At 50.9% G+C, this 139,064-nt stretch overlaps 6 protein-coding genes, 1 long non-coding RNA gene and 2 other non-coding genes across 20 annotated transcripts; 4 read left to right on the top strand and 5 right to left on the bottom strand.

Moving 5' to 3' along the window:
* Nucleotides 1–434: 434 nt before the first annotated feature.
* LOC131384281 (uncharacterized) lies at nt 435–5,662 on the bottom strand. The gene is made up of 3 exons (XR_009214962.1): nt 5,419–5,662; nt 1,491–1,554; nt 435–832 (listed from the first exon to the last, which is right to left on the bottom strand). It is a non-coding gene; the product is annotated as an uncharacterized LOC131384281 (long non-coding RNA).
* LOC116814069 (U5 spliceosomal RNA) lies at nt 4,048–4,167 on the top strand. Its single transcript, XR_004371154.1, has one exon. It is a non-coding gene; the product is annotated as a U5 spliceosomal RNA (small nuclear RNA).
* On the bottom strand, nt 5,564–5,682 carry LOC116814068 (U5 spliceosomal RNA). Its single transcript, XR_004371153.1, has one exon. It is a non-coding gene; the product is annotated as a U5 spliceosomal RNA (small nuclear RNA).
* A 26,198-nt stretch (nt 5,683–31,880) lies between these two features.
* On the top strand, nt 31,881–33,351 carry NPPB (natriuretic peptide B). Its single transcript, XM_032758950.2, has 3 exons — nt 31,881–32,115; nt 32,348–32,603; nt 33,145–33,351. Exons 1-3 carry the CDS (start codon nt 31,984–31,986, stop codon nt 33,159–33,161), a joined length of 405 nt encoding a protein of 134 aa, XP_032614841.1. The 5' UTR covers nt 31,881–31,983; the 3' UTR covers nt 33,162–33,351.
* Nucleotides 33,352–42,883: 9,532 nt separating this feature from the next.
* Nucleotides 42,884–45,116, top strand: NPPA (natriuretic peptide A). Its single transcript, XM_032758948.2, has 3 exons — nt 42,884–43,236; nt 43,359–43,685; nt 44,811–45,116. Exons 1-3 carry the CDS (start codon nt 43,114–43,116, stop codon nt 44,820–44,822), a joined length of 462 nt encoding a protein of 153 aa, XP_032614839.1. The 5' UTR covers nt 42,884–43,113; the 3' UTR covers nt 44,823–45,116.
* A 2,604-nt stretch (nt 45,117–47,720) lies between these two features.
* Nucleotides 47,721–86,075, bottom strand: CLCN6 (chloride voltage-gated channel 6). Of its 4 annotated transcripts, XM_032758939.2 has the most exons (23): nt 85,917–86,075; nt 85,073–85,132; nt 75,188–75,253; nt 74,410–74,475; nt 71,221–71,287; nt 67,986–68,092; nt 66,829–66,955; nt 66,108–66,175; nt 64,457–64,515; nt 63,442–63,574; nt 62,316–62,429; nt 61,911–62,077; nt 61,231–61,357; nt 57,146–57,269; nt 56,750–56,903; nt 56,405–56,564; nt 56,210–56,316; nt 54,661–54,847; nt 53,655–53,812; nt 53,312–53,468; nt 52,367–52,474; nt 52,149–52,274; nt 47,721–50,721 (listed from the first exon to the last, which is right to left on the bottom strand). In XM_032758939.2, exons 1-23 carry the CDS (start codon nt 86,001–86,003, stop codon nt 50,641–50,643), a joined length of 2,610 nt encoding a protein of 869 aa, XP_032614830.1. In that variant the 5' UTR covers nt 86,004–86,075; the 3' UTR covers nt 47,721–50,640. The 4 variants fall into 4 exon arrangements, 3 of the variants coding, with proteins under 3 accessions (XP_032614830.1, XP_058300443.1, XP_058300444.1); XM_058444460.1 differs by lacking the exons at nt 75,188–75,253; nt 85,073–85,132; nt 85,917–86,075 and adding an exon at nt 71,406–71,475 and having other exon boundaries at nt 48,720–50,721; nt 74,410–74,441; XM_058444461.1 differs by lacking the exons at nt 74,410–74,475; nt 75,188–75,253; nt 85,073–85,132; nt 85,917–86,075 and adding exons at nt 71,406–71,475; nt 73,895–73,905 and having other exon boundaries at nt 48,720–50,721.
* A 173-nt stretch (nt 86,076–86,248) lies between these two features.
* On the top strand, nt 86,249–101,769 carry MTHFR (methylenetetrahydrofolate reductase). Of its 8 annotated transcripts, XM_032758943.2 has the most exons (13): nt 86,257–86,378; nt 88,723–88,910; nt 89,185–89,433; nt 90,908–91,146; nt 91,985–92,095; nt 95,892–96,085; nt 96,913–97,163; nt 97,398–97,532; nt 97,723–97,903; nt 98,180–98,362; nt 99,850–99,951; nt 100,900–101,019; nt 101,337–101,769. In XM_032758943.2, the coding sequence occupies exons 2-13, from the start codon at nt 88,801–88,803 to the stop codon at nt 101,553–101,555; spliced, it is 2,094 nt and encodes a 697-aa protein (XP_032614834.1). In that variant the 5' UTR covers nt 86,257–86,378; nt 88,723–88,800; the 3' UTR covers nt 101,556–101,769. The 8 variants fall into 8 exon arrangements, with proteins under 8 accessions (XP_032614838.1, XP_032614837.1, XP_032614834.1 ...); XM_032758947.2 differs by lacking the exon at nt 88,723–88,910 and having other exon boundaries at nt 86,249–86,378; nt 89,188–89,433; XM_032758946.2 differs by lacking the exon at nt 88,723–88,910 and having other exon boundaries at nt 86,250–86,378.
* A 984-nt stretch (nt 101,770–102,753) lies between these two features.
* CUNH1orf167 (chromosome unknown C1orf167 homolog) lies at nt 102,754–120,695 on the bottom strand. Its single transcript, XM_058444413.1, is given in 15 exon segments — nt 102,754–102,998; nt 103,510–103,603; nt 103,880–104,026; nt 104,029–104,114; nt 104,216–104,305; nt 104,307–104,388; nt 104,763–104,871; nt 106,955–107,108; nt 107,647–108,066; nt 109,898–109,958; nt 109,961–110,041; nt 111,750–111,826; nt 112,069–112,243; nt 113,108–113,283; nt 120,658–120,695. Coding segments are annotated over 15 exon segments (1,980 nt in total). The 3' UTR covers nt 102,754–102,808.
* Nucleotides 120,696–123,568: 2,873 nt separating this feature from the next.
* On the bottom strand, nt 123,569–138,166 carry AGTRAP (angiotensin II receptor associated protein). 2 transcript variants are annotated; one of them, XM_032758937.2, is made up of 5 exons: nt 138,063–138,166; nt 128,493–128,527; nt 126,791–126,896; nt 125,727–125,922; nt 123,569–124,262 (listed from the first exon to the last, which is right to left on the bottom strand). In XM_032758937.2, the coding sequence occupies exons 1-5, from the start codon at nt 138,087–138,089 to the stop codon at nt 124,147–124,149; spliced, it is 480 nt and encodes a 159-aa protein (XP_032614828.1). In that variant the 5' UTR covers nt 138,090–138,166; the 3' UTR covers nt 123,569–124,146. The 2 variants fall into 2 exon arrangements, with proteins under 2 accessions (XP_032614828.1, XP_032614829.1); XM_032758938.2 differs by having other exon boundaries at nt 125,748–125,922.
* Nucleotides 138,167–139,064: the final 898 nt, after the last annotated feature.

The following is a 139,064-nucleotide window of genomic DNA, read 5'->3' as shown; positions in this document are numbered from 1 at the left end:
GTTCCCAAGTCTGTCCAGTTCCAAAACTAGATGCTCCCACTACTAGCCCAAGTGATGGCAGACACATTTTGGAAACAGCCACCTGCCCCACGTTTCCAGAAGCAGCATCAATTTCTGCCAGGCAGGGACGTTTTTCCTTTTCATCCCGGAATCTTTCTGGGCAGGGAAGGCTTGAGGAGCCTCTGAAGAGCAGGCAGGACGTTGGTGGACGGCACTTACTTCCAGACAACACAGACACACCTCAGCGAACGCAGCCTGCAGGAGAGACAGACGAGTGTGGACGGAGGATTACCCAGGTGCCGAGGCAAGAGACTGAAGGCACAAACTGTTTCAGTATAATAAACAAAATAGTTAGAATGAGAATAGTTATAATACAAATTAGATATAGAGATGATCATGGACATTATAAATCATTAGTATAAACATTATTAATCATTAACTTTTAATATTACTTTGTTGTATAACCAAGGAATAACTGGCGGGTAGAGGGTCAGGTGCTCAAGGGACATTGTGAGAAGTGACCAAGAAGGCAAGAGGTGAGCCCTCTGTCACACTTGCATAAGGGCCGCTTGAGGGCTCCTTGGTCAAGTGGTAACGCCAGTGCCTGGGAAGGCACCTGTTACTTAGCAGACTGTGAAAGGGAGTCTCCCTTTCCCTGGAGGAGTCAGGGAACACTCTGCTCCACCAGCTTCTTGTGGGAGGTTGGATATTATCCATTCCTGCCCGCAGTCATCCGGAGGCCTAAACCCCTCTCTGTGGTGCTGTGCTTCCACGGTCACGCTCCTTGCCCACTTTCATGTTCCTCCCATACTCCTGGTTCCTCTTTGAAGTTCTTAGAAGATAGTGGTAGAAGAAATAGTGAAAGTCTTAAAGTCTTTGATCTTTCTGATAAGTGCATAGAAGAAAACGCTGACGTATGCTGCCTCCCCTCTCTGCTTCAGCTACCTAAAAGGGAAGGGACCCCTGTCCTATGATCACGTGACTTGCTTGACCTTATCAATCACTTGGACGACCCACCTTCCTTACCCTGCCTGCCCCCCTTGTCTTTTTTTTTTTTTTTTTTTTTTTTAGACGGTTTTTGAGACGGAGTCTCGCTCTGTCGCCCAGGCTGGAGTGCAGTGGTGCAGTCTCGGCTCACTGCAAGCTCCACCTCCCAGGTTCACGCCATTCTCCTGCCTCAGCCTCTCCGAGTAGCTGGGACTACAGGCGCCCGCCACCACGCCCGGCTAATTTTTTGTATTTTTAGTAGAGACGGGGTTTCACTGTGGTCTCGATCTCCTGACCTCGTGATCCGCCCGCCTCGGCCTCCCAAAGTGCTGGGATTACAAGCGTGAGCCACCGCGCCCGGCTACCCCCTTGTCTTGTATACAATAAATATCAGCGCGCCCAGCCATTTGGGGCCACTACTGATCTCCGTGTCTTGGTAGTAGTGGTCCCCCAGGCCCAGGTGTTTTCTATTTATCTCTTTGTCTTGTGTCTTTATTTCTTACCTGTCTTTATTTCTCTGTCTCCGCACATGGGGAGAACACTCGCCAAGCCCCGTAGGGCTGGACCCTACAGACAAGAAAGTGGATGATCATACTGCAGTCAGGGCTGCGGGACTATGGGGCAGGCACATCTAACCTCCCCTTGAAAGTCAGGGAGGTCTTCCTGGAGGAAGGTGAAACCTCCAATCTGGAAACTGAAAGAAGACGGGAGTCAGCCAAGCTAAGCAGTGGAGAGCCTGAGTGAATGAATGCACAGAGGTGGGTGGGTGTAGGGAAGCCAGGGAGCCTTTATTTTGAAACAGGGTCTCCCTCTGTCTCCCAGGCTGGAGTGCAGTGGTACAATCATGGCTCACTGCAGCCTCGAGCTCTTGGGCTCAAGTGATCCTCCCACCTCAGCCTCCTGAGTAGCTGGGACCACAGGTGCATGCCACCACATCCGGCTAATTTTTTAAAAATGTTCTGTAGAGATGGGGTCTCGCCATGTTGCCCGGGCTGGCCTCAAACTCCTGGGCTCAAGCGATCCTCCCGCCTCGGCCTCCCAAAGTGTTGGATTACAGGTGTGAGCCACTGCACCCACCCAAGAATTGGATTTCTTTGCCCACATCACTGACCTCTAGGGACAAAGGGTGGGCTCCGGCCGGCCCTAATTCATGGCAACAGTGACATTAGAGATCATCATTCCTCCCATGGACATATCCCTTCTTCTCTCATTACTGTCATAATTTTAGCCAATCTACAGCTTCCCTGAAAACCAAAGAATAGTTTTATCACCATGTTTTACAAAGTGCAAATTGAGACCCGGTGAAAAACAGTGACTTGCTAAAGGTCAAAGAGAGGTCACTCATGGAGTTGGGTGGTGGCACCCTTGCAGGATGTACCCCCAGCCAGTGGTGGGTTAATCATTACCTCTGCTAACAGCTTGTGATGGTTAATAGTAAGCTGTTACTGGGATTACAGGCCCACTCCTGTAATCCCAGCACTTTGGGAGGCTGAGACGGGTGGATCACTTGAGGTCAGGAGTTCGAGACCAGCCTGGCCAACATGGTGAAACCCCGCCTCTACTAAAAATACAAAAAATTAGCCGGGTGTGGTGGCAGGTGCCTGTAATCCCAGCTACTTGGGAAGCTGAGGCAAGAGAATCACTTGAACCTAGGAGACGGAGGTTGCTATGAGCCGAGATCGTGCCATTGCACTCTAGCCTGGGTGACAGAGAGAAACTTCATCTCAAAAAAAAAAAGTGTCAACTTGATTGCATCAAAGGATGCAAAGTATTGTTTCTGGGTGTTTCTGGGTGTGGCCAGAATGGACTGGACAGGAAGACCCACTCACAGTGTAGGGGACACCATCCAGTCGGCTGCCAGCACAGCTAGAAAAAGCAGGCAGAAGAAGGTGGAAAAAGCCGACTTGCTGGGTCCTCCAGGCTTCATCTTTCTCCCGTGCTGGAGGCTTCCCGCCCTTGAACATCAGACTCCAAGTTCTTTGGCTTTTGGACTCCTGGACTTACACCAGTGGTTTGTTGGGGGCTCTCAGGCCTTCGGCCACAGATTGAAGGCTGCACTGTCAGCTTCCCTACTTTTGAGGTTTTGGGACCTGGACTGAGCCACTGCTGGCTTCCTTGCTCCTCAACTTGCAGGCAGCCTATCATGGGACTTGACCTTGTGATCGTGTGAGTCAAATTCTCCTTAATAAAGTCCCTCTAGAGAACCCTGACTAACACACACGTGGAGGAGAGCTCTGAAAACCCGGGCCAGGGACCAGGGTGACTGCTCTGTGGCTGTCCCGGGAGATAGCAACACTGGGCAAGTGAGCTCGTGAGAAAGGCTGGGGCTCCTCTCAAAATAAAACCTAAGGAAGAGACAACTACACAGCATTCGCAGGGGCCGGGAGCGGTGGCTCACGCCTGTAATTCCAGCACTTTGGGAGGCCGAGGCGGGCAGATCACCTGAAGTCAGGAGTTCGAGACCAGCCTGGCCAACATGGTGAAACCCCGTCTCTACTAAAAATACAAAAATTAGCCGGGCATGGTGGCCCATACCTGTAATCCCAGCTACTTGGGAGGCTGAGGCAGGAGAATCGCTTGAACCCGGCAGGCGGAGGTTGCAGTGAGCCGAGATCGCACCACAGCACTCCAGCCTGGGCGACAAGAGCAAGACTCTATCTCAAACAAACAAACAAAACCTTCCTCTTGTCATGTAACCCATACATACACATACTATGTACCCACAAACATTAAAAATAAAAAATTTAAGACAAAACAAAAACAACAGAGAACCTTTTTTTGAGGAGTCCCTAAGGCTTCACCAGTTTGTCAAAACTGGAGCTTGATTGCTGAGACTTTATTTGCATACCCACAATGCATTGTGCACCAAATAATTTTCGTCTTTAAAATTACTAGATCCCTTTTTCCTTCAATCTATCTTTCCCAAAACTGAGATTGCTGTTACAGAATAGTCTGAAGAAAAAGACAGAAGTCAATAGCTCTTTTGGGCAGAAAGAAAGTTACCATTAGCCTACTGGGAGTAGCCATTACCTGAGAACTGCAGTGCCACCTACCATCGTTATACTCTGGTTTCTCTTCATATCGTATAAATCTTTCGCCTTTTACTAAAGATTTCCGTGGAGAGAAACGATTACGAGCTTTAAGCCAATTTTTAGGAGTCTTGCTATTTCTTAGCAAGGCTTATTTGAATGTTCTAAAAGTAGGTATGTTTATAATAAACCACGTTTAAGTAAGTGTTGTTTTGTGATTACTTAACTCTCGAAAAACCAGATGTGGCTTTTGGAGAGACAACGGATAATTCCAACTTCCTAGTAGGTTGAATGAGGTTCAGAGTCAGTGGGGGTCAGCGCTGCGTTGTGGGCGGGTGCTTCGGGGCCTGGCTGGGGTCGGAATTTTTTTTTTTTTTTTGAATCTCAGGCTCGAGTGCAGTGTCGCGATCTCGGTTCACTGTAACCTCCGCCTTCCAGGTTCAAGCGATTCTCCTGGGAGCCTCAGCCTTAAGGTAGCTGTGACTACAGGCATGCCCCCTCCTGCCCGGCTAATTCTTGTGTTTTTAGTAGAGACGGGGTTTCTCCATGTTGGCCAGGCCAGTCTCGAACTCCTGACCTCATCGCCCGCCTCGGCCTCCCGAAGTGCTGGGATTACAGGCCTGAGCCACCGCGCCCGGCCTCTGGGTCAGGATTTTTTGCGATGGATTTCCTCCCTCCTTTACCGGGACAGACCCTGCTAGTTTTTCCTCCCCAACCTCTCCCTAGAATCTCCCATCACTAGCAGGGCTCACGGCTACCTGAAGGCATGACTGCATTTCCCAGCCTCCCTTGCGGCTGAGACGAATTCTAGCCAATGGCAGTGGCTGGAAAATTCACTTTCTCTTGGGTTTCATCAAACCTGTTGGGTCTGGGGAGGACTAGCTGCGCGCCAGGCACGCTCCTCAGGCGGGGATACTGGGCAGAAGAGCCCTCGGAACTGCCTTCTTCGATTCTATACGGAGAAGCCGGCGGGAGCAGCGGGGGAGCTCGCCGCGAGTCCCTGCTTCATTTGATCGGATAGTCCAGCGGTTCCCAACCTTTCTGGCACAAGGGACCCGGTTCATGGAAGTCAGTTTTCCAAAGGGCGGGGGAAGGTGGCTTGGGGGTGTGGGCAGTTGCAGGTTGAAGCTGTCCCCCTCAAATCATCATTCTTAAAAGGAGCACGCACCTAGATCCCTCGTATACGCAGTTCACAATAGGGTTCCCGCTCCTAGGAGAATCTGATGCTTTGCTGCCGTGACGGCAGGCGGAAATGCCCGCCTGTCATCCAGTAACCCTCTGTCGGTCAGCGGCTGGGGCGTAAAGACTAATGGTGTAACTAACCAACAAACCCTAAAAGGCAGCAAGCCAACCACAGTGCCTTACAACTACCCAGAACTACAATAAAACGAACAACACATACCTTAACAATGTGAAGATCCGGAAAAACTTCGAATCAACGGTTCGAACGAAGCTAAACTCCGGGAAAAAAAAAAAACAGACCTTGAAATCCGCGTTTCAAACGCACCTACTAACATTACGTTTGTTTTTTAAAAACCGCTAAAGCAAGCCCTGCTGAAAGAGCAAGGCCTCAAAAAATTATCTTAAAACTCAGAGTTGTTCCTCTCCACGGAAATCTTTAGTAAAAGGCGAAAGATTTATACGATCTGAAGAGAAACCAGAGTATGCGTTACGTATTCAGCACTCAGCTTTCAGGTAACAGCTACTCCTAATACGTTAATGGTAACTTTCTTTCCGTCCAAAAGAGCCATTGACTTCAGCCTTTTCCTTCAGACAATTCCGGGACAGCAACCTCGGTTTCGAGAAAGATAGGTTGAAGGAAAAAGGGGAAATAATTTTAAAGACGAACATTATTTGGTGCGCAATGCATTGTGGGTATGCAAATAGTCTCACCAATCACTCTCCAGTTTCAGGAAATACCTTAAATGGTTCATGAGTTTTAGCGCTGTGCCTGAGGCCACCACCGGGGGGCAGAGCAGAGTCTGGTCCCAGAAGAAAAAGGCTGACTTTATCTGCTTCACTTACAGTGGGCGAGCCGTTAGGTCGATGCAAAAGTAATTGCGGTTTTTGCAATTTTAATTGCACAATTAACCTAATAAGTAAAGAATTTTTTTGAACGTGTAAAAAAAAAATTATCTTGGCTGGACTCCGTGGCTCACCCTTGTAATCCCAGCACTTTGGGTAGCTGAGGTGGGCTGATCGACTGAACTAGAGGTTCGAGACTAGCCTGGGCAACATAACGAGAGCCTGTCTCCAAAAAAAAAAAAAAAAAAAATTCTTACACTTCTAGCCACTCCAGACCTACTGCAGGCCTGGGGATTGGGCCCAGCCCCCTGGGTCTGAACTCATCCTCCATGTGATTCTGATGGGGGCTACATTGAGAACCTTTGTTGGGCAACTGTTCTGTCTGAAATATGGAAAGTGAGGAATTTGGGAGACACATTACTGGCTGAGCAGGGGAAGGCCTGAGAAAGGCTGTGAAATGAGGAGAGAAAAGGCCAGGGAAGGTCCCTGGGGGATGGTGGCATAAAAGGAGGGGACAGTGCAGGAGCCTATGAAAGAGATTAGAGAAATTCAGGGAGGCAGGAGGAAAACCTGCACTGGGAGCCGCACAGAAACCGGCAGAGAAGTTTCCTGGAGGGCACGGTGGCTCACGCCTGTAATCCCAGCACTTTGGGAGGCGGAGGCAGGCGGATCACCTGAGGTCAAGAGTTCAAGACCAGCCTGGCCAACATGGGGAAACCCCGTCCCTACTAAAAATACAAAAATTAGCTTGGTGTGTTGACGCGTGCCTGTAATCCCAGCTACTCGGGAGGCTGAGGCACAAGAATCACTTGAACCCAGGAGGCGGAGGTTGCAGTGAGCCGAGACTGCACCATTGCACTCAAGCCTAGGTGACAAGAACAAAACTCCGTCTCAAAAAACAAACAAACGTACAAACACCCCTTTTAATCCTTCTCTCCCCTCAGCTTCCCACTCTGCAACTCACCATGTCAGCCCACGACTTCCCAGGGGCTTCCTTGAGAGGCCAGACGCCCTCACCTTCCCAGCCCACCTGCAGCTGCATCTGCCTCATCTTCTGCCTCCTCCCATGAACGGCCCTCCTCCTGGGCTTTGAACCCCAACTCCACAAAGATGGCTCCCCTCCCATGCAGTCCCCCAGCAGCACCCTCCGTGTCCCTCCCACTGTGGTCTGAATGTCGTGGCCCCTCACACATCCACAGGCTGAAATGTAATCTCCAAGGTGATGATATTGATAGGTGGGGCCTCTGGAAGGTGATTGGGTCATGGATGGGATCAGTGTCCTTATAAAAGGTTTGAGGGAGCGAGTTTGTCCCTTTCACCCTCCCATCAAGTGGGGACACAGGGAAGGTGCCGTCTATGAGGAACAGGCCTTCACTAGACAGCAAATTTGCTGATGCCTTGATGTTGGACTTCCCAGCCTCCAGAATTGTGAGCAATAAATAACTTCCTGCTGTTTATAAATTATCCAGTTTAAGGTATTTTGTCATAGCACCTGAACTAGGACACCGCCCCTACTGGCTCATCTTCTAGACGAATAAGTAGGCTTCCTTATCTCCTAACCTGAGAGAGAGAGAGAGGAGTGAAGGAGGAAGTGGGGAAGGAAGAAAGACTTCCTAAACCTCATCACCATCAGCCACAACAAAGCAAAGCACTTTTACTTTGTATTTCTATTTTAGAAAAAAAATCTGATGGAAATCTAGTAAAAAGAAACTTGGGGCCGGGCGCAGTGGCTCAGGCCTGTAATCCCAGCACTTTGGGAGGCCAAGGTGGGCGGATCCCCTGAGGTCAGGAGTTCGAGACCAGCCTGGCCATCATGGTGAAACCCCGTATCTACTAAAAATACAAAAATTATCTGGGCATGGTGGGCGCCTATAGTCCCAGTTACTTGGAAGGCTGAGGCAGGAGAATCGCTTGAACCCAGGAGGCAGAGGTTGCAATGAGCCGAGATCGTGCCACTGCACTCCAGCCTGGGGGACAGAGCAAGACTCCGTCTCGAAAAAAAAAAATTGTCTCTAGAAAAACTGCATTATAAGATATGCTAAAGGAAGTACTTCAGGCTGGGCTCAGTGGCTCACGCCTGTAATCCTAGCACTTCGGGAGGCCGAGGCAGGTGGATCACATGAGGTCATGAGTTCAAGACTAGCCTAGCCAACATGGTGAAACCTCGTCTCTACTAAAAATACAAAAATAAGCTGGGCATGGTGGTGAATGTCTGTGATCCCAGCTACTCAGGAGGCTGAGGCAGGAGAATCACTTGAACCAGGGAGGCGGAGGTTGCAGTGAGCCAAGATCGCAACACTGCACTCCAGCCTGGGTGACAAGAGCAAAACTCCATCCCCCCAACTCTGCCAAAAAAGGAAGTACTTCTGGCTCCTGTCTGAAAGGAAATGGTGTAAGATGGAAACATGTTCGTGAAAGAATTGAGAGCCCGGAAAGGGTAAATACATGGCTAAATGGAAAAGACTATTTTTTTTCTTTCAAATATCTTGACCACCTGGTAAATTTGTAATCTTTTCTTAATTTCTTTAAAAGACAATTGTTTAAAACAAAAATATTAGGCCGGGCGCGGTGGCTCACGCTTGTAATCCCAGCACTTTGGGAGGCCGAGGCGGGTGGATCACGAGGTCAGGAGATCGAGACCACGGTGAAACCCCGTCTCTACTAAAAATACAAAAAAATTAGCCGGGCGTGGTGGCGGGCGCCTGTAGTAACAGCAACATTGGGAGGCTGAGGCAGGAGGATCTCTTGAGTCCAGGAGTTTGAGGCTGCAGTGAGCCGTGATTGAACCACTGCACTCCAGTTTGGATGAAAGAATGAGACCCCGACTCAAAAGCAAAACAAAACAAAACAAAAAACAGACTGGGTATGGTGGCTCACACCTGTAATCCCAATACTTTGGGAAGCTGAGGCAGGAAGATTGCTTGAGCCCAGAAGTTCAAGATCAGCCTGGGCAACATAGGGAGACCCTGTCTCTACAAAAAAATAAAAAATTATCCAGGCATGGTGGTGCACGCTTGTGGTCCCAGCTACTCGGGAGGCTGAGGTGGGAGGATAGCTTGAGGCTGCAATGAGGCATAATCACACCACTGCACTCCAGCCTGGATGACAGAGTGAGACTCTGTCAAAAAAAAAAAAAAAAAAAAGACAGGCAGACAAGCATACCTACTGAATATGTTAATTTATATAAATTCCCTGAATAGGCAAAACTATCCAATGATGATCGAAGTCAGGACTGGTGGTTCCCTTTGACTGGGATGAGGCAGGAGGAAGACTTCTGGTAGAGGTGCTAGAAATGTTCTATTCCATGATCTGATTCCCTGTAAACATTTGTCAAGCTGTTCACCTTATATATAAATATTTCATAAAAACATTTTTATGTGTGTAATGCCTTAGTACAACAATACAAGGTTTGGTGAAGCAAATATGGCAAAATGATGAATTTTTACAGGGGTTCTTGCACCATTTTCTTGTCTTTCATGATTTTTTTTTTTTTTTTTTGAGACAGGCTATTGCTCGTCACCCAGGCTGGAGTGCAGTGGTGAGATCATGTCTCACTGTAACCTTGAACTCCTGGGCTCCAGCAACCCTCCCGCCTCAGCCTCCCAAGTAGCTGGGACTATAGGAATGCACCACTATGGCTGGCTTTAAAACATTTTTTTTTTTTTGAGACACAGTCTCACTGTGCCGCCCAGGCTGGAGTGCAGTGGCTCACTGCAACCTCCGCTTCCCAGGTTCAAGCGGTTCTCCTGCCTCAGCCTCCTGAGTAGCTGGGATTACAGGCACGCACCACTACGCCTGGCTCATTTTTGTATTTTTAGTAGAGATGGGGTTTCACCATGTTGGTCAGGCTGGTCTTGAACTCCTGACCTCATGATCTGCCTGCCTCGGCCTCCCAAAGTTCTGAAATTACAGGCATGAGCTACCATGCCTGGCTTAAAATTTTTTTTTTAGAGATTACGTCTTGGGTTTTGCTCTGTTGCCAGGCTGCTCTCCATCTCCTGGCCTCAAGCAAGCCTCTGGCCTCAGCCTCCCAAAGTGCTAGGATTACAGGCATGAGCCAATGCACAGGGCCTGAAATTTTTGGATATATATATATATATATTTTTTTTTTTTTAACTGCAATAAGCATATGTCCCAGCCACCAGTCAGAATTCACATATGCTGTTATTCTGCCTGTGCCCAGGGGAAACTGAGGCTCAGAGGACTTGCTCGAGATCGCACTGCTGATCAGTGATCACCAGATCAGGCAGTCTGGCTCTGGAAGTGGCTTGCTTCATCAGCCCCTGGTGCTTCTCCCTTCGTGGCCTACACAGGAGAAGGTGTCAGTGGGACTGGGTCCTGGGGACTTCTATGTAGACAGAGGACTGGGGGACACTGATGCCTCACTCTGGGTGTAAACTTCCCTCCCTTCTTCCCTCATAGGTCACGGCCAGGGTCAATGAGACCATGTCTGCAGTGTGCTGGGCAGAGGATTTGACACATAGCACACACTCGGTCTATGTGAGCTGTGGGGACAGCCCTGGATTGCCTCTTTTCCTCCCCAGAGCTGAACTGCCTGTCCCTGCCAGGTTCCTGGGGTCAGGGTGAGCCCTGTCCCCATCTCCCCATCACTGGAGGCTGTGCCAGCAGCAAGGCTGGGAGAAGGAAGATGGGGAGGTTTATAGTTGCAACGCTCGCTAATGGTAATGATAGGTATGAAAATTTCAGGCTGATGGAAAATAGGAATGACATGATGCCCCAGATGGCTCCTCTGTTCTTCCTCTCTAAATTCAAACAGCCAGGACATTGTGCAGAAAACTGCCTTGTTTCCATGCACAGCAACTAGATAGGCTTTCTCCTGGTCTGGCCCTTGGTAGAAGACATGCCTTTATCCATGCTCTCATCCATCCATCCGTTCATCCACTCACCCACCCATTCATCCATCCACCTACCCACCCATCCACCCACCCATCCACCTATCCATCCACCTACCCATCCATCCATCCATTCATCCATCCATCCATCCACCCACTCACCCATTCATCCATCCACCCACCCACCCATCCACCCACCCCTCCACCCACCCATGCACCCATCCACCCACCCATCCTCCCATCCATCCTTGCAAGATCAGTTCCCTGCTTTGAGCTTTCCAGCTGCAACTTTCTGAGGTTCTAGGAGGAATACTCACCCCTGTTCATGGGGTCAAGTATAGGAGTGAATCGCCTGCGAAATGCACTGACCCCCTCCCTGTCCGCCGTTATATCTCACCCCAGTCTCCCCAGACATACTCTGGGGATGCAGGGTGCACTGGAGGGCGCTGCTACAGTATCTCCAGCAGGTGGCGCTGGAGGCTATCTCCTTACCTGGGCGACACTGCACGCTTGTTGATTTGGGAAGGAGCAGGCTGACCAGGTGTGGGAAGACAGGGCAGTGGCCCAGCCCAAGGCCAGGCTGGGTTCTTCCCCAACCCACACCCCAGGCCCGTAGGTGAGACACAGAACTCTCGGAAGAGATCTTGGTCCTTGGGTGGGTGCTCCTGTCTGTGCAGGAGGCCTGTACCCCATTTGGTCTGGGACCAGTACGTGGTGGTTTGCGTCAACTCACTCTGTCTCTCCTGAGAGTTTTGCCCAGGGCATAGACTGCAATTACACAGACCTCAGTTCAAATCTCAGCTCTGCCTCTTAAAGGCTGTGTGATCTTGGCCAAGTTGCTCTGTCTCTCTGGGCTTCAGGTTGCTTACCAGTAAAATGGGGTAATAATGCCTATTGTCAGGTCAACATAAGGGTTAAACGGGTCAGCACCAAATCATGATAGGTGGTCAGTGAGTGCAGGTTCCTTCCACCATCCATGGGCCTCATGTTGGTGGTCCTGTCAGCTGTCAGAGCCCAGCATGGGGCTGTATTCATGCTACACTGTTCCCGAACAAGGACAGAATTGGGCTTCTAATAAGACAGGACTGAAGGATGGGGTGAGGAAAGTTCCAGAAACTGCTACTCACGCCCACAGACAGCTGCACTAATAGCTGCCCCCTCCTTCTGGGGACTTGGGCAATCACTCCAACTTTCCAGTAACTTCTGCTTCTTTCACAATAGGCTGGAGGGATAATTCTACCTAAAAAATAATTGCTTTGCTAGGAAAAGCCTGGCAAGTAAAACCTCATCGTGTTACCATGCGTCAGGGATTAAAAAAACAAAACAACAAAGCCGGGCACAGTGACACACATCTGTAACCCTAGCTACTTGGGAGGCTGAGGCTGGAGGATTGCTGGAGCCCAGGAGTTCGAGGGAAGCCTGGGCAACATAGTGAGACCCCTGTTTCTTAAAAAAAGCTAAAGAAAAGAAAAGAACAAAACTTAGTCCTGGCCGGGTGAGGTGGCTCACACCTGTAATCCCAGCACTTTGGGAGACTGAGGAGAGTGGATCACCCGAGGTCAGGAGTTCGAGACCAGCCTGGCCAACATGGTGAAACCCTGTCTCTAATAAAAATACAAAAATTAGCTGGTACAGTGGCAGGTGCCTGTAATGCCAGATACTTGGGAGGCTGAGGCAGGAGAATTGCTTGAACTGGAAGGTGGAGGTTGCAGTGAGCGGAGAAAGTGCCATTGCACTCCAGCCTGGGTGACAGAGTGAGACTCCATCTTAAAAAAACAACAAGAACTCAGTCCTACAGGTGGGCGATTTCTGTTTACTTCCCTTGGAAAGGCTGAGTCTGTCCCCACAAACTGGTGCTTGGGGCACCTGTATCTAGGCAGTGAGTGATTAAGCCCCGGGAGTGGGTTGGCAGTAAAGCCGGGAGTCCTGTGCCAGGGGAGACACTAAACAGGTGTTTCCAATGTGTGTTTGTGTCCTGGGTGTTCAGAAGCTGGAGATGAGCTGGGGAGGTTTGTCTTTGGTCCCAAGTAGCTTCTCCTAGGCCTCTTTCAGGGGACCAGGAATGCCAGGTGGTCTCGAAGGCAGGGTCCGCAGCAAACTGGTTTGCTCCTGTCCTGCGGCTGGGATGGGTAGGATGGGAGGCATCTGGGCTGTGCTTCCCCCACCGGAGGTCTGAGATCTCAGAGCTGTGGGACCACAAGAAGTGGGCAAGCTCCAGTGACATGAGGACCCTATGCAGGGTGAGGAACCAGATTGAGTGAGACACAGGAAGCCCATGGATGGGGAAGGGGGCCTCTGAGGTGGGGCAGGTCCCAGTCTGGAGCTCCTGGGAGTGACACTGGAATCCGTTCATCACCGATGCCCGGCGGACTCTTCTTTTCTGCATTCCACTGGCCAACCCAAGAGAGGTAGGGGCCATCTTTGGACCTGCAGAAATCTTCGTGTCACATGCCCCATCAGCACCTCAGCAACCTTATCTCCACCGTTCGCTTTTCTCTAGGTGCTGAGAGTTCAGGTGACAGGGGGTGGGTCAGCTCTCCTGGTGAAAAGTGCAGAGAGCGGCTCCCAGTCCCACGAGCTGCCCACCCCTTCCCTCGCTCACTACACAGCCTTGACATAGCAAAGCAGAAAGGGCAACCTTTGGAATCAGAGACACCCGAGTTTATTTATTTTTCTTTCTTTTTTTTTTTGAGACAGGGTCTTGTTCTGTTGCCCAGGCTGGAGTGCAGTGGCTCAATTATAGCTTGCTGCAGCCTCCATCTCCTGGGCTCAAGCGATCCTCCCACCTCAGCCTCTCGAGCAGCTGGGACTACAGTTACACACCACCATAGCTTGGCAAATTTTTTCTTATTTTTGTACAGATGGGATCTTGCTATGTTGCCCAAGCTGGTTTTGAATTCCTGGCCTCAAGCAATCCTCCCACCTTGGCCTCGCTGGGATTATAGGCATGAGCCACCCCATCTGTCAGCACTGAGTTTAAATCCATGCTCTGCCACTGCTGTGTGACACCTGCAAAGTGCTTCGCTCATCTGGGCCTCAGTTTTCCTAATCTATCAGATGGGCACGGCCGACCTGCCCAGTCTGCCTCACAGAGTTAGAGTGACAATTATACAAGACACTGGGCTTTGCAAACAAGAAAAGCATCATTTCACAGCACATGCTACCTCTCCATCTCTCTCCACAGCTGAATACAGGTTGCAGACACATTTTATTTGAAACTCTCAACAGTAAAAAAAATTCTAAAATTTTTGCCAACATTAAAAAAACAGATACTTACCCAAGATTTAAAAGATATCCCTCTGTCTCTGACAATACAGGTGCATTCCCACAAGACAGTACTCAAGCGCACTGAGCCGCTCCCTTCTCTAGTTCCCATAGCCTCCCAAATGCCCGGTATGTCCTCAACACCTAGGCCAAGGGTCAGGTGTTAATTGTTGAAGGGGGCCTGCCCCTCCACACCTGCGGGTATTTCTCGCAAGGTGGAGACGAGAGACTGAGAAAAGAAATAAGACACAGAGACAAAGTATAGAGGAAGAAAAGTGGGCCCAGGGGACCGGTGCTCAGTAAGTGACGACCTGCACCGACCCCGGTCTCTCAGTTCCCTCAGTATTTATTGATCACTATCTTTACCATCTTGGCAGGGGGAATGTGGTGTGACTATAGGGTGATGGTGGGGAGAGAGTCAGTAGGAAAACGTGTGAGCAAAGGAATCTGTGTCATAAATAAGTTTAAGGAAAGGTGCTGTGCCTGGATGTGCACTTAGGCTAGATTTATGTTTAACTTTACGTAAACATCTCAGTGCAGTAGAGAGTAACAGAGTAGTATTGCTGCCATCAGGTCTCACCTCCAGCCATATAGCCGTTTTCTTCTACCTCAGAATAGAATGTATGGTCGGTTTTATACCAGGCCATTCCATTCCCAGGGACGTGCAGGAGACAGATGCCTTCCTTTTATCTCCACCGTACGTAGGCCTTCCTCTTTCACTAATTCTCCTCAGGCAGACCCTAGTGTCCGGCTGAGGCCTATAAGGTCTTTCCCTTCCCACGAGGCCACATCTCAGGCTGTCTCGGTTGGGGGGATGCCTGGACAATACCCAGGCTTTCTTGGGCAGAGGTCCCTGCGGCTTTCCACAGTGCATTGTGTCTCTGGTTAATAGAGAATGGAGAATGGCGATGACTTTCACCAAGCATACTGCCTGCAAAATCTCGGCCCACTGCAAGCTTCGCCTCCTGGGTTCACACCATTCTCCTCCCTCAGCCTCCCGAGTAGCTGGGACTACAGGCACCCGCCACCACGCCCGGCTAATTTTTTGTATATTTAGTAGAGACGGGGTTTCACCGTGTTAGCCAGGATGGTCTCGATCTCCTGACCTCGTGATCAGCCTGCCTCGGCCTCCCAAAGTGCTGGGATTACAGGTGTGAGCCACTGCGCCCAGCCTGAAAACATTTTAAACAAAACACATCCTGCACAGCCCTAAATCCCTTAAACCTTGAATCAATACAGCACATGTTTTTGTGAGCATAGGGTTGGGACAAGAGTTACAGAGTAACAGCATCTCAAAGCAGAACAATTTTTCTTAGTACAGATCAAAATAGAGTTTCTTATGTCTTCCTTTTTCTGCATAGACACAGTAACAATTTGATCTCTCTTTTCCCCACAATTTGTCACCTGGCTGGCTTCATTCATTATACCACCCACCTGGCCCTTGTAGGTGTTTGGGTTGACAACCCCAACTTGCTTTATTTATTTATTTATTTATTTATTTATTTATTTATTTATTTATTTATTTTTCTTTGAGACAGAGTCTAGCTCTGTCTCCCAGGCTGGAGTGCAATGGCACAATCTCGGCTCACTGCCACCTCCGCCCCCCAGGTTCAAGCGATTCTCATGCCTCAGCCTTACGTGTAGCTGGGATTACAGACGCACGCCACCATACCCAGCTATTTTTTTTTTTTTTTTAAGTACAGATAGGGTTTCATCATGCTGGCCAGGCTGGTCTTGGATTCCTGACCTCGAGTGATCCACCCACTTTGGCCTCCCAAAGTGCTGGGATTACAAGCGTGAGCCACCGTGCCCAGCCCTTGGCATAATTTAAATGGGAAGCCTGGTGTTATTATGACTGTCTCCGGTCATTCCAAGGCTGGGCACCCGCTTCTGGCTGAATCATGACCCCTCTCTTCTTGGTGCACCCTCTGGCCCTGCATGTGTACCTACCCACCTGGCACTTTCAGAAGAGTGGCTGTGACTCACTTAGACAAAGACTGCATTTTCCTGTCCTGATAGTTGAAAACTGCTTGGATGAGCCTAGACAATTTAGGGATTTGAAGGAGTTTCCCAAGCCCCTAATGTGTTCTTCCCTGGCTGAGTGGTGTGAGCCAGCCCCATGGGGTTCAGTGCCCCGGTCTCCCCACCATCACCTGCACCAGCCCATCTCTGTCTTCCCCCTCCCCACCCCATCGTGATCAATGGGACAGGCCCCCAGGTTGCAGGGCATGAACCCATGGGAGGAGCCAGACCTCCGGCCCTGAAGGGAGCTCTGGCCACTCACAGTCCCTCCAGGGAGCCCCTGGGTGTGGGATTTGGGCTCTGACTGCAGCAGGACGAGGCCCAGGAAGACCCCACCCTGGCTTTTCTCCTTTGCGATGTGTCTCTTTCCCAGCAAAATATGGGTCCTAGTGGCCAGTGTCCCTGGGAGCTGTCGAATCAAGCTTCCTGGATATCTGCCACTCGGCCAGCTGGTGGCACCTTTAGAAAGCTTTTTCTGCTGCTGAGAACATGAGTCTGTTGAGGAAAAGGCTGCTAGATGAGCCCTCCCAGGTCCCAACACACTGGCTGGCTGTTGCCTGGGATCACCGTCTTTGCTCACCTCTTGGCTAAGCTTCAGCCTCCTTCCAAGAATGCTTCCTGGATCTCAGCCCTCTAGAGTTATGTGTCTTCATCTGCCCCTAGTTTTCTGTGTGACTTCAGGCAAGTGGCACAACCTCTCTGCTCTATTCGCTTAGGACGCCTAGAAGAATCTGAGCAGAGCACTCTGTGGAAGGGACTGTGACAGAGGCAGTGGAGAGAGGGCTGGTGCAAGGAGAATGTTTATGTGGCAGCACCATGAGTACCATGAGGCCGAGGGCTGGGAGCCAGATTTCCTGTGTTCGAATTCCAGTTCTAGGCCGGGCTCGGTGGCTCACACCTGTAATCCCAGCACTTTGTTAGGCCGAGGCGGATGGATCACCTGAGGTCAGGAGTTCGAGACCAGCCTGGGCAATGTGGTGAAACCCCATCTCTACTGAAAATATAAAAATTAGCCAGGCGTGTTAGTGCATGCCTGTAATCCCAGCTACTCGGGAGGCTGAGGCAGGAGAATCAATCTTTGAACCCGGGAGGTGGAGGTTGCAGTGAGCAGAGATCATGCCACTGCACTGCATCCTGGGTGACAGAGCAAGAACCTGTCTCAAAAAAACAAACAAACGAAAACAAAAAACCCACCAAATTCTGGTTCCATCGCTTGGCAGCTCCATGACCTTGGGGACAATTATAGCACCCACTGCATAGGATGGCTGAGAGGATTAAACAAAATCACGCAAGAGACACACTTGGCACCATTGAAATGTTCAGGAAAGGCCACTGTTAGGATTGGTACCTGAACAGCACAGAATCTGCCAAAGGAAGAGAGGAGCTCCCGGGACGCAGGTGTCAGCTCACCCACGATTCCTACAGGTGGAGCTGTGGCTATGAAGCCTTGATTTCCAGGGGTTGGGGACCTGGATTTGAATCACTTTCATTTGTGCCATGCCTGAGCACGGCAGACCCCCAGGGAGGAGACGGGAGTGGGCTCTCGCAGGACCCCTGCCAAGGTGAGTGCTGTGAGCTGCCCTCCCAGAGGTGAGTTCTCTGGGTCCTGCCACACAAAACACATGGCAGGGGCTCGGATCCCTCCACCCAAACCCATACAAGGCCTTGGGCCTGTGCTCACCAACTCAGATCACGGGGATGCAGGGGGTTCACCTTCTCCAAGGAAGGGCCAGGGACACAAGAGAAAACAGGGAGCTATTTCGAGAAGGTGTCAAGGCTGGGACACTAAAATTAGAGGCCTCGTTCCTAAAAAGACATTGGCGCCAACCAAGGCCTTGAAGAGGGGCTCTTCAGCACGGAATGTGACCCCAGGAAGCACGTTCACAATTCTGGACAATGAGGTCAGCCTGCAGGGCACATGGGACCGCCCAATGGCCGGTGGTCATGGGCACCTCTCCCCCCACCAGCCCCACCTGCAGAATGCTGGAGCTGGCTCCAACCGCTTCCCGTCTGCACTGAGCCAGCGCAAGGGCAAGCGGACAGAGCCTCACGTTCTCGGTGCTGCTGCCCTTCCAGGCTGCCTTCCTTTTTTGACTGTCCTTCTGGCTTCTTATGCTTTCAGCTCCATTCTGGATGTGCGTCAGGGGGTGGGATGCAGAAGCAGCAGCCAGCTTGGAGGCTGGTGTTCCTGGAGGCTGAGGGCGGGATGGGGGGAAATATGAACCAGGGAGGGGCCTGGTATCCCCAGCCCAGATGGGCCTAGGCCGCTGTCCCCCAGGGACAGGGAAGCTCAAGACTTTCTTTTTTTTTTTTTTTTCTTTTTTTTTCTTTTTTTTGAGGCAGAGTCTTGCTGTGTCTCCCAGGCTGGGATGCAATGGCACGATCTCGGCTCACTGTAACCTCCATCTCCCAGGTTCAAGCGATTCTCCGCCTCAGCCTCCTGAGTAGTTGGTATTATAGGCATGCGCCACCACACCCCACTAATTTTTTGTATTTTTTAGTAGAGACGGGGTTTCGCCATGTTGGCCAGACTGGTCTCGAACTCCTGACCCCAAGTGATCTGCGTGCCTTGGCCTCCCAAAGTACTGGGATTACAGGTGTAAGCCACTGTGCCCAGCCAAAGACTTTCTTTGTCTCCTCCTCTGGCCTCAGAGGAAGCTGGGGAAGTCCTTACAGAGCTGACTTCCTGGGGTGAGGCGCCAAAGGGGTCTTAGTCCCACTGCTCGGAGATGGAGGCAACTCCTCTCTCTCCTCTCAGGGCACCGGCCTAGAGTCCAAGCCTTCATCATTTGCCTTTCCTCTTAGCCCAAGGTGTTTTCCCAGGGGAGGGAGGGTGGCAAATTTGATCCTGTCCCCATACTCCTGTTTAAATTCCCTTAGCGACTGCTTATGGCCCTGGGATGGGGTCTGAATTTACCACCATCTAGAAGGCCCCACAAATTCCAGCCCTGCCCAGCTCTCACTCTAAGCCCTAGACCCGTGACCATCTCTCCTGTTTTCCAACACACCAAGTTCACACCCTCCTCCTCGCTCAGCTGAGTCCCACTTACTCAATGTAATGTGAGACAGTGTAAATGTCCCTTCCCTAGAGAGGCCTGCCCAGGCTGGGACATTAGGCTCAGGCTTATTGCCATCTGTTCTGGTATGACCCTTTTTGCTGTGTGCTGGTGCTCCCCATCAGAACATCAGCTCCATGGAACCTGCCCGCTGTTGTAGCACCAGTGCTTGGCACAAAGCCGGGTCTCAGAGACACACGTTGCCCTCGTTGAGGTGGAAACCAAGAGGGAAGTGCCCTGGTCACTCTTGGACAATGGGGGCTTAGAAATGCAGGGAGGTGGCTGTGCCCTGTCACAGACAGGCTGCCTGGGCAAAGGAGACTTTGTCTACAAAAGAAGGCCAGAAGGATGACACCATGGGAGGGTGCACTGCTGGAATGGGGCTTGGGGACAATGTTCACCGGTCTCACCCACAGGGCTGCCCGTGGCTCAGTGGTCAGCCCCAGCGGGTCCCTGTCCTGCCCTGCTCTTTAGCCTGACTCCATGACACCTCTCTAAGACCAAAGCTGAGAAGCAGATGGGCCTTGAATCAGGCTCGGAGGGTGAGCTGGGGTTTCCATAGCAAAGGTAGAGGGAAGTGCTTAGGAAAATGACGAACATGTCTCCCCAAAGCTGGCATAGTTGTTCCCCTCTGAACCCCCATACTGTCTCCTGGATATGAGGAGAGATGGCTCAGTGCCTGTGAGGGCTCAGAGCCTGACCCTGTCTACCCCAGGTCCCTCTGTCACATGCTTAGGTTTGTTAAACACTCAGATGGGCACGGTGGCTCATGCCTGTAATCCCAGCACTTTGGGAGGCTGAGGCGGGAGGATCGCTTGAGTCGAGGAGTTTGAGATCAGCCTGGGTAGCATGGCAAGACTCTGTTTCTATTTTTTTTAATTAAAAAATTAAAATAAAAAAAACACATTCAGAAAAGCTGTGTTGAGTTGAATGGAGCTGTACCAGCTTTGCTTGGCTGGCTCTCTCCCAGCTTCTGCTAAGATACATTTGTCTGGGGCAGTTCTGGTTTACGCACATCCATTGCAGGGCTTTTAATACAACCCATGTCATACCAACGCATCCTGGTTTGGAATTTATGTTACATGGTTATGCTATTAGGTCTAAATATGTTCATATGGAATTATCTCTAAGACACTTTAGTAATTAAATAACTTAATAATTTAAGTAGTACAAATATGCAAAAAAAATTGCATGTGCTTGTGCTATAGAGGAAAATTCATGAAGGAGGCATAAGAAATTGATCAGTGATGCCTGGGACGGGAGTAGGTGGGAGCTGAGGGACTGGGAGTTCGATGAGAGGGAGTTACCTTTAATTGTGCGTCCTTTTCTATATATACAGGATATATAGAACCATGTATATATACATATGTGGGTTTTTTTTTGTTTTTTGTTTTTGTTTTTTTAAGACAGAGTCTCACTCTGTCGCCCAGACTGGAATGCAGTGGCATGATCTCAGCTCACTACAACATCTGCCTCCCGGTTTAAGTGATTCTCATGCCTCAGTCTCCTAATAGCTGGGACCACAAGTGCATACCACCATGTCTGGCTAATTTTTTGTCTTTTTGTTAGAGATGGGGTTTCACTATGTTGCCCAGGCTGGTCTCAAACTCCTGGCCTCACGTGATCCTCTGGCCTCAGTTTCCCAAAGTGCTGGGATTACAGGTGTGAGCCGCCATGCCTGGCATGATTTCTACTACTTTTTGAGAAAAGTAATAAAAAAAGGGCCCAGCACAGTGGCTCACGCCTGTAATCCAGTGCTTTGGGAGGCTGAGGCAGGCGGATCACAAGGTCAGGAGATCGAGACCATCCTGGCTAACACGGTGAAACCCTGTCTCTACTAAAAATACGAAAAATTAGCCAGGCGTGGTGGCGGGCGCCAGTTGTCCCAGCTACTCGGGAGGCTGAGGCAGGAGAGTGGTGTGAACCCAGGAGACAGCTTGCTGTGAGCCGAGATGGCGCCACTGCACTCCAGCCTGGGTGACAGAGCAAGACTCCATCTCAAACAACAAAAAAACAAAAACAAACAAAAAAACCCCCACTGCCCACCCCTCACCCCTCTAGCCTGAACTCCCAGGTTTGTATTATACGGCTTGGGGCTTCTTACTTTGTTATTTTTCTGCCACTGATTTCTGAGGTTTGGTGGGAAACTTGGTGAGATCTGGGCTTTGTAATTAATAAAATACAAAGCAAAAAAACCGACAAAACATGTTTGGTCTTTCTCTGTTTCGACTACACATTCCTTGAGGGCAGGGACATTTGGGGGTCACCTTTGTCCAACAGTGGTGAGTTCATGGTAGGTGTGAACAGGTGTTTGCTCAACTAAGCCCAGGATGGTGAGAAGGGCGAGCGGGTCCCTCACCAGCAAGAGCCCTGGAGGATCTCTTAGGGGTGCCTGTCCCTGGCTGCCTGCCCACCTTTTCCAAGAGGGCTTTCTAACTCTCCTACCAGGGCCGGCAGACTGGGTCCATCCTGGAGCCCGCCTGGTGGGCTGTGGTGAGTGGAGGTTTTTCACGCCACGGGAAGTAGCCCAGGCTTGATGAATGACGGCTTCCCGAGCGAGGGATGGAGAACAATGTACCCACTTATGTGTGGGCACAGGTGATCCTGGCTGGAGCAAAGACTCTTGTAGTTTGCTTCCTGCCTGGCCGTGACAATGACTCAGGCTCTTAGCCCCATGCACTTGCACACTCCCCTCAGGGCCACATGGGATGGGCTGGAGAATCCCAGGAATGTGTTGGAGCTGCTGACAGCACTTCATGCTCTGAGTGTGATCGGCCCATGTGACTTCCTCAGGGAACTGTGTGCCTGGTGGGCTCCAGCACCCCTATCCTGAATTTCCCAGGTCTTCTGAGCCCCAGTGCTGGTGCTGAAGAGCAGGATGGGGTTGGGGGGATGCAGAGATGAAATTTAATGGGCAAATCTGCTTGCCCATGGCCACTCCACTTTGTTCTTCATCCAGGGAGGGGTGGCCTAGGTATGGTGGCCAGGGCTTGGCTGTGCACAGGGAACAGGAAGCCCTGAGTGGGAGTGGCCAGGGGAGGGGGGTGGCGCTCACTGCCTACAGCAGGTGTGGCCGTGGTGCTGACAGGTCCAGCTTATCAGGGCTGGAGGCCCAGGCTCCAGACGTGCAGGCTGTGGGGCTTTATCAGCCTTTAGAGCGCCAGAGTTTGTGGCAATCCTGCCAGCCATGGGTGCTGACAGCCAGGAGCTAGGTGGAGTACAGCTTCCTCCCTAGGCCTCCCTGCTCCCAGCCTCAAGGCCGGGGTGCACATTGCAGGGACATTTGAGGAAAGGAGAGATGGCAGGGAGGAGAGGGAGGAGGAGATGGGCCAAGAAGCTTGTTTCTCCTTCAGAGATTTTATTTATTTTATTTTAAAGGAAATGTCTCTGAGTTATATATATATATATATATTTGTTTTTTTGTTTGTTTTGTTTTGTTTTTAAAGACAGGGTCTTGCTCTGTTGCCTAGGCTGGAGTGCAGTAGTGCGATCACAGCTCACTGCAGCCTCGACCTTCCGCAAGACTTTAAAACATGTTTATACCTTCACAAAAGCTGACACCTGCTTACTGCAACAAGTTAAATTATTTTAAAAGGGCTGAGGAGCTTTGAGGGGAGAAAGGAGGAGGTGAATGAGAGGGGGATGGAGAAGCACTAAGAACAAAAATCCAGCCCCTTCCCCCTTTCCCCAGCTGCCTCCTAAGCTGTCTCGGAGCTCACCCTAGAGTCAGAGACAAAAAAAACAGACTGATGGCTGATGGGCTCCCGAGAACAGGAGTTATCTGTCACTTACGATGAACAATTTTATATATATATATATATACACACACACACACACACATATTTACATGAACACACACGTATATATTTACATGAACACACACGCACATACATATATGCATATATATGTATCTGTGTGTGTCTGTATATTTGAGACAGAGTTTTGCTCTTTTGCCCAGGCTGGAGTGCAGTGGTGCGATCTCGGCTCACTGCAACCTCTGCCTCCTGGATTCAAGCCATTCTCCTGCCTTAAGCCTCCTGAGTAGCTGGGACTACAGGCGTGCGCCACCACACCTGGCTAATTTTTGTATTTTTAGTAGAGATGGGGTTTCATCATGTTGGCCCGGCTGCTCTCGTACTCCTGACCTCAAGTGATCTACCTGCCTCGGCCTCCCAATGTGCTGACATCATGAGCGTGAGCCACCGCGCCCAGCCCAAATGGTATGTTCAAATGAGCTCTCTAAGGTTTGGAGTTGTGTCCGAAGCTACTTCACATCATGCTAGAAAAGTGATCCCATTAAGATAAGCACAGTAGGTGCTGGGGAACGAGGCAAAAGCTCTTGGTCAGCTTTATTCCCCAAGTGCTCACACCCTGAGACATTCCTGCCACTCTCCTCCCTCCTCAAAGCTTCCTCTGGGAGCCCAAGTGCCTGACGATAACCCCCAACAATGAGGGCAACGTGGGGCGTTGTCTGCCTTCTTCGCCCTGGGGATGGAGCTGAACTTCCAACGGGAAGGGTTCGGTTCCCTCTCTCACCTCCACTGGAGGAAGAAGCTGGGGTGAGAGACAAGAATTCAGCCTCAGAGGACTTTCTTTGTAGGGTGAGAAAGCCCTGGGTGTTAGGATCACAGAATTGGAGATTAGATTAGATTAGATTAGATTAGATTAGATTAAAGTTCAGCCATTACTAAGCCTGTTTGTATCTTGTGCTCCATAAATGAGGGGTCCTGTATTCCTTGTTTCTGCTGGGATCCCAGTGCTCAGACAGTGCTTGGCATACAGCAAGCACTCAATAAATAGTTGAATGGATGAACGGATGCCTCACTTTCCTCATTTATACAACAGAAATCATGGTACCCCCCTGTATTCACTATCTGTTGCTATGTAATAAATTAGCCCCAAATTACTTGGTGGCTTAAAACAGCAATCATTTTATTCCCGCTCATGATTTCCATGGGTCAGGAATTTGGGATTTTTTTTTTTTTTTAAGACAGAGTTTTGTCCTGTCACCCAGGCTGGAGTGCAGTGGCATGATCTCCGGTCACTGCAACCTCTGCCTCCCCAGGCTCAAACAATTCTCCTGCCTCAGCCTCCCCAGTAGCTGGGACTACAGGTGCGTGCCACTACGCCTGGCTAATTTTTTGTATTTTTAGTAGAGATGGGGTTTTGCCATGTTGACCAGGCTGGTCTCAAACTCCTGACCTCAAGTGATCTGCCCGCTTGGCCTCCCAAAGTGCTGGGATTACAAGCATGAGCTGCCGCGCCTGGCCAGAATTTGGGATTTTGTGTGGCTCTTTCTCAGGGTTTTTATGCCACTGCAGTCAGACAGTGGCTGGAGTTGGAATAGGAGGGGACTGGCCAGGCATTTCTCTCTCTTCATGGAGTCTCAGGGCTTCTCCAGCAGTGGCTTTGGGCTTCCTCACACCATGGTTGCCCCAGGGCTCCCAGGCAAGTGCTCTGGTGAGGAAAGTGGAAGCTACTTCAATGCTATAACCTAGTCTGGGAAGTCACAGAGCGTCACTTCTGCCACAGGCCCAGGCCCATCCAGATTCAAGAGGAGGGAACGTGGACTCTGCTTCTGATGGGAGGAGTGTTGGTGTCCCATGGTGGGAGCACAGGGGGTGGGGGAGCTCATGGCCATCTTTGGAGATTCAATCTGCCGCCGCTAGGAGGAGGCTGGACTGACATTCGAACCTAGGCAGGCCGAATGCAGGTCCTGACTTCTGCACCACTGCTGCATGGGGCTGCCCCAGAACAGGCCAAGTCTCCCAAAGACCTAAAGCAAAACTAAGGATGCAGTGAGGCCCACAGCAAATACCCTTTGCAAATACAAGATGCCTGGATTCGTTTACTGTGGCTGTCCTAAGAAAGCACCGCAAAGTGGGTGGCTTCGAACAACAGAAATGGTCTCCTTATGGTTCCAGAGGCCAAAAGGCTGAGACCGTGGACCGGGCCATGCCTTCTCTGAGGACTCTAGGGAGGGGCCGTCCTTGCCTCTCCCAGCCTCCAGGGTTGCTGGGAATCAGGGGTGTTCCTTGGCTTGTACATGCATCGCTGCAGCCTCTGCCTCGGATTTTACTCGGCCTCCCCCCTGCCTGTCTGTGTCTGCATCTCTCCTCTTCTTACAAGGACATCAGCCGTATTGGACCAGGACCTACCCTCATCCAGTATGATCTCATCCTAACAAATGACATCTGCACAGATCCTTTTTCCAAACAAGGTCACACACTGAGGCTCTGGGTGGACACAAATTTTGGGGACATGATTCAACTCATAATGGCTCTGTCTGATTTCCCAGTCATGCCCTGCCTATGTTCCCAGCCCCTCATGAGGCTCCTCACCGCCTTTTCAATGGGGGGACATGGCTCCTGGGTCACCGAGCACGTCCAGGAGGATGCAGCCAGCCTCGGAGGGCCTAGAACGCAGAGCCCGAGTGGCAGTGGCCACCTTCACTGGGGAGTAAGGTCAGGGAAGAGAGGCAGCCAGAGGGCCTTTGGTGGCCTGCCAGCGCCTCCCTCACTTCCCGCATGTCACAGGACTTCTTTCGGTCCAGCCGGCTCTGCTCCTCAGTTGTCCCTCCCAAGCACAGTGCATCCTCTCCCGGGGACGGCTCTATTAATAACCCTCATGTGGATGTTCTGGGACGGCCATTCATGCTTCCTGTTCTCACGTGTGGCCCCCACTCTATGCCATTCATGAGAGTGACCCCCAGGCGTGGCTGGCTCCCTCCCTTTCTCCACTGCCAGCGCGTCTGCAGGATCCAAGTTGCCATGTGTTTGCTGTTCACAGTGACCCATGAGTGAGAGGCGGTGGCGTTCACACCATAGTTTAAGTTAACAATGCCCGGCTGGGATGTGTGCTTTGTGGCCCTCCTCGGGGACTGCAGTGTGGCAGAAAAAAACACCCTGAGATTCCTCTCTTCTCTTTCTCCTGCTGATATTTTGCTGCCCCCTAACAATCATTGAATCCAATGTAAGCTATAAAAAGCAGCCTCAAGAGTGCTAAGCAGGGGAGGGAAGGATGGAGACGGGTCTGCAGGGGCGACTAAAGATTCCCAGCACGAAAGGCAACCCCCATCTGTCAAGGATATTCATCCACCTAATGGGGATAATAATTTATCCTAGGGCTGTTGCTAAGGCTGAGTTAATACAGCTGAAGTGTACTAGCAAGGCTAATGGCGCCCACCTGAGCTCAAATCTTTGCACACGTCCTCACCTAAATGTAAAAACTCAACAAAGAATGCAAATGAAGCCATGACTCACTCCTTCAACATTACTAGGAGACAGAACCCAACAAACTTCAAATAATCTGCAGGTAGAAAAAAACCACCAAATACCAGCAGACCCCTCCGCTGCCACTACAGGTCATGAGCAGGATCAACAGGGCAAGGGAAGCTTAAAGGACTCAGTATAGGCCGGGCACCGGGGCTCACGCCGGTAATCCCAACCCTTTGGGAGGCAAAAGTGCGAGGATTACTTGAGCTCAGGAGCTTGAGACCAGCCTGGGCAACATGGTGAAATCCCATCTCCACAAAAAAAAAAAAAAAAAAGAAACAAAAAAAAATCCCCCCAAAATTAGCCAGGCGTGGTGGTGCACGCCTGTAGTCCCAGCTACTTGGGAGCCTGAGCAGGGAGGGTCACTTGAGCCCAGGAGGTCAAGGCTGCAGTGAGCTGTGATCACGCCACTGCACTCCAGCCTGGGTGACAGAGCAAGACCCTGTCTCAAAAAACACAAAACAAAAAAACCTGTACATGGATTTTAAAAATATGGATTAAAACATGCAGATGCAAACTATGTAAACATAATAAACATTGCTCAGGCAACACACTTTTGATGAGGCTCCTTCCATGTGTCCAGTCCTGCACCAGCCATTCCAAGTACATGTCCTGTGCAGCTTCCATCCCAGAGGGGGAAACAGACAAGCCACTGAAGAATGTACTGAACAATGGCCTCCAAAAAGATATATTCATTTCCCAGCTCCTGGAACTTGTGAGTGTGATCTTATTTGGAACAAAGGTCATTGCAGATGTCATGAAATTAAAGATCTTGAGAAGATATAGGGTGGGTCCTAAACCCAGTGACAGGGGTCCTTATAAAAGAAAGGGAGAGAGACATTTGAGACACAGAGATGCAGAGAAGCTCATGTGAGGACAGAGTCAGAGATGGGAGTGGTGCATGTATGAGCTGAGGAATGCCTGGAGCTGTCAGGAGCTAGAGGGGCCAGGAAAGATCTCCCCTATAGCCCCAGAAACAGCTCGGCCTGGACAGCATCTTGATTTTGGATTTCTGGCTTCCTGAATGATGAAAGATGCTTTTCTGTTGTTTGAAGCTGCTGAGTTGGTGGCCATTTGTTATAGCAGCCCTGGGAAACAAATGCAGGGAAGGCATTTTCCTTGCAACCAACTTCAAGATCATTGCTTGAGGCTGGCACAATGGCTCACACCTGTAATCCCAGCACTTTGGGAGGCTGAGGTGGGAGGATCATTTGAGGCCAGGAGTTTGAGACCAGCCTAAGCAATATAGTGAGACCCCATCTCTACCTGCCCCCACCCCCCAAAAAAAGAACAAAACAGAAATTAGCTAGAAGTGGTGGCACCTACCTGTAGTCCCAGCTGCTAGGGAGGCTGAGGTGGGAGAATGGCATAAGCCCAGGGGTTTGAGGCTGCAGTAAGCCATGATCGCGCCACTGCACTCCAGCCTGGGTGATGGAGGGAGACCAAGAGACAAAATCTTATTCACAGTTGGATGTCTACCATTGAGAGTGCAGTCAGGATCCACTTGGAGACAGGAACCATGCCAGTTTATTCTAACAGAGAGAACTTAGTATATAAAAGTGTTAACTAGATATTGAAAACCTGAAAAGGCAAAGAGAAAACACTAAGTGTCACGGACAGAGAAACTGCAGGAAGTAGCTACCGTCCTCGGACAAGGGCAATGAAGGGAAGAGGCTGAAGCTGTTAAAACTTAGAAGCTTGGAGGAGGAGTCCCTTGGGGCTGGGACGCAGACCTCTGAAGAGGATGGAAAGAATGAGAAGAAGCCAGATATTGGGGCCAGCTCTCCAGACAGGCATGGCCACACTTAATCAAAGTCAGATCATATTTCTCCTTGGCTCAATACACTCCATGGCTGACCTGCAACGGTGACTCATGCTTGTAATCCCAGGACTTTGGGAGGCTGAGGCGGGCGGATCACGGGGTCAGGAGTTCAAGACCTGCCTGGCCGACACAGTAAAACCCTGCCTCTACTAAAAATATAAAAATTAGCTGGGCGTGGCGGCAGGCACCTGTAATCCTAGCTACTTGGGAGGCTGAGGCAGGAGAATCGCTTGAACCCAGGAGGCGGAGGTTGCAGTGAGCCGAGATCACACCACAGCACTCCAGCCTGGGCAACAGAGCGAGACTCTGTCTTAAAAACAAAAAAACAAACAATAACAACAACAACAAAACACTCTATGGCTCCCATCTGATTTGGAGTAAAGTGAGTCCGAGTCGTACCTGGAAGGCTGTGCTTTGTTGCACCCTGATGGCTTCTCTGAGTCCACTTCCTACCTGTCTCTCCTCACTCACTTCACTCCCCAGCACTGCCTTCTGGTTCTTGGATGTTTCAGACACACGTAGGGCCTTTGCACTGGCTGTTCCTCCTCCCTGGAACACTGTTCCATTAAATATCTTCTAAATCCTTTTATAAGGACCCTTGTGATGACATTGAGCCCTCCTGAATAATCCAGGAGAATCTCTCCACCTTGAGGTCCTTAACTTAACCACACCTGCAAAGTCCTTTTTACCATGTAAAGTAGTATATTCACAGGTTCTGGGGATTAGGATATGGACATCTTTTGGGGACTATTATTCAGCCTACCACAGACATCATCAAATTTAATCCTTGTACATTAATGCTGCAACAGAGGTGTTATGATTAGCTTCACTGAATAGACTTGGAAAGCACATAGCATATGACAGGCCTTCGATAAATGTTGATGGGGCTGATCTGGTGTGAGAGTTGGTTGACAACATGTTCTCCTTCCTGGACAGCAGGCCTTGGAGGATGTGTCTAGTTCTGTGTCTTCCTCAAGTGTTCTCCCACAGTCCCCTCCACTGGGAACAGATAGAAACTCTGTCAGAGTGTATGACACTTAGACACTTAATTGTCTCACTTGGGGTCACTTTGTCTCCCCAGTGAGATCACAATCTCCTTCAGTGTAAAGACCAACTCTCATGTACTACTAATTATTTGGCCCTTTATACAGAGCCACGGGCTTTTGCAGACATCATTTTTTTTCCTTTTAGTCCTTGCAAGGACTGTCCATTTTGCCGAAGAGCAAAGTGAGGCTCTGGCAAGATGCAGAGTCAGTTTTTGATGGTGCTGGTTGATGAATCCTGCCTTGCTGTGAACGCTTTATCTCATGGTACCCACCATGACGGGCTCTCTGCACCCTTAGCAGCCTCTCACCCACTGACTCCCCTCTGCACTTGGCTGGATTTTCTTACCTCTTTAGCTTCCTCTTAGCCTTTTGATACTCTTACTGTGGCATGCTCATGTGCGCACACACACACACACACACACACACACACACACACACACACAAAACTACCCCAGCCCCCCAGAACATTTCCAGCACTGGTGTCTTTACACAGCCCTTACCCATCCACCCCCATTTATATTTCATCTGCAAAATGCTCATCTGAGCCGCTTCCCATTCTTTCTACTGCACACACAGTCACCACTAGACTTGCACATCCCCCACAGCACAGCTCCCAGAGCCTTCATAGATGACAGGGGATTCATCTAAGCTTGCTTTTTGTAGAAACACCTTGTGATCACCCTGGCAGTGATTATGAGCTTCAGGTCTGGAATCAGACTGCCTGGTTAGACTAATCAGACTGGTTAGAATCCAGGCTTTATCATGTGTCAATTGTGTGACTTTTGGAAAGTAGATTAATTCATGAGCACCATTTCCTCCTCTGAAGTGAGGAATAATAACCATGCCTTTCTCACCTCAGGGGCAGATGCTATTTTTTAGGCAAGATTTGCTTAGAGGTCCCGGTTTCTTATTGCTGCCCTTCTCTGCTGTAACTCTTCTCCCCTCGTAGACAGCTCCACTCCTCCAGCCTGCTGCTCGTTGACACCAATTCTCTGGAAGAGGAGTAACATCAGTCATATATGCTTTAGGGGGGTATTTAAGCTGCTATGACTCTTCCCAGGGCCATTTTTCTGCAAAGCCTCATTTCTAATCACAGACAAGAGGCCCAGGCCACCTGCTAATGAGAATTAGATCATGGGTGGTCAGATGAAGGAGGCATTGGGAGAGAAGAACTCCCCATATCTCTGGTGTCTCAGCAAATAGATAACCATCAGTCCAGCCATCCTTTTGTTTTCTTTCTTTCTTTCTTTCTTTCTTTCTTTCTTTCTTTCTTTCGTTCTTTCTTTGCTTCCTTCCTTCCTTCCTTCTTTCTTTTTTCTCTCTCTGTCGCCCAGGCTGGAGTGCAGTGGCGTGATCTCAGCTCACTGCAACCTCCACCTCGTGGGTTCAAGTGATTCTCCTTCCTCAGCCTCCCGAGTAGCTGAGACTACAGGTGCCTGTCACCACGCCCAGCTAATTTTTGGTATTTTTAGTAGAGACGGGGTTTCACCATGGTCTGGATCTCCTGACCTCGTGATCCGCCCGCCTCGGCCTCCCAAAGTGCTGGGATTACAGGCGTGAACCATCACGCCCAGCCTATCCTTGTTTTCCATCCTGTGTTGGCTTGGTGGGGGAGAGGAGGTGTTGACACCTGGAGGACACACATATAAGGCATTCCTGGGCGACTTCGTCATCACTGGACCCTGTCTCTCAAAATTCCAGCGAAATCTGCTCTTCCCTTTAAGGGGTGAAAGAAGGGTCAGCATTCCAGAAGTTCCTGGTCATACCCAGGCTTTTAATGAATTGCCACTGCGGAATCAGCATCCTGTTGCTGTAAGGGCTATAGGATGGGCGGTTGTGAGAGCATAGGGAAAGGTCTCGGAGGTCTCTTGTCCCTGCTTCACGCAGGTCTTTCTGGCCTGAAAATCCCGTTGAAGAGAGCAGCTCTTGAGAGTTTGCTCCAAGTTCCCTCGGGGAGATCAGCACCACGGACAGCGGCCAGGGCGCCCCCGAGGACCCGCAGGCCGGCAGGGTGCACAGCGGCGAGCAGGTGCTGCGCTACGTGTGGGCCAGGGAACTCGCGCGGGGAGGGGAGACGCGCTGCGGGTGGCGGGGTCTTGGCTGGGGCTGTTTTCGCTGTGGGTCACCCTGTGCGCCCCGCGCTCACGTCGGGCCTCGGAAAGCCGGGGTTCTCCCTGCCTTTTCCAGCAACGGTAGGGTGGGGAGGCAGGACGAAAACGCCAACCTAGGACACCCAGACATTTGCAGGAAAGGAAGAAGCGGGAGACGGGGACTTGTCTGTGTCTCCAGCGCGTTCCTGCCCCCGGCCCGACCCGACCCATTTCCATACAAGGTCGGCTCTGCCCGGTCTCCACCTTTCACGTCGCAGGCGCGGAGGGGCTCATTCCCGGGCCCTGATCTCAGCGGTCCGGAATGTGGCTGATAAATCAGAGATGACCCTGCATAGCGGGGCAGGCCCGACACTCAGCTCCAGGATAAAAGGCCATGGTGTCCCGAGGAGCCAGGAGGAGCACCCCGCAGGCTGAGGGCAGGTGGGAAGCAAACCCGGACGCATCGCAGCAGTAGCAGAGGCAGCAGCAGCAGCCTCCGCAGTCCCTCCAGAGACATGGATCCCCAGATAGCACCTTCCCGGGCGCTCCTGCTCCTGCTCTTCTTGCACCTGGCTCTCCTGGGAGGTCGTTCCCACCCGCTGGGCAGCCCCGGTTCAGTCTCAGACTTGGAAACGTCCGGGTTACAGGTGAGAGCGGAGGGCAACTCAGGCGGATTGGACAGCAGCAATGAAAGGGTCCTCACCTGCTGTCCCAAGAGGCTCTCATCTTTCCTTTGGAATTAGTGATAAAGGAATCAGAAAATGGAGAGACTGGGTGCCCTGATCCTGTACCCAAGGCAGTCGGTTCACTTGGGTGCCATGAAGGGCTTGTGAGCCCAGGGGTGGGTCCCTAAGGCTTGGACTCCCCCATCCATTGCAGGAGCAGCGCAACCATTTGCAGGGCAAACTGTCGGAGCTGCAGGCGGAGCAGACATCCCTGGAGCCCCTCCAGGAGAGCCCCCTTCCCACAGGTGTCTGGAAGGCCCGGGAGGTAGCCACCGAGGGCATCCGTGGGCACCGCAAAATGGTCCTCTACACCCTGCGGGCACCACGAAGCCCCAAGATGGTGCAAGGATCTGGCTGCTTTGGGAGGAAGATGGACCGGATCAGCTCCTCCAGTGGCCTGGGCTGCAAAGGTGAGCACCCCCTGCCACCCCGGCCGCCTGCCCCCATTCCAGTGTGTGACACTGTTAGAGTCACTTTGGGGTTTGTTGTCTCTGGGAACCACACTCTTTGAGAAAATGTCACCTGGACATCACTTCCTCTTGTTAACAGCCTTCAGGGCCAAGGGGTGCCTTTGTGCAATTAGTAAATGTGGGCCTCTTTCATTACCATGCCCACAATTCCTTCTCCCCACCTCCTACCTCTTATCAAAGGGGCAGAATCTCCTTTGGGGTCTGTTTATCATTTGGCAGCCCCCCAGTGGTGCAGAAAGAGAATCAAACATTTCCTCCTGGATTCCTCTAAACTGTCTATAGTCTCAAAGGCAGAGAGCAGGATCACCAGAGCGATGATAATCCCCGATTTACAGACGAGGAAACGGAGGCTCAGAGAGTTGCATTAAGCCTCAAACGTCTGATGACTAACAGGGTGGCGGGTGGCACACTATGAGGGAAGCACAGACCCTGCCTCCATCTCCCACCCTAACCATCATCACCCTCTCTCTTTCCCTGACAGTGCTGAGGCGGCATTAAGAGGAAGTCCTGGTTGCAGACACCTGCTTCTGATTCCACAAGGGGCTTTTTCCTCAACCCTCTGGTCGCCTTTGAAGTGACTCTTTTTTTTATGTATTTATGTATTTATTTGATTGTTTTATATAAGATGGTTTCTTACCTTTGAGCACAAAATTTCCACGGTGAAATAAAGTCAACATTATAAGCTTTATCTTTTGAAACTGATTTGTCTTGGCACATTAAAAGTAATCCCTCATTTCAAAGAAACCAACCCAACTAAAACCACAAAGCCCTGTGATCTCAAGGCATCTTCATGGTGGGATGGGGATGTGGCCTTAGAGGTAGCAGGCTTTCTTTTCTTTCAGAGTTTTTAATGCTCTGAAATGTTACTAAGTATCTCAAGCACATGAGGCACTTGGGAGAAACTGCTTTTCAAAGCAGGGCAGTTTCTTCTTGGGTGTGGAATGGCCCTGACGTATGTGTGCAACCTGAGGGCGCGTATCCAGCCATTTTCTCCACTCGTCCTTGCTCTGCCTGGAATTCCACCATTAAAGTACTCTCCCTGGGGATTATTGCTTTCAGGTCTCAGCTAAAATGTCAGCGACTGGGGGTGGTGTGTGTGGGTGTGGCTCATCTACATTCCCATATGGGGGTGAGCCCTCCATCCTGCTCCAAATATCAGCTTTGAAACTCCAATTCCTGGGGTCATCCTGCAAAGGAGCCTTCAAAACTCCAACCCACAAAGTGAGAGGGGTCTGGCGATCAGCCCAGCTTTCCAGGGTGCCCCTCCCCTGGGGCTGCGTCATCTCTTCTCTTTGCCTTAACCAGTGGGGGAAGCCATCTCCTCTATGGGTCCCCTTCCCACACACCCTGCAATCCAGGCCCCCGCAGTGCTGAGTTCCTCTCCTTTCAGATTCCTGGGAAGGGCCTCATGTCATTCGCTTTCTCACAATGCCATTTATAATTCCAGCTCAGCTGAGGGGTAAGGCACCATGAGGTCCACTATTATTATGCCCATTTTCCAAATGGGAAAATTGAGACCCTGGAAAACCGAGACCCTGGAAAACCAAGCATCCTATCCAAGAGCACACAGCAACTAAGCGCTGGTGCTGGGAACTGAGCAGAGATCCAGGTGACTCTTGAGCCTGTGCTCTCCGACTTTTGAGCCCCACACTCCTGCCCTTGAACTTCACTCTCAAGTCCTTTCTGATGTTCTCATCAGATGTTTCTTTGAATGAGAGGGACCTAGAGGGTGGACCTTTGTGTTATTTATCATTTTCACCCAGTGTGCATCTGAGGATTTATGGATATCTAATGACATCAATTAAGATTGTTTAGACCGGGTGCGGTGGCTCACGCCTGTAATCCCAGCACTTTGGGAGGCCGAGGCCAGAGGATCACCTGAGGTCAGGAGTTTGAGACCAGCCTGCCAACATGGTGAAACCCCGTCTCTACTAAAAACACAAACATTAGCAGGGCATGGTGGTGTGTGCCTGTAATTCCAGCTATTCAGGAGGCTGAGGCAGGAGAATCGCTTGAATCTGAGAGGTGGAGGTTGCAGTGAGCTAAGATTGCACCACTGCACTCCAGCCTGGGTAACAAGAGCGAAACTCCATAATCTCAAAAAAACAAATTATTCAAAAATGAGGTTTTAGGCCAGGGACGGTGGCTCACACTGTAATCCCAACACTTTGAAAGGCCGAGGCAGAAGGATGGCTTGAGCCCAGGAGTTCAGGACCAGCCTGGGCAACATAATGGGACCCCCATATCTTCAAGAAATGAAAATGAAAAAAATTATCTGGGTGTGGTGGTGCATGCCTGTGGTCCCAGCTACTCAGGAGGCTGAGGTGGGAAGATCGATTAAGCCTGGAAGAGGGGAGGCTGCAGTGAGCTGCTATTGCGCCACTGTACTCCAGCTTGGGTGACAGAGGGAGACACTGTCTCAAAAAACAAACAAACAAACAAAAAAAGAGAATAAAATAAAAAAAAGAGGTTTTAGGGGCAGCTTATTTTTCCACCAACTGTGAGTCATGTCTAATGTTTCCGACCCGGGGAGAGCAATGAGTAGTTAGAATAGTTAATATTCACAAAGGCCTCATTCATGTACCAGGCACAGTCATAGAGACCTCACAACAACGAAGGAGTTAAAATTCTTTTTTTTTTTTTTTGAGGCACGTCTCACTCTGTCATCCAGGCTGAAGTGCAGAGTGGTGCAACCTTGGCTCAGTGCAACCTCCGACTCCTGGGTTCAAGCGATTCTCTCACCTTAACCTCCTGAGTAGCTGGGAGTACAGGCATGCACCACCACCCTCAGCTAACTTTTGTATTTTTTGTAGAGATGGGGTTTCACCATGTTGGCCAGGCTGGTCTCGAACTCCTGGCCTCAAGTGATCCACCCACCTCGGCCTCCCAAAGTGCTGCGATTACAGGCATGAGCCACCGCGCCTGGCCTGGAGTTAAAACTCTTACATCCCTCATTTTACAGATGGGGAAACCAAGGCACAGAGAGATTATATAACTTTCTCAATGTCATGTAGTTAGCAAGTGGCAGAGCCAAGATTCGAGGACCCAGACCCCTAACCACTGTCCCACCCAGCTTTTTCCAAGCCAGTGAATTAGGCTTGTGGGTGGGATGGAGGTCCCTCTCCTAGTGGCATCACTCAGTTCAACATTTGGGGCCACTGCCTGCTGGTGGCCTTTCCCCTCTGCTCAGGTGATGAGGACACACCCCTCCCAAAATACTCCCCAAACCCAGCCAGCACTTTCAAATTCCTGCAGATAAGCCTGGCTCATCCATAAATGGGGCTCAGATGGTGGAGGCTGTACACACCGTACATCCTGTTACTTGGGTCCTTTTCCCAAGCAAGGAAAGAGGACCCCAAAGTGACCTGTGAAGGGGCCAAAGGGGCCAAATGTGACAGTTGGAGCCTGGTAGTGGTAGTGGGCCACCTGCTGTACCCAGTGAGTGACATCTCATCAAGCTCTCCACGTGGTTGGTGTTTGCAGGCAGCTTTGTGGTACACACACTGCATGTGGATGCCCTTAAAACCAGCCCTCCCTAACCATTCCCCACGTAGCTGTAGCCATGGCCTTAATCTCCCTGACTCCCCGTTACCAACCTTGTCTCCCAAAGAAGCTGCCAAATGATTTATCTCCATAGACACTTTTTTCTTTCTTTCTTCTTTCTTTCTTTTCTTTCTTTCTTTCTTTCTTTCTTTCTTTCTTTCTTTCTTTCTTCTTTCTTTCTTTCTTCTTTTTCTTTCTTTCTTTCTTTCTTTCTTTTTTCTTCTTTTTTCCTTCTTTCTTTCTTTTTCTTTTTTTCTTTCTTTCTCTCTTTCTTCTTTCTTTCTTTTCTTTTTTTTTTTTTTTTGAGACAGAGTTCTGTGTTGCTCAGGCTGGAGTGCAGTGGCACGAATACAGCTCACTGCAGCCTCAACCTCTCAGGCTCAAGCAATCCTCCCACCTCAGTCTTCCAAGTAGCTGGGACCACAGGCTCATGCATCGCGCCTGGCTAATTTTTTTTTACTTTTAATTTTTTGTAGAGATGGGGTTTCACCAGGTTGCCCAGGCTGGTCTCAAGCTCCTGGGCTCAAGCAATCCTCCCACCTTGGCCTCCCAAAGTGCTGGGATTACAGGTGTGAGCCACTGTGCGCAGACTTATGCTTGTTATTTTATTTTTTATTTATTAATTATTTTTTGAGACAGAGTCTTGCTCTGCTGCCCAGGCTGGAGTGCAGTGGCACAACCTTGGCTCCCTGCAACCTCTGCCTCCCGGGTTCAAGCAATTGTCCTGCTTCAGCCTCCTGAGTAGCTGGGACTACAGGCGTGCACCACCCCACTTGGCTAATTTTTTTGTATTTTTGGTGGAGACGGGGTTTCACTGTGTTGGCCAGGCTGGTCTTGAACTCCTGACCTCAAATGATCCGCCTGCCTTGGCTTCTCGAAGTGCTGGGATTACAGGCGTGAGCCACCGCACCCAGACTCTTGTTATTTTAATCTTTCCAGAAAGACATGCTGGTGAAAACAGATCGAGGAGATTTAGTCCATATGGCTTCAGAGCTGGAAGAAGCTTCAATAGAGAGTGAACTGGTTTTTTCAGGTCTCCAGTGTTGAGGTCACACAGGTTAGGACCATGTTGGGCCCAAAAGCTTCATCTCATGTCAGTGATTTTGCACCTGGGACAGTCTCGAGGTACACTGAGCCCCTCTTCCTCCCTCTTATGGCTGCTTTGATCCTTCATTGATTTTTCGAGTTTTGTTTTGTTTTGTTTTGTTTTGTTTTGAGATGGAGTCTCACTCTGTTGCCCAGGCTGGAGTGCAGTGGTGCGATCTCGGCTCACTGCAACCTCTGCCTCCCAGGTTCAAGCAATTCTCCTGCCTCAGCCTCCTGAGTAGCTGGGACTACAGGTGCGTGCCATCACGCCCGGCTAATTTTTTTTTTTTTTAGTAGAGACGGGGTTTCACCGTGGTCTCCATCTCCTGACCTCGTGATCCACCCGCCTCGGCCTGCCAAAGTGCTGGGATTACAAGCGTGAGCCACCGCGCCCGGCCGAGACTCACTTCTAAGGGACACAGAACAGTAGAACATGAAGAATGGGATGTCACTTCTGAGATCAGGTTACAAAGAGACTGTGGCTTCTTCCTTAACTTCTCTCTCTTTCTCGCCTGACCTAATAGAAGACAGTTGCGTCTCCATGGAGAGACCCATGTGGCAAGAAACTGATGTTTCCGCCAGCCACCAGCCAGAGAACCTGTGGCTTCTGCCAACAGCTGCAGGAGTGAGCCTGAAAGCACATCCTCCCCCAGCCAAACCTTGAGATGATTGCAGCCCCAGCCAACGCCTTAATTGCCCAGGGACCCCAGGCCAAGCAGGGCCAGATCCCTGATCCACAGAGCACAGAGGCGATGAGATAATAGATGTGCGTTGTGTGAAGTTGCTAAGGTTTGGGGTGACTTGGTTTTTGTTTTGTTTTGGTTTTTGTTTTGTTTTGGTTTTTGTTTGTTTGCTTGCTTATTTATTTATTAAAGACAGGGTTCCTTATGTTGCCCAGTCTGGTCTTGAACTCCTGAGCTCAAGGGATCTTCCTGCCTCAGCCTCCCAAAGGGCTAGTATTACAGGCATGAGCCACCATGCCTGGCTTTTGTTTTTTTGAGAAAGGTTCTCACTCTGTCACCCAGGCTGGAGTGCAGTGGCTTGGTCATGGCTCACTGCGGCCTCAACTTCTTGGGCTCTGGTGATTCTCCCACCTCAGTGTCCAGGGTAGCTGGGATGATAGGCACGCAGCACTGCACCCAGCTAATTTTTTGTATTTTTAGTAGAGATGGGGTTTTGCCATGTTGCCCAGGGTGGTCTTGAACTCCTGGGTTCAAATGATCCTCCCAAAGTGTTGGAATGACAGGCGTGAGCCACCACGCCCAGGCTGGGGTGACTTGTTACCCAGCAGTAGTTAACTAAAACAGCCTGTCACTCCCCCTCACTCTTGCTTTCTTTGAATAGGAACCCCCACAAAACTTTAGCGAGTGACCTTTTGCCTTGGGCTTTGTTTTCTAGGGAAACTGTCCCCAGTATTCAGCCCCTAGTGACCTCCATATTAAACCAAAGAAACGAAACATCATTTTCAAAGTCAGCAACGATCATCCCTGAATATGAACCAATTTCTCCCAACTGGGGCTTCTGCTTTAGACCATCTGGGTCCCACAGAATCATGCCACGAATGTGTTGGGGTTTTCGTGCCAGCTCTGCACGCGGGTGACACTGCACACTCTGGGGCTCCCTGCAGCAGCCCAGGGCATCCCTCCAGAGAATCGTGAAGCCAAACTCTGGGCTGGAATCTGGCAACACCCAGATTCTGGATTCTCCCACCCGTTTGCAGTGCTCTGCCCGTCGTATGACTAAGATGACTTCTTTCCAGTGATAAGGAAATAAAAGGCTTTTGATTTTTCAGCTGTGGAAGAGGTGGGGATGGAGGTGGGCCTGGCTTTCTGTGCCTGTTACTTTTCTTCTCTCTCACTCCCACAAGCTGCTTCTAACCACCCTATTAAATACTAGATCCCCCTGCACACATCCCTCCAGGCTGAGCAGGAGCATGAAAATGAAGAGAAATTTTATGTCAAGCCACTTTCCGGTTTGGGCTTTAATAAGATTTGGGGTAATAAGTGCCTTTGAGGATGGTTTGTGTCTTTGCCGAGCTCTGTTAGTGCAGGAGGTGATGCTGGTTCTATTCAAAAGCCACAGGGCAGCACAACTGAATATCTATTTCCTCCCCCCCCCACACCCCCCCCCAACAAAAACCTGGCTAATAGACTCCACAGATGACACTTATGTCCCACTCCAGTTTCACTCTGGAAGAGGAAAAGTGACTGTAATAAAAGGAGGTGGGAAAATTCTGAAATTCTCTTTCTGGAACCTTGCATGGGACTTCCGCTTCTCCTTGGACTACCCACGGACTTCAGCAGTGGCTCAGGACAGAGGAGCAGTGTCGCCATGGAAGTCCCTGCTTATATCAAAGGCTCATCTCAAAGGGCATCTCCGGCAGACAGGTGGAGGGACGCACACAGCACCAGCATGCGTGTCCCCCAGCAAGGGTGCTCGCTGGATCCCCTTCGCTAATAATAACACTTCCAACTGAGCAATTAAGCTGTGAGCACATTCCGGGGACTCATGAGGATATGAGAGGTTTTCGCCCCCGCAAGGTCCTATTTAGGATTGCAGCCATTTCAGGCTGGGCGCAGTGGCTCAGTCCTGTAATCCCAGCACTTTGGGAGGCCACGGCAGGAGGATTGCTTGAGCCCAAGAGTTCGAAACAGGCCTGGGCAACATAGCAAGACCCTGTCTCTATTTAAAAAAAAAAAAAAAAAAGAATTGTACCCATTTCAGATTTCTTTTTTTTTTTTTTTTTGAGACAGAGTCTTGCTCTGTCACCCAGGTTGGAGTGCAGTGGCGCGATCTCGGCTCACTGCCAGCTCTGCCTCCCGGGTTCACGCCATTCTCCTGCCTCAGCCTCCCGAGTAACTGGGACTATAGGCGCCTGCCACCACGCCCAGCTAATTTTTTGTATTTTTAGTAGAGACAGCGTTTCACCATGTTGGCCAAGATGGTCTCAATCTCTTGACCTCGTGATCCACCCGCCTCGGCCTCCCAACCATTTCAGATTTCAAGTTGAGCTTGGCTGAGTCAAATCAATTGCCAAATCTGTGCCTGTTACTTTTCTTCTCTCTCACTCCTACAGGCTGCTTCTAACCACTCCATGAAATATTAGATCCCCCCCTACAGACATCCCCCAAGGCTTGCCAAAGAGGGTCCCTTTTATCTTATCTTAGAATAACATCACCCTGGATACCTCTTGTGACCTCTGATCACTTGCTGCCCCGATTTCCAACCTTATGGCTGCACAACGCCCTGTCCACCTGGTCAGTCATGAGGTCAGCACACCTGGGGACAGATCTAGCTGGCCAGGACAGAGCTGGTCACTCGACACACATTTTCTGAGCTTCTAAGGAGTGGATTAAAACACATTCGGTGTAGAAATAGATCAGGAGAGCAGCCAAACACACACAGACTTTGTAAGTGCACAAAAAAGCTATAGCCCCAGGGGCATGGGGAAGGTGGAGGAGCTCCCTTGGGGCATCTGAAAGATGGGGAATGGGGGTTTAATTGGGGAATGCAGCTAAGAGGTAAGGAGGCAGCTCTCTACGTGAAATAGGCTAGGATACGGACATCAGTGTCAGACCTGGGGTTCCAGTCCTGGTTCTGCCACTTAGGCACCTAGTGGCCTTGGGCAAGTGGCATAGCCTCTCGGGCTCAGTTCTATTCCCTTGTAGGCAAGGACAATGCTATCTACCACCTGGGGATGGTGATCAAAATAAAACAATTTCCATAACGTTCTCAGCACAGTGCTAGGCATGTTACAAGCAATCAATAAAGACAGCTATGATGGCCATCTTGCAGGGACTCAGCACTGCACGCTTGTTATGTGTTCACATGTTCTCAGCTCACTTGGGCTCCACAACAACCCTGCGAGGTAAGCAGGGAAGGTTTCTACTTTTTTTAATTTATTTATTTATTTATTTATTGAGACCGAGTCCCACTCTGTTGCCCAGGCTAGAGTGCAGTGGCGCAATCTTGGTTCGCTACAACCTCCGCCTCCCAAGGTCAAGCAATTCTTTTACCTCAGCCTCCCTAGTAGCGGTGATTACAGGCACGTGCCACCACACCCAGCTAATTTTTTTTTTTTTTTTTTGAGACAGAGTCTTGCTCTGTTGCCCAGGCTGGAGTGCAGTGGTGCAATCTCGGCTCACTGCAAGCTCTGCCTCCCAAGTTCAAGCCATTCTCCTGCCTCCGCCCTCCCGAATAGCTGAGAATACAGGCGCCTGCCCCCACGCCCGGCTAATTTTTTTGTATTTTTAGTAGAGACGGGGTTTCACCGTGTTAGCCAGGATGGTCTTGATCTCCTGACCTCATGATCTGCCCGCCTTGGCCTCCCAAAGTGCTGGGATTACAGGCGTGTGCCACCGCGCCCGGCCAATTTTTATATTTTTAGTAGAGACAGAGTTTTGCCATGTTGGTCAGGCTGGTCTCAAACTCCTGGCCTCAGGTGATCCACCCACCTTGGCCTCCCAAAGTGCTGGGATTATAGGTGTGAGCCACTGCACCCGGCCAGTTTTTTACATTCTTTCTCATTTTACACACAAGGAAAATAAGGCTGCGAAGATGTACGCAACTGGTTTGTTTTGGGCTACAGTGCCAGTCTCTCAGCCCTTCAAATTTAGTGTTTTCCCCCAGTATACGTTGCATTGAATGGTAATGGCTAACACTGAGTTCGGTGCTTAGCAAACATAGACAGACTCACTGCCTGTTATTTCTCTTTTGGGGGCCAGGGAAATTGTGACCTTGGTGGCTCAGTCACTTGCCACTTGCCACGTCCTCAGGGAAGGATGTAGAAGGCATTGAGGGAAACTGACTATACCTCCTTCACCCCCACCTCCCTCCCTTCATCGGCCAAGTTGCCACGGGCACAAGCCCAAGAAGGGCAGGGGGGTGTTAACAAACTTCAGACACGAAGAGTCTGGGCATCTATAGCCAGCAACGGAAGAAATGAAATTGGCTGCGTCCTCTAAGCCTGTCCCCCCAGCATGTTGGAGGAGGGTCGCCGGGGACGTGGAAGAGGAGGAGCTTTGGAGAGAGGATGCTTGTGCTCCCCCGGCTTTTCTTGGTATTTCCATTTGGGGGTTGGATTCCTGGGAGCTTCATCACATTTGGTTCTCAGCTGACTTTATATACTAAAAAATAACTCCCTTTCACCTGACCATGGAGAGGGACTGTCAGGGGTGAGGGCAGCCCTGTCTGAGGCCAGAGGTCTGCCCACGTGGCGGATGAGGCAGGTGTGAGGCCAGCTTGAGTATCTGGATCCATTTGTCTCGGGCTGCTGGCTGCCTGCCTTTTCCTCCTCTCCACCCTTATTTGGAGGCCCTGACAGCTAAGCCACAAACAAACCAGGGGAGCTGGGCACCAGCCAAGCGTCACCCTCTGTTTCCCCGCATGGGTACCAGCGTCGAGGAGAAAGAATCCTGAGGCACGGCGGTGAGATAACCAAGGACTCTTTTTCACTCTTCTCACACCTTTGAAGTGGGAGCCTCTTGAGTCAAATCAGCAAGAATGTGGCTCTTGCAGCTGAGGGTCTGGGGGGCTGTTGGGGCTGCCCAAGGCAGAGGGGCTGTGACAAGCCCTGCGGTATGATAACTTTAAAAGGGCATCTCCTGCTGGCTTCTCACTTGGCGGCTTTATCACTACAAGTGACAGAATGGGGAGGGTTCTGTCTCTCCTGCCTGCTTGGAGAGCTGGGGGGCTATAAAAAGAGGAGGCACTGGGCAGCTGGGAGACAGGGACCGACATAGACCAAGAGAGAGGAACCAGAGAGGAACCAGAGGGGACAGACAGAGCAGCAAGCAGTGGATTGCTCCTTGACAACGCCAGCATGAGCTCCTTCTCCACCATCACTGTGAGCTTCCTCCTTTTTCTGGCATTCCAGCTCCTAGGTCAGACCAGAGCTAATCCCGTGTATAATGCCGTGTCCAACGCAGACCTGATGGATTTCAAGGTAGGGCCAGGAAAGTGGGTGCAGTCTGGGGCCAGGGGGCTTTGTGATGCTGTGCTCACTCCTCTTGATTTTCTCCAAGTCAATGAGGTTTACCCCTTTCCCTGTATTTTCCTTTTGTAAAGAATTTGCTGGACAATTTGGAAGAAAAGATGCCTTTAGAAGATGAGTTCGTGCCCCCACAAATGCTCAGTGAGCAGAATGAAGAAGCGGGGGCTGCTCTCAGCCCCCTCCCTGAGGTGCCTCCCTGGACCAGGGAAGTCAGCCCAGCCCAGAGAGATGGGGGTGCCCTCGGGCGGGGCCCCTGGGACTCCTCTGATCGATCTGCCCTCCTAAAAAGCAAGCTGAGGGCGCTGCTCACTGCCCCTCGGAGCCTGCGGAGATCCAGCTGCTTCGGGGGCAGGATGGACAGGATTGGAGCCCAGAGTGGACTGGGCTGTAACAGCTTCCGGGTAAGAGGAACTGGGGATGGAAATGGGATGGGATGGACACTACTGGGAGACACCTTCAGCAGGAAAGGGACCAATGCAGAAGCTCATTCCCTCTCAAGTTTCTGCCCCAACACCCTGAGTGCCCCATGGGTGTCACAACATGCCATCAATAGATCCTTAGCTACAGTCTGTTGAGAAAATGCTTAAAAAAAAAAAAAAAAAAAAAAGAGGACGGGCACGGTGGCTCACACCTGTAATCCCAGCACTTTGGGAGGCCGAGGCAGGCGGATCATGAGGTCAAGAGATCAAGACTATCCTGGCCAACATGGTGAAACCCCATCTCTACTAAAAATACAGAAATTAGCCGGGCATGGTGGCGGGCACCTGTAGTCCCAGCTACTCAGGAGGCTGAGGCAGGAGAATCACTTGAGCCCGGGAGGCAGAGGTTGCAATGAGCCAAGATTGAGCCACTGCACTCCAGCCTAGGTGATAGAGCGAGACTCTGTCTCAAAAAAAAAAAAAAAAAAAAAAGGCCAGGCACGGTGGCTCACGCCTGTAATCCCAGCACTTTGGGAGGCCAAGGCGGGTGGATCACAAGGACAGGAGATCAAGATCATCCTGGCTAACACGGTGAAACCCCATCTCTACTAAAAATACAAAAAATTAGCCAGGCGTGGTGGCGGGCGCCTGTAGTCCCAGCTACTTGGGAGGCTGAGGCAGGAGAATGGCGTGAACCCGGGAGGTAGAGCTTGCAGTGAGCTGAGATTGCGCCACTGCACTCCAGCCTGGGCGACAGAGTGAAACTCCGTCTCAAAAAAAAAAAAAAAAAAAAAAAGCAACTGCCACTAGCAACTAGCACTGGGAAATTAAAATATTCATAGGGCCAAGTTATCTTTGCATGGCTGATTAGCAGTTCATATTCCTCCCCAGAATTGCAAGATCCTGAAGGGCTTCAGTGAAATTTACTCTGATGAGTAATTTGCTTATCAATTCATGAAGCTCAGAGGGTCATCAGGCTGGGGTGGGGGCCGGTGGGAAGCAGGTGGTCAGTAATCAAGTTCAGAGGATGGGCACACTCATACATGAAGCTGACTTTTCCAGGACAGCCAGGTCACCAAGCCAGATATGTCTGTGTTCTCTTTGTAGTACCGAAGATAACAGCCAGGGAGGACAAGGAGGGCTGGGCCTTGGGACAGACTGCAAGAGGCTCCTGTCCCCTGGGGTCTCTGTTGCATTCGTGTCATCTCGTTGCCATGGAGCTGTGATCATCCCATCCAAGCTGAAGCTTCCTGTCAACACTTCTCACATCTTATGCTAACTGTAGATAAAGTGGTTTGATGGTGGCTTCCTCGCCTCTCCCACCCCATGCCTTAAATTTTAAGGTAGAACCTCACCTGTTACTGAAAGTGGTTTGAAAGTGAATAAACTTCAGCACCATGGACAGAAGACAAATGCATGCGTTGGTGTCATTTCTCTCTTGGGGAAAAGAATTCAGGCCGATATTCCTTGTCATTTTACTCTTTGTCAGAGGAAAGAATGCTGAGTTTTTCTTCTTCCTTTCATTTCACCCTCCTTTTTTGGTGGGCGGTTGGGGAGGCCTCAAATTCCACTCCTAGTGGGGTTTTTGTTGTTTTTAGGGGGAAACATTCAGAAAATGAGAGTATTAATTAGATTTTCTCTGATACATTTCGAGAGAGTTAGGTGCTACAGCTAAGTTAATGGTACTTTTAGTTTTGAAAAGAGTAGGCAGAGTGTTGAGTTTAAAAGCTGAGTAGGCCAGGTGTAGTGGCTCACTCCTGTCATACCAGCATTTTGGGAGGCCAAGGTGGGCAAATCACTTGAGCCCAGGAGTTCAAGACCAGCCTGAGCAATACAGTGAGACCCCATCTCTACAAAAAATTTAAAAATTAGCCAGGCGTGGTGATGTGCACCTGTAGTTCCAGCTATTCAGGAGTCCAGCTATTCAGGAGGCCGAGGTGGGAGGATGGCTTGAGCCTGGGAGGTGGAGACTGCAGTGAGCCGGTATTGTGCCACTGCACTCCAGCCTGGGTGACAGAATGAGACTTGTCTCAAAAAAATAATAAAAACTGAGCAAAGTGAAGAAAGGTTTGCCATGCAGACAAACTGCAAGTTCATGTGCCTTTTGTGTACTAACAAGTATTTGGAAAACAGCCACAGTCTTTGCCTAATTCGGGTCCAAAAGGCCTGGGCTTGTCTTTTACTAAGATAAGAGCTGTTGGAGAAGATGCAGGCTTTTTGTATCTGCTCCTGAAAAGGGTATTTGTTCTGAGCACAAAACACCAGGCAGTAAGTTCACCTTAAACAGAATAAACTGTTTTCCCACCTGTTACCCCCATGGACCCCAACCTTCTCATCAGATTCTATGACACTCCAACACCCCACACCCACACATGCCCCTGTGCCTTTATTTCTGCTGTTCCTTCCACCTGGGGTGTCCTTCCTCCGGCCCTCCCGAGGACACTGTACTGATTCCTTAAGGCTCATATGAAGACTACTTCTTTCCTGATACCTCATGCCTGCTAACAATGAGTCCCTTCATAGGCAGCGTTGCACATGCAACCGTTATAACAGCACACAACACGAGTTGCCTATGTGCAATTGCTTGTGTCTATGTCCTTAGACTGCAAGCTCTTTGAGGGCAAATGCCCCTTCGGCACTCTCAGAGTTGATGCCCCATAAATGTTGGTCAAATTGCCTTGGTCTTGTCCAGAAATTGGGAAAAGAGGAAATGAAGTAGCAACTTGCTCCTTGCGGAGGAAAGGGGGAGGCTCCCCCTGAACTGATGGCAGGGGGTGGAGGTTGGGGGAGAGCCTCATCTAACCACCTCCAATCAAAATGTTCCCTACCTGGAATTTAAATACCAGGAAAACCAGGGGGCAGAGAATGACAAGGATGAAAGTAGGAGCGACAGGAGACAGCACTGGCCCAAACCTGGCTCCCGAGGTCTGCGATGGTGGTGTGGGTTGCTAGGGGGGGAAGTAGCCCATTCTCAAGGTGTCACCGTAACACAGGGAGTTCTCATTGAATGGAACAACTGACTGAAAAATGACAAAAACACAAGGCAGAAAATGCCCCTGGGACTTACAGAACACTTGCGATGGATGCAGGAGCTGAACTGGCTGTGACCACTGATGGAATGGCCACTTCTGTCACTGATGGAATGATGACTTGAAGCAGATCAGAGACAGAGGCCACGCTTCTTGCAAAACCAAAAGCAAGCGAACAAAAAGCAATGGCAGATGGCAGCGACAGAAGCCGGCCGTGGGTCTTCGCCTCTCCAGACCCAGCAGCAGTTTCACTTCTTCTGGTTGGAAATCGGGGCAATCTGTCTGTGAAGCAACTTCCTAAACACCAGGAAGAAACAGAATGGATTCCCCATCCGCTGCTCCAGGATTCCCCATCCGCTGCTCCAGGACGCGGCTGCTAGCAGGAGGAGATGATTTCTAGAGGAGAGCATCAGGAAGAGTGTTCATCTGAAGGGAGAAACAGACAATGGTGACCTCTGCTAAGATCCACAGGATGAAATCTGTTCTTATTAAGGTCACTGCCTAATACAGAGAAGTGGACCCGCAAGAATGAAGAGCCCCGCTGCCCAGCTGCATAGGGAGAGCTCTGAGACTCTAAAACTACGTCCTAGTGTAATTTTCACACATCATAGAGAGGGGGAGTAAAATAAAAACCAAGTATCCCTTGAAAGAAAGAGCAGCAGGGCCGAGTGTGGTGGCTCATGCCTGTAATCCCAGCACTTTGGGAGGCCGAGGCGGGTAGGATCACGAGGTCAGGAGATTGAGACCATCCTGGCTAACACGGTGAAACCCCATCTCTACCAAAAATACAAAAAATTAGCCAGGCATGGCGGCGGGCGCCTGTAGTCCCAGCTACACGGGAGGCTGAGGCAGGAGAATGGTGTGAATCTGCGAGGCGGAGCTTGCAGTGAGCCGAGATCGCGCAACTGCACTCCAGCCTGGGTGACAGAGTGAGACTCCGTCTCAAAAAAAAAGAAAGAAAGAACAGCATGGAGACAAAAGGCTAAAGGAGACAGAAGACATTTTATTCTAACATGTTAGGGTTACAATGAGAACTCCCAAGTTCCAAAGGTTCAAATAAAAATAGCATTTTACAAATTAAAAAAAATACAATTTATATACACAGTGGAATTAGCTAACATCATACAAACAAACAGTGCAAACAGAAAAAAGGAAGCTGCGACTGCGGCAATGGCCAAGGTCCGCAGAGCTGTGGTGCAATACTGCACATCAATACTGCAGGGCTGGCGAGGCCACCTTGGGCCTCTTGAAAGGCTTTCCTGTCACCCAGGGTCATGTCAGTGCGTAATTCTGCATCACAAATGCCACACAGTGGACTGGGTCCTGAAAGTGTCCCTTCCAGCTGAGAACTGTTAAGTTAGTCAAGGTCAGGAGCAAATCATCCCTCAGCACAAGGTCCCAGAGCCAGGGCTGGGGGCCTATTGGCCCCACTCCCTGATCACCTCGCCTAGGAGCCATGGAACACCAAGCTGGAGATGAAACACAAAACACCACCTCTCGCCACCCGTAGGCTCCCCATCCACGAATCTGCTTTACTGAGGTGCCTGATTGATGGGGCTGCTAATGGGTGAGATGCTGAAAAGGCTGGTTTCTAACGGACAGAAATGGAAGGAGCGAGGCTCACAGTTGATTTGTCATGAGTGGAGAAGTTGTCTTTGGGCTTATCTGGAAAGGGCAGATGCAGAGAGAGGAGAAAAGGAAACCACGTGCCTTTGCATGGGGCCTGGGTTTGGGGCCTCCTTGGCGGCCGTCCAGTCAGTTTAGGGGAGGGAGGTATTTGCATTCTACTGTCTATCTCTGGGCTAAACTGATGGGAACAAAATATCCTAAACTGATGGGAACAAAATATCTGGTGACTTAAACACAACAGGATGTGCACGAGGGATGAATTCCAACATTCACCAGGGCAGCCTCGGGGCAGGCGGCTGCTGATCCAGCCCTCGAGAGGCCGGGGTCCTCCTGCAGGGCGTTAGCTCTGCCAGCTCCGGGAAGGGGCGGGGAGAGGGGATGAAGTGTCTGTGACAGGTGATCACACCATTCTCCTGACTTGGACAATTGGCTTCCTTCTTAATAAAAGGAAGAAATAACGTGATCAAGCTCTGAACACTGCCATAAAACACAGCAGCAGCTGGCCAGTCACATTTAAATAAGAATTGCCTTTTTGGTCCTTGTGATGTCCTGTGCTATTTCCTGGGAGTATTATCCCCATTTCACAAGTCGGGTGCATTCTGGGAAGCGGAAACATTTAGAAGTCAAAGCAATTTTGGTCAGGGAGATAAGAAAATGGGGAAAATGGAGGGGCCACAGTCAGCTAGAAAAGACCTCGAAGCAGCCCCGTCTCTGGAGTGGAATTATTCCCTAGAGTGTGCTGAGCGCAAGATCTGGACCAGCAGAGCCAGGACTGATGCTCACCCCAGGGTGAAAGGCAGCCTTGGCCAAGGAGGTCGCCCAGGGCTGGGCCTGAGAGAGCTGTGCTGCCAGGGCCAGGTGCTGAGGCCTGTGGGCAACCTCCATGGTTTTAAAAAAAACTAAACGTAAATGAAGGCCATCTTGAGCCAAAGCACATCTGCCCCAGGGATGCCTGCTGGGACTGAGATACCATGTAGAAGGTGGGGGGAAGATAAGCGCAAATGCCCAATGCCCAGATGCTCACTTTGGGTGCCTAGTCAGAGGGGGCGGGCCAGCCTGGAGAAGAATGACGTCACTGAACGACAGGGTGTGCTTCCCATGCTTCATGCGAAACCTTCAGGCATGTGCTGGCAGGAAGCATCCTCCCCATGCACCCTCCCTGCAGTGCGGAAGGCCCTCCTGAAGGACCTCTGTATGTAAGCTTGGGACAGCTAGTGCAGGGGGGAGAGAGGTGTTTGTGAAGGGCAGACACCCTCTTCCTCAAATAGGCCATCTGCTTTATCATAGCATGTACCTTTCAGTGGTCACTGGCTCAGAAGTGCTTCCTTTCTACCTTGGAAAAAAAAATGGTACCATTTCCCAGAGTTCAGTGAAGCTGCTTTATCTAGGAGTGCCCTGCTTTCAGCTAACTTTGGTGGGTGATGCCAAGATCCTCTGAGCTCTGCCTGCTTCATCAGGAAGACGGAGATCAAAACTTAAGGAAGTGAAAAGGATCTGGGTAGAAACGTGTTACTGGGAGACTGGGAATAATCTGCAGATGGAGAGAAAGCTGAAATGTTAAGAATTAGGGTAGATGTAAATCTGATCCTATTATCTGATTGATCATCCAGGGGTTATTAGTGTGATTTTAATGCTTTGTGTTTCTGGTGGGTGGTGGTTCTAAGGAGAGTCAAACCACAGGGGCAAGACCAGAGCCTCTGCTCACACCCCGGAGCAGAGTGTTTCCCTTAAAACAAACTAGCGAGGATACCGTGTTAGGAGTCCCAAATAACGGAAGGCCTCTCTGAAATATGGAGAATTTTCTCTGTGCCCAATTCCTAAATCTAGTCATGAACTGAATGTTGTCGCTGGCATCTCCCAAGCTTTTGCCTTGGCCAAGTCCCTCTCACACATTTAAGGCAACAGCCGGGTTCTCTAGGAAAGTAGCAAAGATGGCCAGGAACACTGCTCAGAATGCAGCCCGGGGCCCGCCTGATTCTACCTCTGCTTCTGGCTCTGGTGGAGCCAGGGGTGGGCCTGTGCCAACACTGGAGGGTGGGAACACAGGGGGCAGGAAGTGGGAAGATCCCTGCTGGGGAAGTCAGAAAAGTCCAAGCTCTGATGGTTCAAAACCACCCCCAGGACCTCTGACCAGCAAGGTGTCCGATGACTCCAGGCTTTCTGAGTGAGTGAGTGACTGGGAATCTTCCATGCCCCGGAACAGCCCCAGCCAGCTCTGCCAGCCAGAGCGAGCATGATTTGCCTCCCCAGGCAGCACCGGGAGAGGGTGGGCTGGGCTGTCAGATGGTCTGGTAGTGCTGCCTCAGCCGGGCCTGCAGAAATTCATAGGTGAGGTTGTGCCGTGTGATGATCCCCACGATCTAGGGCAAAGAGAAGAAGGCTCGAGTCAACTTCAGGGTAAAACCCACTGGCGAGAACAGGAGTGACAGGAGCCGGCCCTATTAGTTTGTCACAGAATGTGGAGGCCTGGATAGTGCAGAGCCAGACACAGCTTGATTGGGATAAACAGATAACGAGGGCTCACACACTGGAGGCCGAGGGGACAAGGTTAGCTCCAAAAAGGGCTTGGCATCTGCACTAAAATGTCCTTCCACAGGGCACATGCTCAGCGCTCAGCTCCCATCATGACCAGCCTGCTTCATTGAGATTATGACCCCTGCCACACCTCATACTCACCACCTTGCAAAGTGACCTATGGGAGTCATTTGTTACAGGTCATTACAGTGGTTCCCACGTGTCACTGTTGTTGGGAACTCCAAAGCCATGTCATAAACTATGTTAGGACTCTGTCAGTGTAGTTGGCAATTACATTTCAAGGGACATAAGTTAACCTACTGTAACAAAACCTGTGTAAGTACGCACTATGCATGCCAGGGTCGTGCCGCGTAGAAGAAAAGACTGAGGCCGGGTGCAGTGGCTCATGCCTGTAATCCCAGCACTTTGGGAGGCTGAGGCAGGTGAATCACTTGAGCTCAGGAGTTCAAGACCAGCCTGGGCAACATGGCGAAACCCTGTCTCTACCAGAAATACAAAAATTATCCGGGCATAGTGGTGCATGCCTGTGGTCCCAGCTACTCAGGAGGCTGAGGTGGGAGGACTGCTTGAGCCTGGAAGGTCGAGGCTGCAGTGAGCCGAGATCTTGCCACTGCACTCCAGCCTGGGTGACAGAGTGAGACCCTGTCTCAAAACAACAACAACAGCAACAACAACAAAAGACTGAGAGGGTGGCCTTGAAAAGTTACCAGGGTTACCGCTACAGGGTAGGGACGAGGGTTTGGTTTTTGCTTGTTTTTTGCTCATATGTGTTTTTGTATTTTCCTACAATGAAATAATATTTGTGTAATAAGAAAATAATGAAGTTCTAAAAAGAAGAAAAAAAGGAAAGTCTGCAGCAATAATGACTAGGTGTTTTATATCTTTGTGAAACTCAAAGTATTTTGCTTGAAATTCTCTCATCTAATGCGCAAATCCCCACACAGGTGGAGAACCAAGGAACACCAGTGGTCCGCAGTGAAGAGCAACATTTCTGGAGGAAGACACAGCCTGGTGAAGGCGCGGCTTTGGCTGGAAAGGACAGACAGTGGGACGCTGGTGCCATCTGCTGGCAGGCAGGGGAAAGGGTCCCGAGTGCATGGAAGCCGAGCAGAGTTCAAAGCTACAGTGTTGGGCCACCCTCTCCCCTCCTGGTGGGATGCCTATGTTTCTGGTGAGAAGCCTGGGTGCACAAACAGCACTTGGCTGGGGGATCCTCTCTCATAGGTGGGGGCAGGGCTGAGGCCTCGCTCACCTCTCCCACAGCGTTCACCACGGGCAGGTGGCGCAGGCCCATTGTTCTGAACAGGTTGAAGACTTGGGAGGCGTGGGTGTTGGGCGAGACGGTGAAAGGTGAAGGGTTCATGTATGGGGTGACATCCTGCAAAGAGACCCTGTGTCACTGGCTGCCTGAGATGCCAATGGCACGAAGAGGCAGCTCCACATGGGACAGGCTGGGGCGGCCCTTCTCACCACGATCATGCGCGGGTTGAGCAGCGTCAGGTCCAGGTCGTGGATGTCGGGGTACCGCGGGTAGTCCTCGGCCATCTCGGCGTAGGAGAGGCGCGGCTGGCTAGCACTCTGCAATTCCAACCCAGACACTGTCCGTGCTTGGGCAGCAGTGGCCAGCAGGGTCACCTTAGAGCCCCTCCCCTTGATGCCTGAATATGCCCAGCTCTGGGCTGCTGAGGCAGGTGGCACAGCAGCAGCAGGCATTCCAGAGTGAGAACTCTCCAGTCAAACCCAGTCCTTGGCCAAGTCCTAGCTGTGGCACCCTAGGCAAGTCCCCTGATCTCTCTGTACTCCCTTTCTTCCTGATTCATGAGATGCAAATGGCTTCTGTGGAAGTTTAAGTGAAAAAGCGCTAAGTGGCTGGGGGGTGAATGTGTCCCCCCACCAAAAGATACGGCCAAGTCCTAAGCCCTAGTACCTATGAATGTGAACTTTCTGGAAACACGGTCTCTGCAAATGTGACCAAGTTCAGATAAGCCCATGCTGGATTAGGGTGGGCCCCAAATCCGGTGACAAGCATCCTTAGGGAAAGGAGAGAAGATACACAGGAGAACGCCATGTGACGACGGTGGCGAGGATGGGGGCTACGTTCACAGTCAGGAGCACCAAGGTCTACAGGCAACTTCCATGAGCTAGGAAGGGGCAAGGACAACACCTCTCCCAGAGTCAGGGAGCGCTGCCCTGGTGACACCTGGATTTTGTACTTCTGGCCTTGAACTATGAAGGAATAAACCACTGTTGTTTCTCACCACCCAGCCGTGGCAACTCCTCCCCTAAGTCCACTCTGCACTTCTTGCCTTGCATTCAGCTTTCCCTATGGCACTGTTCATGGCCCGCTGGGCAGCGCCCAACCCCTTGAGCTTCGTCAGGCCCGGCCTGGCTGATTTCTGCCTCGGAGAGACTTACCGACTGGCTTTCAGAGTAACAAACTCCTCGGACAAGCAGGGTGACAAGCTGCGACCGAAGGATCAGGCCGTGGAAGGTCAGAGGGCGGAACCGCTCCTCCATGGTCCAATCTTCACTCGGGGACTGATCAGGGTATAGGTTGGGGTAGGGAGTGTATCTGTTACACAAAAACCAGATGCTGCCTGGGATACCCTCAGCGGGAGCGCTTCTGATCCATGTCCCCAGCCCGCTCGCCATCCAACTTTCCCAGGAAACTCAGGAGCCACCTCACAACATCTGAGCCAAGGGCTGACCCCACCGCCGTCTAGCCCTGCGGGCAGCGGGCTCCCTGCCTGGCTCTCACCTCCTTTCCAGCATCTGCTGCAGGAGGTCTTCCTTCTCAGCCGGCTCCTCAGAGGCAATGTGCTCATCACACATGTTCCGCAGCTCGCTGGACGGGTAGGACTTCATGGACTGGCTCCGTTTGCGCTGCTCACCGGCCCGGGTGAGGATGCTGGATTTCTGTGGGTGGGGAGGCCATAGGCTACTGCGCATGGGCAAACGAACACAGCAGTACTGATGGAGCTGAAGGATTTGGGTGACAGGAAGGGTCAGAGGCACATCTGGACGCAGGAACTTAAAGGGGCTGAGGTTCAAAGGAGTGGCTCGGGCTGGTGGTTCAAAGGAGCCTGAACCCTAGGACCCGGCTGCAGCTTCTGTGGTTTCCTTTGCTCTGGGAAGAGCAGCTTGATTCTCCAGAGGGGAACAAACCATCTCCTACATCCTATCTTGATAGAACTGTCAATCAACGTGCCTGCCCCCAAAGCCAAGGAGTGGCACACGACCCAAGTGAGGCAACGGGATGCCCCCTATCCCTGGATTCTGAATCAGAATCAGGAGGAACCCAGGGCCAGTGCTCCTTCCTCCTGGCACCCGAGGGGTGTCTGCTAGACCCTGCACCTGCTCCCCACAGCACATAGTTCTGGTCCTTCAGCTTTCCCAGCTGTCCTGAGCTTTCCTGTGGATTTCTTTCTCTTTGTTAAGGAGGTCGAAGTCCATTTCTGTTGCTGGCATCTCTAGAACTCTCCCTGATAACTCTCACACAGTAAATAATAAACCATGAAAGCTGCTGACTTGAAAAATAGATCTGTCCACATGCTCACTGCGGCAAGAATGCACACACGTCTTCACGGCCTGAAAAAGCTGCCCCTGCTGTCAAATCTACTCTCCCTGTCGCGTGTGATGAGAACAGTGCCAACTTCCCGAGAGCCAGTAAGTCCACCCCAGCCAGGGGTGGGCAAAGCACTAAGCCGCGTGAGACGGGACCGCTTGTCTCTCACCCGCCTTTCCTCTCATGCCGTTTTCTTTACCTTGAACTTGATGTTGTTGCTGATGAGCTGGTTGCCCTTCATGAACTCCTTCTCGTTACCGCGGTTCTCTGTGACCACCGGGAAGGCGTGGTGGACCGTGGTGCGCAGGATGCTCACCAGAGACTGGATGCGGGTGTGCGGGTAGACGTAGGTCAGGTTGGGCTCCATGATGTCGCTGGCTCTCAGCCTGGGGGAGGAGGGCAAGTCATCCAGCCTCGTGACAGTGCCCGCAGGCCCCTGGGAGCAAGCTGTGCTGGCGCTCCAGCCCTGCTCAGACCACGTGGGGGGCTCTCTTCTGAAGTGCCCCAGGTCTCCCTCAAACCAGGTGCATTCCTTTGTACTTCTATCCCCCCACACACGCTGTTCCCGCACCTGGAATGTCCTTCCCTGCTGTGCCAGGCTGATGGGCCCTGGCTCATCCCTCAGCTCAACAGTAACATCCCCTCACCAGGAAGCCCTGCTGCTGGTCCAGGGGCTGGCCACGCCCTCCTCGGCGCCCTGCAGCACACTCCACATACTGCCCCTGAACCGCTAATTGTGCTACAGCATTTACCACAACGTCTGGGCCGGGCGCAGCGGCTCACGCCTGTAATCCCAGCACTTTGGGAGGCCAAGGCCAGCGGATTGCTTGAGCCCAGGAGTTCAAAACCAGCCTGGGCAACACAGCAAAACCCCATTTCGATAAAAAAAATGTTAAAAATTAGCCAGGTGTGGTGGCACGCGCCTGTGATCCCAGCTACTCAGGAGGCTGAGGTGGGAGGATCACTTGAGCCTGGGAGGCACAGGTTGCAGTGAGCTATAATCATGCCACCGTACTCCAGCCTAGGTGACAGAGTGAGATCCTGTCCCAAAAAAGAAAAATAATAATAATAAAATAAACACAGCACTTGGGTCCCCCTTTAGATCAGGGCACAGCAAACTGTAGCCCACCGATCAAGTCCATCGCACTCACTGCTTTCCTGCTGCAATGACAGAGTCGAGTAGTGGTGACAGAGACCATACGGCCCGGAAAGTTGAAAATAAACTCCTGTCTGGCCCTCCACAGAAACGGCTTGTTGGCCCCCGTATTAGCCCATAAGGGCCTTGCCTGCTATCTAGACACTGGAACCCCAGGTACCTGTGGATTAGCAGGTGGGTTATGAGGTGATTATACCCAAAACAATCCCGGCTGGCAGTAGGGCATTCTGGTGGGCACATGTGAAACAGGCTATTCTCACTCCTGGGGCTTGGCATACCCTTAAACATCCAATCACATCATGAACTTGATCCAAAGACCTCACCTCATATCTAACCAGAATGCCATGGGAGTCAAACCACCACGAAGAGGCGCTGCCCACTGCAGTCCTACAGTGCCCGTGTCCCCTGCCCTGCCCCCGCAGCCCCTAGCCCATGGGCTGCTCCACATTCTCACACATGCTCAGGAATGGGTGTGCTGCTTCTTTCAGCCCAAGAAAAGTGAGTTACTGTTTCCTACCCTAAAAACAACATTCCTTAGGCCTCAGAGCTTATACATTCTGAAACTAGGACATGAGTAAAATCATGGCCTTACTTGTCCATTTCCACCTCTGTCTCCCATTCCAGAAGTGGCACGCCTCGCAGGCCCACGTGGATATCATAAATGCCCTTATTGAAAAAGTCCCCTGTCCATTTGGCCACCTGAAACACAAAGCAAAGACCTAAAAATAGGTCCTGTGGGGCGAACGTGGCCCTGGGCCTGACAGGGGCCTGGAGGGAGTGTGCTCACCATCAGTGTGACCATGATGGGGAGCCCGTAGGTGATCTCGTTGGTGGACTCGATCAGGATGACCGTGAGACTGATGGTCATGCGGACCATCCCGCCCAAGAAAGCCGCTGCACCAATCAGGGCAAAGGTCCCCGAATAGATGTGGCCCAATCCAATGTAGCTAGTGAAGGAAAACACCAAGAACATGGCTTTGAACCACACTGATAGGCTGTGGGGAGGACCTACAGCTCATACTCTTGTGCCTATGCACATATGTGCATGCATGGGCACAGACACATGAACGTATGCACACGCACACATGTGTACACACGCACACGTGCACACACACGCACGCACACAGAGTACCTTCTTAGGACATTGGCAACTAAACGTCCAAAAGCAGCTCCACACAGCAGAGAAGGCACAAAAAGGCCACTTGGAACAGAAATGCCATAAGTCCAACATGCAAGCAAGAAATAGAGAACGAAGAACAAGGCCAGAGTGACGGGGCTGAAAGTACCTGCAAGGGAAGAACCAACCTGAGTCCCACTACCGGACGCCTGCCAAGGCCCAGAAGACCTACTTATTGGGTCCGACCACACCCCATACCAGCTCCCCTTCCAACACTGGAGGCAGAAACCAATCTTCTGTCTAGGTGGGCATTACAAAGAAGTCCTGGTCTTGCTTGGAATGAAGGGCAAGCCTGGCTGTGTCTGAGATGACACCAATCACCCACGATTGGGCTGCAGTGCAGACACTCACCATCCTGGTGGAAGAGCTGGAGGATGGCAGACTCCTGCGGGTTGAAGAAGAGTGTGGCCATGTCATTGTAGGTATCATTGGGGCAAAAAAATGTCTTGATACTTGAATTCACATCTTCTGTGACCTAAGAAGAACGAATCAGAAAATCAGTACAAGGACACCTGACTTTGAGTCTTCAAGTGGGATGACTCCAGCCGGGTCCAAAACAGGTGGCTGCACAGCTTTCCCCATCAATCAAACAGGCCAAAAACTGACCTCTACCAACGGCAGCCAAGCAGGCAAGTGTATTCTTTACATTCTGAATGCACAGATGAAAGAATCGGGAGGAGGGCCTTTTGTTCATCTACACTCTTGATGAAAATGTCACTATGGCCGTGATTCACCGTGAATTTGGTTCTGCTTCCTCTCCTGGTGCTAACTTTCTAAGTGATGCTGCTAGAAGCCTGGCCTGAGAGCCCTAGGACTGGGGGAACATGAGGCAGGTGAGAGCAAGTGACTAGGAGTTGACAGGTATCTGGGGAGAAAAATCCAGGGCACCACTTGACCGAAAGCCCCAACTCTGGTTCCAAATAGAAAAAGCCTTTGATTTTGCTGCAATCTGCTACAAAAAAAAAAAAAAAAGGCGCCCGAATTTGCTGCAAAAGAAAACCCACCTCCATAATGCCTGGAGAGCAGACCCAGTCCTCTAGGCTGCTTCTCCTTCTAAACCCCATCTGGGGAACAAAATCCAAACAGAAAAAGAGATTATTTCTACTTCTACACATTTTAGACCTCATTTTCTTGCCATCATTCTGTGTGGGAAGATGGGATCTTTGCTAGAGGGCAAGGGTGTTTCAAGTGTGCTGTTTTATTTTCTAGTTGACAGTGTACAAAAGTACAAGGTTGTACTTCACACCTATCACTGTGCATGCAAATAGGGAGTCTTACTACAAAGGTTAATGAAGGCTATGAGTTTCTTCTGGATGACATAGCTGTGGAGATGCCATTATGTGGACGTGCTAACAATACCAGGGGGTGGTTTGTGTGACCCCGCCAGGTGAAATGGGCTGGGCAATACGGAGGGATGCAGGCTGCTGTGGAAACAGCACGGCACTGCTGACTGGCAGCACCTGGCACAGGTGAGCCATGCGCAGAGCCTTAGCGTTGTGGAGTGCACGGGGGATGAGCTCAGCTGATGGCTTCATAATAGACACATGCAGTGTTTCCCAAACTATCTGGAGGAAGTTCAGTCCTGAAGGCTTTCCGGAGAGTCCTGTGGTCAACTGCATTGAGAAACATCCTAGCAATTCTTGGAAATCAGTGTGTCTGCTAAAAGCTGAGCACAGGCTCCAAAATCAGTTGGCTTTGTCTCTAAACTCTGCTACTCTCTAGTGACCTTGAGAAGGATATTTCATTTTGTGACAGTTTCCTCACCTATAAAATGGTAACAACACCTACCCTCTCACTATATATGACTAGCTGAAGGTTTTTGGTCAAGACCACACTGTGCCTCAGCTTCCTTAGCTGTAAAATGGGGGCACAGCTGCTGGCCAGCACAGTGCTGAGAAGGATTCAATGAAATCATATAAAGTACTCAGTGGAATATCTGGTACACAATAAAGATACCAAACATTTATAACACTTATGGGAATAATGCCCTAGAAGTTCTGTACTAAAGGAACGTATTTAGGTTTGGTGCTGTGGCTTGCGCCTGTAATCCTAGCACTTTGGGAGGCCAAAACAGGAGATCGTTTTAAGCCAGAAGTTCGAGACCAGCCTGGGCAACACAGCGAGATCCTGTCTCTATAAAAATAAGCTGGATGTGGTGGCATGCACCTATAGTCCCAGCTACTTGGGAGGCTGAGATGGGAGGATCGCTTGAGCCAGGAGTTTAAGGTTACAATAAGCTATGATCACACCACCGTACTCCAGCCTGGGTGACAGAGTGAGATCCTGTCTCTAAAAAGATAAAGAAGCATATTTAATTCTTAGCCCATTTGACCACAGAATCGTTTTTTGCATGCTTTAAATCACATGCATCAAGGTATCTGCCTGGTAACGAGCTAGGCTTGGGAATAACTAGTAACAAGGGTCGGCAAACTTTTCCATAAAGAGCCAGACAGTAAATATTTTAGAGGTTGCCAGTGACATACAGTCTCTGCGGCATATTCTTTTTTTTCCCTCAACCCTTTAAAAATATATCAACCAGCTGGGCACGGTGGCTCACGCCTGTAATCCCAGCACTCTGGGAGGCCGAGGTGGGCGGATCATGAGGTCAGGAGTTCAAAACCAACCCGGCCAAAATACTGAAACTCTGTCTCTACTAGAAATACAAAAATTATCTGGGCATGGTGGTGCGTGCCTGAAGTCCCAGCTACTTGGGAGGCTGAGGCAGGAGAATCGCTTGAACCCAGGAGGTGGAGTTTGCAGTGAGCCGAGATCTTGCCACTCCACTCCAGCTTGGGCAACAGAGTGAGACTTTGTCAAAAAAAAAACACATATATATAAACCAGGGTGGGTGTGGTGACTCACACCTGTAATCCTAGCAATTTGGGAGGCCGAGATGGGTGGATCACTTGAGGTCAGGAGTTCAAGACCAGCCTGGCCAACATGGTGAAACACCATCTCTACTAAAAATACAAAATTAGCTGGGCACGGTGGTGGATGCCTGTAATCCCAGCTACTCGGGAGGCTGAGGCAGGAGAATCTCTTGAACTTGGGAGGCGGAAGTTGCAGTGGGCCAAGATCACGCCACTGTACTCCAGTCTGGGTAACAGAGTAAGACTCCGTCTCAAAAAAACAAAACAAAACAAACAAACAAACAGAAATAGATAATGTGTGTGTGTGTATATATACATATATATATATATATATATATATATACATATAACTAGGGACACTGAAGAGGCTGTCCTCCAAGACAAGGGCCCCAGTGGGGATGTGAGAGATTCAAGTGGTTACCGAGAAGCAACAAGAAAAGAGTACAGTTGTCCCTCAGTACTCAGCAGGGATAGGGTCCAGGATCCCGATGGATACCAAAATCCAGGGATGCTCAAGTCCCAGATATAAAATGGTGTATATTTGCATACAACCTATGTAGGTCCTCCTATATACTTTTAAATCATCTCTAGATTATTTATAATACCCTAATATGATATAAATGCTAGGTAAATAATTATTATACTGTACTGTTTTTTATTTGCATTATTTTTTACTGTTGTCTTGTTTTTTTTTTATGTTTTGCATCCTGAATATATTTGCTCCACAGTTGGTCGACCCTGTGTAATTCCATGGATGCAGGACCCACAAATGTGGAGGGCCAACTGCACTTAGAGAATGCTCACCTGTCTGCAGCCAAGGGCTGGAATCACACATCTGGCTGACTCACTGAACCATAGGTGTAGCTCTCAGAGCCTCTGGGTTGGACCAAAAGAACACAGCGTGGAGTAGGCTCCACGGACTACCTCACGGGACCACTCCTCAGGGAAAGCCTCTGGAAAATATCGCAACCCCCAAGAAGGGAAAAGGAGAAGTGCGGGAGGGCGGCGCATCCACAAAGGACCCAACGCCGGGAAGAGGCAGAGGATGCTGGGAAGAGAGAAGCCTCCTTGCCCTGACACAGACATTTCTTCCTCTCATCTCAAGAGTGACTGTCATAGTCACAGAGGCGATGAGGTGGGTGCTGAGCCTCTAAGCTGTGGTCCCTTCAGGCAAGGGGAGGTAGAAGAGTAACTGGGGCTCGGAAAGCACCTTGCTGTCAGCTTCCCAAGTGTCTGTTTCCCATGAACGTTGTTCAACAGAGAGGGGTTCCCCTCTGTGACACCAGGGTTGTTCCCAGGTTCCCCTCTGTGATGCCAGGGCTGTTACCAGGTTCCCCTCTGTGATGCCAGGGTTGTTTACGGAAGTGGCAAAAACAGAGGGCATGTGGTGTGCACCTTCTCTGAGGTAAAAAGACGACTACAGATTCCCATATTTCTCAACGCTCGGGTAATGGGTGTGGAAGGATGAACTCAACACATTTATTAGTTCTCAACAGAGGAAGGTCATACATTTCTGGATTCTTCCTCGTGGGTATGGGATAAAGGTAGCAGGTGCACTGGGGTTACCTGGAGCTGGAATGAGTCATTACCGATTTGACTCGAAGAGGACATCTGTCGGCATTCTCCTAACACCATCGAGGCCACAAACACCACCACGGTGGTTACTAGAGACACAAGGAGGCTCTCTAAGACTCTAGGAGGCAAAGCACAGCTGTTATAATGCCACAGAAAGAAGCTCTGGCCTCAGGAATTCAAAACATAACCCTGCCTACCCCCAACCCCGATTTCTCCAAACAGCATTCACAGCAGCCCCTGGGCAGTCAACACGTGTGCAGAATTGATCCATGATTTGCTGTATTCCAGCAATTTGTTTGTAAAAAGTGGGCAGTTAAAGTGGGCTGCTACATCCACATTATCTGTCTCCAAGGAATGAATGGCTTTCCATTATAGTAAGTCCTGGGGTGAGAAGCCTCCTGAGATCAAGCTGCTCGGCAGGGCCACGGTGACCCTTCTGACCTTGTCATGTGTCCGAGTGGCCAAGTCAGGATAGGCAGGGAGTCAAGCAGCAACTCTGACATAAATTTGGCCTGTCAAGTAGGGCAGATGCATGGCCGTGTTTAGATTCTCAGTCTTAGATGAGAAATCAAAGCCGTGGAGGCAGGGTCTGCTCCTCGGGAGAGATGGCGCAGCCCACACCAAGCTCAGGGAGCCGCAGCAGGCTAGGGGGGAGGTGACTGCGCAGATACCTGACGAGCTTAGGTTTCGGGTGCACGTTTCGCATACGGTACTTTGCAAGCCTCTTGTTCAGACAGTTGAATGTGGCTCCCAGGAGGCCCCCAATGACCCCCATCACGACGAAGAAACCCAAATCCATAGCTGTCCAGAGATGACATTTTTTATCAGAGTCAGAGCACTGAGAGAAGGGGAAAGGGAGAGGGAGAGAAAAACCATAGCAGCCATGAGAACCGGAAGAGACAGAAGAGAAGACAGAAGCAAGAGTGGGGCTGCTTTCCTGCACGGCAGAGGCTAATGGGCGAGATGTGCCCCTGGAAGTTGTACCTAGCCCTCTGCTCATTTCTCTCTGGTCCTTCACTTGAGAGGAAATTTTCATGGGTCAAATTAAAAATCCTTGGGGAAAGGACAAAACATACCTTAAACTCGCCAAAGTTCAGCAATCCAGGGAGCTGGAAGGAACCCCAGCTTCCAAACTGAATCCCAGAACGGAAGAAGTTGAGGGTGAAGGTGGCAGACATGGAACAAAAGAGCTAGGAGAGAGGTGACAAAAGAGAAGGTTCAGGAGTGGCATGTCCTACTCTCTCCCAACTCTTCCTCCTGGTACCCACTGCTCTACGCAGAGACCTCCAGAATCCACATGAGGGTATAGAGATCTGGTCACCCTTACAGTAGATACACCCCAGGTATGACCAACTCTAGATCGGGCTTTAAGAAGTTTCCATTCCAGCAGCCTACTCTACTATGAGAGCCTATTTAGAGCCTTTACAGACCAGACCTTGCACCAAAAGGAAGGATCAATACAAAGGGAAGGACGGCCTGCTTTGAGGGAGGACTGGCTCCTCAAACTTGCAGGAACTTGCAGGAATACAAAGAGAAGGTGGTCCGTGACTCTAAACCGGGTCTCTGATTGAAAGAGCCTTACGAGGCGGGCAGGACCGGCTCCAGTCCAAGCCCCATCGCTTCCTGCTTTATGACAACAGCCAGTTTCACATTTTTCATGTCAGGTGGTTCATCAAGAAAGGATAACAAGGCTGGGCGTGGTGGCTCACGCCTGTAATCTCAACACTTTGGGAAGCCAAGGCGGGTGGATCACCTGATGTCAGGAGTTCAAGACCAGCCTTGCCAACGTGGTGAAACCCCATCTCTACTAAAAATACAAAAATTAGCTGGGTGCAGTGGCAAGTGCCTATAATCTCAGCTACTCATAAGGCTGAGGAAGGAGAATCGCTTGAACCCAGGAGGCAGAGGCTGCAGTAAGCCGAGATTGCGTCACTGCCCTCCAGCCTGGGCAACAGAGTGAGACTCCACCTCAAAAAAAAAAAAAAAAAAAAGGGTAACAGTGGTTTGATTTGGGGTTGAGGAGGGTATTGATATGAGAAGTATAGAAAGTCCAGTGTGGAGGTTACGGGCACAAGAGCAAAGCTGTTTCTGATCCAGTCGACCCCCTAGTCTCATCAAAACTACCATTCCATGTATGGAGTAAGGGACACCCAGTGTAATTCGGGGGGTGTGGTTAAGGCTTTCCCTGAAGGTCCTCCTCACCACTTTCCATGTGAGCCCTTGGTTCCAGAAGGACGAACCCTCCTCTAGACTGAACAAGGTACCCCCGATTGGCGCCCCGAAAGCTGCAGCAACTCCAGCAGCTGCTCCTGCTGATACAAAGTCTCTCTTGTCTCTGAGGAGAGGAGAGAGACGGGTTATCCAATAAAGAGCCCTCAGCCCACAAAAGGCGGTTTCTGACTTCTTTATCATGAACATTTTCTCTCACACCTGTGAATGAATAGGCAGGGATCCTGGAAGGGCAGGTCCCTGGTGAGGCAGCCTTTGCCAGGAGTGTGTCCACCCGAGAACCACACACCTCAGCACCAGAGTCCCTTTCAGCATGGTGGCTACTCCGCCTGGGAACAGGAGCCCCTGACCTGTGTGTTTTCTGTGATCTCAGAATCTCAGCCCCCAGCTCAGGGGGCAGATCAAAGATCGGCGCGACCACTGCTGCACCATGTTCCCACTGGATCTTCCTTCCAGAAAACCCCGGCATCAGTAAAAACATCAAGGTGCCTTCTGGGTATGTGCCGAACTTGCAGGAATACAAAGAGAAGGTGGTCCGTGACTCTAAACCGGGTCTCTGATTGAAAGAGCCTTACGAGGCGGGCAGGTCAGTAGCACACACATCTGATACAGGGCTAAAGAGTCTATTAAGAGCAACTTCTGACCCAGGAGGGTGGCTGACCAAGTGAATCACTGGGGAATACAAAATGCCTTACTAAGAATATGCCCGTCTGTGGCCTTTCTTGGTTGGGTTTTAAATCTGGGACCATCTTCATTTGCCTGAGATGCTTCTAGGCCTTATGGCATGACAAAATAAAAGTCACGATGCCAGCCTGGTGCTTTGGCTTCTTATTTCCAGAAGAAAAGTTCAAAGCCTGCCCCCTTCTCCCACAGTCGGGTTTCCCAGCAGGGGACACTGCCAGGCTAGAGCAAGTATCGAGTCTGACCCGCAATGCATGAACATGTTGTTTCCAAAAAAAAAAAAAACCAATTTCTAACCCTTCCATACCTGTCGCTTCGGAAATAGGGGAAGTTAAACTGGATCTTCCGTAAGGAGATGCTCTGAAACTAAAGCGAGAGAAAAGAGAGCCACTAAAGAGCCTAATCATATAACCAAATACCACCTGTACCCCAGTAACCATGGAAAAAAAAAAAAAAAGAAAACAGGTCAGGGGCAGTCTAGGACTGAAACTGTGGGAATCCACGGCATCGGGGGAGGCCCCTCTGCTTGAGCACACCTGGGTAAGTGTGCTGCAGGAAGCAAAGTCCAGAATAGCAACTTGGGAAAAAAGAAGGCCAGGCGTGGTAGCTCATGGCTCACACCTGTAATGCCAGCACTTTGGGAGGCCAAGGCGGATGGCTGATCACCTAAGGTCAGGAGTTGGCCAACGTGACAAAACTCTGTCTCTACTAAAAATACAAAATTTAGCCAGGCGTGGTGACATATGCCTGTAATCCCAGCTACTCGGGAGGCTGAGCCAGGAGAATCGTTTGAACCCAGGAGGCGGAGGTTGTAGTGAGCAGAGATGGCGCCATCGCACTCCAGCCTGGGCAACAGAATGAGACTCCATCTCGAAAAATGAAAATTAAAAAAAACTTGGGAAAAAAGGAGATTACCCCCCACCCTTGGGAGGAGCTTATTTTTCCTGCCCTCACATTTCTAGGACCTTCTGAAATCCCATTTTGTGCAGAGTCAACAAGTCAGAAAGAATAAAGGGAAATGGCTGAGCTGAGGGAAGGGGACGCGGAAGCTGTTGCAGAAGACTGAGTCTGCTCTGCTCAGCAGCGCCAGGAAGAGAAGGGCCCAGAGCCTGTCCTTGGTCTGCTCCACAAAGGCGCATGCTGATGCCCACTCCATGCCTGGCCTTCCACCCCTTGGCTCACTTCTGCCAGGATCTGGTGCTCGAGGCAGTAGCAGGAAAGAGACCAAAAGATGAGCTCTGGAAGAAAGAATCTTCCCTCCTTCACCTCAGAGACTCCCAACCACAACTCCCTCTTCTCAGGACCGGAGAGGGAAATGACTAACAGTGACAGTTCACAGGGAACTGAGACTTCTCCAACAGCAGCCCAGGGATCTGAAGCAGCCCCCAAGAACGGGGGCTTTGAGGTCTCGAGCTAGTACCTCAACCTCTCTAAGCCTCAGTTTCCCCATCCGAGGATGGGGGTAATAATAACAATGAATCATTGAAGGTGGCTATAAGGAGAAAGCAGTTAGTATACGTGGCGTCTGGCACACAGACCATAACTAGCAGCTGTTATTATGACTGTACCACGCCAACTACAGTCAGCACGGAACTGTGCCTAAAACCATGTCAGCTGATGCTTTGAGCCTCTTGGATCTGGCAGCACTGAGATGATCCACCCAGTCACCCTATATGGAGGCGCCTAGTGATGGCTATGGAAGCACCCAGTGACTTTCAGCTGCCATGTCATAGTTTTTCTCTATGTCTCATTTTTGCTCCTAGGGCTCGGCAGGGCATCATTAAAACTTCCAAGTATAAGTTATGCCCTTTCCTGAGAGACACATGGTTTTCACATCAAGCCAGAATGGCACCAGGTTCCAATGTGATATCAGGGTGTCCCAATGGATTTGGCCCAGTGTAACCACAGACCTCCCACTAGGCCTGCCCAGAGGCCCACACCCTCTCAGCCCATCTTACCTGAGGGAGGCCAGCTCCCACCACCGAACCACTGTGGATCATGGGACCTTCCTTCCCCACGAAGAGCCCTGGGCAGGGTGAAAAAGGAAAGACCAGCAGTCAGTGCAGAAACACCCCTGGGTCAGGAGACCTTGGCTACAAAAACCTTTCTCGTGACAACTGAACAGAGATGATCCTAAGACTTTATAAGAGAAAGAGCCAAATTCCCACCAAATAAGCTCCATTTCAAGTCTTGCTAGAAGAGAAAACACTCTACATTCTAAATTATGTGTCAGCAAATGAGAGCCTGTGAGCCCAGACCACCAGCTCCCCACCTGATTTTGCACAGCGTGAGAACTAAGACTGGCTTCTACGTTCTTAAGTGGACACATGTAAATTGTTACATAAGCATCTACATAAGAGCTTCCATTCTGATTCTTGGCCCACAAAGCCTTAAATATTTACTATCTGGCTGTTGACACAAAAAGCTTGCTAATTTTGACAAAAGCAAATTCCACTAACTAAATTCCAAATTCCAAAACTGAAGAGTGTGTTTGTCAGGTATCTGAATGGTAACATACGAACAGTGTCTGCATTTAAAAACAGCCCATCAACAAAAAGTGTAGACATCAGCTGTTTGAGGCTGGGCCCTGCAGTCCAAATCTAATAACTGAAATACATCATGCTTCTTATCATCTCTGCCCCTTGAGTATTTGAAGGATACAAGTTGGACCCTTCTTACCTCCAGCCACACTGAACAGCACTCCAAGGACCTTGCAGAGCAGGGTCCGGAGACGGACAATTCCTGGCACCTTCACGCCATTCAGATAGCATTTGACCTCGGGTATCCCAGAACCTGCTGCCACCGGCTGATGGAGGAGAGCAGGAACACCCGTAACTCAAAATCCTTTAGTTCTCTGGCTTACCCTCAACAACATGGGCAGCGGAAGAGGGAGAGCTGGCCACCTTCATTAGCAGCATCAGCATCACCTGGAGGGCTTGCTAAACCACAGCTGCTGGGCCCCACTCCAGAGGATCTGACTCAGGAGGTCAGAGGGGCGATGGGAGGACTTGTACTTTTTTTTTTTTTTTTTTTTTGGGGACGGAGTTTCTCTCTTGCCCAGGCTGGAGTGCAGTGGGACGATCTTGGCTCACTGCAACCTCCGCCTCCTGGGTTCCAGCAATTCCCCTGCCTCAGCCGCCCAAGTAGCTGGGATTACAGGCATGCACCACCACGCCCAGCTAATTTTGTATTTTTAGTAGAGATGGGGTTTCTCCACGTTGGTCAGAATGGTCTCGAACTCCCGACCTTAGGTGATCCACCCGCCTTGGCCTCCCAAAGTGGCTGGACTTGCACTTTTTAAAGAAAAATAGTTTCAACTTTTATTTGAGATTCAGGGATTGCATGTGCAGGTCTGTTACGAGGGTATATTGCATGATGCTGAGGTTTGGGATACGAATGATCCCATCACCTAGGTAGTGAGCATCGCACCCAACAGTTTTGTTTTCAGCCCTTTCCCCCTTTTATCCTCCCCCCCCAGAATCTGCACAAGTTGCCTGTGAATGAACACCACCTTGCGGAGCCTCTCAGCAATCAATGCAGGCACCTCAATTCCACAGTTTCTCATGTGTTGGAGCTGGGGCTCAGGTATAAGTAGGTTTTTTAAAAAGTTCTCCAGGGAATTCTAATGTACTGCCAAGGTTGAGACCCACCATCCTAATCTGGATTTTTCTTCTTTAATCGCACCAGAGGGTGAAACCTTTATCTTTAGTGAAAAAGAGGCCACTTTCTGCAAGAATCTGCATTCTCAGTTTCCTGACATTCTGGAAGGAGGTGAGGAAAAGGAGTGCGGGACTCTAAAACCTCCTAAGCGAGCAGGTGAATTCAAACCACCTCACCTCAATGAGAACAAGGAGGCTTGCCAGGAAGACAAAGGTGAGGTTAAAACCCAGGAGTTCAAGGAGAGACAGAGCGAGGCAGCCTTTCTGGCTGCACTCCTCCACCGCTGCAGAAACTGGGTTAAGGAAACTGTTCATCAGCTGAGGGGTGTTCTCATCATCACTTGAGAGGGTGCAGCTGCTTCTCCTTTGGATCATGCTGGCTGCTGAGTGCACTTTTTCTCCATACATAAAAATTTTTTTAAAACTGCCTGAGATGACTGGGTGCGATGGCTCATGCCTGTAATCCCAACACTTTGGGAGGCTGAGGCAGGAGGATCACTTGAGCCTAAGAGTTGGAGGCCAGCCTGGGCAACGTAGTGAGACCATGTCGCTACAAAAAATACAAAAATTAGTTGGGCATGGTGGTACATGCCTATGGTCCCAGCTACTCAAGAAGCTGAGGTGGGAGGATCGCTTGAGCCTGGGAGGCTGCGGCTACGTGACCTGTCATTGCACCACTGCATTCCAGCCTAGGCAACAGCGTGAGGCCTCATCTCTAAAAAAAAAAAAAAAAATTGTTTGAGATGCCTTTGACATTAGGAAATACTTCAAACATTACAAAAAGTAACAAATACCCATAACCTCACAACCTTAGCTTGAACAAATCTCAACAATATGCCATATGTGCTCCAGGTATTTTTAAAAAATAAAACATTCAATACCATTTTAAGAAACAAAACTAAAAAAAAAAGCCAGTTTTCCTTCCTCTCTCCCCTGGAAGAAACCACTAACCTGAAATTATTGTGTATATTTCAAAAGTGTCCATACTGTTGTACATGGCACTTGTATATTCTGTAACTTCCTCTTTTTTTCCTCAACATTAAGTCTTTGAGAATTAGCCATGTTGATATACACAGCTCTATGGTTCGTTCACTTTCACTTCTGTCTAAAATTATTTGTATTTTACAATCTACAGAAGTGACATGATGTTGGCCGGGCGCGGTGGCTCACGCCTGTAATCCCAGCACTTTGGGAGGCCGAGGAGGGCGGATCACGAGGTCAGGAGATCGAGACCATCCTGGCTAACACGGTGAAACCCCGTCTCTACTAAAAACACAGAAAAATTAGCCGGGCATAGTGGCGGGCGCCTGTAGTTCCAGCTACTTGGGAGGCTGAGCTTGCAGTGAGCCGAGATTGCGTCACTGCACTCCAGCCTGGGTGACAGAGCGAGACTCCATCTCAAAAAAAAAAAAAAAAAAAAAAAAAAAAAAGAAGTGACATGATGTCTAAAATGATACCATATGAATGTACCACCATTTTTCCATTCTCCCATTTGGTGATTCCAGCTTTTTGCTATCACAAAGCTATAATTATCACCTTTGTATATGTCTACAGTTCACATCTGTAAGAGGAATGTATGAGTCACAGGAATGTGCACCTTCCTTTTTCCAGAGGTTGACTGGCCAGTTTTTCTCTTTTGAGAATTCCAGTTCACATCCTTTGCTCGTTTTCCTTCTATTGGACCGTCTGTTGTTTTCTCATTGAGTTGCAGGAGTTCTTCCTGTATTTTGTTTTTTTGAATTGGAGTCTCGCTCTGTCACCCAGGCTGGAGTATAGTGTTGCAATCTTGGCTTACTGCAACCTCCGCCTCCTGTGTTCAAGTGATTCTCCTGCCTCTGCCGCCTAAGTATCTGGGACTAAAGGTGCATACCACCACACTCAGCTAATTTTGTATTTTTAGTAGAGAAAGGGTTTCATCATGTTGGCCAGGCTGGTCTCAAACTCCTGACCTCAAGTGATCCGCCTGCCTCGGCCTCCCAAAGTGCTGGGATTACAGGCGTGAGCCACCGCACCCAGCCTCTTCCTGTGTTCTGGATACTAATTATCTGCCTCTTAAATGCATAGTAAATAACCTCTCTCAGGCTGTGGACTTGTTTTTCACTTTATTTATGGTGTTTTATTGTTGTTATTTGGAGTTGTTGTCTTTATAAATATGTACTTTAATGTGGTCATGTTTATTTATTTATTTTTTTTTCCAGACAGAGTTTCTCTCTTGTTGCCCAGGCTGGAGTGCAATGGCGTGATCTCAGCTCACTGCAACCTCCATCTCCTGGGTTTAAGCGATTCTCCCACCTCAGCTTCCCAAGTAGCTAGGATTACAGGCACCTGCCACCATGCCCAGCTAATTTTTTGTATTTTCAGTAGAGACGGGGTTTCGTCATGTTAGCCAGGCTGGTCTTGAACTCCTGACCTCAGGTATCTGCCTGCCGTGGCCTCCCAAAGTGCTGGGATTACAGGCATGAGCCACCGCACCTTGCCACTGATGTTTTTTCTTATAGTCTGTGCCTTCTGGAGTTTTAAGAAATTATTCCCTACTCTTGACAACACATAGTCTCCTAAAGTTTTGTTTTGCATATTTACCACTTCATCTGGAATTTATCTTTATTTATAGTACGAAATAGGAATATAACTATTTTTCCATATGGATCACCCATATCCCAGCATCTTTTTTTTTTTTCCTAAGACAGGGTCTTGCTATGTTGCCCAGGCACAATCATAGTGCACTACAGCCTCAAACTCCTGGGCTCACCTCCTAAGTAGCTGGGACTACAGAGATGTGTATCTTTTATTTATTAAATAACACAGCATCTTTTTATTAAATCATTCATCACTCCCTCACTGATTTGTAATATTAACTGTCATTCACCAAAGTTCCATGTATGTGAGGACCAGTTTCTGCTTCTCTATCATTTTCCACTGTCTAGGTATTCCTGCACCAATATGACCAATTTCAATGACTGTATCTTAAATTTTATGACTTTTTTTTTTTCCTAACTCCCCAAACTTGTTAATTTTATAAGACTTGATATCTGGCAGGGTCAAGTCCACCTTCCTGTCATTCAGAACTGTACTGACTACTTTTGGCCCTTTATTCTTCTACACAAATTTACAAAGAACTTCTGAGTTCCACAACAAATTCTATTGGAATTTTGATTGGAACTACATTAAATTTACAGACTGGGGAGTACAGGCATCTTTGTGGCATTTGTAATCTTATCAACCACAAACATAGATATATGTCTTTATTAAAGTCTTTCTTTTGTGTTCTTCAGTGATCATTAAAAATATTAAAGCTGAATAGCTAGTAAGTGGCCCTTCTAATATCATGTTTACTGTTAAACCCATTTCTATGTAAGAAAGAATCTTGGTGACCACTGGAGTACATGAACACCAGGAACCGTGAAAAGGATACACGTCTGTACCACTCCGAACTTGAGTTGGGTGAAGAGTCGCACAAAAAAGTCCACAAAGAGACCCACCTGTGAAGAGCAAGAGATCTATCACACAGCCTTATTTCCAAGTGTAGTACAGGTGTAGCACAGGTGTGCTTTTCTTGAAGGCATCTCCTTCCCCACTGCATGTATGGAAGCTGCTCACCAGCCAGCAGCACGTGAATGTGCAGCAGAAAAGCGCAAGAGGAAGAGATCCCTTCTCCAGCCTGGTTCCACTGCCCCTCCAAAGAACAAAGGCAGAGGGTACAGCTAAGTTGAGGGAAGCAACGGAAAACAAAGAGGGAAGCAGGTGCAGAAAAAGATGTGAGACCAAGAAAGACTACTGACACAGGGGTATCCAATCTTTTGGCTTCCCTGGACCACACTGGAAGAAGAATTGTCTTGGGCCACACATAAAACACACTAATGATAGCTGATGAGCTAAAAAAAGAAAATCTCAAAAAAATCTCATAATGTTTTAAAAAGGTGGATGAGGCCGGGCGCGGTGGCTCACGCTTGTAATCCCAGCACTTTGGGAGGCCGAGGCGGGCGGATCACGAGGTCAGGAGATCGAGACCACGGTGAAACCCCGTCTCTACTAAAAATACAAAAAAATTAGCCGGGTGTGGTGGCGGGCATCTGTAGTCCCAGCTACTCAGAGAGGCTGAGGCAGGAGAATGGCGTGAACCCGGGAGGCGGAGCTTGCAGTGAGCCGAGATTGCACCACTGCACTCTAACCTGGGTGACAGAGCGAGACTCCGTCTCAAAAAAATAAATAAATAAATAAAAAATAAAAAAGTGCATGAATCCGTGTTGGGTCAAGGGTTGGACAAGCTTGCTTTAAAACACGTTTATTTAGGTGTATATGCTTTTTCCATGTTCGTTATTAGCAGGTTCTATTGTATAAGTCATTATTTTGACTTAAAATCATCTTTTTTTGAGATGGGGTCTTGCTATATTGCCCAGGCTGGCCTTGAACTCCAGGGCTCAAGATCCTCCTGCCTCAGCCTCCCAGGCAGCTGGGACTACAGGCACACCCCACTGTGCCAGGCTTGACTTATAACCATCTTATAGTCTATAGTTACTCTGGGTAGAGAAAACAACCAAATTCCAGTATTCCACTCTCCAAAGTGCTCAGGGCTTAAAGGAGAACTAGAAACATTTCTAGTTTTATAGATTCAGGATCAAAGGCTTCTTGCCTTTAACTCTGGCTTTCCCTCAAGCCAATGCCTGGAGGCTTTTTAATACTGAAGCCCTAAGTGGCCACACATCAATGGACAAGAGTTGGGAGTGCTGTCATAAAGGCAGGTCTGCCTTCCTAAAATACAAAGGTAGGAGGCAAAGTTGCTTCAGCTTGAGTAACCCTTATCTGAAATGCTTGGGACCAGAAGTGTTTTGGATTTCAGATTTTGTTTTTTGAATATTTGCATTACACTGGTTAAACATCCCAAATCCAAAAATCTGAAATCCAAAATCTGAATGCGCCAATGACTGTTTCCTCTGAGCATCATGTCAGCATTCAAAAAGTTCTGGATTTTGGAGCATTTTGGATTTTCTGATAAGGGACACTTAACCTGTAGTACTGACAAGTGGCAGCTCCAAAGAGTTTGATATAAAAATAGCACAAACACTAACAACTAGAGCCTAATGACTATGCTTATTATAGAGAAATTTGCAATAACTAGAAACATATGCAGCAAAATAAATACCCTGAGATTTCTTTTTTTAATTTTTTTTTATTTTTTATTTTTAAGGAGACAGGATCTCCCTATGTTGCCCAGGCTGGTCTCAAACTCCTGGGATCAAGCAGTCCTCCTGTCTCGGCCTCTCAAAATGCTGGGATTACAGGTGTGAGCCACCGTCCCTAGCCCAACACCCTGAGATTTAAATAAAACAATAAATCAACCCAAGTTTCCCCAAAATGGTATCCATCAGAATATCACTGAAGAGGGCTTCTGAATGCCATCAGTCTCACCTAGCAAGACGTTCCTTTACTTGTGGATTTACTATAGTAAAAATTTGATGCATGCCATGAAAATAAAAATTGTGGTTGGCCCCTGTGGTATATTATACCAAACACATGTGTACATTTTCTAGGCATATCATGTCAAATTAAGTAGGAGGCTTGTGGCCAGTTCAAGAGAAAGGTGGTCAACAGGCTGCTACTGAGGACAGATACCCTATCCCAACACTGTACTGACCGGAATCAGATTTGACATGGATCTTTTTGACTAATGCTGATTTTTCCAGCTTCTCTTCTTCATATTTAACAATGTGAAGTCAGCAGTTTTGGTTCCAGACTTTTTGCTATCCTCATCTTTGGCCATGTTTCCAATCTTGCCCTGTCTTTGATTCACCTGTGAAGTTGCTGCCTCCACCAACTCTGTTCATACAGGCATATCCCTTCACTCACAGCTGCTGGCTCTATCTTCTAGATAACATTAACGACGTACGGGGAGGAGCCCAGGATAGCACCATAAACTCCCTGTATGAGATCAAGAGCTATGGTGTGCCACCCTGTTCACTGGCATGCTGTGCTAAATGAAGGGCATGATGTTCACAGCTCCATACCCACGACTTTGCTTTTTCCCTAAAGAGCGATCTCATGCCTGCCTAGAGTCCTAACCACTTGGGAGGCTGAGGTAGGAGGATCACCTGAGCCCAGGAGGTCGAGGCTGCAGTGAACTATGATCACGCCACTGTGCTCCAGCCAGGGTGACAAAGCGAGACCCTGTCTCTATTTAAATTAAAAGAAAAAAAAAGTGACCTTAACATCCATTATTTACTCTACCCAATGCGTTATCTACCCATTAGGGAGACATGTTATCTAGTTTACTAGGTAGATTATAGATTATGATCCATAATCATATCATAAAAGATAAGTCCTGCCCAAACCTTTGAGCGCTTCAAGAGCACCATCGTCATGTGTCTCGCTTTCATTTCACAAAGCAAAATCAGGGGAAGTGTGAAAAACTGCGCCAGGATTATTCATTAAAAAAAAAAAAAAGGGAAAAAAGAAAAGGCACTCTTCATTATAATGATGCGTTACAGTGTTGTAATGTTATAAATGTTATAATGACAAATGACAATGTTATTCACTAGGCCAGGGCTTTCCCTGTAAGCCCCTCCAGCCCTATGGCCCACCCTCCCTCCAGGCCCTGCCTCCTCACCAGGCCAGTGCAGACTCCAATGGCAAACACCACCATCCACTTCACCGCCTCATACCTTCGACCTTTCTGTTCACACAGGAAAAGACTGATTCAGTTTACAGGGTTATGGTGGCAGAGGGGAAGAAACACATCTTGGCCAACCAGTTTTAAGCTAAATTCCACGTGGAGAGCAGGCACAGTGAAGATGATGTTGGGATTTCAGGTGCTTTACAGTGCAAAAATGATGGACTCTTAAGAGGCTGGGCAAGGTGCACTGACAGGGAACAAGGTGCACTGACAGGTTGGCAGGATAAAGGCCTCGGGAATAAATGTCAACATAGGCCTACCTTGCAGATAGCATGGGTTTGGTTCCAGACCACCACAATAAAGCAAATATCACAATAAAGTGAGTCACATGAGTGTTTTGGTTTCCCAATGCATATAAAAGTGAAGTTTACACTATACTGCGGTCTATTAAGTGTGTAATAGCATTATGCCTACAAAAATGTACATACCTTAATTAAAAAATACTTTATGGCTAAAAAATGCAAACAAAATGCATGCTATTGGAAAAATGGCAACTTGCTCAACACAGGGTTGCCACCAACCTCCAGTTTGTAAAAACTGCAGTATCTGCGAGGTGAAATAAAGCAAAGCACATAAAGTGAGGTCTGCCTGTATCGCATGAAAAGGTTCAAAAAACAAGGGGTAAAGATGTTTACTGGGGCCTTTAGAAGAGAAAAAAAATGCCATGTTAAGACTGATTTGATCCCCAGAGATGAAGAATTGTAAGACTCACCTTATTATCCATGGTCTCCAAAACTTCCAGGTAAGGGTCATTGATACAGCGATCATAATCCAAACTCTGAAAAGAGGCAAAGGTGAGTCAAAAGGTCACGTCAGGTGAGAAGACCTGCAAAGGGACAAACCTCTGGGTTCCTGTTACTCAACGTGTGGATGGGCAGAGCAGTGGTACCTGCAGCACCCAGGAGGAGCTGGTTCAAAATGCAGAATCTGGCTGGGTGTGGTGGCTCATGCCTATAATCCCAGCACTTTGGGAGGTCAAGGCAGATGGATCACCTGAGGTCAGGAGTTCAAGACCAGTCTAGCCAACATGGTGAAACCCTGTTTCTACTAAAAATACAAAATTAGCCGGGCGTGGCGGCACGCACCTGTGGTCCCAGCTACTTGGGAGGCTGAGGCAGAAGAATCACTGGAACCTGGGAGGTGGAGGTTGCAGTGAGCCGAGATCGTACCACTGCACTCCAGCCTGGGTGACAGAGTGAGACTCTGTCTCAAAAACAAACACAAAAACAAAATGCAGAATCTTAAGACTCCTGCAGACCTGCAGCCCCAGATGACTCAGATGCACATTAAAATTTGAGTGGTGTTGCTTTAGGTTCATACTTCATGCTTTAGGAGAAGTTTTAAATTACCTATTTTTAAACTTCCTGTTTTCGCAAAATATTTAAAGACCTTCAGCTATCATCAGCCTTATGAAACTTACTCCATTAGATGTGAACAAAAGTTTCAGTTAGCCAGAACCAAATTAATTTAGAATGTCAATTAGTTATAATTATCTTTTGTAGTTAGTGTCTATGGAAATGAGGTTAGTCACAAGACAAACTAATATGGAAAGTATTTTTAAAAGCAACTTCTACTCTTTTTTTTTTTTTTTTTTTTTGAGATGGAGTCTCGCTCTGTCGCCCAGGCAGGAGTGCAGTGGCGCAATTCCAGCTCACTGCAAGCTCCGCCTCCCAGGTTCACACCATTCTCCTGCCTCAGCCTCCTGAGTAGCTGGGACTACAGGTGCCTGCCAACACACCTGGCTAATTTTTTTGTATTTTTGGTAGAGACGGGGTTTCACCGTGCTAGCCAGGATGGTCTCGATCTCCTGACCTTGTGATCTGCCCTCCTCGGCCTCCCAAAGTGCTGGAATTACAGGTATGAGCCACTGCACCTGGCCAACTTCCCACTTTATGTTAGGAAGAGGCACAGATTCAGCTTGGCTCTCAGCTCCTAAAACTTCTACATCTAAAGCAGCATGCTTTACAACATGCATCACGGAACACAGAAATCCTGCAAGCAACTTGCAGGTATGCCACAGACATTTAGAGAAACAATTCAAAGGAAATCATTTTAGTTGTCTTGTTAGAGAAGCAGCAGTCTGGGCTGGGCGCAGTAGCTCACACCTGTAATCCCCGCACTTTGGGAGGCTGAGGCAGGAGGATCACTTGAGGTCAGAAGTTCGAGACCAGCCTGGGCAAGATGGTGAAACCCTATCTCTACTAAAAATACAAGTTAGCTGGGAGTGGTGGAGCACACCTGTAATCCCAGCTACTCAAGAGGCTAGGGCAGGATTGCTGCTTGAACCTAGGAGGCGAAGGTTGCAGTGAGCCAAGATCATGCCACTGCACTCCAGCCTGGGCAACAAAGCGAGACTCTATCTCAAAAAAAAAAAAAAAAAAAAGACGCAGCAGTTTGGCAAAAAGACGCAGCAGTTTGGCAACAAAGAAAAAAAAATGGTCGGCCATCAGCTCTCCTTCCCACAACCTGTTCCTGTTCCTACCCACATCAGCTGGACATTGGCCGGGTGGCAGCCACACTCCCAGACAATAGTTTCACGTCAGCCAAACACATGTGATGAGTGACAATTTATTCTATCTATATGACTACCTATAGTCCAAATTCTTTTTTTATGAGTCCTGGAGTACCAACAAGTGACTGAGTAAATCAATTATACATCTAAATATAGTAGACTATACACCAATAAAATGATTATAGTTGTCTATATAGAAAGATATGGAAAATGTCCAAAAATTATTCAGCAAAAGAGCGAGATGCAATTAAAAAATAAAAATAAAGCAGGATGGAGAATTAAAAGTATAATATCCCTTTTTGATTAAACAAAATTAGGATTATTTGTACGTCAGCATTCATAATGGGAAAACATCTGTGAGGTAGTGCTTAAGGAGATATTTGTTTCTGGGTGTTGCCTGAAATTCTCATGGCACAAATGGTGTGCTTTTTTATATTTTAAAAAATGATTGGCTGGGTGTGATGGCTCACATCTATAATTCCAGCACTTTGGGAGGCCGAGATAGGTGGATCACTTGAGGCCAAGAGTTTGAGACCAGCCCGGCCAACACGGCGAAACCCTGTCTCTACCAAAAATACACAAATTAGGTGGGTGTGGTGGCACACACCTGTAATCCCAGCTACTAGGGTGGCTGAGGTAGGAGAATTGCTTGAACCCAGGAGGCGGAGGTTGCAGTGAGCCGAGATCGTGCCACTGCACTCCAGCCTAGGCGACACAGTGAAACTCTGTCTCAAAAAAAAAAAAAAAAATCTTTTTTACTAATCAGAAAAGAAACATGGTGAGGAAAAAAGTACTTTTAGAAACTAGACTCATCCATAAGTGATTAAACACATATGCACATACATATATATTATAGCGGCCAAGAGGAAAAGCTTCCCCTTTCACCCTCTGAAGGTCTGCTGAAAGTGAACCGACAAAAGGCAGATTAATGGGAGTAAAGGCATCCACTTATTTAACGTGCATTGCACAGGGGAACCGCAGAATGATTACCCAATAATGCCAGTGAGGTACAGATGCTTCTATACTCTTCTTCACAGGGGAAGGGGAGATGGGGATGTGGGAGGAAATAATTCTTAGTGGGGAATGAATGGATCTTGGAAGCAGATATTATCTTGTGAATGATTCTCTTTGGAAATTGAATGGGACAGTGAACAAATAATGGTTGGGACAGTTTGTCTGGGCTCTAGGTATGTTGTTTAGTCTTCAGTCTCCTCTGTGCGATGAGTTTTAACGTTCCCTGGTTAACGACATTTCAGGAAAGGGATCAAAGACAACTGTGTTCCTCTCTGGTAGGTCCAGTTTCTAGGTAGATAAGGGAACGGCAGAGAAGAGCCTCATCCTGTGCTTTGGAAGAGACAAAGTGTGAGGGTAGAGAAGGTCAGAGAGAGACCCCCAGTCTGTTTCTTTAGTTCAGCATATCAAAGCACCATATTTCCAGGTATCATTTTCTGAGCCCCAACAATACACATACACACACAAACATACTTTGTCTTTTTTCTTTTTTTTGAGCTGGGGTATCTTTTGTTTGCTAATGAGATAAGTGGTGGCTGGGGGCCCTTAGATGGCTTCAGAAAAGGGTCTCGTCACCAGAAAGACCAAGGCAGGATTAGCAGGCTGGGACACCCATTCCTCCAGGGAGGAGACCAAAGCTGAAGGATAAGTTGACAGTTGATTGTCAAGGGCTGGTGAAGTAATCAATCATGACTGCATAAAAAAGCTTCCATAAAACTCCAAAATGACAAGGTTCAGAGAGCTTCCAGACAGCTGACCGTTTGGAGGTTCCTGGAGGGTAGCGTGCCTGGAGAGGGCATGGAAGCTCCGTGCCCCCTCCCACATTCCTTGAATCTCTCCATCTGGGTGTTCTTCTGTATCCTTTATGATATCCTTTATTAATAAACTAGCAAACGTAAGTAGCGTTTCTGTGTTTTCTGACCTGCTCTAGCAAATTAACCAAACTCGAAGAGGGAGGCCTGCGAACCTTCAATTCACTGCCAGTTGCTGAGAAATACAGGTGACAACCTCCTAATTTTTTTTTTTTTTTTTTGAGATGGGGTCTTTCTCTGTCACCCAGGCTGGAGTGCAGTGGCGTAATCTCGGTTCACTGCAACCTCCAACTGCTGGGCTTAAGCCATCCTCCCACCTCAGCCTCCTGAGTAGTGGGGAAACAACCTCCACACGTCGGTGTTAGCAGTGTTGCGTGAGTGGTGCCTGAGAGCAGAGGAGAAACAATACTCTTGCCTTCATCCAAAATATGTATGGAAATTACTGGTCAATTACTTGATTGATGGTTCTATCTAATAACGATATGGTTCCATAAACATTTAGAAGGTTTTTAGATATCTAGAATAGGCAAATAGACAGAAAGGAGATCAGTGGTTGCCTAGAGTCAGGGGCAAGGAGAACAGGCAGTGGCTGCTAATGAGTGCAGGGTTTCCTCTCGGGTCATGAAAATATTCTAAAATTGACTGTAGGAATTAGCTGGGCGTGGCGGCTCACACCTGTAATCCCAGCACTTTGGGAGGCCAAGGCGGGCGGATCACCTGAGGCCAGGAGTTCGAGACCAGCCTGACCAACATGGAGAAGCCTCGTCTCTACTAAAAACACAAAATTAGCCGGGCGTGGTGGCAGGTGCCTGTAATCCCAGCTACTTGGGAGGCTGAGGCAGGAGAATCGCTCGAACCCGGGAGGCAGAGGTAGCAGTGAGCTGAGATCGCAACATTGCACTCCTGCCTGGGCAACAAGAGCGAAAACTCCGTCTCAAAAAAAAAAAAAAAAAACTGACTGTAGGAATGGTTGTACAACTCTATGAATATACTAATTTTTAAAATCCCATTGAATTGTACACTCTACATGGGTGAACTGAATAGTACGCCAATTATAGTGCGATAAAACTGCTAGGAAGGGCATTTAGAAACAACTGCAACACTAGAACACCAGAATCCCTTTTTTTTAAGTCAGGGTCTCGCTCTGTCACCCAGGCTGGAGTGCAGTGATGTGATCACAGCTCTCTGCAACCTCCGTCTCCTGGGCTCAAGCAATTCTCCTGCTTCGATCTCCTGAGTAGGTGGGACCACAGGCAAGCCACCACACCTGGTTAATTTTTTTGTATTTTTTGTTGAGATGGAGTCTCGCCATGTTGCCCAGGCTGGTCTGAAGTCCTGGGCTCAAGTGATCCACCTGCCTCAGCCTCCTAAAGTGTGGGGGTAACAGGTGTGATCCACTGCACCCGGCCCCCTGCTAATTTTTAACAAATTTTTTTGTAGGAACAAAGTCTCACTTTGTTGCCCGGGCTGGTCTTGGACTCCTGGCTTTAAGCAATCCTCCTGCCTTGGCCTCCCAAAGTGTTGAGGGTATAGGCGTGAGCCACTGTGCCCGGCCTTTCTTTTTTTTTTTTTAATAAATTAGTTGAGTTTGGTACTTTGTAAATATGTACCAATGGAATATATGAGCTATTATTAAAACCAAATACTGTTACTTCTCCTTTGCTATGACTAACTTTTTATTTCTGCAGTATATGTTGCTCTTTGGTTTAGGGGACTAACAACTTTTTTTAAAAATAAAATTTTATATGTGTCTTGCAGGGCTGTTACAGGAGGTTATGAGCAAAATGGCACCTGGCCGGGAGGGAGGTGGGGGTTGAATCAGCCCCAATACAACCAGGAAGGGGCATCCTAGTGTTCACACCAAAGCCACCTTCAACTGGCTGTGAGCTAGGGGTGCTGCTATGGCCAGTGGGGGAGGCCTTAGAAATTCTAAGTCTTACGTTCTGAGTGTGCCTCTAATTCAAAGGTACAATATAAACAGACTGTGTGACCTGCATGAAAATGTTCCTGTTTGTAATGGCATGTCTCACAGAAAGTTACTATTTTTCAAACTACCTATAATGAGAATGGATGTCAAAATGGGATTCTAACATTTTGTAAGACCCTAAATTTATCAAATAAAGAGTCAAATATGTGCAATGAACTCTTCCTGAGACAGGAAGAAGGGGCACTTTTTAGAAAGATATTCAACAGAAGGGTTTTCTAGTTGATTGACTATCAAAGAAGGTAGAGAAAAGCCTATAACCCCATTCATTAAAATAACTATGAACACCTTACCAAATATCCTTCTACATCCTTACCCATGCTTTTATACACGCTTTTAACACGTTTTAAATAATAAAAATGAGATTCCACTAAATCAACTATTTTAACCTGTCCCACTCACTCCCCTCTTTATTATACTTTTTGTGTCAAGTGGATTTATTTATTGAATAAATAAAATCCAGACCTTTCTGTTTAAGTGCTTGAATGAATTTGCTCTTACACAAAGCAAATGCTCTCAAGAAGCTCATTCTTGAAGACGGTTGAGAAATATGAATGACTAATATGAAAAGAACATTAACCCATGAAATGTACATGAATATGGCCAGGCGCGGTGGCTCACACTTGTAATTCCAGCATTTTGGGAGGCTGAGGTGGGTGGATCACCTGAGGTCAGGAGTTCAAGACCAGCCTGACCAACATGGTGAAACCCCGTCTCTACTAAAAATACAAAAATTAGCCAGGCATGGTGGTGTATGCATGTAGTCCCAGCTACTTGGGAGGCTGAGGTAGGAGAATAGCTTGAACTCAGAGCCAGGGTGGAGGTTGCAGTGAGCCGAGACTGTGCCACTGCATTCCAGCCTGGGCGACAGAGTGAGACTCTGTCTCAAACGACAACAACAACAAAAATTTACATGAATATGCATATCGGCTGAAGGCAAGTGCATTACAAATGTCAGTGCAACTTAGTAGAAGGGGTGAGGGAGCCTGGGTGTCAATGGGGAAGCCTTGGTGAGCTCCTAGAAGTAGGATGAAGGCTGTGAGACAGTCTTAGTCCTGGTGATACAGTCAGGATGATGTAACAGGGCTCAGTGAGGGAGTACAAGGTGACAGAACAATATGGAATATCTTATACTAATTCCTGCAAACTTCTCAACTATGTACAAGGAAACAAATACTTACAAAACAGAAGAAAATGGCCAGGTATAGTGGCTCATGCCTGTAATCCCAGCACTTTGGGAGGCCGAAGCGGGATCACCCAAGGTCAGGAGTTTGAGACCAGCCTGGCCAACATGGTGAAACCCTATCTCTACTAAAAATACAAAAATTAGCCGGGCGTGGTGGTGGGTGCCTGTAATCCCAGCTACTCGGGAGGCTGGGGCAGAAGAACCGCTTGAACCTAGAGCGGGGTGGAGGTTGCAGTGAGCTGAGATCGAGCCATTGCACTCCAACCTGGGCACCAAGAGTGAGACTCCATCTCAAATTTAAAAAAAAAGAAAAAAAAGAAATAGAAGAAAACACAGCAGTGGATACAGCGCTTTTTGGTTCATTCAAAGCAGTCCCATCAGAGTAGCATATTAAACTATGCAAACAGCTCCAAATGGCAAAATCCAGACAGTAGAAAATCCCAGGGTCCTAATTATGTTGTCAAATAACTTACAAAAAGAAAAAAAAAGATGAAGGAAGAACCTACAGATTAAAAGAGATTTAACAGATTTATCAAACAAATAAAAAAGAATCTTTTTTGGAACCTAATTCAAACAAAGTTAAAATACATATGACATTTACAAGAAAACTGGAAAATCTGGACAGTAGATATTTGATATCAAGAAATTGCTAATTTTTTAGATGTGGTAATAGTATCGGGTTATGCTTTTTAAAAGTCCTTATCTATTAGAGATGCATATTGAATTATGGGTGAAATAATATGATGTACAGAATTTCTTTCAAAATAACATGGGAAGGGCGGCCAGGTATGGTAGGTCATGACTATAATCCCAGAACTTTGGGAGGCTGACATGGGAGGATTGCTGGTGTCAAGGGGTTCGAGACCAGCCTGGGCAACATAGGGAGACTGTCTTCACTTTAAAATACACACACACACACACACACACACAAACGCACACACAAATAAAAAAATAATAATAATATGAGAAAGGAGAAGTGGATAATGAAAGCACAGACAAAAGAAGACTGGGCTTGAGCTAAATCACTGTGGAAGCTGTGTGATGAGGACAAGGGGTTTCAACAGATTATTCTGTTTTTGCATATAGTTGAAATCCTTCATAATGAAGTTAAAAAAAAAAGTGTTACACCACAAATCCTAACGTTGACACTAAATTCTACAGCAAAAGTAAGAAGAAATATTAAAAAGAAAGTTAGCCTGGGTATGTTATTGTCTAGCATATTAATTTTTTTAAGTCCATATGATCTTTTTTTTTTTTTTTTGAGACAGAGTTTTGCTCTGTCGCCCAGGCTACAGTTCAGTGGCGCAGTCTCGGCTCACTGCAACCTCCGCCTCCCGGGTTCAAGGGATTCTCCTGCCTCAGCCTCCCTAGTAGCTGGGATTACCGGCTCATGCCACCGCGCCCAGCTAATTTTTGTATTTTTAACAGAGGTGGGGTTTTGCTATGTTTGCCAGGCTGTTCCTGACCTCAGGTGATCCACCACCTTGGTCTCCCAAAGTGCTGGGATTACAGGTGTGAGCCACCACGCCCGGCCCCATATAAAAACACACTAGATATATACATGATTAATTCCAAAAAGTGGAAGCAATTAAAGATGGACAGGAAAGGATGGATAGATGGATGTTCACCACTATGTAGTTCATGATACAAAAAAGTGAGAAGAAACCCAAGACAGAGCTGGGCGCGGTGGCTCACGCTTGTAATCCCAGCACTTTGGGAGGCCGAGGCGGGCGGATCACGAGGTCAGGAGATCGAGACCACAGTGAAACCCCGTCTCTATTAAAAATACAAAAAATTAGCCGGGCGTGGTGGCGGGTGCCTGTAGTCCCAGCTACTCGGAGAGGCTGAGGCAGGAGAATGGCGTGAACCCAGGAGGCGGAGCTTGCAGTGAGCCGAGATCGCGCCACTGCACTCCAGCCTGGGCGACAGAGCAAGACTCCGTCTCTCAAAAAAAAAAAAAAAAAAAAAAAAAAAAGAAACCCAAGACAGAGTAAATAAATTGTGGCACAATAAAATACTATTCCTGTTTAAAAAGAAATTGTGGGCCAGGCACGGTGGCTCACGACTGTAATCGCAGCACTTTGGGAGGTCGAGGTGGGTGGATTACGAGGTGAGGAGTTTGAGACCAGCCTGACCAACATGGTGAAACCCCGACTCTACTAAAAAGACAAAAATTAGCTGGGCGTGGTGGCATGCGCCTGTAATCCCAGCTACTCAGGAGGCTGAGGCAGGAGAATTGCTTGAACCCAGGAGGTGGAGGTTGCAGTGAGTGGAGATTGCGCCACTGCACTACAGCCTGGAAGAGTGAGACTGTCCAAAAAAAAAAAGGGTTGTGGAAAATTACCTAGTGATACAAAAAGTATAATAAAGGGGGTGAGTGGGACAGGTTAAAATAGATGATTTAGTGGAATCTCATTTTTGTTACTTAAAAAAAGCATGTATCATGTATATAAAAACATGGATAAGGATGTAGAAAGATACTTAGTAAGGTGTTAACAGTCATCTTTTAACGAATGGAGTTACAGGCTTTTCTCTACCTTCTTTAAGTATACAGTTTAAGAATTTAATGATAAAAAGTCACGCATGTTGTTTCACTCCAGCAGTGTTGGCTATACTAAAAACACACACTCTAAGAATCCCATACATGAAAGTTGGAACTTTAATCAAGAACATGTCAGAGAGAAGCTGCTTGAGCAAGAAAATATCTGAAAAGCAAGCTCTCCTAGAAGAGAAGCAAGGCCTCCTTAACAGTTTATGAGCACACACCTGTTAGGAGCACATACTGCCAGTGCCTTTCACTCTAAGTCTCTCTGTAAGCTGTAAAAGCAAACAGTTTAATGGCAAATACATACTCTATCCAGGTTAAGGTGCCACAGATTTATAAACGTGTAAAAACACCAGACCTTGTTTTGGGGTTAAGGTGAGAAAAGGGCTTGCTAAACAGTCTCTTTCCTAGAAGGAAGTTCTCTTACCCACTCACTCCCTGGGACAGAAGGTCAAAGAGCATCTCTGGTTGGAATCATAATGCTTCGGCCTGAAGTGACCAGGCCACTCACTACTTTAGTTGCCCCAGCAGTATCAAAGGAGCTCACCTCATAGTCTTTCCTTGGAAGAATCTCATCCTCCTCCTCCTGTGTTTCTCCAAGGATGGTCTAGAAAAACAGATCCGCAGAGGGAGCCTTTTTTAGTGCTTAAGAGTGGAAGGAGGCAGAAGTATTTACTGAAATTAGCGGCTAGCTTCTAAATTATCTGGAGCCATTATCAAATAGGAACCAGCCCTCAAAAAAAACCTTTCGGGGGTGAGGGACCATGGGGGTGAGGATCTACAGCCATCAGCTGAGCTCTTCATTTCCACTGATACAGTCTCCAAATAATCACCCTCCTTTTCAGGACACCTCAAAGATGTCCAACACCAGCTGAAGAGGGGGGTAAAAATTCAGATTCCATTTGACAGTGTGACGTATCTGAAATCAGAAAGGACTTGTCAACTCTGGGAACACAACTCAAGTTTTCCCAGGACGCTTTGCAGGGGGAAGCTGGACTGTCAGTGACCCAGAAAGGGTGAGGGATAGAGTGAGAAAGGACTGGAGAAGCTAAAACAGCAGCATGATAAGCACAAAGTCCTGTGAGGAAGCTCATTCTGAAAACGCTTGTTTCATTCCAAACTCTTTTCAGATGGAAATAAAATGAAACATGGGTGGGATTTACTGGAGCTGGCCTGGATTGTCCCTCAGATTCCAGGAGGGGTTACGAGAAAAGACCCCAGACTTAGGCATGTGAAGCAGGGTTAGACGCTTCGAGAGCCCGGGCTGTGGTCCCCAGGCCCCATCCGCTGCCACCTGCGGGCCCAGATTGGCCCGGCCCCACCCCCGGCAACGCCTCTCGCAGTCCCTTAGCAACCGCCCCCTCCCCAGCCCAGCTCCGCCCGCTTCTTACCAGCTCCTCGGGGGTGCGGGTCTCACGCTCACCGCAGCAGCAGCACCACCTGCAGCAGCAGCACAGAGACCCCCTGCACCCCGCCATCTTCCTCCTTTACTGCCACTCTGGACCCCTCTAACAACCCCCTCCCACCCAGGATCTGCGCCTCACGTGACTGGCCCCGGGACGGTCACGTGGCCCTCTCGAGCTCTGGGACTGAGACCGGGAGTGGCTGCAGACGGGTGGGGCGAGGGCTCGCGTCACATGACGGTAAAGGCGCGGCCTCCAACGAGACCTGTGGGCACGGCCATGTTGGGGGCGGGGCTTCCGGTCACCCCCACCGGTGGTTTCCGCCCGGTAGGCCCGCCTCTCCAGCAACCTGACACCTGCGCCGCGCCCCTTCACTGCGTTCCCCGCCCCTACAGCGGCAACACTGGTGCGGCCGGCGGCCGAGCGTTCTGAGTCACCCGGGACGGGAGGGTGAGTGACGGCGAGGCCGGGGTCGCCGGGAGGGAGATCCCGGAGCCGGCAAACAACCTCCCGGGGGCAAGGACGTGCTCGTGGGCGGGGAGCGCTGGAGGCAGGCCTGCCTCTCTTCTTGCGGGGGGCTGCCGCCCTCTCCGCGCACCCTTTGCGGGATTAGTTTAACTCCCAATGGCTGCCACCTCCAGCGACCGCCAACCCTCAAGCGAAGACTCACTTTGGCTCCCTGCCTGGACGGAGGGGCCCCTGAGCCAGAGGTGACGATCCCGCCCCTCTGACCGGCCCAGGCCCGTGTCCTCGCCCCCATCGGTGACTCAGTGACCTGGTGACTGGATTCTCGGCCACCTGGGCGCCGAGACGGCTTCCGGCTCCTGCCTTTTAAACCTGCCTCCCCGGCGAGCACCTGGAGAAGAGCGCTGGGCCCCGGGGCACTGCGGTCCCTGGCGCCCACTGCGTCCCGCTGCGCACGGGGGTCTGCCGGGACCTTTCTGGGAGTCGTGGGCTTAGTATCCCAGTGCTTGGCGCAGACTAGGTACTCAGTAAATGGCAAAGGCTTATTTTGAGAGAGTGGCAGCGCCTGGCCCTTTGGCGCTCAGTGAATGTTGGCTATCACCGTGTGCCAAACTCTGGGGATACCCCAGGCAGGACACCGGTCCTGGTCTCAGGGAACTGGGGAAAGAGAAAGAAGACAGGCCTTTTCACCCACAGTTACAACCCAGGGTGCTATGGGAGTCCAGCTGATAACGGATAAATCGTGGGAGTTGGCTTACAAATATGGCACGTGCCTGGCATATACTAGGAATGCAATAAGTCTTTGAAAATCAGAGGGTTTGCAGGTGGTTCAGCTTTCTCCTACTCTAGGTTCTGTTCCAGCAAGCAATTAACGAGGTGCGCCCTTAAACGCTGGAGGAAAGCCAACTGGCTGCTCTTGCTGTTACCCCTCCCCCCCCTGCCCCCGTTCCTCACTCCCCACAGCCATCCCCACTGAGAATCTGGAGTTTGAGGTCAGAATGAAAGAGAGCAGCCCTAGGGGGAGAAAGCTTTGGCCCAGGGTTCTTAGTCTGGAATCAACTCCTTGTCTTTGGATGTATCCACGTGTAGTCTGTGCACCTGTGTGTGTATTTCAGGGGAAGGGAGCAGTACATTTAATCAGATTGTTAAAAGAGTCTAAGACCCCAAATGGTTAGGTACACGGGGTTAGTGGTGGACAGTCTGAAAGAAATGAACCTCACCTGGTCTTTCCTCTGTTGTGCCATGTCACCACACACCGATTCACTACTGTGTGTTTGCCCATTGCTGTGCAAGTATTTTGTTTGTTTTTAAGTGTTTGTCTTATTTTCTTAACCAGACTGCCAGATGGCACTATGCCGTCTGTTGGCCTGGCTGTGCCCTGGTGCCTCTGATTACTTGTTTCTGTTTTTTTTTTTTTTTTTTTTTTGAGACGGAGTTTCGCTCTTGTAGCCCAGGCTGGAGTGCTATGGCGCAATCTTGGTTCACTGCAACCTCTGCCTTCCGGGTTCAAGCGATTCTCCTGCCTCAGCCTCCCGAGTAGCTGGGATTACAGGCGCCCGCCACCAAGCCTGGCTAATTTTTACACTTGATCTTAGCCAAAAGGCCGAGAAGCGATGCCTGGCTAATTTTTATATTTTTAGTAGAGTTGGGATTTCACCATGTTGGCCAGGCTGGTCTCAAACTCCTGGCCTCAGGTGATCCACCCACCTCAGCCTCCCAAAGTGCTGGGATTACAGGTGTGTTTTTTGTTTTTTTAAGAGATGGAGTCTCGCTATGTTGCCCAGGCTGGCCTTGAACTCCTGGGCCCAGGCCATCCTTCTGCCTCAGCCTTACCAGTAGCAGGGCCACTGGTGATTTGAATTGAATTCTGTGGTGTGTAAGAAGACCAGCCTGCAAGGCAAGCACAGATGGGGCAGCTTTTGTTCTGAGAAATTCATGCCCTTACTGAACTTGGGTCTGGCTATTTTTGGAACATGGCCAGCATCCAGTTCTAACCCACGACACGGTCTTTTTGGAGTAACATGAACTCAGGAGAAATCTGGCTGCATAGTCAGTCCCTCACCCCTTCCATCCTGTACACAAATTGTTTCAAGTATCAGATGTTCCAGGCAGAGCCAGCCAGAGTGAGCTGTTCCTTCTCTGGAGGGTGATCTGGTATGCCTGAACGCCTGTTGGCCTCATCTCCACCAACCCCTGCAGTCTCTGCCCCTGAGTCCCCCTCCTTCCATCCGCCTCTCCTTACTAGAGCCTCAGCCCTCCCTCCTCGCCTGGAAGCCTTGCCCCCGCCCCCTTGTGTTGGCTGGAGCTCAAGCCTCTTCCTTTGTCGCAGCTCCGCCCAGTTGAACACACCCGCTGGGGAAGGTGCCTCTGTTCCCTCCCCACGCACTCTGGGCCTGAGCTGACAGAGATGGACCATCGAAAAGCCAGGGTCCTCCCAACTGGGCACTACTGCCCCTCGCTAGGAATATGGGCCTCGCAGGTCGTCAGCGTGAGGTCCTCTGTGCCACCTTCCATCAGGTAGCTGTCACCGAGGAGCATGTTGCAGTGCCGGGTGGGGGCTGCCTTGCATGCAAGGAGCCTGGCAGCAGCGGAGGGCAAGGCTTTGAGTGAGGCGGCCCCGACAGCCGTAGCTGAGGAGCATGGAGCCACTGGGAGGGGGCATGTCACCTTTTTTGGCCTTCTTCCTGTGTAGCAATACAGCGCCTCCGGCTTGAACCTACCACTCAGGTGTCTTGATGTGCCGGAGGTGTGGCTGCCTGCCCCCTGATGCTCCCTGCCCCACCCCGTGCAGCAGGAACCCAGCCATGGTGAACGAAGCCAGAGGAAACAGCAGCCTCAACCCCTGCTTGGAGGGCAGTGCCAGCAGTGGCAGTGAGAGCTCCAAAGATAGTTCGAGATGTTCCACCCCGGGCCTGGACCCCGAGCGGCATGAGAGACTCCGGGAGAAGATGAGGCGGCGATTGGAATCTGGTGACAAGTGGTTCTCCTTGGAATTCTTCCCTCCTCGAACTGCTGAGGGAGCTGTCAATCTCATCTCAAGGTAAACTGATGCAAGCTTAAGGTGGGGGCAGGGAGTGGTGGTGCCCGGGGAGTGAACTGTCAGCCCCGAGGCTGGACTACCCTTTAACCCGGCAGAAAAAAGCAGCCGGAGGGGGCAGGAAGGAGAAGGCAGAGTGGGTCATCTGATCTGCAACTTCTCCGTTGCCTGTAAAAGTCCCTCCACAGTGTCAAGGTATTTTAGACACACTCTTCAATGGGTTAAAAATGTTGATTCTCACACTATATTCTTTGGTGGAACTTGGGGGCTGGATCACGAGTGCAGTTTAGGAAGTCACAAAGCAGTGAGAATGTTTTCAGCAAGTTAGAAATTTGGATTATGCTTCTTGAAATCTAGAAATGCCAACTGAATTACATTAGCACTTCATGAATTGCAGTTTTTTTTTTAAGTTTATGCCCTTTACTGTTTGCACTTCTCACGTGTCAGTCCCAAGTTTTTGAAGTTTAAACGCACAAGGATGTTTAAATACACTATTGATAACTTGTAACACAAGTACTCATGCACATTCAGGCTTTTGAGTCTTGTTTGGGAACTTGGTCTTGGTCTGCACAACTGTAAGGTGCTGCACAGGGCTTGAGGGGTGGCATGAAAGAAAGTTAGTCTGCTGATCCTCTTTCTAACTGTTCCTACAGCGAGGCTGTGCTTGCCACAGTTAGGATTCCCCTAACTCAACCATGATGTCTTAACTCACCCGAGATTATAAACGGGCAAGCGCTGTGAAAAGTCGGAAGTGCTGCTCTCACACAAAATGATAGCGCTGTTGTTGTGTCTTACCTCTGTAATAGTGATCATAATGGCACCTCACATATACTGAGTATCCGGTTTGTACACCAAGCACCGTTCTAAGTGCTGCGGAACCAGCTGCCAGCTGCCGTCATATTCTCCTAGTGTTATGGTTTTTTGATGTTGTTGTTGTTGCTTTTTTTTTTGAGACAGAGTCTCACTCTGTGGCCCAGGCTGGAGTGCAGTGGTGTGATCTTAGCTCATTGCAACCTCTGCCTCCCGCCTCAAGCGATTCTCCTGCCTCAGCCTCTCAAGTAGCTGGGATTACAGGCGCCCGCCACCACACCCAGCTAATTTTTGTATTTTTAGTAGAGATGGGGTTTCACCATGTTGGCTAGGCCGTCTGGAACTCCTGACCTCAAGTGATCCACCCACTTCAGCCTCCTGAAGTGCTGGGATTACAGGCATGAGCCACCACGCCCAGCCTCCTAGTGTTATTATGAAGTGGGTACTACTATCTGCCGTGTCTTATAAATAAGAAAACAGAACTCACAGAGATTAAGTAATGTACCCAAGATCACACAGCTGTAAGTAGCAAAGCCAGGATATGAACGCTGATTGGTCTGTCTCCAACCTTCATTGATGCTTCTCTAACTCCCGGGCCCCATGGGAAGGTAGTGAGGGAGATGGTATTTCCCCCTGGAACCTCTCTTTAGAAACAAACCCCCTACAGGTTTGACCGGATGGCGGCAGGCGGCCCCCTCTACATAGATGTGACCTGGCACCCAGCAGGTGACCCTGGCTCAGACAAAGAGACCTCCTCCATGATGATCGCCAGCACCGCCGTGAACTACTGTGGCCTGGAGACCATCCTGCACATGACCTGCTGCCGTCAGCGCCTGGAGGAGATCACGGGCCATCTGCACAAAGCTAAGCAGCTGGGCCTGAAGAACATCATGGCGTTGCGGGGAGGTGTGGAGCCACCACTCCCCTACACTCTGGGTTCTGGCTTTCCTGGAGGCCACTTGGTAGCCTGAACTTGGTTCCTGAAATGGTCCTTTACTTCTCCCTGGGCCCCACGCTGAGGATGCGCAGGATCCCATCCCCGCCAGTAGTGTCAGTAGGCACTGTGGGTAGTGAGTCATCCTGGGCAACACACACAGGCAGCCACCTCTTCCACCTCTTGACCTCGACGTAGGAGTTCCGTCGGGAATGCAGTCGCGGCCTGATAACCCTCTGCCCTGCCTACACCACTGCATTGATTGCTGGCTGCACCCAGCACTTGGCCCAATCACAGAGTAACAGAGTATCCGGGAGTGAGAATAGCCGGTTAGGCCTCTGGTGCCTGCTGTTGTCAGGCCACCCAAGAGTGGGAAGAGGGAGCCTGATGGGTGGGATCCTATGGCCTCATGCTCCCCACCACAAGTCCCCTTCACTTGAGATGAGTAGAAAATTCTCCCAGGATGCAGGAGCCCCAAGGCCGTGGGATGGGAGAGGGTGGCAAGCGTGCCCAGGTAGAAGTAGGGAAGGGCTCTCCAATCCTCCAGGCACAGCGAGGAGCAGCGGTGGTCTCCTATTCTCCACTGCCAGCACAGGGTCAGCACGCAGTGAATATTGAACTGGTGGGCTGCTTTTTTCCCTCCTGCTGTCTTACCAAGTGCTAGAAAGAGAAGACCCAAACCTAAATAATATGAAGTTTCTGCCTTCCAAGGACTCGCAGTCCTGGGTGTCGGTGCTAGGTAGAGGGAACAGAAGGGCTCCCTGGAGGTTGGGTGAGACCCAGTGACCATGACCTCCACCAACCCTGCAGACCCCATAGGTGACCAGTGGGAAGAGGAGGAGGGAGGCTTCAACTATGCAGTGGACCTGGTGAAGCACATCCGAAGTGAGTTTGGTGACTACTTTGACATCTGTGTGGCAGGTGAGTGGCTGGATCATCCTGGTGGCGGGGATGGAGCTAGGGAGGCTGAGATGCCCAGAGAGCCTGTTGGTGTTCGGTTCAGGACACAGTGATCAGATGCACCCATGGGTCCATGCTGGATGAGGGACATTCAGAGGTGAACTGCACCATGTCCTCACTCCTTTTGTATCACCCACTCCCCTCCTGGGCCTGCCACCATCGATCCTAGCTTTTTGTTCCTCTGCCTGGCTGTGCCCTTAGCCTGCTTCTTGGCCCTATTCTTTTCTTTAAAACAAAAGAGGGGTCTGGGCGCGGTGGCTCACGCCTGTAACCCCAACACTTTGGGAGGCCGAGGCAGGCAGGTCTCTTGAGGTCAGGAGTTCGAGACCAGCCTGGCCAACATGGTGAAACCCCGTCTCTACTAAAAATACAAAAATTAGCCAGGCGTGGTGGTGCGCGGCTGTAGTCCCAGCTACTCAGGAGGCTGAGCCAGGAGAATCCCTTGGACCCAGGAGGCAGAGGTTGCAGTGAGCCGAGATCGTGCCACTGCTTTCCAGCCTCAGTGACAGAGCAAGACTCCATCTCAAAAAAAAAAAAAAAAACAACACCCCACAAAAGAGGGATATGTACTAACAGGATTCCAGAGGGCAGGGAACCCAAGGTCAGGAGATGGCCTCAGACCTCACGAGGCGCTGGAAGAGATCAAAAAGCAAGGCCCTCCCTCATTCCCTCTGGGGCCACAGGGTCCCCTGTCTCCACTTCCCACTGCACATCTGTGCTTCATCTGGGAGACCTGATGCCCATGCTTTTCCACATACCTGGCCTGCTCCTGAGTGTGCAGAGTGTCAGTTCCAGCCAGTTCCCCAGGCTAATGGACAGGCCTCTGTTCCAAATTCCTATCAGGGAGAATCACCATTGGCCACAGCCACAAGACCAGGTTCACCCAACAGAAATGGGTGGGTTGGACTTCTCTGCCACCCTTGAAGCTGAAGGCTGGCATTGAGCCCTCAGCGTCTCAGACAGGGCTGCACCAGGGAGAGGAAGTCCTGGGATTGGCACATTTTCTGGGATGACAGGTTTTTGCCAATGTTTTGGGAGAAATCCTACCATTTTTATATTAAACATGGCTACATTATGGAGTAGCATATAAAGTGATATGAACTAAAAAAAAAAAACAACGCCAGGTGCGGTGGCTCAAGCCTATAATCCCAGCATCCCAGCACTTTGGGAGGCCAAGGCAGGCAGATCATGAGGTCAGGAGTTTGAGACCATCCTGTCCAACATAGTGAAAGCCCTCTACTAAAAATACAAAAATTAGCCGGGTGTGGTGGCACGTGCCTGTAGTCCCAGCTACTTGGTAGGCTGAGGCAGGAGAATCGCTTGAACCCGGGAAGCGGAGCGTGCAGTGAGCCGAGATCGCGCCAATGCACTGTAGCCTGGGCAAGAGAGCGAGACTCCATCTCAAAAAAACAAACAAAAAAACCAAAAAACAAAAAAACCACGTGGCTTCAAGAAAATTACATGTTGTGGGTGACTTTGGCCTTGTCCCTAACTCCCGATGGACATGTCCATTCTGTCAACAGGGGTGTTTAGGTGCTAAATCTGGGAAGCACTGAATAGGAGTCAGAGAACAGACATTTCCAATTGTTAAACTGTCATCGCTTGTATCAGCCATAATATAGTCAGTTAATGGGGGAGTGTGCACCAGTGATGGGCGTTAGGTGATAATGATTGGAAACTAGTGAAGCTGTGAGCTCACAGTTGCTGAATAGTTTCTGACTTTGCTTATCAAGTGGGTATTGAAGATCAGTGGATTAGAAAACACCAACATGTTGGATATGGTAGCTCATGCCTGTGATCCCAGAGCTTTGGGAGACTGAGGCAGGAGATCAAGACCAGCCTGGGCAACATAGTGAGACCCTGTCTCTACAAAAAATAAAAACATTTTAAAAAAGAAAGCACTCAGCTGTTCATGAAAGAAATATAGAGTAAATAGTAAAATCTGTATGTAATCAAATTCAGTGATATTTAGGTATTGTAGCTATAGTTTTCAGCTATTAAAAAGCCTTGTTGTTTCTGAAACTCCTACTGGGAAAATAGTTTTGTTATTGAAAGTATGAAGCCCCATTGCTTTATCCCCCACTCCCTTACCCCTTGAAACAATAGTTTTTATATTCATTTTTGATGACTCTGGGTTTCTTAAGAACGGAACTGCCTTATCAGAGTAAAGCAGCTTGGCTTTCCGCCTGGCTCTAGGTCCTGCCCTGGGCTTGGGCTGATGAAACCAGCACTCCGTGTAGTTTCATGAAGGCCTATGGTTGTCCTGCTTGCCTGACCGAGCAAGGCTGCTAGTAAGTTTAGTCATTGAGGAAAGGGGTCAGAGAGTTCACAGAGCCAGTAAGGAGCCTATGGGACATCTGGTCCCACCTCCCAAGCGATTCCGGAATCCCGTCTTCGGCATCCACTGCCCTTGTGTTTTCAGACTCCAGGAGCTCATTGTTTTGTGGGTGGCTTATAGTACTCTAGGCAGCTCTCTGAACCGGATGCTGGTTCTGCCATTAGAAACAACACAGAATATGACTAATAAAGAACTTCACTAGGGGGCTGGGTACAGTGGCTCACACCTGTAATCTCAGCACTTTGGGAGGCCAAGGTGGGAGGATTGCTTGATCCCAGAAGTTTCAGACAAACCTGGGCAAGATAACAAGACTCCATCTCTAAAAAATACATAATTAATTTTAAAAAAAGTTTTTTAGTTAGCCAGATGCGGTGGCTTGCATCTGTAGTCTAAGCTACTCAGGAAACTGAAGTGGGAGATCACTTGTGCCCGGGAGTTCAAGGCTGCAGTGAGCCATGATTGCACCACTGCACTCTAGCCTGGGTGACAGAGCGAGACCCTGTCTCTGAAACAAAACAAAACAAAACAAAACTCACCTATGGTGGATGCTTTTTCCCCAGGACAGACCTGTGGACATTTGAAAGGAGTTTCTGTATTCTTTTCATTCTTTTTTTTTTTTTTTTAGACGGAGTTTCGCTCTCGTTGCCTAGGCTGGAGTGCAATGGTACGATCTTGGCTCACTGCAGCCTCTGCCTCGTGAGTTCAAGCAATTTTCCTGCCTCAGCCTCCTGAGTAGCTATTACAGGCACGCACCACCACACCTGGCTAATTTTTATATTTTTAGTAGAGATGGGGTTTCACCATGTTGGCCAGGCTGGTCTCGAACTCCTGACCTCAGGTCATCCTCCTGCCTTGGCCTCCCAAAGTGCTGGGATTATAGACGTGAGCCACCGCACCCTGCCATCCATTATTTTCTTTGAACAAAACATCACTTTCTTCAGTTCTTCCTTGTGTAACTTGGTTTCTAGCTTTTCACTATCTTGGACCCCTGAGTAATTTCAATGTTACATTAAAAACAATGTTTAATCCAGTGCCTAGAGAAAAGTCAAGCTTAGTACCCCAGATGCTGCCCAGCCAGTGCTAACTGTAGCATTTTCTCTTTTCCGTGGCCACCAAGTGCAGGCCTGATTTGCTTGGCTGCTCAAGGCAGGACAGTGTGGGAGTTTGGAGCAATCCACCCCCACTCTTGGGAGAGGGCTCTGAGCCACCTCCCCTGAGAGTCATCTCTGGGGTCAGAAGCATATCAGTCATGAGTGCAGCCACTCACCGTTTTAGTTCAAGTCGTGCTGTGCTGTTGGAAGGTGCAAGATGGGAGCCCCCGAAGCAGAGGGCTCTCTCTGCCTAGTCCCTGTGGTCTGTTCATCCCTCGCCTTGAACAGGTGGAGGCCAGCCTTTCCCGACTGTCATCCCTATTGGCAGGTTACCCCAAAGGCCACCCTGAAGCAGGGAGCTTTGAGGCTGACCTGAAGCACTTGAAGGAGAAGGTGTCTGCGGGAGCCGATTTTATCATCACACAGCTTTTCTTTGAGGCTGACACATTCTTCCGCTTTGTGAAGGCATGCACCGACATGGGCATCACTTGCCCCATCGTCCCTGGGATCTTTCCCATCCAGGTGAGGGGCCCAGGAGGGCCCGTAAGCTCCCTCCACTCCGCTCCCACCGCACCGTCCTCGCACAGGCTGGGGGCTCTGGAGTGCTGAGTTCACTGAGTTCTTCCCAGATCTCCTATCAGGTCCAGAACTTGCACAGCGTTGCTTGGCCACCCCATTTTGGTTACCTCTAATTTCCCCCCCAAAAGCCAGCAACAGTGTCTGTTGAGGGGTTTGTTGTATTTTGGCCGACAAGCATCACCAAAAGGGATTCTAATTCTCATTACAAATCCTGCTTAAATCAGTGTTTCCCAAAGGTGGCTGTCATCAGAACCACTTGATAAGCTTTTTCAAAAAATGGATCTCCAGGTCCCACCCCTGGAAGTTCTGACTCAGTAAATCTGAGGGAGGTCCTCGGAATGTGTGTTTTACTTCTTGAGCTTGGCAGGTGATTTGGATGATCAGTACAGCATGGGAACAGCTGGGTTAGATGACATCATGTTACCAGTAGACGCATCTAGGGCTAAAAGGCTGGCTCAACCCAAGGCTGGAATGCTTAGGGCAGCTGCTCTACTCTGTAAAAAGTGGGAAGTCTGGGCATAGTGGCACGTGCCTGTAGTCCCGGCTACTTGAGAAGCTGAGGCAGGAGGATGGCTTGAGCCCTGGCATTTGAGAGCAGCGAGACCCAGTCTATAAAAACAGAAAAAAAGGGCAGAAAACAGCAGGCCAAGCCCAGGTGTGCTCCTGGAATATGATCGGACTTTCCTGGGTCCCTCTGCCTAGGGGGAGAAGTATTTAGGGTGGGAGATGGGCTGGCTGATGGCTGCCACAGCCCCTCGTGTCTTGGACAGGGCTACCACTCCCTTCGGCAGCTTGTGAAGCTGTCCAAGCTGGAGGTGCCACAGGAGATCAAGGACGTGATTGAGCCAATCAAAGACAACGATGCAGCCATCCGCAACTATGGCATCGAGCTGGCCGTGAGCCTATGCCAGGAACTTCTGGCCAGTGGCTTGGTGCCAGGCCTCCACTTCTACACCCTCAACCGCGAGATGGCTACCACAGAGGTGCTGAAGCGCCTGGGGATGTGGACTGAGGACCCCAGGTGAGGGCAGTGGCCCAGAGATCCCCAGAGGAGGGTCCAAGAGCAGTCCCGGCTGCAGTGCTGGCTCCCCACGGTGGTACAGACAGATGTCTGTGCCATGGCTAGCTGGGCACACCGAAGTCTCCAGTCTCAGAGGGCATCAGATGAAAGAACCCAGCCTCAGTGGTGCTCCCCTGCTTCCGGCTCCCTCTAGCCAATCCCTTGTCTCAATTCTCTGTCCCTATCCTCTCCCAGGCGTCCCCTGCCCTGGGCTCTCAGCGCCCACCCCAAGCGCCGAGAGGAAGATGTACGTCCCATCTTCTGGGCCTCCAGACCAAAGAGTTACATCTACCGTACCCAGGAGTGGGATGAGTTCCCTAATGGCCGCTGGTGAGGGCCTGCAGACCTTCATTGCAAATACATCTTTGTTCTTGGGAGGAGGAGGGCAGACGTTGTTTGCTTGCTTGTGGTTGACCTGGGAGGAGTCAGGGGCAGGATTTACAGGAATGGCCTCCTGGGCATGTGGTGGCACTGCCCTCTGTCAGGAGTGTGCCCTGACCTCTGGGCACCCCTCTGCCAGGGGCAATTCCTCTTCCCCTGCCTTTGGGGAGCTGAAGGACTACTACCTCTTCTACCTGAAGAGCAAGTCTCCCAAGGAGGAGCTGCTGAAGATGTGGGGGGAGGAGCTGACCAGTGAAGAAAGTGTCTTTGAAGTCTTTGTTCTTTACCTCTCGGGAGAGCCAAACCGGAATGGTCACAAAGTGAGTGATGCTGGAGTGGGGTCCCTGGTTCCTCCCCTGCCCCTGGCCTGACCCCAGCTGCAGGCCAGGCTGTGGGGCTGTGACTTCCCCACCCTGTGCCCTCCTCTCCATGCTGTGGACATGGCACCTTGGCAAAGGGAGAAGGGTAAGTTGGGAGACCTCCACCTGGAAGGGCTTAGGGAGGCAAAGACAGGCTGGGTCTTTGTTGGGGGCTGTGAGAGGGACTCAGGGTGCCAAACCTGATGATCGCCCCAGCCAGCTCACTGTCTCTCCCAGGTGACTTGCCTGCCCTGGAACGATGAGCCCCTGGCGGCTGAGACCAGCCTGCTGAAGGAGGAGCTGCTGCGGGTGAACCGCCAGGGCATCCTCACCATCAACTCACAGCCCAACATCAACGGGAAGCCGTCCTCTGACCCCATCGTGGGCTGGGGCCCCAGCGGGGGCTATGTCTTCCAGAAGGTGTGGTAGGGAGGCACGGGGTGCCCCCCTCTCTTGACCGGCACCCATGGGTTCCCCAGAGCTTAGGGCAGAGCAACCTGCCTCTCCTGGGCTCTTAAATTTTGAATGAGCATGGATTGGAGCAGATGGGAGCTCATGCTTTAAGTCAGACAGACCTGGCTGGGCACGGAGCCCGGCCAGCACTTTGGGAGGCCAAGGTGGTGGATCACTTGAGCCCAGGAGTTTGAGACCAGCCTGGGCAACATGGTGAAAACCCTTCTCTACAAAAAATACAAAAATAACCCAGGCATGATGGTGCACACCTGTAGTCCCAGGTACTTGGGGGGCTGGGGTGAGAGGATCGCTTGAGTCCGAGAGGTTGAGGCTCCAGTAAGCCATATTTGTGCCTCTGCACTCCAGCCTGGCCCACAAAGTGAGACCCTGTCTCGAAAAAAAAAAGATTGGCCGGGCTTGGTGGCTCATGCCTGTAATCCCAGCACTTTGGGAGGCCGAGGTGGGCAGATCGCAAGGTCAGGAGTTCGAGACCAGCCTTACAAACATGATGAAACCCCATCTCTACTAAAAACACAAAAATTAGCCGGGCGTGGTGGCGGGTGCCTGTAGTTGGAGCTACTTGGGAGGCTGAGGCAGGAGAATCGCTTGAACCCGGGAGACGGAGGTTGCAGTGAGCTGAGATCATGCCACTGCACTCCACCCTGGGTGACAGAGCAAGACTCCATCTCAAAAAAAAAAAAATAGAAATCAGACCTATGGAGGCAGGTCACTCGACCTCTCTGGGCCTGGTTTTCTCGTCTGTAAAATGGGATGTAGCTTGTGTTCTGGGCATGCAACCTAACAAAGCATGTAATGTGCTTGGCGCATGGGAAGAGCAGGAAGCACTCCCTGAAAGGCAGCTGCTGTTACTATCCTCAGTTGACACCTTTCTCCCAGGGCTGCTGGAGTTAACATGTTCTGATCTAAGGCCCACAGGCCCTGGAGCAGAAAGACCTGAGTTGAAGGACCAGCTCTGCTGTTTACTGTCAGAGTAGCCAACGTGCTCAACTTCCCTGAACCCACTTTCCTCATGTGGGGATCACTGTGCCCAGCCTCTAGCAAATGAGTTTGAGTAAACCCAGCTTAATCCCTGATAGGCACTGGTCCTAGAGGAGATGTCAGTGTCATTCTCACCTTGCAGTGACTGGAGAGGATGGAATGTGTGGGGCCTCTCTCCCGTGGCTCAGCTTGTCAAACCAGTTGCTGCTATTCAGAAATGGCTTCTTCGTGGAGTCTTCCCTGACTGATTGGGAGAGGGGTGGCCAACAGCCCTCGGACCTGTCCAGACTGAGAAACTCAAGTCCCCACTCCCCTCACCCTTTGCTTATGGACGTGCCAACGCCACAGTTCATTATTCCGCCCACATGGCCACTAGTAGTCCTGATACCTTAGGTGTCTGCGAAAGGGCGTCTGGCAGGGCTGGGGTTGGTGACAGGCACCTGTCTCTCCCACAGGCCTACTTAGAGTTTTTCACTTCCCGCGAGACAGCGGAAGCGCTTCTGCAAGTGCTGAAGAAGTATGAGCTCCGGGTTAATTACCACCTTGTCAATGTGAAGGTAGGCCAGGCCCCGGGGTTCCCACAGAGTACCAGGTCCTTCGTTCAGCAAACACCCAGCACCTAGCCTGGGCTAGGCATTGTGCAAGACAGAGAGATACAGGCAGAACTGGGGCCCTGCTCTTAAGGAGCTCCCAGCCTAGTGAGGGAGGCAGATCAATGTGTGACCACCAGCCAGTGTAAGTGGGAAAATCAAGTTCAGGAGAGGATGCTGTCGAGTCCAGAGGAGGGATATCTCACCTGGGAGGCCAGGGAAGGCTTCTCAGAGGGGTCATCTGGGAATCACTAAGGACAAAGAGGAGTTGGCCAACAGGAGAGAAGGGTATTCCTGGGACAGGGCAGAGGACAGGCAGAGGCAGTGAGCTGCACCATCTGGGGAAACCGGGAACACGAGCAGGAAGCGGCGGGAGTGTTAAGCAGGGGCCAGGCCCGCAGAGGTCATGGTTGTCCTGCTGGAATTTGAGTTTTCCCTAAATGCAAGGGAAGCCTTTCTCCAGCAGTGGAGTGGCTTGGTTCCTGCTTTATTTTAGGCAAATCACAGTGGATAGTCATACAGATGATAGAGACTGGGGAAGGCTAGAGCCAGGGAGGCCAGCGAAGAGACCCCTGGAGTGACCCAAGCCAAACACAGTCCTGGAGGTGGGCTAGACAAGAGGGAACGGATCAGAGAGTGAGCAGGGGGTGCTCAGGGAGGAGAGGGGAAGTGGCCAGGGCGCCTCTAGGTTCAGGCTTGTGTGGGGAGAGATATCATTCACAGATGCAGGCAGAGGAGGCCAGGAGTGGAGGCACAGGGAGAGGGGAGTGGAGGCGCAGGGAGAGTGGAGGCCGGGAGTGGAGGTGCAGGCAGAGGGTATTGAGCCCAGACAGCCCCAGTGAGTCAAGGCTGTCCAGGCAGTGGGACTCCAGTTGTCCTTGGCCCAGGTCTTACCCCCACCCCACATCCCCTCAGGGTGAAAACATCACCAATGCCCCTGAACTGCAGCCGAATGCTGTCACTTGGGGCATTTTCCCTGGGCGAGAGATCATCCAGCCCACCGTAGTGGATCCCATCAGCTTCATGTACTGGAAGGTAAAGGAGCCGGGAGCAAGCTTGCCCCACCCACCTGGAAAACCGTGGGGAGGGATTGGGACCAAGTCCCAAGCATGTGCTGATGGCCACACTGGACCCAGCCTTCAGGGCACACCCGGCTCTGACTCACCCGTGTCACTGCTGACGCAGGGTGTTTATTTCTGGGCAGGGGTGGGAAGTGATACTGGCAGTGGGCCTTGTTCTATTCCGGGAAGTGCCCTGTTGAGCAGAGCCCTTGGAGAGCCCTGTTAATCTTGCCTCTGTGTGTGTGCGTGTGTGCATGTGTGTGGGGGTATGTGTGTGGTATGTGTGTGTAGGACGAGGCCTTCGCCCTGTGGATTGAGCGGTGGGGAAAGCTGTATGAGGAGGAGTCCCCGTCCCGCACCATCATCCAGTACATCCACGACAACTACTTCCTGGTCAACCTGGTGGACAATGACTTCCCACTAGACAACTGCCTCTGGCAGGTGGTGGAAGACACACTTGAGCTTCTCAACAGGCCCACCCAGAATGAGAGAGAGACGGAGGCTCCATGACCCTGCGTCCTGACGCCCTGTGCTGGAGACACTCCTGTCCCACCTTCCTCCTCCACAGTGCTACTTCTCTTGGGAACCCCACTCTCTTTCGTGTCTCCCCCACCCCTGGCCTCCACTCCCCCACCTGACGATGGCAGCTAGACTGGAGTGAGGCTTCCAGGCTCTGGCTGGACCTGAGTCGGCCCCACATGGGAACCTAGTACTCTCTGCTCTAGCCAGGAGTCTGTGCTCTTTTGGTGGGGAGCACTTCCGTCCTGCAGAGGACCACAGTGGGTGGCACCTCCTGAGAAGGCGAGGAGAGTGGTTGTTGCCAACTAAGCCCTCGAACCAAGGCAGCCTCCAGAGCCAGCCTGGGACTCCCAGTGAACTTACACTTGGAGCCCATGCAGTACAGGCGAAACACTCATGGGCACCAGGCACTGGTGGCATCGTAGAAGAGACGTGGCAAAGTGCTGTACCCTTCCACCTCCTAGAGGTTGGCAGCTGGGCCCCACCTACTTGTGACTGAAGGGGCACACCACTGCCCTGCCTGCCCGCTTAGCCGTCCATGGCACCAGCCCCCTGGATGGGCATTGGGCTGACACCTACCATGCTGCTTTTTGGCACAGTTGTCTATTCTGAGCCTTGAGAGAAAAAGTGCCCCTTAAGGGTTGAAGGCAGTCTGAACCCTTGTGCTTGGTGGAGCTCGTGGCCTTCCCCTTTTGCCTGGAGGTGGAGGCCTGATGCTGCCCCATTCCCTGTCAGAGGCCAAGATGAGATTCTCCAGCACAGGGGCCGCAGATCTGCCTGGGCCTGTGCAGCAGCCCAGCTTCCTGGTGTATTTTTCAGGTAGGCCCTTGTCCTGCCAGCTGCCCTCCTCATCCCCTCGTCCTGTCCCAGAGGTTATCTGCCTGGCATGGCTCCCCAGGAGTCACCTGCAAGCCCCATGGCCTGGGGGCAGTGACTGGCAGGTGCAGATGGGCTGTTTTGTGTCCTGGATCCCAGCAGGCTGGGTGGGGTGCGGTGGGCCCAGAGCAGCCTGGTGGCCAAGGGGATGGACGCAATTGTGGGATGTCCTCTTTAATCCCTCCCTAGCCTCACTGGCTGGGGCAGAGGGGCAGCCACTAGGAGAGACTGAAAGAAGCAGCTAGGACTGAGGAGTGGGTTTTATTGTCCTTCAGAGCTCTTCGAGCTATCCCCTCTGTCATCACTCCCTGGATGTGTGGGGCATGGTTCCTTCCCTGGGAAGGCTGAGTTCAGTTCTGCTTTTTATTCTATGGGAACAAGTCACAGCTGCAGCTGGGCCCGTGCGCTGCCCCAAGCCCCCAACCCCGTGGGGCTCTGGTGGCTTCCTGTCCATTCTCGGGGCCCTTGGGGCCTGGCTTGCTCCAGGGTCTCAGGCTACTGGCAGCGCCTCTCCTTGGGCTCCTGGCTGCCAGGCGTTGGTGCCACTTCTTAAAGGCCTGGAACCGGGGAGGGGAGGAAATGCTATTGTAGGCTCTCTCCGGGGTCTGTGCTGTGCCTGCTAGAGCAGCCCCTGTGCCCAGCTCCTTTTGTCCCCAGGGCCCCTCCTGCTGCCCCAAGCAGCCAGCCAGTCTTGCCCAGGCGAAATGCACAAGCTCAGAATAGATCTAATGGTGAGCTGGGAAGCTGTACTCAGAGCAGAGCAAATGAGGGAGGGGGCGCTCAGGACCCAGGCCCTCCATGGGCTAGTGAGTGGCAGCCACGCCTTCTTCCCAAACTGAGGGACCAGGTGGGCCTGGCCTGAGCTGGGGCCACAAATCAAATCAAGGGCTCCAGCATCCAGCCTGTGTGTTCTGTAATGGAACTGACCCCCTCCCCTGAAAACGAAGGGGCCCTGGGGCTGGCAAGCAGGGAAACCTCAGCTCCGCGGTGCCCAGCTGTGGCACAGGCTTCTGGAAGGCTGGCTGGGTGGAGTGCAAGGAAGAGGGCAGTACCTGGGAAAGGACCCAGCCATCTTCCTGCTGCTGTAACTGCTGAGCTGCTCGCAGTCGCAGGATCCGCTGCCACCATGTCCGCCAGGCCGATCTCAGGTGCCACTCCCTGAGCTTTGGGGACAGTTGGCAGAGAAGGCCTCTTGTGCTCACGCTCCCCTGCAGTCCCCAGCCCTTCTGCCTTTCTCCCCCCACACCTCTGCGGCACCAAAGTGAAAGGGCTATGGCAAGGGGGTGTCATCTGAGGAGTATTAACAATGCAGATTCCTGGGCCTGTCCCCCAAGGTTTTGGAGTTAGTAGGTCCAAGGGCCATACTTTTGAGAGGGGTTAGGGTTGAGTATGAGGTGAAATGGGAGATGGTCAGTGTGGAGAGGGGCGGGCCCACTCACCAGGGTCCGTGCCAGCTGCTCTGCCCCTTGGGCATCCACCCAGTGCTGCCATGCCGCTGCCAGGCACCTGGCCCGCTGGGAACCCCGCAGCCCGTGAAGCAGTGCCTCAAGGCACCAGTGCTGCAGGTACTTCCTCCTGATGGCCAGAGCATCGTGACCCTTCAGGGCCAGAAGGAGGGCAGAGCCATGGGCCTGGGCCTGGGCCTGCTTTTCCAGGATCCTGCAGGAACGAGCACTGACCAGAGAGGGCCCAGCTGTAGCCATGGCTCAGGCAAGCCCCTCAGCCCTTGCCCCCATCCCTCGGACCCACCAAACTGCACACACAGCTCCTCTCACCCTGGCCTCCTTTTATGGGCCTCGCTTTGGGCTTTGAGGGCTCTGGGCTCAGGGCCGGAGTGCCCTCTTGGTCCCTGGTCCCTTGTCCAGGGGCAGGCCTGGGACCCAGCTACTCTGTCCAGGCCACTGCAGCCAGAGCTGGAAGGCAGGGCAGAGGGAATGTTCTCTGCACCCTGGAAAGGGGAGTTGAGTCAAAAGAGGTTAATGTGGGTCCGGGAAGGCAGCTGCTCTTAGTGCCCGCTAGGAGTTGAGTACAGTGAGGAGGGTGGACGAAGGTGCTGAGCTCAGCCTTGTGCCCTGCCCCCATCTCCCCAGGCCCCCAGCCTCTCCGGGCTGCCGCCCAAAGAGAAATCACAGGGGCGGGGCAGGAATGCAAAGTGTTTTCTCAGAACAGCTGAAACATTCCCAAGAGGGAATGGATGGGGAGAATGGTCAATACCTGTAAGACGGTGTCTCAAGGAGCTGATTTCCAGGCACCTGAGGACTGGAGACCGCTTCATCCCCGCACTTCAGACACCGTTTGTCCCCTGGGGCAAGGTCTCCTTACTCTGAGCCCAGGCCGTTCCCCTTGGCTTCTTCCTCTGTCCACCCAGGCTGCACTGCAGTGATGGCGAGGGGGGCACCAGCTCTGTGGCCTGTGTCCAGCAGCTGCAGGTCTGAAGGAACAGCCAGAGGAGCACCTGAACCCCATGGGCTTCGACCTCCTGGGGCCCCGCTGGGATTTCTTTGCTGCTCTGGCTGGCAGGACACATCCCGGCCTTTTCTTCCACCCCTTCCCCCATGTGGCTGAAGACATTCCAACAATGGGGTGGGGCCATAATAGTCCTCATTGTCTGGAGCACAGCCCCGGGAGTGGGGTATTTCTCTCCCTGCTTAAAACATTTCAAAGCTGAGTTACTTGTCTGAGGCCTCGGAAGTGGTCTGACTCCAGAGTCCAAGTCCCCGGCTAGTACTCTACAGAGAGGGGGCTCTCCAAAGGGGCTGCTGAGGCATGTGTGCCTGTGGCAGAAAAAAGGGGGCCCTGGAATTAAGCACCCTAGGTGCCATTCCCAGCGTTTAGTTTCTAGAGGCCTCAGTTTCTTCATCAGCATATGGGATCCTTGTCTTTACTGACAAGAATGGAATAGAAATATAAAAGTGCTGTGAAAAGCAATTGCCCTGTAACTTGTCTAGAAAGAAAAGACCCTGAGATTCCAGAATCTGCTGTTGCCATAGCCCCATATGTGTGAATTCTGCAACTAGCCAAGGCTAGTTCCTTTCAATTCCATTTAAAAAACAAAAACCAGCAGGTGTGGTGGCTCATGGTGTAATGGGCCTGCCCAGTGCTTGGGGAGGCCAAGACAGGTAGATCGCTTGAGCCCAGGAGTTCGAGACAAGCCCTGGCAACACAGTGAGACCCCATTTCTACAAAAATAAATAAAATTAGCCGGGTGTGGTGGCACACGCCTGTAGTCTCAGCTACTCAGGCGGCTGAGGTGGGAGGATCATTTGAGCCCTGGAGGTTGAGGCTGCAGTGAGCTGTGATTGTACCACTGCACTCTGGCCTGGGTGACAGAGTGAGACACTGTCTGAAAATAAAAAAAGACTGAAAAAAAAAAATCACCTTAGCTTTTTCTCTGAGAATCTTTTCTAAAATGTATTCTTTGTGGCATTCTGAAATAGGATTCATGATGATGCCTGTTGATCTTAGGGACACTACCTCACCTGCCAGTATCTTTGGGGCTGTGTCCTTCAAGGATATGTCCCCAGACTGCTGTGCAGTGTCATTTTTTGTGTTTGGTTTGGTGGTGGCTTCTTCCCTCTTGCTAGGCCATCAACCTCTTATCACCATTTGTTGGTGTCAGAACTAACTGCTTCTGGTCTGGAGAGGGACTGACCGATGCCTCTGGGTAGAGAGAATTATGAAAGAAATTTTGGTATTTTTCTACTTTATATTTTCTGACTTTTCTGTAATAAGCATATTTCACTTTTCCAATAAGAAAAAAAAAAAAAAAAAACTTGGCCTGGCGCAGTGGCTCACACCTGTAATTCCAGCACTTTGGGAAGTTGAGGTGGGAGGATCACTTGAGTTCAGGAGTTCGAGACCAGCTTGGGCAATATGGTGAAACCCCGTCTCTACTAAAAATACAAAAATTAGCCAGGCGTGGTGGCGTGCACCTGTAGTCCCAGCTACTCAGGAAGCTGAGGCGGGAGGATCGCTTGAATCCAGGAGGCGGAGGTTGCAGTGAGCTGAGATCACACCTCTGCTTCAGCCTGGGCAATTGAACCAGACTCTGTCTCAAAAATAAAAAAACTTGACAAAAAAATGCTACTGTCCTCGTGTACCTATCCTGATCCTCGACTGCACTGTGAGAAAGCATGCATTTCAGTGTCTCCCTAACAGGCTGTGACCCAGCACGCTGGTCTTTGCGGCCGGACCTGCAGTGGGCTGGCACTCGAGAGGCGCCGGGTTCATCTTTGCTGATGGATTCAGAGTTGCTTGTCAGAGGGTGACTGAGAACTGGGGAGAGGTGGTGTGTACAAGGCTGCTGGGCCCCTGGGGAGGCATCCAGCCATGCTGCCACCACGGGCTGAATCAAGCTGATTCTAAGGCCGGTGGTCCGAGGGTCATTTTTGGACCTCCCGTCCTGCCTAGGCTCCCTTCACCTGCTTCCAAGGGGCTGGGGCGTCCAGCAGCAGGCTCCCCCTGCTGGCCATCCGGGGCCAGAGCGTGAGGTCAGCCTGGGGCTTGGGGCGTACCTTGCTGGCCCCTGGGGCCTCGGCCCGCAGTCCCAGCCGCACCCTGAGCTGCGCCGTCCGCAGGAAGCGCCTGAGCTCAGCCTGCCGGAGCTGGGTGACGATGGCTCGCTGGACACCGCCGCGCGCCGCCGACTGCGCGGAGGCCTCTAGGACCCTGCGGGAGAGGGAGGAGTCTGCAGCCAGGGCCATCAGGGCTAGGACTCTCTGCAGGGAGCCCTCCCAGTGCCCTGCGGGAGGGGGCCCTCCAGGCCAAGCCCCATGCTGGGGCCCACCCACCTCCCACACTCCCTCTTCTGGAGGGAGAATCTGGGTAAACAGGATGGAGAGCGGCCTGGAAGGAGAAAATCACAGACGGGAACAAGCATCCGGTTTAGGGAGAGAGGGGACAGTCCTGCCAGTGCTTCCCTGGCAAGAGCGCGTTTATGGCGCTTGCTGAGTGGCTAGCTGTGCTGGTGACTGCAAGGCAGGACCATTAGAGACTTCCCCAAGGAGGGGACACACAGCAAGAGGTGGTGCCAGGATGTGGCCCAGGACTAGATGGCCAGGGCGGCCTCTCCCTGTCACCCCCAACCACCCTCTTGAGCCTTTGCCCTGCCACCCAGCCACGAATTACGCTCTACCCCTGCCAAAAACAGGCTTGAGGCCTGAGCTGGAAGCACAGAGTGGGGCTGCGCTTAGACCACGGCACTCACCAGGCTCGCGGCTTCCAGGAAGCATGGGCTCGGCTGACCTGGCCCTGACAGGACTCACGCACCCACAGAGCCCAGCACCGAGTCCAGCACTGGGCTGCCTGGGCCCCAGCGCTCGCTCCTGCCTGCTGCTGGGCCCCACGGTGCATGCCCGGGGCCACTGGCCATGCTGGGAAGGGCTGCGGGGCCCGGGCCTTCTTCTGCTGCCCATCTTCCTGGCCTTGCTGCCCGCAGCTTCTCCAGCAGGCAAGGGAGGCCTGGGCCACACGCTGCTCCTGTGCCCCAGCTGCCGCTTCCTGGGCTTCCCGCCATGTGGCAAACACGGCCCCCAGTGCCCTTCTCTTCAGGCCATCCTGAAAGGCTTGATGCTGGGCCCGGGGCACCCCCGTGTCTCTTACAACTTCACACCAGGCCTGGAAGTAGCTGCAAAACAGATGCATTGGGCCAGGTGTGGTGGCTCATGCTTGTAATCCCAGCACTTTGGGAGGCCAAGGTGAGTGGATCACCTGAAGCCAGTTTGAGACCAGCCTGACCAACATGGTGAAACCCTGTCTCTACTAAAAATACAAAAATGAGCCAGGCGTGGTGGTGGGCACCTGCAATCCCAGCTACCTGGGAGGCTGAGGCAGAAGAATTGCCTGAACCCAGGAGGCAGAGGTTGCAGTAAGCCGAGATCGCGCAACTGCACTCCAGCCTGGGTGACAAGAGCAAAACTCCATCTCAAAAAAACAAAACAAAACAAAACAAAAATAGATGCATGGGAGGCCTTGTCTCATTCTCAGAGTCAAAAGTCACATTTATTCAAAGTTACACCTGCAAATCTCCCACAAAACAGTAAACGACCAGTAACAGGTGAAAGCACTGGCTTTCCATCTTGGAACCTCAGCTTCAGAGGGCAGGGGCTGCCCTTCGAGGGGATGGGAACCAGCAGTATGGGTTCAAGTCCCACATCAGCCATGCCCTGCCTCCCATCACATGCCTAGGTGGTTGGTGAGGGAGAGGAACACCATCTCTCACTCACTGAGAAGCCAAGAAAAAAACCATCTATGGCCGGGCACAGTGGCTCACACCTGTAATCCCAGCACTTTTGGAGGCAGAGACGGGTGGATCACCTGAGGTCGGGAGTTTGAGACCAGCCTGACCAACACGGAGAAACCCCGTCTCTACTAAAAATACAAAATTAGCCAGGCGTGGTGCCAAATGCCTGTAATCCCAGCTACTCAGGAGGCTGAGGCAGGAGAATCGCTTGAACCTGGGAGGCAGAGGTTGTGGTGAGCCGAGATCACGCCATTGCACTCCAGCCTGGGCAACAAGAGCGAAACTCTGTCTCAAAAAAAAAAAAAAAAAAAAAAAGCCATCTACACCCTCAGATGCAAAAACACAGACGTCAGCCATTCTCTAGCCAACAGTTCACTGCCCCTATGGGGACACTGAACATTCGCAAATTTGTACTGAGCTGTGGGAGGAGCCATTCTGTGTCCCTCTGCTTGGTTTTACAATATGCATTCATGAACTGTATCTATGTTCCACTAGAACATCTTTACTTAAATGAAGACTTCACTCTCTTCTCTTAGCGACAGTGTACAGCAGAATTCTCCTTGCTATAACTCCTCACAATGGGCGTTATGGTAGATTTCTGAGGAGTGGATTTCTCCTTCTCCTTTTTTTTTGAGACAGAGTCTCACTCTGTCGCCCAGGTTAGAGTGCAGTGGCACAATCTTGGCTCACTGCAACCTCTGCCTCCTGGATTCAAGTGATTCTCCCGCCTGAGCCCAAGTAGCTGGGACTACAGGCACCTGCCACCGTGCCCATCTAATTTTTCATATTTTTAGTAGAGATGGGGTTTCACCATGTTGGCCAGGCTGGTCTCGAACTCCTGACCTCAAGTGATCCACTTGCCTCGGCCTCCCAAAGTGCTGGAATTATAGGTATGATCCACTGTTCCAGCTGATTTCTCCCATCTTAATCATATCCTCTAAAACCAAAGAACTGACCTGGACAGGAGCTGGATTCCCGGGGCTTGTTGGGGCCACAGGTTAGGGTTGGGGTTTGCCACCACTCCCAAAATAGATAATAAGGTGTCAGTGGTCATGGCCCTCTGTTTCCAGGCTAGGATCTCCCTTCATGCCCCTTTTTTCCCAGGCCATAGGCCTCCTATCTGGGCCACCGTCTGAGCTTCCCACTCCCTGGGTGCTCTCCTTGCTATTCCTTGGGTGGGGAGGACCAACACCCTCACACCCCCAGGCCCACCCACCTCTGCCGTAGTAGCTGCTCTGGCCGGGTCACTGTGCGTCTCTGACGAGCTGCTGCCTGCGCCAGCTCCGGAACACCGCCTTCTGCAGGCCCTGGAGGTGGACCTGCACCCATGTCTGGCACTTTTCATGCAGGAACTGCTGCCCTGGGGCCAGAGAGATGCTGAAGAGCCACTGGGTGCTCACCCCAGCCTCTCCCCATGGGCCTCTGCTCAGCCAGCCCTTCGCCCCCTACCAGGCGGGAACAGAGGAGGCCGCCCTGACTGTCTGGGTTAAAAAGCCTCTATTACAGGTGTCCTGCTGGTGACCAGACCAGCCCAGCTCTTAGAGTTGTTGGGTTTGTTTTTGTTTGTTAATTTCGCCACAATGTTTTCGAATCTGGAGAATTCAGGTAAAAATCTAATTTTTTTCTTTTTTTTTTTTTTTGAGACAGAGTCTCACTCCGTTGCCCAGGCTGGAGTTGGAGTGCAGTGGCCTGATCTCGGCTCACTGCAACCTCTGCCTCCCGAGTTCACGCCATTCTCCTGCCTCAGCCTCCCAAGTAGCTGGGGCTACAGGCGCACACTACCACGCCCAGCTAATTTTGTGTATTTTAGGAGAGACGGGCTTTCACCATGTTAGTCAGGATGGTCTCGTTCTCCTGACCTTGTGATCCGTCAGCCTCCGCCTCCCAAAGTGCTGGGATTACAGGCGTGAGCCACCGCACCCGGCCCAAAAATCTAATTTTCAATTTTTCTGTAAAAACTAGAAGTTCTGGAAACACTGGCTCAGTGTTCCTGCCGGGGAATGATTGGGCTGCATAAGTAGCTGTCTCCAGCGGACAGGACGTGACTTTCCAGAACCACCACAGCCCTGCCTGCCAGCCCATTAATGCGATGTGTTGGTATAGTGGGCAGCCTCCAAGATAGCATCCTGTTTCGTGTCCTGGGCAATGCCCCGCCTTGAATATGGGCTGGGTTTGTTAATTTGCTTCTAACAGACATAATTTAGCAGAAGCAATGGGATGTCACTTCTGATATCAGGTTATAAAAAGACTGGTTGGGGCCGGGTGCGGTTGCTCACGCTTTTAATCCCAGCACTTTGGAAGGCCGAGGCGAGTTGATCACTTGAGGTCAGGAGTTTGAGACCAGCCTGGCCAACATGGTGATACCCCATCTCTACTAAAAATACAAAAATTAGCCAGGCGTGGTGGCAGGTGCCTGTAATCCCAGCTACTAGGGGAGCTGAGGCAGGAGAATTGCTTGAACCCAGGGGGCAGAGGTTGCAGTGAGCCAAGATTGCACCACTGCATGCCTGGGCAACAGAGCGAGACCGTGTCAAAAAAAAAAAAAAAGACTGGTTTCGCCATGTTCACTAGGCTGGTCTCGAACTCCTGACCTCAGGTGATCCACTGGCCTCGGCCTCTTAAAGTGCTGGGATTACAGGTGTGAGCCACCGCGCCCAGCCAAGGACAGAATTCTTAACCCTGCAACTGCTGGCTTCCATTCCTCCTGACATCCCCTAGGGGAAGCTGGCTTCTGATCGACACCCTCCCCTCACCTACAGCCTTCGTCTGGGCTCTGAATTCCAGCAGTGATCATCTTGTGTGGGGGCAGCACCAAGGTCTCACCACAGGACCTTTTTGCTCCTGACTCCCACTGGGATTTACAGCAAGCTGCTCCAGCCCTCTGAGCCTCAGTTTCTCTAGTTGTGTAATGAGGCCAATGGGAGAGGAGATAAGAGCTTGATCCCTGGCTCCTGCCCTTGTGCCTTTACATTATTTATTCTGTGCCTGCAACGTGCCAGGCACCTGCAGGGAGCTGGGAGCCAGCGGTGACAGCCAGACAGACATGGTTCCTGCCACCAGGGACTTACACTTGGCAGGGAGACGGGCATTCACTAGGGTTCCGGCCACCCCTGTAGAGCTCCATGTCTGCGTCTCTGGCAGCCCCCTGGTCCCCAGTGGCCCTCTGCTCAATCACTGTTCCAGTGTCCCTAGGCCACCTCCCAGGGCCTGACATCGGCTGGGCACCGCAGTGTGCCAGGCCCTGTGCAGGACCACGGGGAGGTGTGGGATGCAGTTATTGCCCTGTGGGATATTCCTCCCACATTCTTCCTGGTGCTGAGCACTGCTCACGTGCCCACCCCACAGCCCCCAGACCCAACCCCAGGTCACAAGCTCGAAGACACCTACTTGGCCCACTGGCGCTGGAAAAGCCGCGTCTTCCACAGCAGCAGCGCCCGGCAGAGGTCCAGTGTCCGGCAGGCATCCTGCAGGGAGCCCCGGCCTTGTTCCTGCAGCCCCTGGGCCTGGCCCACTGTACCCAGGCCACAGGCTCCAGGGCCTGTGGTGTAGAGAGCCTCACGTCCTGAGAAACCGTCAAGAGTCCAGTCAGCTGCCTCCCCACTGACCTCACTCTGCCCACAGCCATTGATAGCTGCTGCCTCGGGCCCCTCTTGGGAGCTCTCCCCTCTTGTCCCATCCCACTGCTTCCAAGCCTTCCCCTCCAGGTCACCTCAAAGATCCTATCTTCCCCAGTTAAGTGTTTTTTGTTGTTGTTGTTGTTGTTGTTGTTGTTGTTTTGAGACAGGGTTTTGCCCTTGTCGCCCAGGCTGGAATGCAATGGCATGATCTCAGTTCACTGCAACCTCCGCCTCCTGAGTTCAAGCGATCCTTGTGCTTTAGCCTCCCGAGTAGCTGGAATTACAGGCACGCGCCACCACACCTGGCTAAGTTTTGTATTTTTTAGTAGACACAGGGTTTCACCATGTTGGCCAGGTTGGTCTCGAACTCCTGACCTCGGGTGATCCACTCTCCTCGGCCTCCCAAAGTGCTGGGATTACAGGCGTGAGCCACTACACCGGGCCCCCAGTTAAGTTTTGGGGTGGGGGTTAGGGTGCGTGTCCCCCATCACACCAGGAGCTTCCCAAGAGCAGGGCCCACATCCCTTACGGGCGGGATCTGGGATAACCAGCACCGAGAGCGCCTGCAGTGGGAGGAGCAGAACCAAGTCTCTCACCCACAGCAGCTCATGATGGGACATAGGGATGTGGCTCAGCCAGGGCCTGCCCACTCTGGGACCCCTCCTGCACCCTCCCAGGCCTACAGGCTGCCCTCCTAGAAAGCCCCAGTTCTATCACCTCCCACAAGAATTCACATATTCAACTGGGGACCACTGAAGAAGGGGCTTAAGTGACACAGTTTGCTGGGGCGGAAGCCAACACTAGCTCACCTGCTTTCTGCCGGCAGAGGGACAGCTGGGTCACCTTTGCCCCATCTGATTCCCGGAGCTGCTTCATCCGCACCCACTGTTCCAGGCATTTCCTCAGGGTCCCCGTCCGGCAGTCAGCCAGGTGGTCTCGGTACCGGGACCCTCTTTGCACGAACTGCTGCCAGGCCCCAAAGCACCTGGGAGAACAGAGGGAAAGTACCCATGTCAATTGCAAAGTCTGATGACTGCGGCTCCAACTGCCTGCCGTTGCCAGACACACTACCCAGGCCTTGGGTAAGCCACTTCATCTCTCTGAGCCTCCGTGTTTTGTTGTTGTTTGTAGACGGAGTTTCGCTCTTTTCGCCCAGGCTGGAGTGCAATGGTGCGATCTCTGGTCACTGCAACCTCCGCCTCCTGGGTTCAAGCGATTCTCCTGCATCAGCCTCCAGAGTAGCTAGGATTACAAGCATGCACCACCATGCCTGGCTAATTTTTTTTTTTTTTTTTTTTTTGTATTTTTGGTAGAGATGGGGGTTTCTCCACGTTGGCCAGGCTGGTCTTGAACTCCTGACTTCAAGTGATCCAGCCGCCTTGGCCTCCCAAAGTGCTGGGATTACAGGCTTGAGCCACTGCGTCCGACCAAGCCTCCATTTTCTCATCTGTAAAATGGGGCTGCTTTGAAGATGCATTGCATGTCACCTGCTCAGGCCATGACACTATCACCTCTGGCAGCATGGGGGCCTCAGCAGCCTCTGACCTGGCCTCCCTGCATCCACTCTCGGCCTCTTCCAGTCATTTCCTATTCAGTAACCCAGTGGTGTTTTTCCAATCTCAAATCAAATCATCATAGTCACCTGCTAATCCTCCAGCGGTAGCCTCCTTGCTCTACCATCAAATTTCAACCCCTCCCCACGGCCAACAAGGTGCTGATCTGGCCCCCACAGATTTTTCCAATCTCATCTTCAACTACCCTCAGCACCCCTGTACTAACAAGGGTCCAATTCGGCTCTGCTACGCCTCAGGATCTTACACTCCTGGCCAGAGGCCTCTGAACACTACCCTTCTCTGACCTTCCTCCACCAGGCAACTCTTCATCCTTCACATCGCCACTGAACCTTGGTCTAGGTCAGCTTCCTGCACTAAAAATTCTCACGGAAAACTACACCCAGGGGGATGTAGTCAGCAAAACGCAGACAGTGGGAAACTAGCAGACAAGCAAGTTGGTTTCTTCAACAAATAACGTGCAATGAAAGAAAAATGAAGGGGAGCCTATAGTTTATAAAGATTTTAACAGGCCGGGCCTGGTGGCTCACACCTGTAATCCCAGCACTCAGGGAAGCCAAGGTGGGAGGACTGCTTGAGCCCAGGCTGGAGTGCAGTGGTGCGATCATGGCTCACCAGTGGGACTCTGTCTCTACCAAAAATTTTTAAAATTCGCCAGGCATGGTAGCTCACACCTGTAACCTCAGCACTTTGTGAGGCCAAGGTGGGCAATTCGAATTGCTTGAGTCCAGGAGTTCGAGGCCAGCCTGAGCAACATGGCAAAAAATTAAATCTCTACAAAAAATTTAAAAATTAGCCAGGTGTGGTGGTACGCACCTATAGTCCCAGCTACTTGGGGGCAGAGGTGAGAGGATCGCTTGAGCCTAGGAATCTGAGGCTACAGTGAGCCATGATTGCACCACTGCACTCCAGCCTGGGTGACACAGTAAGATCCTGTCTCTAATTTTTTTTTAATTAAAAATAAAAAGACTTGAATGACTTATCAACCAACTGCCATACAAGGACCTTATTGCAAACTCTAATACAATATATACTTGCAAATGTGAATACTGGCCAGATATTCGTGAGTATTAAGGAACAGTTGTTTCATTATTTTTTAGGTGTGAGAGTGGTATTGTGGTTATGTTTTTATTTACTTATTTCTGAGATGGAGTCTCACTCTGTCGCCTAGGCTGGAGTACAGTGGCACGATCTCGGCTCACTGCAACCTCTGCCTCCCGGGTTCAAGCAATTCTCGTGCCTCAGCTTCCCGAGTAGCTGGGATTACAGGTGTTCACCATCACGCTCAACAAATTTTTGTATTTTTAGTAGAGACGGGTTTCACCATGTTGTCCAGGCTGGTCTCGAACTCCTGACCTCAAGTGATCCACCTGCCTCGGCCTCCCAAAGTGCTGGGATTACAGGCATGAGCCACTGAGCCCAGCCTATTTATTTTTTGAGAAGGAGTTTCACTCTTGTTGCCCAGGCTGAAGTGCAGTGGTGCAACCTTGGCTCACTGGAACCTCCACCTCCTGGGTTCAAGTGATTCTCCTGCCTCAGTCTCCCGAGTAGCTGGGATTACAGGTGTGCGCCACCATACCCAGCTAATTTTTTGTATTTTTCGTAGAGACGGGGTTTCACCATATTGGCCAGGCTGGTCTTGAACTCCTGACCCCAGGTGATCCATCAGCCTTGGCCTCCCAAAGTACTGGGATTACAGGGGTGAGCCACCGAATCTGGCCTGTTCTTTAGGTTTTGACTCTCTTTTATCTGTAGTAAAATTTTTTTCCTTAAAGTCAAATTTGTGGGATATTAATTTAGTACCACCAGTTCCACTTTGGTCCCGATTTGCCTGGTATAACTTTTTCATCCTTCTACCTTCAGCCTTCCCACGTCCATAATTTTAGGTTTGTCATTTGTAAACACAATATAGCTGGAATTTTAAAAAATCTGATCTGACAATCCTGTATCTTGAGTTTAATTCATTTACAAATGTATGATTTTGACATATTTGTTTTAACCGTCTTATTTTTGTGCTTGCTAGTAGCCAGAGTTTTCATCTTTCTCCTTTCTTGCATTTTTTTTTTTTTTTTTTTTTTTTTGGAGATGGAGTCTCTCTCTGTCGCCCAGGCTGGAGTGCAGTGGTGCCATCTCAGGTCACTGCAAGCTCCGCCTCCCAGGTTCATGCTATTCTCCTGCCTCAGCCTCCTGAGTAGCTGGGACTACAGGCGCCGGCCACCACACTCGCCTAATTTTTTTTGTATTTTTTAGTAGACACGGGGTTTCACCGTGTTAGCCAGGATGGTCTCGATCTCCTGACCTTGTGATCCGCCTGCCTCAGCCTCCCAAAGTGCTGGGATTACAGGCATGAGCCACCGCACCCAGCCTCCTTTCTTGCATTTTTAAGAATTGATCAAGGTTTTCTTTTTCTTCAGGTCCCCCCTGCTCCTCACTGGCTTGGAAACTGCACATTTCATATCTATTCTTTCTATGGTTTTCCTACACACACACACACACACACACACACACACACACACACACACACACAGACACACATATTTAGAGACAGAGTCTTGCTGTATCCCCCAGGCTGGAGTGCAGTGGTGCAATCTTGGCTCACCACAACTTCTGCCTCCTGGGTTCAAGCAATTCTCATGCCTCAGCCTCCTTAGTAGCTGGGATTACAGACACCTGCCACCATGCCCGGCTAATTTTTGTACTTTTAGTAGAAACTGGGCTTTGCCATGTTGGCCAGGCTGGTCTTGAACTCCTGACCTCAGGGGATCTGCCCACCTCAGTCTCCGAAAGTGCTGGGATTACAGGCGTGAGCCACTGTGCCCAGCTCCAAGATATTTTAATATGTATATTTAACAAAATCTAAAGTTAATTGCCAGTATTTAATCTCCTTTTAGGTCAAAATAAAGGGCTTCAGCACACTCTGTTTCTGGTCAGATCATCCTGAATTACATATTATTGTCTTGGAGACTAAACCACGTTTACTATTTCCTTTGTGCATCTCAGATCTTTCTTCTGAGAAAAATTCCATGTGCCATCAAAAGATTCTTCAGATGTTTCTATATCAAACATCTATGGGTGATAAACTCAACTGTATTTTTCTCAGTATCTTTATTTTACCCTCATCCCTGAAAGATAACTCACAGGTGCATAATTTTAGGTTGACAGTTATTTTTCTCACCACTTTGAAGATATCATTTCACTGTCTTCTGACTTCTATTGTTGCTGTTGAGACATCAGCTGCCAGTAATTGTCAATATTTTTGAGATAGTATCTTTTCTATCTGGCTGCTTTTGGGAGCTTAATTTTTGTCTTTGGTGTTCTGCAGCTTTCATTCATTCATTCATTCATTCATTCATTCTACAACTTTTATAAAGCATTAACTGGATGCCATGGGTACCAGCACTGTTCTAGGTGTTGAAGGTATAGAAGTGAATGAACCATGTTCTGTTAGAATGACTGTCATCCAGGCTGGTTGGGGTGCAGTGGCGCCATCACGGCTCACTGCAGTCTCGAACTCCCTGGGCTCAGGTGATCCTCCCACCTCAGCCTCCTGAGTAGCTGAGGTGGGCCTACAGGCACTACTCTTGGCTAATTTTTGTGTCTTTTGTAGAGATGAGGTTTCATCATGTTGCCCAGGCTGGTCTCCAACTCCTGGGCTCAAGTGATCCACCTACCTTGGCCTCCCAAAGTGCTGGGATTACAGGTGTGAGCCACTGCGCCCGGCCTCTTTTTATTTATCCTGTTGGGGAATTGTTTAGCTTCTTGAACCTGAGCTTTGCTGTCTTTCCATTTTGGAAAATATGCTGACATTATTTCTTTGAATGTTGCTTCTGTCTCATCATCTCCTTCAGGAACTCTGGCTATATTTATATTGTTCCTTCTCACTCTATCCTTTGCGTCTTCTTTTTTTTTTTTTTTTTCCAGAGACGGAATCTTGCTCTATCACCCAGGCTGGAGTGCAGTGGTGTGATCTGGGCTCACTGCAACCTCCACCTCCGGGGTTCAAGCAATTCTCCTGCCTCAGCCTCCCGAGTAGCTGGGATTACAGGCATCTGCCACCACGCCCAGCTAATTCCTGTATTTTTAGTAGAGACGGGGTTTCACCATTTTGGCCAGGCTGGTCTCGAACTTCTGACCTCGTGATCTGCTCACCTCGGCCTCCCAAAGTGCTGGGATTACAGGCATGAGCCACCATGCCTGGCCTGTGTCTTCTTTTTTGTATTTTCTGTCTCTTTCTACTGCATTCTGGGCGATTTCTTCAAATTTATCTTCCAGGCTACAATTTCTCTCTTCAGATGAATCTATTCTATGAATTAACCTAGGCATTGAGTTTCTGATTTCAATCACATATTTTTCATTTATACTTCTGTTTCATTCTTTTAAAACTCCACTGGCAATCCTGATCTCTGCATTGCCACATTCCAGCTCTGAAATCAAGTCTCCGTGTGCCCTTGTCCAAGGCTGTCCCTTCTGGGCCTGTGTGTAGGAGATTTAAGATCTAGGAGATTAGCTTTCACATTGTGCTCTGGGGATCCCTGGGTTCCCTGGTATTGATGAGAGGGTACTTGATCAGACCTGCTGCCTCTTATATATTGAATATTTCTTTTAAACAAAGGATTTGAAATATTTTTTTTTTTGAGACAATCTTTGTCACCCAGGCTGGAGTGCAGTGACGCAATCTCAGCTCACTGCAACCTCTGCCTCTCGTGTTCAAGTGATTCTCCCACCTCAGCCTCCCGAGTAGCTAGGACCACAGGCACGAGCCACCACGCTCGGCTAGTCTTTGTATTTTTAGTAAAGACATGGTTTCGCCATGTTGACCAGGCTGGTCTTGAACTCCAGGTGATCCTCCCACCTTGGCCTCCCAAAGTGCTGGGATTACAGGCGTGAGCCACTGCGCCTGGCCTTGAAATAAAAGTATTTTTAAAACCACCTGGCTAGGGGAGGTCTAAGTTTCCTTCAAGTTCAAATTTGTGATACTGAATTTTCATCTCAGATATGACAGTGTTTTATGACAACCTGTTGACTCTATAGGTAGTTTCTGACTTAGAGGTGTGCACAAAAGCACCTGACCACCTGGAGAACTGGGTCCTGAGCTCTGTTGCTAGTGAGGAAAATCTGTTTTACTTCCTGAAAAATTTTCCAATCTTTTGAAAACTCGTAGAAAGCCCTCAAGAAATGTTCATAGAATTGGGTCAGAGATGAATTGACTTGCCCGAGATCGCACAGCTCAAAGCTGATGATGCTGGGATCCACACCTAGGCAGCCGAGCCCAAAGCCAGGCTCCAGGCCACTGTGCCATGGCCTTCCCCATAGAAGCTGAGCAGAGGGACACCAGCCCCAGGCCCACGCACTCCTCTCCATCTCCCCTCCCAGGCACAAGGGCACCACATTACTGTATCCAGACAGCCTCGGAGGCTGGGGCTGGATCCAAGGCAGGGCTGTAGGGCCCCAAGTACCCCACACTCCTCACGCCTATCCCCTCCTCTGTACATTCATCCTGGGACCCTGAAAAAGTCCCAAGGGCTGCAGGCCTCAGCTTTCTTGTCTGTCCAAAGGGAGAAACGTTCTGGTGCCACTCACCTGGGGGCAGGTCTGGCAGCGATGAGGTCAGCCAGGGTGGGAGGCCCCCGGTCACTCCTGCCCTCGACTGGCTGGTACCAGTCACAGGCCACTTGGACTCCTTCCCTCTCTAAATGATTACACAGTCATACAGATAATGAGATCTAACATTTATTAAACACTGATGTTTCACCATTTTCAGTCCTCGCTAATACCCGAGTCAGGCACTATTATTGTCCCCATTTTCAGATGAGGAAGCTGAGGCACAGTGAGGTTAAGAGATAGTGTCTCTTACACAGCCAGTTACAGAGTGTATAAGGGATTTAAACCAAGGCTCACTGACTCCAGAGTCCGTTTAGAGACACAGTGTGAGAGTTGGCATTTCCAGGCCATTCTGGAGACTCTGAGAACCGGCCTGAGGTGGGGCCCTGTAGGTACTGCAGCTCTGGTCCAGTTCTGGCCAACAGGAGAAGGCAGTGACCTCCCGTGGGGCAATTTCTCTGGCTTCCTCACATGGAAGGCTCAGCTTTGTGAAAACAAGAAATAGATTTGCAAACTGGACAAGTGTGACTTCAGTCCTGATATGGTTTTTGCTGTGTCCCCACCCAAATCTCTCCTTGAATTGTAATAATCCCCATGTGTCAAGACCGGGGCCAGGTAGAGATACTAGAATCATGGTGGTGGTTCCCCATACTGTTCTGGTGATGGTGAATAAGTCTCATGAGATCTGATGGCTTGATAAATGGGAGTTCTTCTGCAAGGGCTCTATCTCTTGCCTGCCTCCATGTAAGACGTGACTTTGCTCCTCATTCGCCTCCCACCTTAGTAATGGTGAGGCGTTCCCAGCCATATAGAACTTTGAGTCCATTAAACCTCTTTCCTTTATAAATTACCCAGTCTCGGATATGTCTTTATTAGCAGTATGAGAATAGACTAATACAAGCCCTCCCCAGCAGGAGACCAGAGGCAAGAGGAATTTGCTTCCTGTGGTTGACAGCCTCTAGAATGTCAGACACTATATAAACCTGCAGGGTGCCCTACTTCCAAGTCCCTACAGACACGGGCCTTTCAAAAGTTGCACGGTGGTGAGAATGTCTAGTTGGAAAGCCTCATTAGCACAGTGCAGCCTGTCCACGGCTGAAGCCCTGGCCTTATCCTGGACCTGCCATCCCATGTCCTCCCTCCTGGCTAGTGGCAGCTCCAGCCTTCCAGTGAGGCCCACATCTCACAGTTCCGGGCTCGTCTCTGCATCCTCATTCCAGCCCATCACAGGTCCTACTGTTCTGCCTTCAGAGAGTGTCCAAGAGTTGACCACTTGTCACCACCCCCACCTCTACCCCTATCCAAGCCACCAACATGGTCGTTTTAGAATGCAAGCCAGATGCAGTGGCTCATGCCTTAATCCCAGCACTTTGGGAGGCTAAGGCGGGCGGATCACCTGAGGCCAGGAGTCCAAGAGCAGCCTGGCCAACATGGTGAACCCCATCTCTACTAAAAATACAAAAGTTAGCCGGGCATGGTGGCAGGCACCTGTTATCCCAGCTATTTGGAAGGTTGAGGCGGGAGAATTGCTTGAACCTGGCTGCAGTGAGCCAAGATTGCACCACTGCACTCCAGCCTGGGCAACAAGAGCAAAACTCTGTCTCAAAACAAAACAAAAAAAAAGCCGGGCGCAGTGGCTCACACCTGTAATCCCAGCACTTTGGGAGGCTGAGGCAGCCGGATCACGAGGTCAGGAGATCGAGACCATCCTGGCTAACATGGTGAAACCCCATCTCTACTAAATATACAAAAAATTAGCCGGGCATGGTGGCGGGTGCCTGTAGTCCCAGCTACTCAGGAGGCTGAGGGAGAATGGCGTCAACCCGGGAGGCGGACCTTGCAGTGAGCTGAGATTGTGCCACTGCACTCCAGCCTGGGCGACAGCGCGAGACTCCATCTCAAAAAAAAAAAAAAAAAAAAAAAGAATGTAAGGCAGACCTTGCCCGGCTCTGCCCAACACCCTCCAGGGGCTCCCATCTCATTCAGCCAGAGCTAGAGTCCTCAGAATGACTTGCTAAGCCTGTACATCTGACCCCAGCCACCTTCTGACTTCATTGTCTTCTTCTCTCCCCCTCCCACCCTCTGCTCAGCCACTCTCTGCCTCGGGCCTTGTTAGCTGTCACCCTGCCTAGAACCTCTCATGCTAAATGGAATGCCCCTGGGTGACTTTTCCCGCACCCCGGCATCCCCTGCCTCTGGAACACGGCCTCACTCACAGTGGGCTCTGGGGCGCTTGTTGTATGTTAGAAGCTTTCCCTGTTGAGCCCGCTGTGTGGAAGGGGCAGCCACACGGGTGCCTCCTCCACCATTTCTGTCTGCCTCTGATGGCCCTCCGGCTCCCGACTGCCTGCACGGTCAGGGGGGCACAGTGCCTGCAAATCTAAGCCACCCTCTCCCACTCCCTGAGCAGCTCCTGGCCAATGACCGGAAAGCCCAGTGCCCTTGTTTTCATCGCAGGCTCTGCTTCTGGGGCACACTCCCAGACAGGGGCTTTCCTCTGTCCTCTCCAGCAAGGAGCCGGTTCAACCTGGGGGTCTGGGACGATGAGGAACCGAGGTCTCTGGATACACTCCCCTGTGCGTGGCCCAGGCTGCATCATCTGCCCCCATTGCCTGGGCCAAGCCCGTGCCCTGGCTTTTCATTCCCTTTGGGAATCTGACACATTCATGACGCAGGCACACAGGCCTTCCTGGGGCCAGGATGCCGTATACACAAGATAAATGGACTTGGGACTTAGTCCCATTCCCCTCGGGTCACGCCCCTCCTCCACCTAGGGCGGCTATAGTCATGAACCTGACAGATGTCCTTCTAGTCCATGCTTTTCTATTTTACCACACATACACCCAGGAACAACATATGGCATTGCTGTGAGGTCTGAAAATTCATCCCAATGCCATTCTGCAGTCTGCTTTGTTCACATTTGCGGGGGGCCAACGTTGGTGGAAATAGGTCTGGTTTAACAGCTGTAACTGCTGCACTGTGCTCCATAATGATGAATGGACCGTGGCTTACTGGTCCGTACTCCCTATAATGAATGGACCGTGGCTTACTGGCCCGTACTCCCTATAATGAATGGACCGTGGCTTACTGCACCATAATCTCTATGATGAATGGATGGTGGCTCACTGCATCGTACTCCATACGATGAATGGACCGTGGCTTACTGGTCCGTCTCCTGACAGCGAGGCTGTTTCCAGTTTCTCACAACTGCAGCTGCTCAGCAGCCCTCTGCCCGGAGCACAGCCCCTTCCCCACAGCAGCCTTCCTCCCTGACCCAGAGGTCCATGTCCCCTTCTTTCAGGGCTCTTGCCTCTGTCTGTAATCCTCCAGGTGGGAAGACTCCTAGGTTGAGAGAGCAGGCCCCCAAGGTCACCACTGCAGCCCCAAGCCCGCTCGGCACCAGGCAGGTACTGAGCCTCTTTTGATTGACAGATGGACGCAAGAGAATGATGGGGGTTGTGCACTAGGCCTTGACCCTGTGCCAGGGACAAGCCAGGATGGCCTGGGAAAGCCCTGGCACTTGGTGCCCAGGGGGCAGAAGAGCAAGCTGTGAACAGCTAGACCTGTCCGTGGGGTGGGCCCGGGCCCTGGGGAACTTCTGGACGTATAAGCCCAAGTTGGCTGTGACCAGACACAGGGGCCGCCAGGAAGAGGTCGCCCCTGCCTCCTAACCTAGCATCGTCACTGGCCCGAGGAGCAAGTCCACTGCTAACAAGTTCGCCATTACTTAGGGAGCCCTCCTCACACCAGGCACTTTACACCTGGAGCAGGCACCAACCCTTTCTAGAAGACACTGAAGGCATGCAGCTAGTAAGTGGCAGAGCAGGATTCAAAACAGTGCCTGGGTCATCTGGTTCAGAGAAATGGATGCCCACGCACCACACCCACCAGTGTCTCTCTCTGCTGTGGCCTCTGCTAGGCCAGAGCCAGGCACAAGCCCAGCTCAGCCAACGCACATGCCCGTTTCCTCCTGCCATGACAGAATGGGGCAGCACAGCGCAGGCTCCACCTGGGAATTGGCAGGAGAAATCTTCCCAGGAACAAGGCCAGGCCCCAGCCCAGCCAGGAGATTGAAAGTGGCTCAAAACACAGCCCATCTACACAATTCCCCAAACTTTAATGCTGTGGGTCTGAAAAGGGAGGCTGGAGGTTGTGGTGGGTCACAGTGTTGCTGACACCTCTGGCCTCCAGCCCTGCATCCCTAGGCACCATGTGACCAGGCAGTGAGAAGGATGGGGCCTCACTCCCATGCCAGACTGCTCCTCGGGCTGAGCAGGACCTGAAGCTCTCAGGGCTTCCACCAAAGCCCAACAAACTTGGGGGAGGCCTAAGGGGGCATCAGCGGTCCTTAAAGGCCTGAGCTTGCAACACTCAGGCAGGACTCGGCTGAGGGCCTCTGTGGTGCCACGATGGGGTAGGAGGTAAAGAGAGACCATGGTTCCAGCCTGGGAACCAGTGGGTGCCCTGAAGGGAAGGGAGGCCTCAGGGAGTTCGGGACAGGAGTGTGCATGGCACTGGGCGGCCCATGGGGGCTCCTGGCCTCTTGGTTCAGGCAATCCCTGAGCTGGGGACACATTCCATCTTAGGTCCAAGAGACGGAGGTCAGGAGCATCCCTAGAATGACCTCCCAGGCACGAGGAAGGCCCGGGGCAGGGCCGGGCGCAGCGTGGCTGGCTTCAGTACCCTCGGGCATCTTGACCCCTGCCCTCTGGGACAGCAAAGGGATCTGCGGGCGCCTCTGCTGAGTCAATCGTCTGGTAGGCACTATGGTCCTGAGAAGAGCCAAGGAAACCTGGGTGACAGGGGACATGGTGGGAAAGAAAAATGAAGGGTGAGAACTCAGGACGTTCAGCTGAGTCCAACCCAAGATCCACCCCTGCTACCCTCGGGCTGGGTATCCTGACACGATGCACAGAGACAGAGGCAGCAGCCCCAGGCCCTAAACCTTTAGCATGTATTATTCAATCAATCCTGCCGTATCCCTGTGCAGCGGGTATTTTTACTGTCCCCACTTTACAGATGAGGAAACTGTGGGTCAAAGGGATGAAGTGACTTGCTCGAGATCACACAGCTCAAAGCTGATGATGCTGGGACCCACGCCTAGGCAGCCGAGTCCAAAGCCAGGCTCCTGGCCCCTGTGCCGTGGGCTTCCCCAGGCAGCACGTGCTTAGGAACCTGGGCAGAGGGACACCAGCCCGGGGCCCACACACTCCTCTCCAGCTCCCCTCCCAGGTACAAGGATACCACATTACCATATCCAGACGGCCTTGGAGGCCGGGGCTGGGTCCAAGGCAGGGCTGTAGGGCTCCGAGTACCCCACATGCCTCACTCCCATCCCCTACTCTGTACATTCATCCTGGGACCCTGAACAAGTCCCAAAGGATGTGGGCCTCAGTTTCCTCATCTGTCCAATGGGAGAAACATTCTGGCACCCATCACCTGGGGGCAGACCCAGGCAGTGCTGAGGTCAGCCACTGTGGGCAGCCCCAGGCCATTCCCACCCTCAACCAGCTGGTGGCAGTCACAGGCCACCTGGGGCATCTCATCTCAGGAGTGAAAGGCAGAAGGCCACACCCCACCACCTCCCTCCACTCCTCTCAAAGAGAGAGAGAAAGGAAGAGAGAGAGGTGTCAGAGAGCAGGCAAATGGCTCGGCCACCAGGAGAAGGGGTACAGGAGTTCAGAGAGAGTGTGGGAGAGGGCAGGTGTAAGGCTGGGTGAGTGGGGAGGGGCCGGTGGGCAGGGAAAGTGCCCCCTGTTCAGGGCTGTCTTCACTGAGGCTCCCACAGCCTACACTGGCGCGGGCTCTGCCCTGGCCACCTAGCAGTCTCTGCAGCAGGAGAAGGAAGACCCCATGTGGCAGGAAATGGGGTTCTAGTGATGGGCCCCGGTGAGAACAGAGAGGAGACCTGTAGGTGCCCGTGGCCCTCAGGATGGAGACAGCCCAGGGCTGCCCCTGGGAACTAAATGGTACCCCCAGCTGTTCCTGTGCTCTGGGCTGAGAGAAGGGCCCAGCCTCAGCTTCACAGCAGAAGAAGGTCACGGCAGACCAGGACAACCAGGGGGCCCCGGGGCTCCTGCAGCAGAGACTAGGACCTTGGACCTGTCCACCCTGGTACAGAGCACCCATGCCACACTCTCCCTGCACCTTGAGCCCTGGCCCCATGGGGCAAGGCTGGCTCACTGAGGGAGAGGCTGGAGGCCAGGCAAGGGACAGACGGGAGCGGTGGGGAGCTGGCTGGAGGTGGTGGCCTCACCAGTGTGGACCAGGAGCTCACCCCCGCGCTCCCGGTACATGTGGTAGACGAAGCAGCAGGAGAGCGGCTTGAGCAGCAGGCTGAGGATGGCCATGCCCGCACCAAAGCGGCCCGTGTCCGTGAGGCTGACCCGCGGGTAGAAGATGCTGATGTGCACGATGTCCAAGAAGATGGTGGCCAGCAAGCCACCAAGAAACTGCAAGACACACCACACCGATGAGCACAACACCCCCACCACGCTCCGTGGCTGCCCCACCATATACTGGATGGGAAGCTGTTTCATGCCCCGCTGTGTCCTTGGGGCTTGCTGGAAAACAGATCAAGCAAGCAGGCAGGGCCCGTTGGGGAGCCGCTGGCTGAGACTGCAGTCTAGGGGCAGGGATGCCGGGGGCCCAGGTCTCGGTTCCACCAGAGCCTCCCTCCCCACCCATTTCCCGTCGCCTCTAAGGCCATGATGGGCACAAGACTTGGCTCTAGAACTTCCATAGAGGAAGGTTCCTTGGAGTTCACCCAGTCCTTCTCCAACACAAAGAAAATCTCTTCTCAGTCATCCTGAGGCCCTGGCCTCGGCTTGAAGAGCCCGTGTGGGAGCACTCACTGCCCCACAGGGCTCGGTGGGTGCTGAGAAGCTCCCCCTGTGGGAGGTTTCGGTGGGGCAGGGTCACCTCTACTTCCTAAAGTAGTGGAATGCCCTCTTGGCTGGGTCTCCCAGCCATATCCCCTCCCCTAAAAGAGAGCCACAGAGGGAGGTTACAGGGGATGTTCCACTGCTCTTGAGAAGTGGCTAATCTGAGGCACTGGTGGGACCCACCCCATGGCTTTCCTTGGGGAGATAATGGCAGACTTGGGGTTCTCTAAGCCAGACAAGAGCAGCAGCAGGCTGGGCTCCTGAAGACAGGCATGGGCCGGAGCCCAGGAGGCTGATGAACAGGCTTTAGACAATGGGAAGTGGCAGCCCAAGGAAGAGGGGGAAGATTGGGATGGGACGGGGTAGCAGAGCCAGGCTATGTCTTGCCCTGTGCTGCGGCCCCTCACCCTGCCGCCTCTCCCCCACCCTGGCTCACCATGCTTATGGCGTCGATGGAGTCCCGCTGAGCCACAGCCCACACGCCCAAGGCCAGGATGGTGAAGTTGGCCCAGGCATAGGAGCCTGAGAATACAATGCAGCCCCTGTAGGAAGAGGTAGCTCAGTCCCATCAGGCGGACACCACCCCGCAGGTCACCTCCCTCCTGCTCCGGGGTCTCAGGGCCTCCTCCCAGAACACACCATAGTCTTCGAGGCCACCCAGCTGTGTGCCAGCAAATCCCGTGGGCTCTGCCTCCCACCCAGACCCTGGATCTGGCTGTGTCCCTGTAGATCCAAAGCACCTCCCTCTCCTGCCAGATGACAGCCGCAGCCACCCTGTGCCAGCGTCCTGACTGCCACTCTGTTCTCTAAACAGCAACCGGTAATGTAGTCAGATGCTGTGACTCCTCTGCTAAAAATCCTCCAACAGTTTTCTGTCCCATTTGGAATAAAATGCAGACTCTTCACCAGGGCCTAAGGGGCCTGTGGGATCCCAGACACTGCCCTGCCCTACTGACCTCCCAGCCACTGCCCTGTGAGGCGGGCGCCCTCTACTCTGACACCTGGACCCCCTTTTGTCATTCACCCTGAGACTCGAATGTTCACCCTGAGACTCCTTCCCTCGCCTACCGGTGCTAAGTACAACTCCGTCACTTTCCTAACACAAGGCCCACCCTATTCTATTTTTAGGGTATTGCTACTGACATTGTTGACTTACTTGTCAATCCAATCAAAATCATAGTGAACACAGATCACTTGCTAGTACCTAGCATGGTTCTGTTTTAAATTAACTCATTTATGTACGTTTATGTTAATAACCATAGGAAGGATTATTGTTATCCTCACATTAGAGATGAGGAAACTGAGACACAAAGAGGTTAAGCAACTTGCCCAAGGTCACACAGTTGCTGAGCAGTGGGGCTGGGATTTGGAGTCTGGCTGGAGAGGCCATGCTCTTGCTCACCCTGCTGTGCTGCAAGGAAGACTCAGGAGGACAGGGACTGAGTCTACCTCGTTTATTACCAAACCCACTGGGCCTTGCCTTCCCCTGCATGCAGCGGGCGCTTCCTAGATTTATAGGACATTCACTGAAGTGTAGCATGCAGAAGACATGTGCAAGGCAGGTGTGGAGTGCCATTTGGTTCAATAGGTCTTTGAATAAACCATCTTATCTTTTGCTTTTAAGAAAGCAGGTGCCTGGGTCCCAGCCCAGAATCACCAACTCAGAATCTTGGGGAAGTGTGACTAAGAAATCTGTATTTTGGCCCTGCTTCTCAAGGTCGTGAACCATGATGGTTACGGTTCACATTACTCACAGCTGTTGCCCTGTGTGCTGCACTTCAAAGTTTGCAAAATGCACAGGTGAGCTCAATGGTTTCCAATCTTGGTTTGGCAGAGAAATGTCTCCAGAAGCTCAACAGATTAAAAGAGATGGTAAAGGTGAAAATCAAGCTGCAGTGCTGAGGCCTCACTGTGGGCAGGCCCTGGGGAGCTCTGATGAGCACTTCCACGTCTCCCTCCCAGCTCCTGCAGGGTGTGCAATCCTTATGCCTATTGTACAGATGGAAATCAAGACCCGGAGAGGCAGAGCTGTTTGGCCCAAAGTAACCTGGCTAAAACATGGCAGAACCAGGACCTGACCCGGCTGATACAGACCCTGAGACCGCAGGAGACACACAGATACCCACAGAGTCACTTACCAGGTTGTCAGCAGCCAGTGACCTAGGAGAATCACCTGTGGCACAACAAGGGCGGGAGAAGAGGTCTGTGAACATGACCACCACAGGGGCAGGAAAGCGTCGGGTGCAGAAAACACAGGAGGCCCCCACGCCCAGCACCTCTGAGGGCCTCAGTAATGTCTGTTGAAAAGGCACACCAGCAACTGCAGGTGGCCCAGGAGTGAAGGAGGAGGAAGAAAGCAGGCCAGGCCAGGGAGGGGCTGCTTCATGCCTTCACCCCTCCCATGCGGCAGCTGACACCCACACCCCTTCCAAGCATCAGAGGCGTACGAACCAGAGCAATTCCATCTTGAATAGGAGCTGGGTGAAATAAGGCTGAAACCTAGTGGGCTGCATTCCCAGATGGTTAAGGCATTACAGGATAATAGGAGGTCAGCACAAGGTACAGGTCATAAAGACCTTGCTGACAAAACGGGTTACAGTAAAGAAGCCAGCTAAAACCCACCCAAATCAAGATGGCCACGAGAGTAACCTCCGGTCGTCCTCACTGCTACACTCCCACCAGCACCGTGACAGTTTACAAATGCCATGGCAATGTCAGAAACTTACCCTATATGGTCTAAAAAGGGGAGGCATGAATAATCCACCCCTTGGTTAGCATATTATCAAGAAATAACTATAAAAATGGGCAACCAGGCTGGGCGTGGTGGCTCACGCCTGTAATCCCAGCATTTTGGGAGGCTGAGACGGGTGGATCACCTGAGGTCAGGAGTGCAGAACCAGCCTGGCCAATATGGTGAAGCCCCATCTCTACTAAAAAATACAAAAATTAGCCAGGCATGGTGGTGCATGCCTGTAATCCCAGCTACTTTTTTTTTTTTTTGAGACAGAGTCTCGCTCTTTCACCCAGGCTGGAGTGCAGTGGCGCGATCTCGGCTCACTGCAGGCTCCGCCCCCCGGGGTTCACGCCATTCTCCTGCCTCAGCCTCCCACGTAGCTGGGACTACAGGCGCCTGCCACCTCGCCCGGCTAATTTTTTTGTATTTTTAGTAGAGACGGGGTTTCACCGTGTTAGCCAGGATGGTCTCGATCTCCTGACCTCGTGATCCGCCCGCCTCGGCCTCCCAAAGTGCTGGGATTACAGGCGTGAGCCACCGCGCCCGGCCTTATTCCTTTACTTTCTTAATACACTTGCTTTCACTTTACTCTATGGACTCGCCCTGAATTCTTTCTTGTGTGAGATGCGAGAACCCTCTCTTGGGGTCTGGATCGGGACCCCTTTCCTGTAACACAAGGGCGGGAGGCTCTTTGTGGAATGCAGGGAATCTGCTCTGAAATCAGAAGAGGCCTCGATGGGAAGCGGATCGGTGGAGGCTCACGTGAGGGTGATTTCTTGGGACACTGGAGCTGGGGCACTGTGGGGGGCAGAGGGGAAAGCAGCTGTTGTGGCTGGAGAGAGCGGGCAAAGGGAGGGCTAGGGACAGGTAGGGGGGCCTGAGGGCCTCGGAAGGGAGCATGGGCTTCACGCCAAGTACAGTGAGAGACACCACTGAGACTTTTCTACAGGGAGATAGCTTGGTATGCCTTATAGTAAGGAAAAACAACAACAACAAAATCCCCCTGGCTATTTTTCTGGATTTCTGCAATATTCTACTTTTTTCTTTTTAAATTTTGAGACACGGTCTTGCTCTGTGGGTCAGGCTGGAGTTCAGTGGCGCCATCACAGCTCACTGCAGCCTCGAACTCCTGGGCTTAAGTGATCCTCCTGCTTCAGCCTCCCCAGTAGCTGGGACTACAGGTGTGTACCACCACGCCCAGCTAATTTTTATTTTTTTGTAGAGACAAGGTCTCCCTATGTTAACCAGGCTAGTCTCAAATTCCTGGGCTCAAGCAATCTACCCACCTTGGTCTTCCAAAGTGCTGGGATTACAGGCAGGAGCCACTGCACCCAGCTACAATATTTTACCCTTTTTAATGTCCTCTGTGTCCTTAAAATAACAGCCTCCTCCCCTGGAACTGGTCTCTACTACGGGACATCAACAAGGCCCTGACTGGAAAGCACATAGAAAAAGGGCAGATGGAGGCGGGGCGCGGTGGCTCACGCCTGTAATCCCAGCACTTTGGGAGGCTGAGGTGGGCAGATCACCTGAGGTTGGGAGTTCAAGATCAGCCTGACCAACATGGAGAAACCCCGTTTCTACTAAAAATACAAAATTAGCCGGGCATGGTGGCACATGCCTGTAATCCCAGCTACTCAGGAGGCTGAGGCAGGAGAATCGCTTGAACCCAGGAGGCAGAGGTTGCAGTGAGCCGAGATCGTGCCATTGTACTCCAGCCTGGGCAACAAGAACAAAACTCCGTCTCAAAAAAAAAAAAAAAGAAAAAAGAAAAAGGGCAGATGGGCTGGGCGCGGTGGCTCACGCCTGTAATCCCAGCACTTTGGGAGGCCAAGGCAGGTGGATCACTTGAGGTCAGGAGTTCGAGACCAGCCTGGCTAACATGGTGAAACCCTGTCTCTACTAAAAAGACAAAAATTAGCTGGGCATGGTGGTGGGCACCTGTAATCCCAGCCACTCTGGAAGTTGAGGCACGAAAATTGCTTGAATCTGGGAGGCAGAGGTTGCAGTAAGCCCAGATTGGGCCACAGCACTCCAGTTTGGGTGACAGAGTGAGACTCCATCTCAAAAAAAAAAAAAAAAAAAAGATGCCTCGGGAGGGCAGGCAGCTGCAGCAAGAGCTTCCAAAGGGAAAGGACCCAGGCTGAGCACAATGTATGAGCGGGACTTGGCCAAGCAAAGGTGGGGCCAAGCCCCAGGCCCTGCATGGGTGGCAGTGGGCATGGAGATAACTGAGGTCGGGGTGGGGTAGAACAGAGACTTTGGGAGGCCGGGAGCCCCAAATTGGGAGCTTCAATGGGCCTGGTGGTCAATGAGGGCCCTAGAAGAAGTTTACTCAAGGGATTGAGGGGTCAGGCTGGAAGGGTGAGATGCCACATGCCTGGGGCAGAGGCAGCGTCCTGGCGCAGACACGGGCAAGGTTTGCGAAGAAGGCCAGGGTTTCTGGCCTGGGTGGAAGGACAGAAGGAGCCCTCGCCACCTGCAGAAAAGAACTCTGGGCCAGGTCTGGTGGCTCACGCCTGTAATCCTAACACTTTAGGAGGTGGAGGGAGAAGACTGCTTGAGCCCAGGAGTTCGAGAACAACCTGGCCAACAAAGTAAGACCCTATCTCTACAAACAATCAAAAAATTAGCCAGGCATGGTGGAGTACACCTATAGCCCCAGCTACTTGGGGGGCTGAGGTGGGAGAATCACTTGAGCCAGTGAGGTCCAGTATGCAGTGAGCCAAGATTGCACCACTGCACTACGGCCTGGGGGACAGAGCAAGATCCTGCCAGAAAGAGAAAGGAAGGAAAGAAAGAAAAGAAAGAGAAAGAGAAGGAAGAGAGAAAGAAGAAAGAAAAGGAAGGAAAGAAGGAAGGAAGGAAGGGAAAGAAAGGAAAAGAAAGAAAAGACAGACAAACTCACTCTGGCAGAGGAGGAAAAAGCATTTCTAGAAGAGTTACTCTTGACCACACACCAACTATGTGCCAGGCCCTATGCCAACCATCTCACATGACCTTATCTGGACCTCACAGCAGCGTCTGGAACAGATACTATTATTCCCATTTCACAGATGAGAAAACAAGACTCAGAGATAAATTATGTTGATTAAGACTCCACAGGTAGCAAGTGGCAAAACTGGAATTAAATTTCAAACTCGCCTCCAAAACCAGTGCACCCAACCTCCCCGCTGGGGGCACAGGCCTTCAGCTGGGAACTGTTTGGGCTTGTGAGAAAGGTCCACAGATGGGGGCAGATCGAATCCAGAGCTGGCGGCTGAGATACTTCACCTTCACCTCCAGGGCCCAGGGCCAGAGTGAACCACAAGGGGCCTGGCTCTGTGGCCCAAAAGAAATTCCTCTCCCAGCTCCAAGAGACTAGGAAAATAATTCTGTAAGGACTGATGCACCCAACTTTAAGAAGACCTCGAGACTCTGACCAGGCTGAGTAGTGTGTTACAGAAGGCTAGCTCTAGAAGGAATCTTCCCCATCACCTCACCTACCTTCATCTACTATTGAGCGCTTCCTATGTGCTAGGTGCCATTCTAAGTGCTTTCTGTATATAAATGCACTATCCTTACAAACGTCTGAGGTCTTATCATCCCCATTTTACAGCTGAGAAAACTGAGGCTCAGAAGGAAGTAACTTGCCCAAGGTCACAGAGCAGGCCAGTGGCAGAGCCAGGACTCAGACCCAGGCTGTGCTGTCCAGCCATTAGGCCTCTCCCCATTACAAAGATGGGGAAACTGAGGCAGGAGAGGTGTAGTCGTCTGTGGATTTAAATCCCCAGGGGCTTGAAGTGATAAATGGTGTTAAGTTTCTTAAACATTTAGTGTCACCCAGCATCACTGGCACCTGCTTTTCATCCACCCTGGGGAGTCAGAGGTGTGCACAGCAGATTCGGAGCTGTGCTCTCAGTACTGACATCGCTAACCAGGTACTCTGCCCTAGGAATGGAGGTGCAGTGAACCCTCATTCTGAAGGAAAGCTATAGCAAGGGAAAGGGCACCTGATTGAACAGCAGGGAGGCTGGGGTGGTCAGGGGCTTCTCTGAGGAAGGGATGGGGGAGGCAGAGGGGGAAGAAGAGCATTTTGAGCAGGAGAGGCGGCACTCACAAAGGCTCTGTGGCAGAAGAGGGGCATGGAACTTTCTGGAAACTGAACAGAAGCCAGTGTGGCTGGAGTGGAAGGTGAGGGGAGGGGAGTGGAGGAGGGAGGGACAGGAAGTTGGGGGCAGGCAGGGGTGGGCATGAGGACGATTCTGATCTTTATCTTCAGAGCTAACCACTGTCCCCTCCAACTGATAGTAAACCCTGGACCACAGACAGGAAGGAACTCGCTCAGGGCCACACCACACAGTCAGCCACAGTGGTCCCAACATCTAGCTTTTAAAGAAGACACCGAGGAAAGAGACAGAGGGGAGGTAGCTCCCATCACTCCTTTCCTCCCCAAAATTGACACCTAACTCTTCCCACTCTGGGCTTGTTTTGGAAATGATCTTCATTTTCAATGCCCTGGCTCCTATGCCTAGACTGTACACATAGTAGGTCTTTAATAAATGGGCCCTGCAGAGCCCTGGATTATTCCGGAGAGAATGGCAGCATGAAAGGCTGAGTCCCAGGGGGGCCTCTGATCCGCAGGGTACCCTAAGGGTCATGTTTACAACCTGTGAGATAAAGACCTTTCCTAGCGCTGGAAGGGCCTGTAATAGAGTGAACACGCAGCTGGGTCCACACCTCTGCCATCTCTGTTAGAGAAGAAAACAACGTAACCTGGAAATACTGCAGATCCTTAGAACACACACAGTCTCCTCTGCGTGACGTCACTTTGGTTTGATAAATATGAAGAAAGCACCATTTGCTCCTTTAAACCCCTGGGAAAAGAAACGTCCGGAAGCCTAAGCCTCCCCTGCCTCAGTTTCTTCATCTGCGTAACAGGAGGACACCCAGAGAGGCCTTAATGTGCAGGAAGGCTCCAGGGAGAAACTGAGCCAAACGGGCCCTGCACTTCCTGGCAGCCCAGGGAAAGAGGGGCCAGTAACTGTCGGGACAAAATCACTGTCTGCTGGCCCTGGGGGAGCTTCCTGGTAGCCAAAGAGACACAGGATTCTCAGGTACTGCCTGAAAGAGGAGCTGGAAGCAGGGGAGGAACCTGAGCTAAATGGGTGGCAGGGCCAGGACAGGACCTTTCCCAGCTGGACAGGAAGGACGGACCTGAGCCCCTGGACTCTCACTACAGTGCTCAGCCCAGGGGAGGCCGCCCAGCTCTTTCCCAGACAGGGGTCAATGGGCCAAGGCAGCAGAGGGTCCCAGGATGCTATGTTGGAACAGGAGACCAGGGTGCTGGTCCAGGCAGCAAGGCCTCAGGCTCCTTTCTGCAAAACGGAGGCAGTACCCATTTGTCCCACGGGGTGCCTCAACTGCCAGAGACAAGCATCTATCTGGACGGTCACTGTAAGTATCCGTTTACTAGCTGTTAAATACCTATGTGGGGCAGGGATCCTGTATCGTCAACGACAGCAGCAACTCCTGCTACTGACAAGCACCTGCCTGCCATGCATCTACACTGCACTGCACCTAACTCTTGTCATCCGTGTAACTGTATGGGGTAGAACTGAGGCTCTGAGAGATTAAGTAAATTGGCCAATTCATAAAGCTTATAAACAACAGAGCCCAGACACAAATGTCAGAATCGATCTATTCAGCCGGAGTTTTTGTTTGTTTTTTGAGACAGAGTCTTGCTCTGTCGCCCAGGCTGGAGTGCAGTGGATCTCGGCTCACTGCAACCTCTGCCTCCCGTGTTCAAGTGATCCTCGGTGCCTCCACCTCCTGAGTAGCTGGGACTACAGGCGAGCACCACCATACCTGGCTAATTTTTGTATTTTTAGTAGAGGTGGGGTTACGTCATGTTGGCCAGGCTGGTCTCGAACTCCTGACCTCAAATGATCCGCATGCCTGGTCTCCCAAAGTGCTAGGATTACAGGTGTGAGCCACCAAGCCTGGCCCAGCCTGAATTTGTAACCCTAATTCTAGACTACGTCCTGGACCATGGATCCATCTTCCTAGGAGGTAGGGACTGTATTTATCTTCTTTTTACAGTGAAGAAATAGATACTGAGAGAGTTCAGAAACCTACTCAAGACCTTGAATGCAGACCTGCCTGCCCCCAAAGCCTGTGCTCTGTCCACTGTGCTACACCATCAGGATCTCGAAGAGCCGTAGAGGGCGGATGGCAATGAGGAAGTCTAACTTGGAGAAGGAAAGGCTGAAGAGAAACCAACGGGGCATGCAGACCAAGACTTAAACCCTTTGTTTGCCACTAGAGGACCCATGGCGGGGTAGGACTTCCCAGAAATGGAATATACTCCTACCAGTCCTGTGCAAACACTTGGTGGCCCGTTATATGTGCTAGTGAGATCCCCCAGGGTGGCCGGGGCCCAGGGACACCAGTCAGGGCTGCCACGGATAGGAGGCAGAGTCATGCAGCGGTTAACTTCGTGGGTACTGGAAGCGAACAGGTGGATCTGATCCTGGCTCCATGACTTTAGAACCTAGTGACCTTAGGCAAGTCACCTGACCTCTCAGAACAGCTGTTTGCTCTTCTGCAAAGCAGGGCAGTAATGCCTGATTCAGTGTTGTTGCGTGGATCCAGTGGTACAGGGAGGTGGGGAGGTGTGGGAAGTGCTCCACACAGTGCCTGTCAGGAAGTCAGCCCTCCATCCCAGCAGTCCTCATTACAGAGTTCTTAACCCTAATGCTACACGACTACCTCCTAGACCACCAGATCCTCCTCCCAAGGTCTTCTTCCCACAAGACCTCTGTACCCAAGTCCAGTCCTTTCCAAGCTCATCACAATGTCATTCTTGCAGCTCAGGACCTGGCTTCAAGAGACATGGACAGGGCTTGGTCAGGAGCTGCCCTTTGTGCAACGGGCCTGGGGCAGCTGTTTCTTCTCACCTGGCACCACTGCCCACTCTGGCTGAGCTGGGCAGAAGCAGGCACTCAGCCCTTGCCCAAGGAATATACAAATGAGGGAGTGAGGGGGGAGTGCAGGCCACAGGGAGCAGATCCCCACCTCCTGAAGGGCTCTGAACTCAGAACATACCCTAAGTGCCTGCAAGCAAGGAGTCAACAGCTGCCCTCCACAGGGTGGCCAGATTCAGCAAACAAAAATACAGAACACCTAGTTAATTTCCAGTATCAGATCATGAATAATTTGTTAATATATCCCACATATTGCCTGAGACTTACTCATACTAAAAAACTGTTCGTTGTTGATCTGAAATTCAAATTCACCTGGATCCCCTATATATGACCTGGCAACCCTGACCCCTCAGGGCCTCCCAGCACTTTGTTGTCTCTGACTGGTAGCAGAGACTGGGGTCTTGTTTGCCAAGTCAAGGGGAGGACCAGCCTTTTCATCCTGGGTACCGAAAGCCAGCATAGCTCATACCTGTGGATGCTCTTAGCCTGTCAGGCCCAAAAAGTTGCTCAGAAAAAGCCCCAAAGAGACTAAGCCCTCCCAAAGGACAGAAAAAGCCAACGTTAAAGTCAGCCCTAACTAAGCTGGTACCCCAGAAAGGACCTGGCCCTGGAGTCTGATCCCTATGGGTTCAAATCCTGATACTGTCACTTATTCCCTGCGGGACCTTGGCAATTTACCCAGTCCAAGCTGAAGTTTGCTCATCTGTAAAAAGATGACCATATCAGCTTTCTCATAAGGCTGCCGTTATTAAATAACCTGGCACACCACAGAAGCCGATAAATTAGAGCTCTGTCCCTCCCACTGCCCTCACCTGATCCTCTGTCAGCAATTATTTTAAGCAAATCCCTCATCAGAGAAAAGGCAGTTGGTGTTAACCCCACATTGCCTGGAATAGAGTGCATATTGATACCAACAAACCTCGGTTGCTGTCACGTAAATTTCTTCCCAGCTGAACGTTCCATCCAAGCCCATTCCCTTGCTCCAGCCATGTCTCCCCACCACCGTTGACTGGAAGCTTCAGGAAGGTTTGCTGAAGCAAGTATGATTAAGAAGGGAAACGTGCCCATGGCAAGTCATAGCACAGATGTTGTGTAATAATAAAGTGTATTAAGCCATTGTTTTGTAACCATCTATTTCTCAGGTTCCATTTAGTCCCAGACACCAACAGGGAGCTAAATGCGTTGTCATTCATGAGTAAGAGGACATTCCTGGATATTGCCTCAAAGGAGGCTGCACTAAGACCCAAAATGGCCGGTTTGGTCCAAGGTCCACACCTGCCTCACCAGCTAAAGCCCCTAGCCCCTCTAATGCAAATGGAGCCCAGACACGTGGGCGGCGGGGCTGGGCGGGGAGAAAAAGAACAGCCGCTGGCACCCAGCACGGCTCGGGAAATGAAGACACCAGAGGAAGCCCTGCAGCGTTCTTCCCAGTGCACAGAGTTGGGGTTTTCTGCTTTTAAGTAATTTCTGTTGGAGTTCGTGCTTCTTGATTATGAAATAAGAGCGCTGGATGTGTAAACTTTATAAAACCAACTGCTTGGGAACATCGGATTTCCTTAACCCGACTTAGCAAACAAGGAGGCTCCTAGAACGGTGCTGGGACCCAGGGGGCAAGCCCAGTCCCTGACCCCCGCGCGGGGGAGGTGAGCCGCCTACAAGCCCCTCCCGCGCACCTTCCTCCTCCTCCAGGGGAATTCTGGGCGTGCAGGCAACAGCAATGCTGGGACCGGCGCTAACCGCTGGAGAGTCTGAGTCCGGGAGGGGGCGGCCCTTGCCCTCCGCTGCCACCTCCAACGGCGCCTCTACGTCGCCCTGCTGGCCTGTGCCTGGATCACTCTCCCTGCTGTGGCCTGCCTGCCCACCTCCTTCTCGCGTGGGGTCTGTACCTTCCCTTCCTCCCTACCATCCCTCTTTCCCCAAAACTCCCGGTCCTTCCTCCCACCTTCCTGGAAAATGCAAACGTCCCACCTCCCCCCACAAAGGGGACCCTCCCCCCAGCCCGTCGCCACCTTCAGGTTCACAGCAGGCAGCTCCATCCCGACCCAGGCCGAGGGCACCTGCGCGGCAGCCGCGGGGGCTCCTGGGCTCCGAAGTCGGGGAACAAACTTGCCTAGCCCCGCCCCGCCCCGCCCGTTGCGGCGACTCCAACCCCAGCGCCGCTCAAGACCACGTGAAGCGGGCTGGAGCGGGTCACGTGACCGCCGCTCGGTTGCTAGGAAACGGCGTCCGCAGCTCACGCCTTCAGCCAAGCTCCAGACTCCCGCCACCGCCCAGGCAGTACCTGGGGGCCGCTGGCAAAAGCTGGAGTTTCTGTCGCCCAGGGCGTATCCTGCCTGGCTAATATTCCAGGAAGCGGGCTGTTGGGACTGCCTGCAGCCAGGACAACTTGGGGACCGTCCAGGCGCAAAGTGCTGATGTGGCAACAGCTTGTGTCTCGTCCTTGGGGGCACCCTCTCTCCTTCCCACTTCCCTGTGTAAATGGGCTATTTAGGATACCTACCTCATATGATCCTTATGAGGATTAAATGAGCTAACCGCTGTTGTTAAAGAAAACGTTGTTGGGACAGTTGTTAAACCAGTACTGTTCAAGACTTGCTGTAGGGTTATTGCCGTGGAGTGAGAGTTTGGGCTCAACACCGAATACAACAAGGACCAAGGAGGGATTTATAGCCAGAGCAGAATGAGGGAGCCAGGAATGGAAGATTCCTAGGAGGAGACATCAAGGATGGGGGGCGGTTCTTGCTAACTTAGCAGGACTCTTGCTGAAACTGGTTTATGCAGGCTCAGGCCCAGCAAGGACAGGAAGACACAGAGGTCCAAGGTCGAGGCCTAGTCAAGATAAAGGATTCAGAGGAGCCTAACTACGGTTTGGTCTAGGAGAGAACAGTGCCTGGCACTTAGTAAATGGGCAGGACACACAAGCTATTGTTATTACCAACACAAGATGAGGCTGGGCGCACTGGCTCACCCCTGTTATCCCAGCACTTTGGGAGGCCAAGGAGGGTGGATCA

This window comes from Hylobates moloch, unplaced genomic scaffold (assembly GCF_009828535.3).
Source record: "Hylobates moloch isolate HMO894 unplaced genomic scaffold, HMol_V3 SCAFFOLD_9, whole genome shotgun sequence".
NCBI lineage: Eukaryota > Metazoa > Chordata > Mammalia > Primates > Hylobatidae > Hylobates > Hylobates moloch.
Note: the sequence above shows the minus strand (reverse complement) of the source record. Positions and strands in the feature narration are given on the sequence as shown.

Coding starts and splice junctions, on each gene's coding strand:
- NPPB (XM_032758950.2), top strand. CDS start 31,984: ATGGATCCCCAGATAGCACCTTCCCGGGCGCTCCTGCTCCTGCTCTTC. Junction 32,116..32,347: donor TGGAAACGTCCGGGTTACAG/GTGAGAGCGGAG, acceptor CATCCATTGCAG/GAGCAGCGCAACCATTTGCA.
- NPPA (XM_032758948.2), top strand. CDS start 43,114: ATGAGCTCCTTCTCCACCATCACTGTGAGCTTCCTCCTTTTTCTGGCA. Junction 43,237..43,358: donor CAGACCTGATGGATTTCAAG/GTAGGGCCAGGA, acceptor CCTTTTGTAAAG/AATTTGCTGGACAATTTGGA.
- CLCN6 (XM_032758939.2), bottom strand. CDS start 86,003: ATGGCGGGGTGCAGGGGGTCTCTGTGCTGCTGCTGCAGGTGGTGCTGC. Junction 56,565..56,749: donor GTTGCCAATGTCCTAAGAAG/GTACTCTGTGTG, acceptor TTCCTTCACTAG/CTACATTGGATTGGGCCACA. Junction 53,813..54,660: donor GCAACAACATCAAGTTCAAG/GTAAAGAAAACG, acceptor CCCCACCCACAG/AAATCCAGCATCCTCACCCG.
- MTHFR (XM_032758943.2), top strand. CDS start 88,801: ATGGACCATCGAAAAGCCAGGGTCCTCCCAACTGGGCACTACTGCCCC. Junction 92,096..95,891: donor CTTTGACATCTGTGTGGCAG/GTGAGTGGCTGG, acceptor CCCTATTGGCAG/GTTACCCCAAAGGCCACCCT. Junction 97,904..98,179: donor CAAACCGGAATGGTCACAAA/GTGAGTGATGCT, acceptor TGTCTCTCCCAG/GTGACTTGCCTGCCCTGGAA.
- AGTRAP (XM_032758937.2), bottom strand. CDS start 138,089: ATGGAGCTGCCTGCTGTGAACCTGAAG. Junction 128,528..138,062: donor TGCCTGCTGTGAACCTGAAG/GTGGCGACGGGC, acceptor GTTGTGCCACAG/GTGATTCTCCTAGGTCACTG. Junction 125,923..126,790: donor CCATCGACGCCATAAGCATG/GTGAGCCAGGGT, acceptor TGTGTCTTGCAG/TTTCTTGGTGGCTTGCTGGC.